Source organism: Crinia signifera, chromosome 6, assembly GCF_055691185.1.
Source record: "Crinia signifera chromosome 6, ASM5569118v1, whole genome shotgun sequence".
NCBI classification, from domain to species: Eukaryota; Metazoa; Chordata; class Amphibia; order Anura; family Myobatrachidae; genus Crinia; species Crinia signifera.
This window is the reverse complement of record NC_139222.1, coordinates 12,131,411-12,236,419: the sequence shown is the minus strand read 5'-3', so window position 1 is coordinate 12,236,419 and position 105,009 is coordinate 12,131,411. Positions and strand designations below refer to the sequence as shown.

The following is a 105,009-nucleotide window of genomic DNA, read 5'->3' as shown; positions in this document are numbered from 1 at the left end:
CTCTACACTCTAGATCAGGCATGTTCGACCTGCGGCCCTCCAGCTGTTGTGAAACTACACATCCCAGCATTAATTTTAGCATTCCTTAATAGCACAACTGTGGCAAGGCATGATGGGACGTGTAGTTTCACAGCAGCACGTGGGCTGCAGGTTGAACATCCCTGCCCTAGATAGTGAAGTGCATATTGCATGAACTACACACAAATATATTAAAGCAATAAATCAAATAAAGGTCAGATCTTCCATTCACCCAAAAGTACCACCATCGGAGTTCTCCCATGTGCAATGTATACCATCCAAGTGCCATCATGCCACTTTGTATACCATTTGAGTGCCCCCATGAGGAATGTATACCATCAGAGTTCCATAATGCTCCTTTGTATACCATCGCAGTGCCCCCATGAGAAATGTATACCATCAGAGTGCCATCATGCCCCTTGGTTTTTCTATTGCAGTGCCCCCATGTGGAATGTATACCATCAGAGAGCGTGCCATAATGCCACTTTGTTTTCCATCGCAGTGCCCCCATGAGAAATGTATACCATTTGAGTGCCCCCATGAGGAATGTATACCATCAGAGTTCCATAATGCTTCTTTGTATACCATCGCAGTGCCCCCATGAGAAATGTATACCATCAGAGTGCCATCATGCCCCTTGGTTTTTCTATCGCAGTGCCCCCATGTGGAATGTATACCATCAGAGAGCGTGCCATAATGCCACTTTGTTTTCCATCGCAGTGCCCCCATGAGAAATGTATACCATCAGAGTGCCATCATGCCCCTTGGTTTTTCTATCGCAGTGCCCCCATGTGGGATGTATACCATCAGAGAGTGTGCCATAATGCCACTTTGTTTTCCATCGCAGTGCCCCCATGAGAAATGTATACCGTCAGAGTGCCATCATGCCCCTTGGTTTTCCATTGCAGTGCCCCCATGTGGAATGTATACCATCAGAGTGCCATCATGCCACTATGTATACCATCGCAGTGCCCCCATGTGGAATGGGGATGCAGTGTAAATCCCGGCGGTCGGGATCTCGTCGTTCAAAATCCCATCGCCGAAATCCCGACACTTTCTCCCTCCGGGGGTGTCCTCGACACCCCCGGAGGGAGAATAAATAAGCGAGCGTAGCGAGGCACCGGGCCCGCTGCGTGGCGAGCGCCGCGAGCCCGCAGGGGAGGGGGGGGGGGCGTCCACGTCCCCCCTTGTCGGGATTTCGGCGTCGGGATTTTGAACGCCGGGATTTAATACTGAATCCGTGGAATGTATACCATCAGTGTTCCATAATGCCCCTTTGTATACCATCGCAGTGCCTCCATGTGGAATGTATACCATCAGATGTGCCATTATGAGCAATGTTATCCTTGTTTTGCTGAATAATAATTAATGTCCTATACTGATATAAGTTTGACATAAAAATGAATAAATATTTTAATAAAAAAGATAGTTGAAGAATCCTTTCCTCGTCCGATATACACTTGACCACGTCCGGTGATGTGCGCCTGTGCAGTGGATATGTTGCGGGCAATAAGGAGCTGGAGATATTTTTCCCAAACCTACAGAGTTTACGTCCCTTCGGCCGCTGATATTAGGGGGCCACACAAAGCCTGCAGAGGCCCCTCCTATCTTAGTAAGCCCTTGCTGTGCGGCAGGGATCTGGAACCTTCGGCCCTCCAGCTGTTGTTGAACTTTACAACAGTTTTAGCATGGCCAAATAGCAAAACTGTTGCAGGGATGCTGGGATGTGTAGTTCAACAACAGCTGGAGGGCCGAAGGTTCCTCATCCCTGGATATCTATCAGATAGAATCAATACCAGTACTTTTACCACTGACAGTCATCACTAGTGACACACAAGTTTATTTACCAAGGTTATATTGAAGATAGGATGTTGCCCAGAGCAACCAATCGGAATCTACTTATTTATTTAGCAACACTAGAAGATCATAGATAAAATCCTATTGGTTGCCCATAGCAACATCCCTTCCATGTTCGTTAATGAACCCCACAGAATATTCCACACACCTGCCCCTGATTAATCCCATGCTCTTTAGTGGGGTGACGGACATGTATCAGATAAGTAGGCCGCACCCAGTGCTGTGATTGGCTGCTTCCCTCTCACACCCCTTCTGGATGATCAGGAGAACTTGCTGTAAAGCACAGAATCACCAGCACTGGGCAGCTGGAGGAACCAAATCTTTCATTGGCCAGGCCCGGTGTAACGGAATCAAACTGTGGCCCTCCAGCTGTTGTGAAACTACACATCCCAACATGCCTTGCCATAGTTTTAGCATTCCCTAATAGCAAAATGGTGGCAAGGCATGATGGGACTTGTAGTTTCACAACAGCTGGAGGGCCATAGTTTACCTTTCTGGTATCTTTCCGGCAAGTTCTCTATCATCCAGGAGGTCTGAGTGCCATGGGGTATAGATGAAGGGCATGTTCGGAGTTTGCTGTAATGCTGAACACGTTGCTGGGCGGCAGGTGGCACTAGATAATCCCCATCTCCAGAGAAAAGCACACGACCTTTGCGGAACTGCGCAGGTACGTATACTATTGTGAATTTACACTGAACATACATGATCTGTTCCTCCTACATAGAAAATGGATACGGTAAATGCTTGGAAGATACAGTAGAGCCTGTTACCAGGGCCGGTGCCACCACTAGGCAGCTTTAGGCATTTGCCTAGGGCGCCAGCCAATGGAGGGCGGCAGTTCGGAGCAGCCCCCCCCCCCCGGATGGAGGTAAGCGGAAAAGGTGAACTCCCCCCCCCCCCCCCCCCCCCCGGGCTATATGCTGCAGGGGGGTCAGTGCGGTCTGAGGGGTCCCTGTGGCGCTATCCGGCGGGGGGGACTATATGCAGCAGGGGGGTCCGCGCGGTCTGAGGGGTACCTGCGGCACCCCCATCACCCACAGCAACTTACAGAGCCCCGTTTGGTGCTGCCGCCCACTGTTCCGCCCAGCCAGAGTGAAGTGCTGCCGCCCATCATCATCTGCTGCGCGGGAACCGCTTCTGGGTTTGAAAACACTGGCCGCACGCTGATTGGCTGAGATTCAGCCAATCAGCGTGCGGCCAGTGTTTTCAAAATCAGAAGCACTTCCCGCAGAGTGGATGATGATGGGCGGCAGCACTTCACTCTGGCGGCACCCGGACGGAGGCATGTGACGGGGCTCTGTAAGTTGCTGTGGGCGGTGGGGGCGCCGCAGGTACCCCTCAGACCGCGCGGACCCTCCTGCTGCATATAGCCCCCCCCGCCGAGCAGCTGAATCGCAACCCCCTTGCACCGGCCCTGCCTGTTACTACATTCATGATCAACTTGACAATACAGGTGAGTATCTTAGTCACGTGGCGCAAATAAAGAAGCAGCCGAGTGGTAATAGTTTCTATGGGTCTCCTCAAAAAACCCTTCACCTTCACCACAACACCAAAAAATCAAAACAAAACCTCTCAGGCGCTCCTGTTCTGGGATATCACAGGATTCTCTCCCAAGTAATATGGAGATAATATGGAAAGAAGAAAAAAAAAAAAGTGCAATATTGAAGCACGTTTATGAACCTTCCTTTCCCCTTTAATACACAATTAAATGCATGATACACTGATAAAACATTACATCAACAATATCACAATAAAAACACAAATAAAGTGCTATGTGCAGTCACGGTGTAGTTCAGGGCAGGGCACGTGCCAATAATTACCAGATGAGTTGGGAACTGGTGATCAAACAGTTCCTAATCGCGCATGCAACACTGTTATATAGTGGTGTTGACACTAAATCCCATCTGGCATCCAGTCCCGGGTCCTCCGTGCTCCGTCTGTCACAAGCTTACAGCAGTTATGCCACACTCTCACCAACGCGTTTCGTCCTTTCCATAGGACTTTTTCAAGGTGTGTTACCTGTAGGCAATATTCCTGCTTTTATACCCTGCTCCCGTGTGCCGGCTGGATCCTAATCAATGAAATACTACAAGTTCCATGATCCTTTGCCGGCACACAGGACTTCCGGCTTGCACGTCAATGCAAACTGGGTTACCTAGGAGGAATTGGTGTCCTGACGCAGCAGGACGTCAAACTCCATTACCTCACTTCCGGTATTTGTCCCACCGAGTCCGGATTCTTTGGATTACAGCTGGTGGCGTTCCGGTTTCCATAGCAACCGTAACTTCGCTTTGTACAGCTTACAATCCCCGGCGCTTGGCGTCTATCTGTAACCAAGGTGATACCGGGTTTGTTCTGTGTTTTCCATGTTTTTAGCAAAGTGTTGCTTGTATGTGCCGCAGGAAAAAGTAAAACATAAAACATAAAAATACATATTAGTAAAGCAATTAGGGGATACAGTCTCTATATATCCACATATAATACAGTATTAAAATACATAAAAGGATTTATAAAAAGATTGGCTATAAGCATTAAAGTGCATACATGATGCTCAGTGCCAGTGATACACCAAATAAGAGTTTCTAGAGCACTGTGTACTTTGTAGGGATGGCCATCAACCATCGATGATTCACCGATGTTGAATACTTTTTCTATTGATGGGATAACCAGGTGGTTTCCATCCATTGATGGCACAGCAGAACCAATTTTTTTCTTCCAAGGTGCAAGGGCACTGAGCATAACTCCACCCCCCCCCCCAACAACCCTGAAGCCCCACCCCATGTTCTGATTGGCCCACAGGCCAGTCAGTCAAAGAAAATGGCTGACCATGGATAGCTTAAAATATCGACGGTCAACCATCACATAGTTTATTACTATTGATGGCTGATTGCAACATCGCTATCAATGACAACCATCGATGGTGACTGCACCGATGGCCATCTCTAGTTTGGGAGTTGTGGTCCAGCAAGTGGACCCCCATTTAGTGTACTGTGTCCTCTCACAAGTCGATGCCGTATATATATGGTGTTGGTGTTTTGACCATCGACTTACACATGGTCCGTCAGCCATCCAGATACCGTGTGCGATGGGGGGTTGAAGAGGACTGTTGAGCTGGCTCCCAGAAGTCTTGCCTATATAGTATGTAATGCATATATAAATATGTAGTGCCATAAAGCTCCACCGGGAACTGGTGTTTTGCGGTTACCATTCAATGAAGCTGCCAGTTGACAAACTGTGAGGCCTCTATTTCTTAAACTAGAGACTCTAATGTACTTGTCTTCTTGCTCAGTTGTGCACCAGGGCCTCTCACTTCTCTTTCTACTCTGGTTAGAGCCTGTTTGTGCTGTTCTCTGAAGGGAGTAGTACACATCATTCAGTTTCTTGGTAATTTCTCTCCAGCGCGTTTCCCCAGCGTGTGACGTGATGGCGTCACACGCATAACGGAGAAGCTGAAGCAGGAGGAAGAGAGACCAGCAGACACTGCTGCTTCCCTTGGCTCCGACGCATCCCAGGCCACCCTAGCACACCCATCTGCCCGCCCATCCTGTACACAGTAGCCAATAGCCGGCTCTGTGTACAGTCAATTGAATCAGTTAGGTGGATTTGTCGTCTCTGCCATGGCCACAGCCGCGCTGTGACTGACTAGCCTCTGGTGCTCAACCAGTGGGCAGCGGCAGGCAGTAGCATGTCAGTGAGTCAAGCGGGTGCAGGCACCCACACAGTCCCCACTGCTGCTTGCTCCCCCAAGCGGCAGCTGGGGCTGCCTTACAGTAGTTATGCCACTGGCTCCAGATACTCCACTAGCTCAAAGGAAGGTCAGTTTTATAGCTTCTCTAATGAGACACCAAGGCCTGATATTTGGAGGCACGGAGGAGCTGACGTCCTATGACATTAGCTGTCCGACCTGGCCGGCATTGGCCCACCTGCATTCACAGGGGAACACCCATCGATTTCCTGGGGATGCCCCTGCTATGGCCAGATGTCCGCTCCCCCTGGAGTGGAGCAAACGGCTCGGCATGTGTATCGTACTGTATGTGGTCCAGCCTTCCAAGAGCTGCCGGGTGATTGGCTGGAGATCGCATTGGTAATGCTATTCAGTGTAGATACTGAGCGATATCTTGTACTATATCGCCTAGTGTGTATGGGGTTTTAGGACCCAGGCAACGGTCTAACAACCTTCAGCTGTGTTGGTGAGAATGTGACCATTGTAGACCAAATGTTCTTAGCTAACAGGTGTGGAATTTAACGTGACCTTCTGGTGCCCTCGCCCACCCACTTCTGGGGACAGCATACTGCTACTGTAATGTGTTCTCTGTACTAACCAATCATCTCTGTCCTCTCTCATTAACAAGACGTTTCTCTCCACAGAACCGCTGCTCAATGGACGTTTTTGTTTTGTATGCTGCAGAAACTGTTGTGTGTGTATTATTATTATTTTATTTTTTAAGTATTTTTTATAAAAGTTTTATCAAACCTCCCCACCACACCTTTTGAGGAGTAAAAAGATAGTCAATAGCCCAAACCCACATGGTTGGCGCACCAAAAATCAACGTGTTGCAAGGGGAAACGGTGCTTAAGGTGTACTGATTCAAAAGGCAGACCTGGCAATGGTCGACACAGGAATAGTAACTTATGCCTAGTATGTCGGCAGCAGAGCGAGGAACAGCGCTCAAAGCAGGACGCGCCCACAAAAAGCCCATTTCTATTGATTTGCCTCAGATATGGCCTCACATACAAAATGCTCCCACCTGGAAAACAAAAAACCTGTCAACAATTTTTATGTCGATATTTTCTATTATTTACCCCTTCCATGTCGACCTGTACACTAGTTTCGCAGATGTATCTACAGTATGTGCTGGTCAGTTGCTGACACAATGGTATCTAATGGCAAAGATGACCCCCAAAATTCTCAGAGGGCCAGAGCTGGTATAATGGGGGTGGGGGTAATGAATAGAGAAGCCCCCCTCCCCCCTGACACGTCCTGCCAGCTGCCAGGCATCCCCCCTCATCGCTGCTGGATACTACAAGCAACAAGAACACCTGCGGGAGTGCCTGGAGGGAGGTGATGCCATGGCAACCGCAGGTGGAACGCAGAACCCGGAAGTGAGCGTGGGTCGCAGTCTGATGACGTTCTAGTAGGAGGAAGTGGCTTGGATATAACACAGCAACCCGGAAGATAAAATGGTCCCACAGCCTGGGCAATGTTACTGTGCAGTGCGGGGAGGACGCTGCTGTAGGTGCATATATCACTATGTATCCTGTGTGTGCCATGGTATATATATATATCTCCATGTCATTATATAGCGCTGCCCAGTGTTGTACAGCTATATATTATATCTATACAGCTATGTACTGTCCATGCCCTACTGCATATTTCCATATACATCATTATTCCATGTCATATAGGGGTCATCTAATACTGTATATAGTATGTCATTATTCCACTACATACTGTAGCTCCATCTAATATTTTGAAATACCCTATATCTATCTATCTATCTATCTATCTATCAGATACGTATGTACGATATATATTCTAGTGTATCTATCTATAGCAGGGATGGGGAACCTTCGGCCCTCCAGCTGTTGTTGAACTACACATCCCAGCATGCCCTGCAACAGTTTTGCTATTTGGCCATGCTAAAACTGTTGCAAGGCAAGCTGGGATGCGTAGTTCAACAACAGCTGGAGGACCAAAGGTTCCCCATCCCTGATTTAAAGCAAACAATAGTATCTGTACGTCGTATCTGTCTATATCTAGTCTCTCTCTAAAATCTGTCAATAGGTTTATATCTATTGTCTATTGTATCTATCTATAGTATATATTGTATCTGTCTATATCTGAAATATCTATCAATCTGACTATATGTATAGTATCTATGTGTATGCGTGCGTTACTATTCCATGTCACTGTATATTACGCTCTGTATATTTGATCTATTTATTATACATAACGATTGCATGGCCTATTTCTCTCCATATAATATATCTGTTTTGAATGATCTATAATCTGTATATCTATGTAACATTTTATAACCTTAGTTCATGTTTTATACATTGTATATTATATCTCCCATCTATATTATTTATCATTAGTCCATGTTCTATACCTCTCCTCCATATTATATATCATTATGCCATGTTATACATATCTTCTGTATATTATTTATGCATATAACTTATCATATATATATTTCATTATTCCAACTAATATATTTTCTAATGACTAATCTACCATTCTATTATTACTAATCTGACTATGTACAGTACTGTGTAAAATTTGAAGCAGGTGTGGCGGAAAATGCTGCAAAGTAGGATTGCGTTAAAAAATAAAATGTTAATAGCTTATTTTTATCAATTCAAATGCAAAGTGAAGGAAAAGAAGAGAAATCTGTATCAAATCAAGATATGGTGTGACCAGCCTTTGCCTTCAAAATAGCATCAATCCTTCTAGCTACACTCGCTCACAGTCAGGGGTTTTGTTGGATTATAAACAGGTGATAATGATCATCTTTTTAATATGTAGGTTGAAACACAGTCATTAACAGAAACCGCTGCGTAGGAGGCTTAAAACTGGGTCAGGAACAGCCAAACTCTGCTACAACCGTGAGGTTGTGGAAGACCGTTTCATGTCACCGGTCACACACCATGGCAAGACACAGCACAGCAACACAACATAAGGTAGTTATACTGCATCAGCAAGGTCTCTCCAAGGCAAAGATTCAAAGCAGGGTTGCCGACTTTAAGATTCTCCTCTCCGGGAGAAGCCCGGAGAGGAGAGTTTCAGCAGCCGCTCAGGGGGCGGGGCTTAAGAGTGACATCACTAAGCCCCGCCCCCATGTTGGTAAATCAGCTAATTCAGTGATCTCCGTGGAGGGGGCGGGGCTAAATGACGCGATTTTGTCGTTTTAGCTCCGCCCCCTCCTCTGAGATCCGAGGATTGCGGCATTTTAATGCCGCAATCCGGGGGTCAGCGGGGGTCCCCCCTGAATCCGGGAGGGTTGCCCACCCTTCCGGGGGCCGGGAGGGGGTACCCGATTTTCGGGAGACTCCCGGAAATTCCGGGAGGGTCGGCAACCCTGATTCAAAGTCTGCCTAAAACTTTTGCACAGTATTAATTATTATTGTTTATTATGTTTGGGTTTTTCTCCCCCAGGTATATTTTTTCATCAACTAAGTGATTATGGCTGTCAATGGGGGTCATCGTTGTTGGAACCGTGCATTGCAGTAAGGTCAGATTAATAGATGTTTATTTATATATACCTTTGTGAAGTTTCGACAAATAACAACAATCTAATTGTCCATTTGATTGAACTATGTTTTGGTGGTGTGCAGGGTTCTTTTCAAGTTGCCTAGGGCAGTGAGATGTTCTGTTGTGTTATGTGTGAGAAACTAACCTCAGAACATAACCTCTAGCTCTACACAGGCATGTTCAAACTATGGCCCTCCAGCTGTTGTGAAACTACAAGTCCCATCATGCCTTGCCACAGTTTTGCTAGTAGAGAATGCTAAAACTATGGCAAGGCATGCTGGGATGTGTAGTTTCACAACAGATGGAGGGCCATAGTTTAGACATGCCTGGTCTACACTATTATATAGGGTGGTGGTATCATAGAGGGAGCACTGTACATGATTTATTACCGTATATGTAAGCTTGCCATAATATCGCTTATATCCAGAACATCTATGATCTTCACAGGTTCCGTGGTTGGCTAAATTCAAGCATACAGTTCCCCTGGTTTTATTCAGCCACGGAACCTGTGTAAATCATAAGTATCTGGAAATACAGGGATATTATGGCATGCTTAGATATAAGTGAAGCTTCCAACTACCTAGCTAAATAATAAAATATATTATAGTTGATATATGTTTAGAAATGGAAGATGTTGTTTTTGGGATCATACAGTCACTTTATGTTTCCGTGTAGGAAGGAGAGTCCTTGGTACCACACATGACGTGACGATGAAGAATGACCAGACCGTTGGATCAGTGGGTAAGTGTTGTATATAGGAAATATTATCCCCAGGTTGCTTCAAACACCAGGAATCCAATCAGGTTGTGATAAATCCACCTGGTATATACTTCTGTGCCTTTTAAATTAAGTTTGAGCCTTGAATAAGCCGCCCCTGTCTGGTCATGGTTGGGCTTCGCACTGGCCAGCGGCATTGCTGTGAAGATAAACCAGGAAAGCCCAAACTGTGGCCCTCCAGCTGTAGTGAAACTACAAGTCCCATCATGCCTTGCAGTTTTGCTATTAAGGATTGCTAAAACTATGGCAAGGCATGCTGGGATGTGTAGTTTCACAACAGCTGGAGGGCCACAGTTTGGACATGCCTGAAATAGCCATTACCTTACAGAAAAATGTCAATCAGTGGTGCTAAAGTAGGTGTATTTCAGCAGGTACCGAAGAAGGAGATACGCAGAGGATGGGTCTCTATTTGGGGCTCAGAGGGAGTCCATCAGTCTGCCTTGTATATGAGGATTTGTTCTCTAACCCCAGTCACCTTTCCGAAATCGTCACAAAATCTCGACCTATCCTCCGGCTTTGGAACGATTTAAATTAATAATTTAAATTAATTCAACTTAATGAAAGATAGTATTTTTGGGATCTTTTGATACCTTTTTAGTTAAATCTCAGTGTACCCAGAGAATAGATTGTGTCCATAATTAGCATCTGGGTGGCCAAACTGAAGACAGTTGGAGAGATTGTGGCAGATGGTTGCATTGGTGTGTGAGTTGGTAACACAGTCTTTTCTAGCGGTCTGTGATATTTCATGCTAAATCATATCTACTTCTCCTCAACAGATTCCTACGTCTGCAGAAAGAATGCGTCAGCAGAAGGTAATCTCAGAAGACGTGCACCCACGGAACATCCAGAGACTACCGTCGAGGAGGAAACGCTGTCCGGTAACAAGGTGAATCGCCCAGTCAACACATCGGCTGAACACCGGAAGACAAAATCTCGTTCTAGGATTCTCAAGGCGGAATCAAAGTCATATGATGGTGCGATTGTCCCAGACTGCACTTCTACCAAACATACAGAGACACAACACAATTCTACACACGTCAAGGAGGAAACCGGCTTATGCGAAGGAGACATTTCGGACGCGGATTCTGATTGGCCCGCGGATCATGAACTGACACAATATTTATCTATTTGTGTGAAGGAGGAATCCTCATCTTCTGAAGAAGGATACCTCGCAGAGACTAATACAACCACAGATTGGCAGGATGAGGAGTCCGTCTCGTGTGAACAGGAGAACCATGCAGACACTTATACACCTGCTGACCAAACAGAGAGACAATATAGGTCTTTTCATGTTAAGCAGGAATCGGTCTCCGGAGAGGAAGAAAGCTCCACAGACGCAGATCCGCACCAGACAGAATATTTATGTATTAAAATTAAGGAGGAGTCGTGTTCATCTGAGGACCTGACGGACATTGACGCATACAGAAGTAAAAGTCGTACACCAGCTCATAGGATAAAGGAATCCGGCTCATGCGAAACCACCGGCAGTAACTTCGCTTGCTCCCAATGTGGGAAATGGTTTCCCTATAGATCAATGCTTACTGCACACGAGCGAACACACACCGGAGAAAAGCCGTTTCGCTGTTCCGCCTGTGGCAAGTGCTTTACCACTAAGGGCTACCTAATCGTTCACGAGCGGATCCACACCGGGGAGAAACCCTTTTCCTGTCCCGATTGTGGAAAATGTTTTACCGCCAAGTCCAAGCTTGTCCAGCATATCAAAATGCACACGGGTGAGGAGCAGTTCCTCTGCACCGTGTGCGGTAAAAGTTTCCCAGAGAAAACCCGGCTCGCTAAGCACCAAGTCACTCACACGGGGGCCAAACCGTTTCCGTGCTCCGAGTGCAAGAAATGTTTTACGCAGAAGTCCAGCTTGTACGAGCACCAGAAACTACACACCGGGGAAAGACCGTTTTGCTGCACCGAGTGTGGGAAGTGTTTCGTCGGGAAATCAAATCTGGTGGCGCATCAGAAGAGCCACACGGGTGAAAAGCCCTATCCCTGTGACGAATGCGGAAAGTGTTTTATCAGTAAATCGGAGATCCGTAAGCACCAGAGAATTCACACGGGGGAGAAACCATTTTCCTGCCTCGAGTGTGGGAAATGTTTTACCTGTAAGTCGAATCTAATTTTACACCAGAAAATCCACACTGGAGAGAAACCGTTTTCCTGCTCCGAGTGCGGCAAATGCTTTCTCAGTAGGTCAAACTACTCCCGACACGAAAAAAGCCATAAAGGGGAGAAGCCGCACAGCTGCCCGCAGTGCGGGAAATGTTTTACCGACAAGTCCACACTGGTGGCACATCTAAAAAGACACACGGGGGAGAAACCGTACCCATGCCCCCAGTGTGGGAAGTGTTTTGCCGTCAAGACGGGTCTCTTTAATCATCAGAGGATCCACAAGGGAGAGAAGCCGTATAGTTGTTCTGAATGCGGGAAAAGCTTCATCTACCGGTCAAAACTGGTGGTGCACCAGAAAAGACACAGTGGGGAGAAACCACATTCCTGCAACGAGTGCGGAAAGTGCTTTGCGGTGAAATCCGGCCTCGCTAACCACCTGAAGACACACAAAGCCAAAGTGGAGTCTTGAGCATAGGAATAGGACATTAAATGACGTATAACGGACATACAGGTTCGAGAAACCTCTATTCTCTGAATTTGGAAATGTTTTACACAAAGGAATGTATTAGCATGTGCATTACTCAGGACTGTAACGGGGCGTCTCTGGGTCCCATAGAAAAATATGTATAATGGAAATGCTGCTCTTGGCTGGCACCGGAGTGGAGGCTTCTGGGAATATGTGGGTCCAGAGCAGGTTCCTCAGCCTTCACCTTTGAAATTTGAGGCCTCCTTATGGGGGACATCCTGGTTTTGCAGGGTCACTCGCCTCCTGGCCCCGTATCGTCCAGACCTCCACCTTTGGTGGTAGTTCTGCCATTATGCCTATTCAACTTACTGCATAATAGTATATTAATTTCTCTTAACGTTTAATGGAATGTTTTGCACATGTGCTTCCTGTGTACTTTATATCTGTTCCTCCGTTGAATGCTGGTTTGTGTAATTTATGTTCTGAGCATGCTACATGTGTGTGATGGTGTAAACATGTATATATAAGCTGTAATTGACATTACGTGTCTGTCCTGTCAGACCAGACAAGAAGATTATAGATGTCCGACATTGGTTACAGTATAGTGGATCACCGCTGTGTAGATGGACAGACCGCTCTTGGACAACGTGGTCTACTTAGATGCCTAAAGATAAAACCAATCTTTGTGTTCTGTATCTATCCAATTACCCCAATCCTCAGCCATACACCGGTCACTGACCCCTATGTAGACATTTAGTGAGGATGCATTCTCCGCAGTACTCCATTTCCTAAGTCAAAGGTTCCCAAATTCTGCCCTCACGGCACTCTAGCAGTCCAGGTTTTCAGGATAACCCTGCTCGAGCACGGATCACTGAATTAGTACCTCAGATAATTTGATTTAAACCATCTGTGCTCAACCACGGATATCTGTATTTCCTGGCCTGTGTTAGTACAGTGGTTCCTCCAGGCACCCTAATGTGGGGTACACACCAGGACGACCCGCTCACGATGCACATTGTGAGCGGGTCGTCAGTGTTTCTTCAGACCCGCTCACGATGATGCGGGGGGGCACGACCCGCTCACAATGTGCACCGTGAGCGGGTCCGATCCGATGGCGACCCGCACCCGGCTGTATGGTCGTTCTTCAGATCCTACCTGCAGCAGGTAGGATCTGAATAACGACCGACCGACCCGCGGGACCGCGCATCGGATCGGTATCGGTCCACACCAGGACAGAAAAGGGCCCAATCACCACACAATCTACATCCAATTGGTCGGAATTGGATCTAGATTGATGGGATCGGGCCCTAGTCGTCCTGGTGTGTACCCAGCATAAGAATAGAGAGAATATATTAGTGTACATAAGAGTCCTTGCCCGCGTCTAGACGTGTAAGGAAGTAGATGGCTGTTTTGTTACAAAACGAACAGCCAATCAGGTGGTTTCTGTCATTTCTCCATTACAGCTGTTGTCGAACTACACATCCCATCATGCCCTGCTACAGTTTTGCTAGTTGGCCATGCTAAAACTGTTGCAGGGCATGCTGGGATGTGTAGTTCAACAACAGCTGGAGGGACCTGTTTGGTTGCTAGGGGCAACATCACTTTTTTTTTTTTCAGAGGCTTTACTAAATTTACTCCTAAGAAAGAAGCGTTACAATTGGAGCACCTGCCTTTATTGCAAAATGCCAGATTTACTAAACAGATGCCTAGCATTCACTCCGATATAGGAAGCAAACCAATAAATACGGAGTGAGAAGTCATTGTGAGGCTCTCCTGCCGTGGGTAGGACAGGAAACAATGAAAAGTAAAACTTGATCCCCCCCCAATAACACGATGTGCAAACAATATTTTGGTCTTATGCAGGCCTTTCTCCGGTGCTTACAATAAATGTGTGGATGAAACCATCAGGAGCTTCGTCATTGCCACCGCCAGGTGCTCCATCATCGCCACCGCCAGGTGCTCCATCATCGCCACCGCCAGGTGCTCCATCATCGCCACCGCCAGGAGCTCCATCATTGCCACCGCCAGGAGCTCCATCATTGCCACCGCCAGGAGCTCCATCATTGCCACCGCCAGGAGCTCCATCATTGCCACCGCCAGGTGCTCCATCATCGCCACCGCCAGGTGCTCCAACATCACAACCATTAATAGCCCCATCACAACCACCGGTAGCTCCATCATAACTATCAGAAGCTCTATCATCACAACCATCAGTAGCTCCACCGCCTACGATAACCTAGGTGAGTAACACGCGGTACAATGGAGTAGGATCTTCCCGAGCGTGGCACAGGGCCAGAAGCCAACCTTACAGCCCACGATGGAAGAAGTGGTCTGTCTCCTGCTCCCACTGCTAATGCTTCTCCATTACCTGCCTTCGAGAGAAGGCCACATCATCGCGGCATATCCGGTTCATGCTGACATAGTTTGTACTAGCGCAGAAAACAATGTAATACCAATGTGTGCAAGCCAGCATAGGGAGACCAAGACCAAAAATCAGGATAGGATCAAAAAGGTTCCTTGGTTGGTGTGGGGTTTTTTTTTGTAGGGTTATTGACCATTGCCCTTTATTAATTCAGATTATTTTTTAGGTCTTCTCTGTAGAGCATAGATGAGGAACCTTTGGCCAGCTATTGTTGAACTACACATCCCAGCATGCCCTGCTTCAATTTTTGTATTTGCCCATGCTCAAACTGTTGGAGGGCCAAAGGTTACCCATCCCTGCTTTGGGGGAATCTACACCATGCATGTCCAAACTGTGGCCCTCCAGCTGTTGTGAAACTACAAATCCCAGCATCAGCGGCGTAGCTTTGTTTGGGGCGCCCCCCCCCCCCCTCCCCCACCGCCGCATGCTTACCTGTCCACGCGTCCCGGCTCCCCTCCTGGCTTCAATAAATTCTATGCAGACGGACCACGATAAAATGGCCGCCCCCATACCGCAGACAGTTTCAGAGAACAGTCTGCTTTATGGGGCGGCCATTTTATCGTGGTCCGTCTCCATAGCATTGATTGGAGCCAGGACGCGCGGACAGGTAAGCATGGGGGGCAGGGGGATTACTATAGCACCGCAGCCCCCCCGGCGCCCCCATATGCACAGCACATCCCCCCCCCCCCCGCGCGCGACCGCGGTGCTATAGTTACGCCACTGCCCAGCATGCCTTGCCATCGACCTCTACAGGGGATTATGAGGTACTTATTTGGAGCTGGTATAGACTTTGCTTTGATGGTCCACGTTAAGAAGCTCACAAGTCCCGATCATTCTCAGCTGCACTTACTCTCGGTTAGTACCTTATCAGGCTGGTGTGCTATGAGGGGGAGGGGCTTACGTACAGTACAAACAATGATTCTGACATAGGAAATGTTTGGTGGTTAAACGAAAGGAAACGGTTTTAAGGAGGCTAGTCCTCTTTTAAACTATGTGTTCACTTAGGACAGGGCTGGGCAATTGCGGCCTTCCAGATGTTGAGGAACTACACATCCCAGGATGCTTTGCATTAGTTTTGCTATGTGGCCATGATGAAATCCCATCATGCCTTGTCAACGTTTTGCTATTAGGGAAGGCTAAAACTGTGGCAAGCCATGCTGGGATGTGTAGTTTCACAACATCTGGAGGGCGACAGTTTGGACATGCCTGCCTTAGGATGTATTGCCCAGCAATCAGTATGATCCGCAGACAAAACCACCCCCACCCTATTTAATATCTGATGTCCGTAAATCCTGGGGCAGCCTCATTAGACTGAGGAACATTTGTTTTTCCAGTTATCTACCCACCACTGGAACCTCTACAATAAGTGGTACTCTCGAGATGGGAGTCCCCTCTGCATGATGGAATATTTTATTCTGCAGCACGGCAAAGTTAACAATATCTTCTGGTTGACCCTACAGTAGGGCACAGAAGATGCCACCGTGGGAGAGGGCAAATCATCTTCCTGAAACGACAGCATTCCGAGTGTGTATTGACCCTTATACTTGTGACTCACCGGGACAAGGGGGCCGAGTTGCATGCAGTCGAAGTCTTTCTTCATAGAGAAGAGAAGAACATGAGCAGAACATCTATTTGCATCGGTCAAGTCTGGTTCTGATTGGGTAGCTAAGTAGTTTCAATACCAGGACTGCTATTGGCTGTAGATAAGCAGCACAGATGACAAGAGTGCCCCACAAAAAGAGTTCACTTTCCCCTCTCCTCTACATTGCATTTACATATTGGACTCAGGGGAGCACCACCAACATACTAAGACCCTCTATCCCGTAAGGGATACTACGTCTTTAAAGTTGGTCACAGGCAACCCAGGCCAAACCCCACCGGAGTGGTGAAAGGGGTCCTCTTTGACCCAATTCACACTTGGCGGGAAGAACCTAGTGCGGCTCTCAAACCCCTTCTCTCTGATCTGTGTGTGTATGACAGATACAAAACCCCTATGTATTAGATTGAAGAGCTTCCACCCTTACCTGCCCCACCTGTTTGGTGTCGGACCCAGTGCGCCAAGCAAACAGCCCTGTCTCAAAAGTAAGATTCAGTAGGAACCAGCCTCAGTAACTACAGAAGGGGTTCGGCAACATCCAATAGCGAGGGTCCCAGATCCCGGTGCACGAGGCGGGTGGTTGCAGCGACTAGTGTCCAATAGCTGGTCCTCAGTTGACAATTATAGAAAACTAGTCAAAATGGCGGCTTATGCAATGTAATTTCACTTTGAGCTGTGACAGTTTTTTAGCTCACAAACTGTCCACTCCACCCCAGTCCCTACCTGCTCCTACCTGCAATCTCTGTCTTCACAGCACCCTATCTCCATATCCAGCAAGTACGAAACGGATCAGTGTCCCTGCAAAAATTGCTTTCACCTTCTGTTATGACTTTAAGCACACAAAGAAGTCATTTAGGCCCTTATTCAGTTCGGATCACATAACAAATTTGTTCTCAAAATGGGCAAAACCATGTGCACTGCAGGTGGGGCAGATGTAACATGTGCAGAGAGAGTTAGATTTGGGGGAGTTATTTTGTTTCTGTGCAGGGTAAATACTGGCTGCTTTATTTTTACACTGCAATTTATTAAGTATAGTTTAATTTACATTTTCAGTTTCAACACACCCCACCCAAATCTAACTCTCTCTCTGCACGTGTTACATCTGCCCCACCTGCAGTGCACATGTTTTTTTCCTATTTTGAGAACAAATTTGTATGTTTGTAAATTAAGCCCATCCTTCCTCCATCTTGCATCCTTCCCAGCCAACCCTCCAATGTTCCCCTTAGTGCAGAGGTTCCCAAACGCGGTCCTCAAGGCACCCCAACAGTTCAGGTTTCAAAAATATTCATATCAGCACAAATAGTTACATCGAATTTACTGAGATAGTATACTTAAAACCTGGAGCATTGGGATGCTTTGAGGACCACATTTGGAAAACTCTACCTTAAGGAGCCCATACACGCTCCGTTGTGGTCCGGCTCTGTACTATGCTCCCGCGCATCACATAGTACGGTACAAAAAGTATGTGCTGCACACATCGTATCGGATCGCAGTGCATGCACAAGGCATGTGATCCGATACAATGTGTACTTTAAAAGTACATAACAGAGCTGCAAAACGAAGCGTGTATGGGCTCCTTTAGTCTGTAAGCTCCTACGGGCAGGATCCTCCTCCCTCGTGTTTTATACGGGAAGATGAAAATTCCATCGCATACCGCTACTATCCCTTGTTGTTGTCCTTTAGGTAAGGTTGTATTCTCCAAGTCGGAATAAATATATAACAAAGTAATCTCTTATATATATGGCTACATCTGTCACTCAAAGTGTGTCGGACCCTCTAACGCTGGGTGGAGCCTCTGAATCACATGACAGAGAACCAGCCCAGTGAGCCCACAGTCATAGGAGGGACACATTGCTCTGCTCCTGCACTTTCCTTTTAATATATGATTGCCATCACCTGTGTTGAAGCACCTTTCCTATCAATTAACCTGTTCAACACAGATGGAGGTAATCATACATTAGGAAGAAAGTCCAGCGGCAGAGCATTGTGTCCCTCCTGGCACGGGTCATGTTGGGAGGTATGCACAGTGCCAGACACCATCTGCCTCCCCATGTTACCCAGCAAAGACACAGCTACTCACCAGACACACCAGGTGAGCGCCCCCCGCCGCCCCCCTCCCACGATTTGCGGCAAACCCCCTGGCCCCGCGACCCCCCTCCTGCGATTCGCTGCAACCCCCGCGCCCACCCCTCCCACAATTCGCAGCACCCACCCCCGCGACCCCCCCTGCCCCAATTCATGGCACACCCCCCACCCCCCCCAGCCGCCGCGATTCACAGCAACCCCAGGATCAAATGGCACATGCAAAACACTGACACGGCTATGGTCGACGATGAAAAAGGTTGACATGAGTTTTTGAAGATTTATTTTTCATTTTAAGAATGTTTTCATATTCATTCTCATGTGTCGACATGGTCACCAATGAAGTGCCACACTTATGTCAACATTTAATGTGTTGACCATTCTGTGTTGATTTTTTCTTGTGGCGAATTGCGGCACCCCAGCGACCCCCTCCCGTGGTTCACGGCACCCCTAAGCCCCTCTTTAGTCCCCCGTATACTCACACACCCCTATCACTACCCAGCTTCCTGCTCTCCTGAACCGTAACTTCCATCACTGGGGAGTCGCTGACGCTGTTTTGCCCACATGCCCCTATCATGCCTCATATCCCAGCCTCCTGCTCTCATGTACCCTAACTCCCACCCAGTAGGAGGAGACACTGACTCAGGGCCACCATCCTGTACTGCCACGCTGGACCCTCACCCACTGGCAGAAGCTGCACAGTATCTCCCACCCTCCTCTTTAGTCCCCCTTATGCCCACACACCCCTATCACTACCCAGCCTCCTGTTTTCCTGTGTCGTGACCTCCGCCAGTGGGGAGCCACACCCACAAATGTCACTGTACCATCCACACTATCAATGTACATCTTACTCTGTAACCGCTTTTTAATTAAACAAAACAATACACACCCCCTTCCACATCATATGCTCTCTATGTAACACATTTCACGTATAACTCAAGTTGCAATACAGGCATCTTACATACAATTCTAACCATCTTTCTCATATACAAATGTTCACAAATTAAGAGGGCGCAGCCCCTTACGACGGTGTGAAGAGCGCCCGTAGGGCGCGATGAATCACCTAGTGGTTATATACTTCCTCACTTACCTCATCGACCAGCGACGCTCATCACTCTAACGAGATGTGCAGGATAAACAGTGCTCCAGCCAATCAGCTCCCAACTGTAAATGGCAGTTAGGAGCTGATTGGCTGCAGCACTATTTGGAAAGGAACTGCTCTAAGTGATAGAACAAATTTTATTTCTATAATTCAATACCTATCATTGTGATGGCTGGTAAGTACTAGGATTAGAAATACGCACATGCATGTTTGACACACGTGTTTCTAAATGTATTTATGAATTACCGGAGCATTACACATCGCCAAGTATCTGAAATGTTCCAGAAATAGTTCCATTCTCTTACACGTTCAATAGAAGGAAAAAAAATACAGACACAAGGAACATTGGCAACTTAAAGGCACAACCTAAAATATGTATATAAAAAAAATTGTGTGTAGAAATCCAAATTTAGACTTAAGGCCCCCATAATGTACATTAGGCCCAATTAGACCCAATTCTCCTGCGAGCCGCCCGGCAGCTCCCGGGGAGGCTCACATACAATTTGGCGCTTGATGTGCCATTTTTTTACATGTGATAAATTGCAATGTGTCAAATGACTGTCCGATGGCCGCTGATTGGCTGAGAGTGCTCTATCTCAGCCAATCAGAAGCTGGACAGTTATTTGACACATTGTTTGAAAGTTCTAATAGCCGCCGCTGCACTGATGATCACCGGCACCCCCCGCTGCACCCGCCTGCCACTCATTTGAGAGCCGCTGCTGCCCGTCTGCCACAGGTGGTCAGACGTCATCGTACGTGTTGCACGTCCGACCTCCTGATCCGGTCCGATGCGCACAGGACCGCGCATTGGATCGGATCAAATGTCACACACATGCGATTTTGGGCCGATTTCACACAATTTATAGGCCCAAGTGCCGAAATCACGTGGAATCGGGCCAAAATTGCATAGTGTATTGGGGCCTTTAGTTAACCAGGATATTCCCCATATAAGTGTCCCCTTTGCATAATCATGCTTGTGGCTAATTTATATAGCTGCCATTTTATCTTAGTGGTCACATGACTGCGGAAGGAACAAGTTGAATGGGAATTTGTGCCATAAACCCGTCAGTTCTTCTCAAATTCACACTCACATTTTCCCGACAGGTCATGTTTTCATATATAAACGTTCATATTTATTACAAAACTCCATAGAATACATTATTGGGGCATTCTTCCAGTTTCTAGTTTACATTTTATATATATATTATATATATATATATATATATATATATATATATATATATATATATATATATATATATATATATTCAGGACACCACTATAGCTTCTATCTTGTTGTGAACTTTCTGATGAAGAATGAGTCCCGATTTGACAGCAAAACGTTTCCCGCAGACGAAACACTCGTAGGGCTTCTCTCCTGTGTGCCGGTGCTGGTGTATCGCCAGGTCGGACTTATGGAGGAAGCACTTCCCGCAGACGCCGCAACAGTGAGATTTCTCCCCGTTGTGAGTCTTCTGGTGGTTGTACAGATACGCTTTCCTGGTAAAACATTTCCCACACTCTGAGCAAGAAAACGGTTTCTCCCCTCTGTGGGTCTTCATGTGTTCCCCTACGTAGGACTTGCTGGCGTAGCACTTCCCACATTGGGGGCACGAGTACGGCTTCTCGTTCGAGTGGCACTTTTGATGTATGGTTACGTCAGACTTGTTCATAAAACATTTCCCACACTCGGGGCAGGGGAAGGGTCTGATCCCTGTGTGCTTTTTTTGATGGTGGGCGAGGCCCGACCTGCCGAAGAAACTTTTGCCGCACTCGTCGCAGCAGAATGGCTTCTCCCCCGTGTGTATCCGCTGGTGGTCGGCCAGGATGGTTTTCCGGGAGAAGCCTTTCCCGCACTTGGTGCACAGGTACGGTTTCTCGCCCGTGTGGGTCTGCTTGTGCCGGTCCAGCGTCACTTTCAGCGTATAACATTTCCCGCAGTCCCCGCAGCAGTACGGCTTCTCACCCGTGTGAATCCGCTGGTGCTTGATCAGATTGGCCATGGAGGCGAAAAAGTTCCCGCATTCGGCGCAGAAAAACGGTTTCTCCCCCGTGTGCGTGTTTAAATGCCTGCCGAACTCCGCTTTGACAGCAAAACCCTTCCCGCATTCCGGGCAGGTGAACGGTTTGTCTCCGGTGTGTTTCATCCGGTGCACGTTCAAGTTGGACCGGCAGGAGAAGCGCTCGGCGCACTCTGAGCAGGCGAAAGGCTTCTCGCCGGTGTGGATCCGCTGATGAGCGGCCAGGATGGGCTTGCTGCTGAAACACTGTCCGCACTCGGAGCACGGGAACGGCTTTTCTACCGTGTGACTTTTCTGGTGGGAAACAAGTCTGGACTCCAGAGAGAAATGTTTTCCGCACTCGTTACAGGTGAACGGCTTCCCTGTGCTTTGGCATAACGCGGGCCCCTCGGTGATGCGGGCAGAAGAATGCAGAGTTTGTGTGTCATCGGCCGAGGCAGAACCGTCACCGTCTGCGAGGTCATCATCTACACTGGAGACCGATTCCTCCTTAATATGAATAGATGTGAACGGATCCGAGGAGTCTCCTCCCTCTGCGTAAGTATCTTTGTGTTCTGTTGGTGCACAAACGTCCGGGTCTACGAAACTGTCTTCTTCCGGTAATACCGATTCCCCCTTTATATTAATGAGAATAGTCGAATAATGTTCATCTTCTGTGGCGGTGTAAGTATCCGTGTCTGTGAGGTCTCCGTCACTCGAGGCCAATTCGCCCTTAATCGGAGAAGATGGGTATGCGGCGTCATCTGTGCGCGTATCAACGTCCGTTTCTGTGAGGTCTCCGTCCATACTAGAGACCGATTCCTCCTTAATGTGAAATAGAGAGTAATCGACGTACGTTTCGCTGTCCGTGACGTTCTCTGCTGATTCTTCCTTAATCTCGGCGGGTGGATCCGGAATGAGTTCCCGCGTCGGGTTTTCATCACAAACGTTACGGTATATGTCACACCCGGTTGAGAATTTTTCTTCCGGTTTATCCCCAGTGAAGCTGTGGTCTTCCATTCCTCCAGGGGATCAATCTGTAGATAGAAAATATATCATGATTGCAAACGTCCAATGTGGTGTACCTTTGTGGACGTCTCTGTTGTGTGTCTGGGCCAGTAACCAGGAAAATTTATGTGACTACTAAACAGGATGGATAGATGTTTGAGCATTAGAAAAAGCCTGTTTAGGGTCCCTGGGGCTATGGATGGAAAGAGACGGCAGGCCCCATTCATTAGGCCCATTTCGCTTCTTCAGCAATCAGGCTGAGTGAGGGTGTGTTTTTTTTCCTCGCTGCTATGTTTGGAGGTGCCCATTTTCCCCAGGAGAAGACCTTGATCTTCTCACAGTACAGTACATATACAAATATATATATATATATATATATAAATGGGAGAGGGTCGCGGCACTCGGGACTGACGAAGAAACGGACGACTGGAGCCAAAAAATGGTTGACGTTTCAGCCTTTTAATTCAAGGCTTTTTTCAAAACAGCTTACGAATTAAAAGGCTGAAACGTCAACCATTTTTTGGCTCCAGTCGTCCGTTTCTTCGTCAGTCCCGAGTGCCGCGACCCTCTCCCATTTATATCCCGGGTCCCATTGCGGTAGGTCCCCTCTGAGGGCACCGGGCAGATTAACATCACAGGAATCGAGTGCCAGCACCCCTCCAGCATATATATATATATATATATATATATATATATATATATATATAACAGCTTCATTGGTGGCTGCATTCTATAAATAAAGAAGAAAAGAAGAGAGTGGATATGTGTGGACTGCACAGTGGGGATGGGATGAGATAGGAACGGTGTATGAAGGATAAGTGGCTGGTACTGGGATACTGAAATCCCGAAGAGCTGATAAGTTGTCCAAGAAAAGGAGGATTAATGGGCCCTACACACAGGGTGACATTTAGGCATTTTCTGTGCAATTTTAGCAAATCACAAAAAAATGCCCCCGCTGTTCTAAACCTGCCCACGATTCAGAACGACCCCTTCGGATAATGTCACGCAGTCGCTCAGAAGGTCCTGCATATCTCCAGCATGTGTGGTGCGGGCACACGAGCAGGGTGTTACTGTATAATGCCCCATTCCCAGCAGTCACCTCTCCGGTCACATCCCCGGTGTTACTGTATAACATCCCATTCCCAGCAGTCACCTCTCCTGTCACATCCCCCGGTGTTACTGTATAACGTCCCATTCCCAGCAGTCACCTCTCCGGTCACATCCCCCGGTGTTACTGTATAACGTCCCATTCCCAGCAGTCACCTCTCCGGTCACATCCCCCGGTGTTACTGTATAATGCCCCATTCCCAGCGGTCACCTCTCCGGTCACATCCCCCGGTGTTACTGTATAACGTCCCATTCCCAGCAGTCACCTCTCCGGTCACATCCCCCGGTGTTACTGTATAATGTCCCATTCCCAGCAGTCACCTCTCCGGTCACATCCCCCGGTGTTACTGTATAACGTCCCATTCCCAGCAGTCACCTCTCCGGTCACATTCCCCGGTGTTACTGTACATTGTCCCATTCCCAGCAGTCACCTCTCCGGTCACATCCCCCGGTGTTACTGTATAATGCCCCATTCCCAGCGGTCACCTCTCCGGTCACATCCCCCGATGTTACTGTATAATGCCCCATTCCCAGCAGTCACCTCTCCGGTCACATCCCCGGTGTTACTGTATAACATCCCATTCCCAGCAGTCACCTCTCCTGTCACATCCCCCGGTGTTACTGTATAACGTCCCATTCCCAGCAGTCACCTCTCCGGTCACATCCCCCGGTGTTACTGTATAACGTCCCATTCCCAGCAGTCACCTCTCCGGTCACATCCCCCGGTGTTACTGTATAACATCCCATTCCCAGCAGTCACCTCTCCGGTCACATCCCCCGGTGTTACTGTATAATGCCCCATTCCCAGCGGTCACCTCTCCGGTCACATCCCCCGATGTTACTGTATAACGCCCCATTCCCAGCAGTCACCTCTCCGGTCACATCCCCCGGTGTTACTGTATAACGTCCCATTCCCAGCAGTCACCTCTCCGGTCACATCCCCCGGTGTTACTGTATAACGTCCCATTCCCAGCAGTCACCTCTCCTGTCACATCCCCCGGTGTTACTGTATAACGTCCCATTCCCAGCAGTCACCTCTCCGGTCACATCCCAGGTGTTACTGTATAATGTCCCATTCCCAGCAGTCACCTCTCCGGTCACATCCCCGGTGTTACTGTATAATGCCCCATTCCCAGCAGTCACCTCTTCGGTCACATCCCCTGGTGTTACTGTATAATGCCCCATTCCCAGCAGTCACCACTCCGGTCACATCCCCCGGTGTTACTGTATAATGCCCCATTCCCAGCAGTCACCTCTCCGGTCACATCCCCCGGTGTTACTGTATAATGTCCCATTCCCAGCAGTCACCTCTCCGGTCACATCCCCCGGTGTTACTGTATAACTTCCATTCCCAGCAGTCACCTCTCCGGTCACATCCCCCGGTGTTAATGTATAACGTCCCATTCCCAGCAGTCACCTCTCCGGTCACATCCCCCGGTGTTACTGTATAACGTCCCATTCCCAGCAGTCACCTCTCCGGTCACATCCCCCGGTGTTAATGTATAACGTCCCATTCCCAGCAGTCACCTCTCCGGTCACATCCCCCGGTGTTACTGTATAACGTCCCATTCCCAGCAGTCACCTCTCCTGTCACATCCCCCGGTGTTACTGTATAACGTCCCATTCCCAGCAGTCACCTCTCCTGTCACATTCCCCGGTGTTACTGTATAACGTCCCATTCCCAGCAGTCACCTCTCCGGTCACATCTTCCGGTGTTACTGTATAACGTCCCATTCCCAGCAGTCACCTCTCCGGTCACATCCCCCGGTATTACTGTATAACGTCCCATTCCCAGCAGTCACCTCTCCTGTCACATCCCCCGGTATTACTGTATAATGCCCCATTCCCAGCAGTCACCTCTCCTGTCACATCCCCCGGTGTTACTGTATAATGCCCCATTCCCAGCAGTCACCTCTCCGGTCACATCCCCGGTGTTACTGTATAACGTCCCATTCCCAGCAGTCACCTCTCCGGTCACATCCCCGGTGTTACTGTATAACGTCCCATTCCCAGCAGTCACCTCTCCTGTCACATCCCCCGGTGTTACTGTATAACGTTCCATTCCCAGCAGTCACCTCTCCGGTCACATCTCCGGTGTTACTGTATAACGTCCCATTCCCAGCAGTCACCTCTCTGGACATATCCCCCGGTGTTACTGTATAACGTCCCATTCCCAGCAGTCACCTCTCCGGTCACATCCCCCGGTATTACTGTATAACGTCCCATTCCCAGCAGTCACCTCTCCTGTCACATCCCCCGGTATTACTGTATAATGCCCCATTCCCAGCAGTCACCTCTCCTGTCACATCCCCCGGTGTTACTGTATAATGCCCCATTCCCAGCAGTCACCTCTCCGGTCACATCCCCGGTGTTACTGTATAACGTCCCATTCCCAGCAGTCACCTCTCCGGTCACATCCCCGGTGTTACTGTATAACGTCCCATTCCCAGCAGTCACCTCTCCTGTCACATCCCCCGGTGTTACTGTATAACGTTCCATTCCCAGCAGTCACCTCTCCGGTCACATCTCCGGTGTTACTGTATAACGTCCCATTCCCAGCAGTCACCTCTCTGGACATATCCCCCGGTGTTACTGTATAACGTCCCATTCCCAGCAGTCACCTCTCCGGTCACATTCCCCGGTGTTACTGTATAATGTCCCATTACCAGCAGTCACCTCTCTGGTCACATCCCCGGTGTTACTGTATAATGTCCCATTCCCAGCAGTCAGCTCTCCAGTCACATCCCCCGGTGTTACTGTATAATGCCCCATTCCCAGCAGTCACCTCTCCGGTCACATCCCCGGTGTTACTGTATAATGCCCCATTCCCAGCAGTCACCTCTCCGGTCACATTCCCTGGTGTTACTGTATAACGTCCCATTCCCAGCAGTCACCTCTACGGTCACATCCCCCGGCGTTACTGTATAACGTCCCATTCCCAGCAGTCACCTCTCCGGTCACATCCCCCGATGTTACTGTATAACGTCCCATTCCCAGCAGTCACCTCTCAGGTCACATCCCCCGGTGTTACTGTATAACGTCCCATTCCCAGCAGTCACCTCTCAGGTCACATCCCCCGATGTTACTGTATAACGTCCCATTCCCAGCAGTCACCTCTCCGGTCACATCCCCCGATGTTACTGTATAACGTCCCATTCCCAGCAGTCACCTCTCCGGTCACATCCCCGGTGTTACTGTATAATGTCCCATTCCCAGCAGTCACCTCTCCGGTCACATTCCCCGGTGTTACGGTATAATGTCCCATTACCAGCAGTCACCTCTCTGGTCACATCCCCGGTGTTACTGTATAATGTCCCATTCCCAGCAGTCACCTCTCAGGTCACATCCCCCGATGTTACTGTATAACGTCCCATTCCCAGCAGTCACCTCTCAGGTCACATCCCCCGATGTTACTGTATAACGTCCCATTCCCAGCAGTCACCTCTCCGGTCACATCCCCCGATGTTACTGTATAACGTCCCATTCCCAGCAGTCACCTCTCCGGTCACATCCCCGGTGTTACTGTATAATGTCCCATTCCCAGCAGTCACCTCTCCGGTCACATTCCCCGGTGTTACGGTATAATGTCCCATTACCAGCAGTCACCTCTCTGGTCACATCCCCGGTGTTACTGTATAATGTCCCATTCCTAGCAGTCACCTCTCCAGTCACATCCCCCGGTGTTACTGTATAATGCCCCATTCCCAGCAGTCACCTCTCCGGTCACATCCCCGGTGTTACTGTATAATGCCCCATTCCCAGCAGTCACCTCTCTGGTCACATCCCCCGGTGTCACTGTATAATGTCCCATTCCCAGCAGTCACCTCTCCGTCACATCCCCCGGTATTACTGTATAATGTCCCATTCCCAGCAGTCACCTCTCCTGTCACATCCCCCATTGTAACTGTATAATGTCCCATTCCCAGCAGTCACCTCTCCGGTCACCTCTCTGGTCACATCCCCCGGTGTTACTGGGGGAACGTCCCATTCCCAGCAGTCACCTCTCCAGTCACATCCCCCGGTGATACTGTATAACGTCCGACTCCGAGCAGTCACCTCTCCCATCACATCCCACAGTGTTACTGTATAACGTCCCATTCCCAGCAGTCACCTCTCCGGTCAAATCCCCGGTGTTACTGTGTAACGTCCCATTCCCAGCAGTCACCTCTCCGGTCACATTTCCTGGTGTTACTGTATAACGTCCCATTCCCAGCAGTCACATCCCCTGGCGTTACTGTATAACGTCCCATTCCCAGCAGTCACCTCTCCGGTCACATCCCCGGTGTTACTGTATAACGTCCCATTCCCAGCAGTCACCTCTCCGGTCACATCCCCCGGTGTTACTGTATAATGTCCCATTCCCAGCAGTCACCTCTCCGGTCACACCCCCGGTGTTACTGTAAAACATCCCATTCCCAGCAGTCACCTCTCCGGTCAGCAGCTGAATGATCTTGTTGGTGAGTTCCAGGATCTTCTGGTCATTGTGCCTCTTATGTATCAGTGTGAGTGAGGTGGAGGCACTGGGATGGGGCACTGGGTCCTGCCCAATCCTACCAACACTCTGCCCAGATTGCTTCACAACAATATAATAAACCTAAATAATGAGAATCTAATCAGTATCAAGGAAGAGAAAGAGAGTGAGACCTATTATACAAACGGTCTCTTACAATTTGAAACAGAATTTGAGAGCAGATAAGTGCCACTTGGCCCATCTAGTCTTGTCCTTCATACATGCATTGGTCTTATCTCAAAAATGTTTTGCATTTCTTCTCTGACTGGGGTGTTGCTTTCTACTTTGTTGGTTCTAGCACAGTGTGGTCTGTATTTCAGCATTGATATACAGACCAGACTGTGCTAGAAGCAAACAAACCACAGAGTGACACCCCGGACAGGGAAGAGAAACTGCACACATTTTGAAAGTTGTTGGGTGCTAGAATGAACACTAAAGGGTGTGTATGGGGGTGAATGAATGGAGCATTATTACCTGCTGGGCATGCACTGTGTATGGGGGTGAATGAATGGGGTGTTATCACCTCCTGGACATGCAATATGTATGGGGGGAATGAATGAGGCATGGGCATGCAATGTGTAAGGGGGTAAATTAATGTGGTAGAATCATCTACTAGGAATGTAATATGTATAGTGGGTGAATGAATGGGATATAATCACCTGCTGTGCATGCACTGTGTAAGGATGTGAATGAATGGGGTATAATTACCTGCTGGGCATGCAATAAGTAAGGGGGTGAATGAATGGGGTATAATTACCTGCTGGGCATGCAATGTGTTAGGGGGTGAATGAATGGGGTATAATTACCTGATGGGCATGCAATGTGTAAGGGGGTGAATGAACGTGGTAGAATTACCTGATGGGCATGCAATGTGTAAGGGGGTGAATGAACGTGGTAGAATCATCTACTAGGAATGTAATATGTATAGTGGTTGAATGAATGGGGTATAATCACCTGCTGCGCATGGACTGTGTAAGGATGTGAATGAATGGGGTATAATCACCTGCTGGGCATGCAATGTGTTAGGGGTGAATGAATGGGGTATAATCACCTGATGGGCATGCAATGTGTAAGGGGGTGAATGAATGTGGTATAATCACCTGCTGGGCATGCAATGTGTAAGGGGGTGAATGAATGGGGTATAATCACCTGCTGGGCATGCAATGTGTAAGGGGGTGAATGAATGGGGTATAACTACCTGATGGGCATGCAATGTGTAAGGGGGTGAATGAATGGGGTATAATTACCTGATGGGCATGCAAAGTGTAAGGGGGTGAATGAATGGGGTATAATAACCTGCTGGGCATGCACTGTGTAAGGGGGTGAATGAATGGGGTATAATTACCTGCTGGGCATGCAATGCGTAAGGGGGTGATGAATGGGGTATAATTACCTGCTGGGCATGCATTGTGTAAGGGGGTGATGAATGGGGTATAATCACCTGCTGGGCATGCAATGTGTATGGGGGTGAATTAATGTGGTATAATCACCTGCTGGGCATGCACTATGTAAGGGGGTGAATGAATGGGGTATAATCACCTGCTGGGCATGAAATATGTAAGGGGGTGATGAATGGGGTATAATCACCTGCTGGGCATGCACTGTGTAAGGGGGTGAATGAATGGGGTATAATCACCTGCTGGAAATGCAATGTGTTAGGGGTGAATGAATGGGGTATAATTACCTGCTGGGCATGCAATGTGTTAGGGGTGAATGAATGGGGTATAATTACCTGATGGGCATGCAATGTGTAAGGGGGTGAATGAATGGGTTATAATTATCTGATGGGCATGCAATGTGTAAGGGGGTGAATGAATGGGGTATAATCACCTGCTGGGCATGCAATGTGTTAGGGGTGAATGAATGGGGTATAATTACCTGATGGGCATGCAATGTGTAAGAGGGTGAATGAACGTGGTAGAATTACCTGATAGGCATGCAATGTGTAAGGGGGTGAATGAACGTGGTAGAATCATCTACTAGGAATGTAATACGTATAGTGGGTGAATGAATGGGGTATAATCACCTGCTGTGCATGCACTGTGTAAGGGTGTGAATGAATGGGGTATAATTACCTGCTGGGCATGCAATGTTTAAGGGGGTGAATGAATGGGGTATAATCACCTGCTGGGCATGCAATGTGTAAGGGGGTGAATGAATGGGGTATAATCACCTGATGGGCATGCAATGTGTAAGGGGGTGAATGAATGGGGTATAATCACCTGCTGGGCATGCAATGTGTAAGGGGATGAATGAATGGGGTATACCTGATGGGCATGCAATGTGTAAGGGGGTGAATGAATGGGGTATAATTACCTGATGGGCATGCAATGTGTAAGGGGGTGAATGAATGGGGTATAATTACCTGATGGGCATGCAATGTGTAAGGGGGTGAATGAATGAGGTATAATTACCTGCTGGGCATGCACTGTATAAGGGGGTGAATGAATGGGGTATAATCACCTGCTGGGCATGTGTGACAGTGCCCCTGTTCGGTGTGGTGCAAGATGGCGTACCTTAATCTGGAGCTGGTGACGGCGGCGGCTTCTGGATTCTTTGCGGCTTCTGCTGGAGAACCTGTGGCAGGGAACGGCACAACCCAAGGGACCCACAAAAGACAACGTTACTTCGGTTAGCAGCGACAAATATTTATTAAAGGAAAACAACTGCACTAGTCGCTGTGATATACTCCTACACATATGCAAACATCAATAAGAAAGATAAAAAAACACAAAGACAATGACATCAAAGAGAGCAATATTAAAGACAATAATATGACATCACTAGAATACTATACTGCACATATAACACAATACTGCACATATAACACTATACTGCACATACAACACTATACTGAACTATAGTCCCTGGTGCGAGGAAAACAGTCAATGAAGAAACGGTCCCACGAAGGAAGATCCTCACAAGTACAAGGGTAGGCCCTACCTTAGTGTGCACACTACTATATAAAGGCCAGAAAATATTAATGGTCCCCTATAACGGGGTACAGGCGAGTCCCCGTTACCTAGGGCAACTCCCTGCTAGACATACAACACAGGCTGTAGATATAGGCTTGGCAGTGGTGGCAAATCTGGCATGCAGCCAGAGGGGCGTTGCAGGTGTCTCTGGGCTGGTAATGTCGCAGGGTGATCAGCACCCCAATAACAGTTGTCCCCTATGCAGTGGAGAGCCACTTCAATAGCTGGGTAAAGTGGGCCAATTTGGGGTGCAGGCCAGCCTGGGGGTAGGGGAGCTCCTGTACCTTAACTCTCAGCTGCAGATGCCAGCTCCTGCTGGTCATGACTCTTCAGGGTCTCTCACTCCTCTCTGGGTCTCTCACTCCTCTCTGGGTCTCACTCTGCCTGGCACCTATCAGCAGCACCTGATCTCCTCTTCAGTGCAGGACAGGGGAACAGCTTCTCCATTCACTGCACACACGCTGCTGGGCTTTCTCCTCTCTCTGCCTGACTCTCACCATGCTCCCAGCACGTCTTCTCACTCTCTTCTCACTCTCTGGGATCACCTCTGACCTCTCAGCTTCCTGTCACAAGTGCAGGGGAGCTGGGACACTAGCTGTCTGTTAACCCCTCACAGCCCTGCTGTTTCTATAAAAATGCAGTTCTTTCTCTGAGCAGCATTAGCTGCAATTGACCTTCTTTGAGGGCACAGGGACACCTCTGGAGTGGACTGCCACACATGCACTGTGTAAGGGGGTGAATGAATGGGGTATAATTACCTGCTGGGCATGCAATGCGTAAGGGGGTGATGAATGGGGTATAATTACCTGCTGGGCATGCATTGTGTAAGGGGGTGATGAATGGGGTATAATTACCTGCTGGGCATGCAATGTGTATGGGGGTGAATTAATGTGGTATAATCACCTGCTGGGCATGCACTATGTAAGGGGGTGAATGAATGGGGTATAATCACCTGCTGGGCATGAAATATGTAAGGGGGTGATGAATGGGGTATAATCACCTGCTGGGCATGCACTGTGTAAGGGGGTGAATGAATGGGGTATAATCACCTGCTGGAAATGCAATGTGTTAGGGGTGAATGAATGGGGTATAATTACCTGCTGGGCATGCAATGTGTTAGGGGTGAATGAATGGGGTATAATTACCTGATGGGCATGCAATGTGTAAGGGGGTGAATGAATGGGTTATAATTATCTGATGGGCATGCAATGTGTAAGGGGGTGAATGAATGGGGTATAATCACCTGCTGGGCATGCAATGTGTTAGGGGTGAATGAATGGGGTATAATTACCTGATGGGCATGCAATGTGTAAGAGGGTGAATGAACGTGGTAGAATTACCTGATAGGCATGCAATGTGTAAGGGGGTGAATGAACGTGGTAGAATCATCTACTAGGAATGTAATACGTATAGTGGGTGAATGAATGGGGTATAATCACCTGCTGTGCATGCACTATGTAAGGGGGTGAATGAATGGGGTATAATCACCTGCTGGGCATGCAATGTGTAAGGGGGTGAATGAATGGGGTATAATCACCTGATGGGCATGCAATGTGTAAGGGGGTGAATGAATGGGGTATAATCACCTGCTGGGCATGCAATGTGTAAGGGGATGAATGAATGGGGTATACCTGATGGGCATGCAATGTGTAAGGGGGTGAATGAATGGGGTATAATTACCTGATGGGCATGCAATGTGTAAGGGGGTGAATGAATGAGGTATAATTACCTGCTGGGCATGCACTGTATAAGGGGGTGAATGAATGGGGTATAATCACCTGCTGGACATGCAATGTGTAAGGGGGTGATGAATGGGGTATAATTACCTGCTGGGCATGCAATGTGTAAGGGGGTGATGAATGGGGTATAATTACCTGATGGGCATGCAATGTGTAAGGGGGTGAATGAATGGGGTATAATTACCTGATGGGCATGCAATGTGTAAGGGGATGAATGAATGGGGTATAATCACCTGATGGGCATGCAATGTGTAAGGGGGTGATGAATGGGGTATAATCACCTGCTGGGCATGCACTGTGTAAGGGGGTGAATGAATTGGGTATAATCACCTGCTGGAAATGCAATGTGTTAGGGGTGAATGAATGGGGTATAATTACCTGCTGGGCATGCACTATGTAAGGGGGTGAATGAATGGGGTATAATCACCTGCTGGACATGCAATGTGTAAGGGGGTGATGAATGGGGTATAATCACCTGCTGGGCATGCACTGTGTAAGGGGGTGAATGAATTGGGTATAATCACCTGCTGGAAATGCAATGTGTTAGGGGTGAATGAATGGGTTATAATTACCTGCTGGGCATGCACTGTGTAAGGGGGTGAATGAATGGGGTATAATCACCTGCTGGGCATGCAATGTGTTAAGGGGTGAATGAATGGGGTATAATTACCTGATGGGCATGCAATGTGTAAGGGGGTGAATGAACGTGGTATAATTACCTGATAGGCATGCAATGTGGTGAATGAATGGGGTATAATCACCTACAGGGCATGCAATGTGTAAGGGGGTGAATGAATGGGGTATCATCACCTGCTCGGCATGGGCTGTTAAGGGGGTGGGTGAATGAATAGAGTATAATCATCATCTCCTGGGCATGCAATGTGTAAGGGGGTGAATGAATGGGGTATAATCACCTGCTGGGCATGGGCTGTTTATGGGGGTGAATGAATAGAGTATAATCATCTCCTGGGCATGAAATGTGTGTGGAGGTGAATGATTAAGGTACAGACACATCCTTAGCATCCTCTCTGTATAATATAAATAAATAAAATCCCGAACACCAACCGGTATCGGCGCCTCTTCGTCCCTCACATAACAAATCACGATTCATGTTTTATTCCGGGTTGCCGGTGACATATAACTTCCGCATCCAGATGCCAGACATCCGGGCTCTGCGTTCCACCCGTTTACCGGAGTCTGTGTTTCATAGGACTTCCTGGTTTTGCGTTCCAATTGACTGATGGGGGGGGTATGCGTTTCAGCAGGCTTCCGGGTTTTTGCGTGCCATCTGACTTCCTGCTTATGCGTTCCACAGAACTTTCGGGTTCTACGGGTTCTACGGACGCAGCCTCAGTGGCTGCTGCTGGTCTATGGAAACATGGCTGCCGCCACACAGACAGGGCTGGAGTCTCCAAAGCAGACGTTCTTCCTCTTGTGACTAGACACAACTTAATGTCATCTGCAATTGGCTAGTTTCCGTCACGTGATATTGTGACAGGGTACGTTGTAGGAGAGGCTGCTGAAAGTAAATGACTGCAACACCCAGAATCCTCTGCTTCCCACAGCGATCACTTCCGGTGTGGGCTGCTAGATGGGGGTGTAATAAGGAAGTTTACATTATTCTTTATTATATAGAGTTATCTGGCCAGTGGTGTCTGCAGGAAGGTAGTATGTTTAATATATATATTATATAAGTGTATAGATCACTGTGCTATCATCATACAGCTCTGACACCTGTCATACACCACTATGGAATTACTCTGTGCCAACATGTATACTGTACCTCTGTCACTGTAAATATATATATATATCTCAGTATTCTGTCACAGTTCCTATATATCCACATTATATAGCTATATTATATGTGCAGTCACTGTTATTATGCAGCATTGCTTTTAAATACCCCTCCCCTCCCCTTGCACCCTGTTACCATAGTAGAAAAGTCACAGATAGTATCTGCATTTGTTCCTTTGGAGATACTTTTCTGTGACCTCTGATGGCAACTTATACTCCTATCTTCAAGAAGGTCTGAAGGTGCGTACACATGGATAGATTTAGCTAAAGATCTGGGCGTTCCCGACCGATTGAAACAAGCAATCGCTCAAATCGTTCCGTGTGTATGAACGATATATCGGACGATACGGGTACCCGACGGTCATTGGTGGAGGTTGCTGAAATTTCCTGAATGCAGAAAGATCAGCGACCAATCGTTTTATGTGTAATGAACGATTTGGTAAAGCTAATTGACTCCAACTCCCCTACACCATCGTTAACGATCAATCGTTCATGTGTAATAATTTGCTCAATCGTTCATAATTTGACACCAAATCGTTTGTGCAGGAGTTCAGAGGAAATATTTAAAGACATTGAATCATTTGCCAAATCTATCCGTGGAGAAGTTTTAACCATTAAAGATCTATATCCTACCTCCCAACATTCCAGGAGCTACAATATGCTCTGTTCCTGGGCTTACCTCTTATGTATGATTACCATCACCTGTGCTTATACACCTTTCTTATCAGTTACCTAGTTTAACACAGGTGTTGGCAGTGACAAAGCAACACAGATGTCCAGGAACAGAGCATTGTGTCCCTCCTGGAATGGGTCATGTTGGGAGGTGTGTCTATATTACAACTTAAATATATTGCAATATATATTAAACATGTATAATAATTGATCTGCATTTATATGATATGTTTCTAATTTGAGTTATTTACTTTTGTATTCCCGAAAATAGATTCAGTATAACAAGTAAGATTTTACATGGACTAAGAATGAGCAAGTACGGGAACAGGATGACCGAGAGTATTATAAACCTTACTCTGGAGATCATCTACCTGCTGACTGGGGAGGTGAGGTCACAGTGACATCACTCTTATCTCTATTACTGACACCGGGACCTGACCGGGGAGGTGAGGGGGTCTGGGAGCGTCACAGTGACATCACTCGTATCTCAATTACGAACACCGGGACCTGACTGGGGAGGTGAGGGGGTCTGGGAGCGTCACAGTGACATCACTCTTATCTCTATTACTGACACAGGGACCTGACTGGGGAGGTGAGGGGGTCTGGGAGCGTCACAGTGACATCACTCTTATCTCTATCACTGACACAGGGACCTGATTGGTGAGGTGAGGGGGTCTGGGAGCGTCACAGTGACATCACTCTTATCTCTATTACTGACACAGTGACCTGACTGGGGAGGTGAGGGGGTCTGGGAGCGTCACAGTGACATCACTCTATACTAAGTGACCTTAGTGACCATCATCCTTCTTTTTTTTTTTTTTTTAGTTAATCTACTTTTATTCAAGCAAAGTGTTTTAATTTTGTAGGATTATATTGTTGTGAAGAAGACATCTGATGCCTGTGTAACTTCTAGGAGCCATCCTTATGTGTCAGTAGGACTGAGCAGGACCCAGAACCCCATCGAGGAGCCTCCGCCTCTTTCACTGATACATAAGAGCCTCAATGACCGGAAGATCCTGGGACTCGCCAACAAGATCATCCAGCTGCTGACAGGAGAGGTGACTGCTGGGAATGGGACGTTATACAGTAACACCGGGGGATGGGACCGGAGAGGTGACTGCTGGGAATGGGACGTTATACAGTAACACCGGGGGCATGTGACCAGAGAGGTGACTGCTGGGAATGGGACATTATACAGTAACACCGGGGGATGTGACTGGGTGATGACTGCTGGGAATGGGACGTTATACAGTAACACCGGGGGCATGTGACCAGAGAGGTGACTGCTGGGAATGGGACGTTATAGAGTAACACCAGGGGATGTGACCGGAGAGGTGACTGCTGGGAATGGGACGCTATACAGTAACATCGGGGGATGTGACTGGAGAGGTGACTGCTGGGAATGGGACGTTATACAGTAACACCGGGGGATGTGATTGGGTGATGACTGCTGGGAATGGGACGTTATACAGTAACACCGGGGATGTGACCGGAGAGGTGACTGCTGGGAATGGGACGTTATAGAGTAACACTGGTGGATGTGACTGCTGGGAATGGGGCATTATACAGTAACACAGGGAGATGTGACTGCTGGGAATGGGACATTATACAGTAACACCGGGGATGTGACTGGAGAGGTGACTGCTGAGAATGGGACGGTATACAGTAACACCGGGGGATGTGACCGGAGAGGTGACTGCTGGGAATGGGACATTATACAGTAACACTGGGGGATGTGACTGGAGAGGTGACTGCTGGGAATGGGACATTATACAGTAACACCGGGGATGTGACCGGAGAGGTGACTGCTGGGAATGAGACGTTATACAGTAACACCGGGGGATGTGACTGGAGAGGTGACTGCTGGGAATGGCGCATTATACAGTAACACCGGGAATGTGACAGGAGAGGTGACTGCTGGGAATGGGACGTTATACAGTAACACCGGGGGATGTGACTGGATAGGTGACTGCTGGAAATGGGATGTTATACAGTAACCCCAGGGGATTTGATCGGAGAGGTGACTGCTGGGAATGGGGCGTTATACAGTAACACCGGGGGATGTGACCGGAGAGGTGACTGCTGGGAATGGGATGTTATACAGTAACACCGGAGGATGTGACCGGAGAGGTGACTGCTGGGAATGGGACGTTATACAGTAACACCGGGGGATGTGACCGGAGAGGTGACTGCTGGGAATGGGGCGTTATACAGTAACACCGGGGGATGTGACCGGAGAGGTGACTGCTGGGAATGGGACATTATACAGTAACACTCGGGGATGTGACCGGAGAGGTGACTTCTGGGAATGGGATGGTATACAGTAACACCGGGGGATGTGACCGGAGAGGTGACTGCTGGGAATGGGACATTATACAGTAACACTCGGGATGTGACCGGAGAGGTGACTTCTGGGAATGGGACGTTATACAGTAACACCGGGGGATGTGTCTGGGTGATGACTGTATCATTGTGTGTGTCAGGTTCCTATAAGGTGTGAGGATGTCACTGTCTATTTCTCCATGGAGGAGTGGGAGTATATGGAGGGACACAAGGATCTGTACAAGGACACCATAATGGAGAATCACCGTAGTCTCCACACCATTGGTAAGGAGAGTCGCTCTTGTTGTCATCCTAACCTGCCGTAAGATATTCTGTATGTATAGTTGCGGTAAGAGGTTCATGGAAAATCAAGACTTGAGCGTTTAATTGGCTTGTGGTCTAGTAGGCCATAGAGCATCTGGTTATTGGGTTGCCTCCAGCCAAGCCTTGACAAAACGTGTGGTCATTTGTGATAAATAAAAGATGCTTCATCAACAGTTCTGGTCCTCATAAGTTTCAAGTAACATAAAAAAAATATAAATATAATAATGATTTGGATCTTTTGTTAAATATGTTTCTTATCCAGGACAGCCTTCAGTATATCAAGGCTCTTACTAAAAGTGTATATACTGTCTTATTTCTTTTCTTCAGATGGATCTGTGGCGGATGAAACGTTACTTGGAGACTTTCTCTCCCAATTTACTAAATGCAATTCTGTAAATGATGACGAAAATAATATTAAAACTCCTCATCAAGCAAAATGCTTGACAATCAAGGAAGAAAATGAGATGAAGAGGACATCTGAGAAGGATGTGACCAAAACGATAAAGCAACCCATATCAATGGAAGATGGAAATGTCTTGGATACAGGCCATATTAATGAGGAACCGGCCTCATGTGATGGAGAAGACCTCACAGACTCTGACATATACACACCCACAGGTCAAACACGGTATACATCTACTCATATTAAGGAGGAACCGGTCTCATGTGATGGAGGAGACCATACAGATGCTGACATGTATACATCCACAGGTCATACACAGTATACACCTACTTATACTAAGGAGGAACCGGTCTCATGTGGTGGAGAAGACCTCACAGACTCTGACATATATACATCCACAGGTCATACACAGTATACATCTACTCATATTAAGGAGGAACCGGTCTCATGTGATGGAGACCATACAGACGCTGACATGTATACACCCACAGGTCATACACAGTATACACCTACTTATACTAAGGAGGAACCGGTCTCATGTGGTGGAGGAGACCTCACAGACACTGAGATGTATACACGCAAAGATCATACACAACGCACATCTCCTATGAAGATGGAATCCAACTTCTGTAAAGAAGGAACTCTCACGGAAACCGATATTTATGTACCCACAGGTGTTTGTGAAGAAAGTGGTCTGAATATACTTGCTCCAATGGACCAACTACGTAGAGATATTGACATCCTAGACTTTAGGGAACTCTGCTCAGAAATAACACATGACCCATCTTTGGTAAACTACCCAAAACGCAGGGAGATGTTCACCAACAAATCAACCCTTCCACTGAATCCGAGGACTTGCCTAGGAGATAAAGCGACTCCCTGTCCTGACTGGTGGAGAACGTTTGGCAGCAACTCAAATCCGGCGGTGCACCCAATTCCGAAATCGCATCATTTTTACGACCGCGACAAAAGGTTCCCCAAACCGCCTGACTTTTACCGGCATCCGAGACCTCATACCAAAGAGAGAGAGTTCTTCTGCTATGTATGTGGGAAATATTTTTCCAGTAACCCTGATCTTATCCGACACCAGAGGATTCACACGGGAGAGAAGCCTTTCCTTTGTACCGAATGCGGGAAGAGTTTCAACCAGAAGTCGATCCTGGTTACGCACCAGCGGACGCACACCGGGGAGAAACCCTTCGTGTGTTCATTCTGCGGGAAATCCTTTATCAAGAGCTCCAACCTAGTCACCCATCAGAGAGTCCACGGCGGGGAGAAGCCGTTTTATTGTCCCGAATGCGGAAAGTCCTTCATGAAAAGTTCCAGCCTTATGGCACATCAAAGGACTCACCGGAGCAGGAAGCAATTTACCTTTCTCTGATACGGCGCGACCGTCCTAAATTCCAATAGACTTATAACTGAATAACAATTATTTAACAAATATAAGTATATCATATGAATAATACAATTGTGAAAGGCCCTTGTCCAATAAAGCAAGGTTGTCTCTTCATTTGAAATTTTTATTTTTCATCTGTTGTGTTCCGTAAATTACGTTGGTGTCTTTTTAAGATTTATTTTCCGTTTAATGGGATTTGTACATTATGGGGGTCATTCAGGCCTGCGAGTGTGGTGCGCTTACACAGCTGCCATATTTTCTGTGTATAGCATGCGGGTAGCGTATATATTATCTTGTGACACCACTAAATAGGCAAATAAGCACAGTGGATTGTACCAGTATGTTGATGCCGCGAGGAAGGGACCAGGATTTTCCTGAAACGCGTCGGAGGCGTCGTGTTCATGCTGAGACTTCCCGGTGGAATCTACTTCCCCATCTGAATCACCAGGAAGACACACATCAGGGTTTTTCCCGGACATAGGGCCTAATTCGTTAAGAGTTTTGGTTTCGGGATTACTTGAAAATCTTCAACCCCCAGCGGCAGCAAGGCTGCCCCACAGGCCCGGTCCCGCCCATGATACAATTGAAAAACTTTTCAATTGCATCGCTACTATGTAAGATGTACAAATGTTTTCATTGCTGCCCGTACGCAAGTTGATTGACAGGAAGTTGGTGTTTGTGGGTGGTAACCAGGCGTCTTCATTGGAGAAGTCAGCTCCAGGCCCGCTCCGACTGTTTCTAATGCAGCCGCTGAGTAAGTCCTGGGCTATGCACAGACTTCACACATTCGGATATCATTCCGAGGTGAGGGGCTTTTGTATAGATTTGCTGCTAATCACAGCCTTGCACATTGATTGGCAGGCTTACACAGGGCGGGATTTAACTATGACTGGGCGGTGATTATCTGATCCCAGGGCTATGCAATTTAGCAGACCAACGATCAGGTCTGAATTAGGCCCTATGTTACTCCAGCTAGCATTACTCACTCTCCTAGATCCACAACTTAGCATTACAAATGCACCAGATACCGGCAAAAATGTTCTTGAACCTCCAAGTTACACTGGAGGAAATCAGGCTCTCCTGCAGACATCTTTCCACCTAACACGCTCATCTTAGTGTTGTCCTTTGAAACTCCAAAGACTTATTTGAAAATGCTTATCACCTCTCAGTCCTCAAACTGCCATTGCCACCTCTTCGTTCCATGCCATTGACTTTGCCACCTACTTCATATCCAAAATTAAGTCTATCAGTTACAACGTAACCTCACACCAGCCTCCTCAACTTCCCCATCAATCCTGTCAACTCTCACTTCCTTCTCAATTTTTAGGAAATCGTGAATCTAATGTCGTTCTCTCTCCCATCCATCCGCCTCTCCCCTCATCTCCTCCGCTTTCTCTTTTCCACTGCTTACCGTCTTGCCCTTCAACTTTTTTCTCTCAGCAGGTACTTAAAAACATGCCCGTGTTCTTACCATCCTTAACTCTATTGCCTTAATTTCTACCCCTTCTCTCTCATCCATTTTGCCTACAAGCTTCTTAAGAAGACCTTACCACCATTCTTTCCTCTTACTCCATTCAAGGAGCACTTCAGTCTGTGAAGGTTCCAACCTCATCTTCTCAAGGACTTATTCATAACCACCTACCAGAAGATCTTCGATCTGGCTTCAGACCTTCTGTACCAAGGATCTCATACTGTGGGTGGGGAAATATGTTGTCCAGTTGCATACTCTATCTTCAGAGTTCAGGAAAAATAATGAGGGGCTTGTTGCAACCTTCCATCAAGGCCTTTCTGATCAAGTATAACACCAACAGGCTTCACAAGTGTTTCCTACCAGCCTTGACAATTTAATTACCCCATTGAGTGGCCTCCATTGCTGTGACCACTCTGGAGAGAGAGGTAGAAGCATCTATATATCACCCAGGTCTTCATTTCTGACCAAAAGTCGAAAAGTACTGAGGAACGTATACTTCCTAAAGAATGTCAGAGGCAACTTTGTGAGAATCTCCCTATATTGTGCCAGGCCCGGTCACATGCTTGGTTCGAAGCAGTCGGGACATACCAGCTAATAATGAATGACTAAGAGGTCAGCTTAAGGTTACCTACAGAATCTTGTTCCAAGCATGACTATCTTATATATAACTTTGGAACATGTTAATGGGTCAAGGTATCTTACAGTCCTGTTTGATTCTGCCAGAACTTCCTGACAGCAGCCTTGGCTGAAGAACTTTCCCCTCCTCGGATTACCACTCCTATGCCAGTGTATCTCACAGTCATGGATGGGAGTTGTATTCCCGTTGGTACCATTACTCAACAAATACCAACATTAAGACTCACAGGGCGGAATTCAATTGTTTTTCACCAGCATTTCAGTTTGCTATCCCCGGGGGTGGTGAGCTGAAATGTGCAAATGCGCGGCTAAACCTAACCATAATGAGCGCGATAGGCGTAAAAAATAAAATAAAAATAGATAAATTGAATATTGCCAAATCTAGAAGGGAAATTGGGCGCAATATAACAATTGAATACCACTCATAGTGTGAGTTTTACTTTCCAAAGCTGTTCTTGCTAGTCATACCTAAGGCTTTCACTTCTCTTGCTCTGGTTTCCTCTGGCTCCAGCAACACAACCTGCACATCGATTGATCCAAACCCCAAATATTGGCATCCGGATCAGCATCCGCCTAGAAATGACTTTTTCTAAGTTCTACCACATCAGACCATCATTTCAAGGGATCTTGTAACTATTCTCTATGGCATGGCGGCTCCAGGGGATCGGCTGGCCATACACTGCTGCGAGAAGCCGCAGTGGTGTATGGCCACCTTTAGAGACCATCCCCCAGGTTCAGTCTGTCCATGCACCTGTTCCATTTTCCGTCTCCCGCTGAGCGTCTCATCTCTGCATTTCTTCCAGTTTTATTCATTTAGTAGCAGATCTGCACGAGGAGAGTTCTAAAACCACCCAACCCCATTTCAAGGGTCAATACAGAGAACTATCAGGTGATCTTTTTTAGCAGGTGCCCAGGACACTTGGACACCTGAGGTTAGGAGGACAAGAAGTTCCATCCCTGGCGAACGAGGATTCTTTACAAGTAAGTTATAGAATACTCTGCCGGAAAAGGTTGTAATGACAGACTCAATAGTAATATTGAAGAAAGGGTTATGCTGTGTACACATGGTGCAATATGATTGCTAGCGATATATTGCTAGCAATATATTGCCAGCAATCATATTGCTCAGTGTCTCCTTTTCATCAGCGATGAAAAGGAGACACTGCTACTGTCAGGGGGCGGGGGGGGGGGGGGGGCAGCAGCGTCTGCTTGCTGCTAGCACGCAGTGGGGGGGAAGACCCGAACGGAGGAGGGAGGGAGCAGCGGCGAGAGAGACCCGAACGGAGGAGGGAGCGAGGGAGCAGCAGCAGCAGACGCTGCTGCTATCACTTTGTGGGGGCGAGAGAGACCCGAACGGAGGAGGGAGCAGCAGCAGAAGGGAATCCTTCTGCCGCTGATCTCCGCTGACCTCCTGCTCAGCGCCGGGGGAAGTCGCTGGTCGCAGGATCATGCTCCTGCGACCAGCGACCATCAGGGGCTGCACACGGGAGCGCGCACCCGGCGATTCATCGCCGACAGCACACACAAATCACTGGCAATATGGTCGCTCAGCGACCATATTCCCAGCGATATGTGCTGAAATTGCACCCGTGTGTACGCACCCTTAGACAGATTTTTGCAACCAAAAAATATCCAGGGATATAACTATTTAGGTTGAACTTGATGGATTAAAGTCTTTGTTCAACCTCATCAACTATGTTACCAGCCGGACCCTCTTCCCTCAGGTGCTTTTTAGTTCCCTCACTTATACCATCATTTCCTCCTCATTGCCAACCACTGAACCAAGCCTTGAGGTCCATTGATGTTGCTTCTATTGGTATTGAGCTTTCCCAGAGCTTGGACTCTGTGCCCTACTCTCAGTTTGAGCTGTGACAGTTTTTAGCCAACATGCTCTCCCCCACCCCAACCCCAGTCCCTATCTGCTCCTACCTCCAATCTCTGTCTTCACAGGTCCCACTCTACACACCCAGGAAGATTGAAACAGATCAGTGTCCCTGCAAAAAATTTCTTTCGCCTTCTATTAAAGGCATCTTAGCACACAAAGGGGTAATTTGTTCTGTGGAGTGGTCACTGGCGGTACTTCACCTCATAGAGGTGAGGGGAGCAGTTAGAATTTTATATATATAGATTGTCAGTTATTTTTTATGTCATTTTGCATTTTAGAACTTACGTTTTGACTGCTTCTTTATATGCTTATGTGTTGTTTTGTTGTAGTTCTGATTGGTTGTACTCGGGTTTGTCTCAATTGTTATTTTAGATCAGGCATGTCCAAACTGTGGCCCTCCAGCTGTTGTGAAACCACACGTCCCAGCATGCCTTGCCATAGTTTTAGCATTCCCTAATAGCAAAACTGTGGCAAGGCATGATGGGACTTGTAGTTCCACAACAGCTGGGGGGGCCATAATTTGGACATGCCTGTTTTAGATAAAAATAAAAAAGTTGACTTGATTTTATTGATTTTTAATATTCAGGATAATATTTGAGCGGCAGCTGGGGCTCCCGTTATTCAACAACAAATTGTGTTACGTGTGAATGAATTTTCAAATGTGCGTTCAGATTACTCTTGTGCCCAAAACATTTCCCGCACTTAGCGCATGGGTAGGGCTTCTCCCCTGTATGGACGTTCTGATGTGTCACCAGATTTGAACCCCTGGCAAAGCATTTGCCACAATCGGAGCAGCAGAAGGGCTTCTCCCCCGTGTGTACTCTCCGATGTTTAATCAGGCAGTTCTTCTGGGCAAAACATTTCCCACATTCAAAGCAAGAGTACAGTTTCTCCCCGGTGTGAATCTTCTGATGCTTGACCAGATCTGACCGGCCGCCGAAACATTTCCCACAGGAGGAACAAGAATACGGTTTCTCTCCCGTGTGAATTCTCTGATGCGTAATAAGGTTTGTGCTGCTGGTAAAACATTTCCCACACTCGGAGCAGCAATATAGCTTCTCCCCGGTGTGAATTCTCCGGTGCTTGACCAGCGACGAACTGCAGGTAAACCGTTTCCCACATTCGAAGCAAGAAAATATTCTCTCCCCGGTGTGAATTCTCTGATGGATACCGAGGCTTGACCCAGTGGCAACACGTTTATCGCAGAAGGAACAGGCAAATGGCTTCTCCCCTGTGTGAGTTCTCTGGTGTTTCACAAGATCGGAGCTCCCTGTAAAACATTTCCCGCATTCCGAGCAAGAATATGTTTTTTTCTCCAGTGTGAGTCCTTTGATGCGTCGTTAGATTTGTGCTACTCGAGAAGCTTTTCCCACAGGCAAAACATAGATAGTGTCTCTCCCCTGTGTGTATTCTCTGGTGTCTTGTAAGCTTTGAGGAAGATGGAAAACATTTCCCACACTGAGGACAGGCGATCAAAGACAGGCCTAGGCGTATATGCTGGTGATTGGGTTGTGATGTATTTGTGTTGGGAAACCTCAGGTTTATGTTATAGGCTGAGTCATTAGGAACCCGTTCAGTGTAGTTATACATAGTGTCTGTACATTGTGCTATGTGGTGGGATTTTGGAACTGCAGTATTATCACTATTGTATGAAATTCTTATGGCGTTATCCTCCACAATACATCTTGTCTCTGTATAATCTGTGGGTGTATACTTCTCCGTGTCTGTGAGGTTTCCCTCATCCTCGGAGACCGGTTCCTCCTTAATTAGAGAAGTTGTATATTGTGTAGGTACAGATAGTGGTAGATGCTCAATTAGTTCAGTAATATTACCCAGGTGCATGAGGGAGGGGTTAAATACTGAGTAAGTAAACAAGACATTGGTTCCCCCAGCACACTGAGTAGTATTAGTAACCAATCTAGAACACTACATGATAATAGAATTCAGAGATATTGGTTACATATACCTTTTTACTTCAAAGTGAGATCTATATTGCAGTGTAAAAATAAAGCAGTCAGTATTTACCATGCACAGAAACAAAATAACTCAACCAAATCTAACTCTCTCTGCACAGATTACATCTGCCCCACCTGCAGTGCACATGGTTTTGTCCATCTAAAGGCCCCCATACACTAGGGCGACTTGTCCTTAGGACAAGTCGCCCCCGACTTCCCCCTGAGCTTCCCCGGCTGCCTCCCGGGGGAGCTTGATTAGATTGGCACTTGTTGTGCCATTTTTTACATGTGATAAATCGTCTCGATTTATCACATGTAAAAAACCCGGGGAGCAGGGGGGGGGGGGGGGCTGCTGGTGGGAGCAGGGGGGCTGGGGACGCTGCGGGGGACACAGACGCTGCGGGGGACACAGGCGGCATAGAGCCGGGCAGAGGGAGCCGGGAGCTGTCAGTGCTAGAAAAAAAAGCCTACTGTATACAATGAATGGGCAGCCTGTGATTGGCTGAGCGCTCTCTCAGCCAATTGCTGACTGGCTGAGAGAGCGCTCAGCCAATCACAGGCCGCCTATTCATTGTATGGGCTTTTTTTTTTTATTCAGTGCTGACAGCTCCCGGCTCCCCCCGCCCGGCTCTATGCCGCCTGTGTCCCCCGCAGCATCCCCAGCCCCCCTGCTCCCTCCACCGCCGCACCGCCCCACTAGGTCCCAAGTCGGGTGGTCGGACGTGCAGCAGGTCCGACCACCCGACGCAGATCCGATGCGCACGGGACCGCGCATCGGATCTGAGGGGACATCAAAACTAGCCGATTTTGGTCCGATTTAGGCCAGATCCGACTGATCTGGCCTAAATCTGACCAAAATCGGCTAGTGTATGGGGGCCTTAAGAAGGAATTTGTCAGAAAGAGTGAACTAGAATAAGGCCCTATGTTAGTGATAGATCCAAAGTTGGAAAACCGAATAATCGTGCATCCAAGGTTACACAGACCTTTTTCAGTAATTAAGATGAGATGCTTTATCGGAAATGATTACCAGACATCCTGGGTAGATGGAGGACAAGACCCTCAGAAGTCTCAGAGTTGTAAGAAGCCGGCCGGCAATTCCTTTTAAAAGTGGATAACAAGTGTTTTTTTTTTTCATTTTGGACAATTTTTATTGGAATCGTTTTTTGTAAATATGAGGTCATTTTAAATTATATATGTATATTCCTTCAATTGTATTTATATTTTCCATCCACGTTTGGTATCGGCCGGTACCTGCTATAACATTTTGATGCTGTGTGTTATTGTTTGTACTTTAAAAGTTCAAAACGCATGCAATAATTGCAGCGTGTATGGGCACCTTAGCCAGATATTGACTCCTAGTATAAGGAATGAGGGTGATCTTTATTGACCCGGTTATGTTCCAGCAGTCAATGATATGTTGAATCGTGGTATTTCTGACATTTAGAACATAAGGTGCTCACATTTATCTCATAAAACAGTAACGTTCGCCAATGAGTTATGTTCTAGAAATAAGTAACGTCTAGACGCCCAGTGTTCTTTATATGGAGTGACTTGGGTGCTTAAATGGCTACGATTGCTGTATCCTATACTGTATGTGACTGGTGCCCAGCCCTACGGTGTCTCAGTGTAACCAATTTTATATACACACTGGCTATGAAAAGCTCCTAATCACATTGGTAATTCAGTGGTTAACAGCACGTGGTGCCGTGGCAATAAGGGCGTATCAGAGGTGCATTATTACCCTTGCTCTTAATATATATAATTAGTTCTGTAAGCGGTTTATGCTGTTTCTGTATCAGACCCAGCTAATGGATCGCACAAGATCTGGGTCCTCCTAGCGTTACAGCGGCTTTCCATTGCATGTGGCTTTAGGATTTAAAAGACCATTTACACTTAGCGTAAAGGGCTTTCATTTCCTTAATGGGTATTGGGGATGTTAATAAATAAGAATGACAAAACAGAGATCTCCTTGTACCTGGCATTTTGGTAAGCTGGTGATTCTCCACCATCAGGTCCTTGTGTCGTAGATACTTCCACCCCTAATTTGAGGAACATACTGTACCGTGACAAATTATAGGAACTTGATACAAACTCTCTCTATACCTGTTACATCTGCCCCAGCTGCATTGCACATGGTTTTGTCCATTTGAGAAGGAATTTGCCTTTGCGAGTCAACCAGAATAAGGGCCATTGATCCTACAATCACACGAGATCTGCACCCTCATATCCTAAGATACTCTGTGCTGCTGTGGACATTCCATTAAAAGTCTTTGATGGCCCCAGGGTCGACATGGGTCAAGGCCGACATGACTTAAGGTCGACATGTGCCAAGTTCGACATGGGTTTAGGTCGACAGTCATTAGGTCGACATTAGTTTTCACAGTTTTTTTTACCCGAATGTCGACACAGTCGACATGGACACAGTTGGAGTTGAACCGCAGCCGCTCGCTATGCTTTGGTCACGGTGCCTCGCTGCGCTCGGCACACTATTTTATTCTCCCACCATACCCTAGTGGATGGTAGGGCATGAAATACTCATGTCGACCTAAACCCATGTCGACCTTTAACCTGTCGACCTTGGGGCCAGTCGACCTAAGTTTTGTCTGATGACCGTTTCCCTTGCAGAGGCGCCAGGTACAGTTATAAGTTATGAAGCAGAGGGTCCAAGTAAGGAGGCTGGGGGCAGAGGGGTAAGGGTATGAGGGGCCTAATACATGCAGCCATTCTGAGCATTGTCACTGAGTGGCCCATAAGCAGGAGTCATGGGTAAGATACACAGTGCTGTGCCTGGCATGGGGCTACACTGGCACTGCCCTGCACAGCAATGGCCTCCAGGGTGTAACGCTGCTGGGCACTGGCTGTGACCCCCAGCAGCAGTTCCACCCCCTATATAAGGCAGAGATCGGGGCCGTCTCACCTGGGGGATCACCCAGCAGCTGGCCCTCACCTAGGAACAGACAACAGGCAGAAGATCTTCACACTTCCGGGATGTGCGTTCCAAGCCTCGTCCTCAGATTGCAGACTGTCAGCGCTGTGTGACTGGGGAGTAGATGCTGTAGTGGTGGGGGCAGACAGGAGGTGTGCGGTGCACTGCATTGTGAGAGTATGGGGGCCGCGGGGTATGAATGATGCGCAAGGGTGCACTAAGCTAAGGGTGACTGATAGGATTCACAGGGGAGGGTGAATGATGGGATGCACAGGGGAGGGTGACTGATAGGATTCACAGGGGAAGTGATGGGATGCACAGGGGAAGCAATGGGATGCAGGATGCACAGGGGAGGGTGAGTGATGGGATGCAGGACGCACAGGGTGAGTGATGGGATGCACAGGGGAGGGTGACTGATGGGATGCACGGGGGAGGGTGAGTGATGGGATGCACAGGGGAAGTGATGGGATGCAGGATGCACAGGGGAGGGTGAGTGATGGGATGCAGGACGCACAGGGCAGGGTGAGTGATGGGATGCATGCACAGGGCAGGGTGAGTGATGGGATGCATGCACAGGGGAGGGTGAGTGATGGGATTCACAGGGCAGGGTGAGTGATGGGATTCACAGGGCAGGGTGAGTGATGGGATGCACAGGGGAGGATGAGTGATGGCATGAAGAATGCACAGGGGAGGCTGAGTGATGGGATGCACAGGGGAAGCGATGGGATGCAGGATGCGCAGGGGAGGGTGAGTAATGGGATTCACAAGGGAAGGGAAGTTATGAGATGCAGGATGCACAGGGGAGGGTGAGTGATGGGATGCACAGGGGAGGGAGAGTGATGGGATGCGGGATGCACAGGGGAGGGTGGGTGATGGGAGGTGGGATGCACAGGGGTGAGTGATGGGATGTACAGGGGAGGGTGGGTGATGGGATGCAGGATACACAGGGGAGGCTGAGTGATGGGATGTGGGATGCACACGGGAGGGTGAGTGGTGGGATCCACAGGGGAAGCGATGGGATGCAGGATGCACAGGGGAGGGTGAGTGATGGGATGCACAGGGGAAGCGATGGGATGCAGGATGCACAGGGGAGGGTGAGTGATGGGATGCAGAATGCATAGGGGAGGGTGAGTGGTGGGATCCACAGGGGAGGGCGAGTGGTGGGATCCACAGGGGAGGGCGAGGGATGGGATGTGGGGTGCATTTATGGAGAGCAGATACATAATGTAGGGTACACACCAGAACGATTTGGCCTCAAAACACACAATTTAGATACTATCTTGACCGATTGTATGTAAATTGGGCATATTTTGGGCCATTTCAGATCCAATTCCAATCCGATCCATGTCCCCGCGGGTCGTTTGGTCTTTCACAGATCCTACCTGCAGCCGGTAGTATCTGGAAACGACATTCAAGCTGGGTACAGGTCGAGATTGGATTCAGATCGTGAGCAGGCCGTGTACTCCAACAGATCATTAGCCGATCGTACCATTGTCTTATGATCTGCATCGTTCTGGTGTGTACCCACATTACCCTCACCCAGGACTGTGCTCTCATCAGGTGTATATAGTTCCGTGATCATATGCAACATTCAGATGAAATCCATTGCCCCTGCAGAACATTTGCCTGGCTTACAGCCACTGTAATTTAGTCCCAATTATATGAGTCACATCTCGTACTGTTGCTCCCGGTGACGTCTTGTCATGTGACGGACTAATTTTTTTGGACAATACACTGAAAACATAGACCAGAATAAGATTACATTAGTATTACATAGTGCCTACCAGATTGGGAATGTTTTCCTTCACTGATAGCTAACAATAAATACCAGCAGTGACACTTTATTTTGGTGACTTCACAAATTTTTATGACATCTGGTCTGTATCTCAGCACTGGGATACAGATCAGGCCTTCCTAGAAGCACTAGAGCAGCTAAAAACACAGGCAGGAGACAGGAACTGAATGGGTTCTTGAAGGCGTAGGGTGCTAGAATGACCTCTAGGCGGTGTTTGCGATGAGTGGCGACCAATCATTCGACATGTTTCACACAGCGAGCTCATTCATTCGGAAGGTGGGATTTCACCATAGTGGAGCAGCGTCTACCTAATTTGCTCAGCAGCAAACCGGTTTGAATCGGGCCCACTGTCCGCTGCGAGTTGCCCCAAAGTGTATCACTTAATAAACTCCTTAATGTTTCGCTGAAGTTTGTGTACAATACTTGGAGCACTGTGGTATAATCATCCATCGTCATCCCCGCCCCCCTCTGGCTACCGGTGCAGCAGTGAAAAGAGTGGGCGTGCCAAGTCCACCTCACCGGCATTCGGTGGGAGGTCAGGAAACGGGTATTTCCTGCATAGAGGTTTGTGAGTGCGATGACTGTACGGACAATAGACAAAAGTGGGTTATGTGTAATTGTACATGAGACGTGTGTACAGCCCTGTTGCCTTACAAGGCTTAGGTCAATAGGTTGACTTGACTAAGGTTGACGCAAGCATTAAGTCGACATTGGAAGAGTTTTCACAGTTTTCTCCCCTGAATATCGACATGGGGCACCATCTAAGTCAGGCATATCCAAACTGTGGCCCTCCAGCTGTTGTGAAACTACACATCCCAGCATGCCTTGCAATAGTTTAACATTCCCTAATAGCAAAACTGTGGCAAGGCATGGTGGGACTTGTAGTTTCACACCAGCTGGAGGGCCATAGTTTGGACATGTCTGATCTAAGTGTACCGCATCCCCCCGCATGGCTCGCCATGTTGCGCTCGGCACACTGTTATATTCTCCCACCATGCCGTAGAGGATGGTAGGGTATCAAAAGCCGCCTGTCGGCACAAAAAGAAAGAAAAAACTTATGTTGACCTTTTGACCTTCCCGTTGTTGACCTAATGCTTGAGTCGACCTTTCGACCTTAGCATTGTCAATCTATCTCAGACCTTCATAGGGTGGACCTAGTGACCATATCCCTTAGGAATAACGACGGACTATGGACCTTATTCAGGTCAATTCGCAACGGCCGTTCCCAAGGGGACCGATGTTTTGTTACTGCGCATTTCTGCACCTGTGCATACGTAGGGTGCGTGCACCCACCGCGAGTAGTCGGATCACTGGGTGCTCACAACCAGGACAACGGGCGAGGGGCGGCCCCATGTGTGAACGCCCAGCGTTTCCTGGCTCTGGCGGCCCCAGCGTGCACGCATATGTAAGAGGGGCCTCAGAGCATCCTTACATATGCGTGCACATTCCACATCATTCGATGGCCGGAGACCATCGAATGATGGGGGTGTTCCACCGCAGGCTGCAAATGGATGTTTATGTAAAACACCCATTCGCAGCCATTGCGAAGGAACGCGCCTTGCGAATGGTGTGCCGGCGTACCACCATTTCCGAGGTCGGGATCTGGTTCACTCGCAAGGATGCGAATTCCCATCCGAGCGAATCAACCAGAATGACCCCCTATTTTCCTTAGAACGTGGGTTACATTTCAAGGTTCTATTAGTCATAAGACATAAAAGGTGATGACCAAGGGCACAAACGAAGATCTAGAAGGAATTCAGATAAAAAATGCCAAGTATATTTTTATTTCATTTTTTATATATAAAAGGTACATGAAAATTCATTAGAGTTTTTGTTTTTTAAATATGTCCACATTTTGCAAAACCCCTACTGGTGGCGTAAGAGATCTGAACTGGACAAGTTGAGGTGATTTTGCTTTTAGACGGTCGGACAGTGGTGAAGCTTCTGTAGTGGTGTGGCCCCATAGCTGCCATGGGCTCTACCACAGCGGTACTCCAACCGTGGTCTACGTTGGTGGTTCTTCCACCACTTCCTGTAATCTTTTATAAACCGATCTACCGTATTGTCGGGTATCTCTTCCAAACTCAGCGGCCAGATTTGGCCTGGCGGCTCCTGGCTTCCTTGCAAAGTGGTCAGCAATGACCTTCTCCTGTTTCCAGATGCTTCATCAGGTGGCTCCTACGGCGAAAACATTGGGTGCATTCGGAGCGCCGATGCGGCTTCTCTCCCGAGTGGACTTTCCGGTGGACGATGTAATTGGCATAACTGGCAAAGAATTTTCCGCAGTGGGTACACGAGAACGGTTTCTGGCCCGCACCAGTTCTCAGGTTGTTATTCAGAGCGCTCTTTTCCCCAGGACCTTTCCCAGGTTCCGAACAAGAGTTGGAGCCAGGCCTACCCTGGATTCCCAGGTGCATACTGAGACCCGCGCTCGTGTTAAAATGTTTCCCGCACTTCGGACAGCAAAATGGCGGCTCTCCAGAGTGGAACGTCAGGTGCCTGTTTAGCCCCGAGCTCCTTGAAAAACATTTCCCGCAGTCCAGACAGATGTTTTTACCGGTGTGGCTCTTCTGGTGTACCAGGAGCTTTGTGCTAGCATCAAAGCTTTTCCCACAATCGGGACACACGAAGGGGCTCTCCTTGGTGTGGAGTTTCACATGTCGTACAAGGTTTGACGCTCTAGAAAAACTTCTCATACAATACAAACAAACAAACTCTTTGTCTTCTGACTGGTATATGTCCTCCTGGGCATGAGCGGATGTATGATCTGTGGGAGAATCCGGGTCAGTGTCTGAGAGTTCTCCTTCATCACTTGAGACTGGTTCCTCATTACTATGAGTAGATGTGGGCTGTGTACTATCTGAAAGATGGGACTGAGGGACGGGAGGATAGATGTTGACAGACACAAGATGGATGTTGACAGACACAGGGCAGTGAGTCTGAGGAACATCTGGAGAAGGTGAGGCAGGGACAGAGGAGGGGTTTATGGTGACAGACCCAGGGTTTGAGGCAATGTCTGGGAGGTCTCCTCCGTCACTTGAGGCCAGCTCCTCCTTAACATAAGTAGATGTATCGTGTGTATGATCTGAGGGAATGTAAGTGTCAGCGAGGCCTCCTTCATCGTGCGAGACCAGTTCCTCCTTGATATGAGTAGATGTATTCTCTGTATGACCTGTGGGTGTATACAGTGTATGGTCTGTGAGGTCTTCTCCATCACAAGAGGTTGGTTCCTCCTTAATATGAGTAGATGTATACTGTGTATGACCTGTGAGGTCTTCTTCATCACATGAGGCCGGTTCCTCCTTAACAGAAGTAGCTGTATACGTTGTATGAGCTGTAGGACTATAATCATTATTGTGCATGAGGTCTCCTCCATCACACGAGTCTGGTTCCTCCTTAATTTTAATACATGTATATTCTAGTTGTGTATGATCTGTTAAAGAACAGATATCCTGTACTCCACCCGGGCTGGATTCCTCCCTAATATGAGGAGCTATATTTTGTGTATCATCTGTGTCCATATCGTTATCTCCGTGACCTCCCATTTCATGAATAGTTGAGCTCTCATCTGTATGGTTAGTATTTGGTCTCTGGGGACATCTGACATCTCTTATATCTTCTGCTGCTGAAATAGTGTCCCGGTCTATGGTTTCTGATGTATCTGAAGGAAATAAAAATATTATATAAACGGTTACCAGGATATAAGAAGAAGCCACTGCAAACCTATTCACATGTCCTTGTAGGAGAGATATCCATCTCACATTGGGCTTAAAGTGGTCATGCAGAGGTGGGGGAACTCATTTCACTTTGCCACCTAATTACCCCCTCCCCCCATTAGGCATAGACAGGGCCAGTGGTAGGGTTTTTGGCATCCCCCTACAAACTACAATGCTTTTCTGTGAGAATTACTGTGCAGGGCCAATGTGGAGGTTAAAATGTTCCACCTCACCAGTAGAGGTGGTGGAACTCAGTTCCACCCTGTTTCCCCTCACTTTAACCCCCTCACACTATAGTCCGAAATACACAGGTACAGTAAGTCGGGCCAGATTTCCCTTCAACCTCCCTGGTAAGGTTGCATAAGATTTGGCATTGATGACGGCTGCAGTGGCGGGGGCAGGAGATTTCAAAACTCCTATTCAAATAAAAGGGCGGCCACTGACTGGCTGAGAGAGCTCTCTCAGCCAATCAGCATCCACCAGTTTATTTGAAAAGGAGTCTTGAAATCTTCTGCCCCCCTGCAGCTTCTGAATCAGATGTAAACAGGCCAAATCCTGTACGGGCACCTTAACACTAACGAGGCAAAGTAGTCTGTGCACATAATGACGTCTTGTTTAGTCAAGGCCTTGGCACAATTTTCTTGCATATAGCAGCAGTTGGGTCTGCTAGTCGGGGGACCGGGACTAGTGCTCAGAGAGCTATTCGGAACCTGACTTGAGTTGGTCATTTTGGCTGTCTGTTAACGAGAGGGGGGTGGGAATTTATCAAATTGTGGAGAGAGGTAAAGTACACAGTTGATTAACTAAAGCTTTGAAAACAGACAAGTGGAGGTGTTCTCCATAACAACCAACCTGATTCTGTCTTTCTTTAGAATGCAGTAGAGAAATGAAAGACAGAATCTGATTGGCTGTTATGGGCTACATCAATACTGTCTGTTTTTGAAACTTTAATAAATCGACTACTAAGAACTTGGTTAAGGACAAAGATTAAACCTCATCTTACCCATAAGTGTTAGAAATTCAGGATTCTCCACCACAATGTACTTGTACAAAGCCTTGTGTCCTAAATACTTCCACATCTAAATGGAGAGATAGACAGTGAAATCCTGGAATGTTATAGGAACCTGACACACACAATAGTCATCACCCAGACACATCCCCCGGTGTTACTGTATAACGCCCCATTCCCAGCAGTCACCTCTCCGGTCACATCCCCTGGTGTTAATGTATAATATCCAATTCCCAGCAGTCACATCTCCTGTCACATCCCCCGGTGTTACTGTATAATGTCCCATTCCGAGCAGTCACCTCTCCGGTCACATTCCCCGGTGTTACTGTATAACGTCCCATTCCGAGCAGTCACCTCTCCGGTCACATCCCCCGGTGTTACTGTATAACGTCCCATTCCCAACAGTCACCTCTCCGGTCACATTCCCCGGTGTTACTGTATAATGCCCCATTCCCAGCAGTCACCTCTCCGGTCACATCCCCCGGTGTTACTGTATAACGCCCCATTCCCAGCAGTCACCTCTCCGGTCACATCCCCCGGTATTACTGTATAACGTCCCATTCCCAGCAGTCACCTCTCCGGTCACATCCCCCGGTGTTACTGTATAATGTCCCATTCCCAGCAGTCACCTCGCCGGTCAAATCCCCGGTGTTACTGTATAACGTCCCATTCCCAGCAGTCACCTCCCCGGTGTTACTGTATAACGCCCCATTCCCAGCAGTCACCTCTCCGGTCACATCCCCCGTTGTTACTGTATAACGTCCCATTCCCAGCAGTCACCTCTCCGGTCACATCCCCCGGTGTTACTGTATAACGTCCCATTCCCAGCAGTCACCTCTCCGGTCACATCCCCCGGTGTTACTGTATAACGTCCCATTCCCGGCAGTCACCTCCCCTGTCACATCCCCCGGTGTTACTGTATAATGTCCCATTCCCAGCAGTCACCTCTCCGGTCACATCCCCCCGGTGTTACTGTATAACGTCCCATTCCCAGCAGTCGCCTCTCCGGTCACATCCCCCCGGTGTTACTGTATAACATCCCATTCCCAGCAGCCACCTTTCAGGTCACATCCCCCGGCGTTACTGTATAACGTCCCATTCCCAGCAGCCACCTTTCCTGTCACATCCCCCAGTGTTACTGTATAACGCCACATTCCCAGCAGTCACCTCTCCAGTCACATCCCCCGGTGTTACTGTATAACATCCCATTCCCAGCAGTCACCTCTCCGGTCACATCCCCCGGTGTTACTGTATAACGTCCCATTCCCAGCACTCACCTCTCCGGTCACATCCCCCGGTGTTACTGTAAAACGTCCCATTCCCAGCAGTCACCTCTCCGGTCACATCCCCTGGTGTTACTGTATGATGCCCCATTCCCAGCAGTCACATCTCCTGTCACATCCCCCGGTGTTACTGTATAATGCCCCATTCCCAGCAGTCACCTCTCCTGTCACATCCCCCGGTGTTACTGTATAACGCCACATTCCCAGCAGTCACCTCTCCGGTCACATCCCCCGGTGTTACTGTATAACGTCCCATTCCCAGCAGTCACATCCCCCGGTGTTACTGTATAAAGTCCCATTCCCAGCAGTCACCTCTCCGGTCACATCCCCTGGTGTTACTGTATGATGCCCCATTCCCAGCAGTCACATCTCCTGTCACATCCCCCGGTGTTACTGTATAATGCCCCATTCCCAGCAGTCACCTCTCCTGTCACATCCCCCGGTGTTACTGTATAACGCCACATTCCCAGCAGTCACCTCCCCGGTCACATCCCCCGGTGTTACTGTATAACGTCCCATTCCCAGCAGTCACTTCCCCGGTCACATCCCCCGGTGTTACTGTATAACGTCCCATTCCCAGCAGTCACCTCTCCGGTCACATCCCCCGGTGTTACTGTATAAAGTCCCATTCCCAGCGGTCACCTCTCCGGTCACATCCCCGGTGTTACTGTATAACGCCCCATTCCCAGCAGTCACCTCTCCGGTCACATCCCCCGGTGTTACTGTATAACGCCCCATTCCCAGCAGTCACCTCTCCGGTCACATCCCCCGGTGTTACTGTATAACCTCCCATTCCCAGCAGTCACCTCTCCGGTCACATCCCCCGGTGTTACTGTATAACGTCCCATTCCCAGAAGTCACCTCTCCGGTCACATCCCCCGGTGTTACTGTATAACGTCCCATTCCCAGCAGTCACATCCCCCGGTGTTACTGTATAGAGTCCCATTCCCAGCAGTCACCTCTCCGGTCACATTCCCCGATGTTACTGTATAACGTCCCATTCCCAGCAGTCACCTCTCCTGTCACATCCCCCGGTGTTACTGTATAATGCCCCATTCCCAGCAGTCACCTCCCCGGTCACATCCCCCGGTGTTACTGTATAACGTCCCATTCCCAGCAGTCACCTCCCCGGTCACATCCCCCGGTGTTACTGTATAATGTCCCATTCCCAGCAGTCACCTCTCCGGTCACATCCCCCGGTGTTACTGTATAAAGTCCCATTGCCAGCGGTCACCTCTCCGGTCACATCCCGGTGTTACTGTATAACGCCCCTTTCCCAGCAGTCACCTCTCCGGTCACATCCCCCGGTGTTACTGTATAACGCCCCATTCCCAGCAGTCACCTCTCCGGTCACATCCCCCGGTGTTACTGTATAACGCCCCATTCCCAGCGGTCACCTCTCCGGTCACATCCCCGGTGTTACTGTATAACGCCCCTTTCCCAGCAGTCACCTCTCCGGTCACATCCCCCGGTGTTACTGTATAACGTCCCATTCCCAGCAGTCACCTCTCCGGTCACATCCCCGGGTGTAACTGTATAACCTCCCATACCCAGCAGTCACCTCTCCGGTCACATCCCCCGGTGTTACTGTATAACGCCCCATTCCCAGCAGTCACCTCTCCGGTCACATCCCCCGGTGTTACTGTATAACCTCCCATTCCCAGCAGTCACCTCTCCGGTCACATCCCCCGGTGTTACTGTATAACGTCCCATTCCCAGAAGTCACCTCTCCGGTCACATCCCCCGGTGTTACTGTATAACGTCCCATTCCCAGCAGTCACATCCCCCGGTGTTACTGTATAGAGTCCCATTCCCAGCAGTCACCTCTCCGGTCACATTCCCCGATGTTACTGTATAACGTCCCATTCCCAGCAGTCACCTCTCCTGTCACATCCCCCGGTGTTACTGTATAATGCCCCATTCCCAGCAGTCACCTCCCCGGTCACATCCCCCGGTGTTACTGTATAACGTCCCATTCCCAGCAGTCACCTCTCCGGTCACATCCCCCGGTGTTACTGTATAAAGTCCCATTGCCAGCGGTCACCTCTCCGGTCACATCCCGGTGTTACTGTATAACGCCCCTTTCCCAGCAGTCACCTCTCCGGTCACATCCCCTGTGTTACTGTATAACGCCCCATTCCCAGCAGTCACCTCTCCGGTCACATCCCCCGGTGTTACTGTATAACGCCCCATTCCCAGCGGTCACCTCTCCGGTCACATCCCCGGTGTTACTGTATAACGTCCCATTCCCAGCAGTCACCTCTCCGGTCACATCCCCTGGTGTTACTGTATAACGCCCCTTTCCCAGCAGTCACCTCTCCGGTCACATCCCCCGGTGTTACTGTATAACGTCCCATTCCCAGCAGTCACCTCTCCGGTCACATCCCCGGGTGTAACTGTATAACCTCCCATTCCCAGCAGTCACCTCTCCGGTCACATCCCCCGGTGTTACTGTATAAAGTCCCATTCCCGGCAGTCACCTCTCCGGTCACATCCCCCGGTGTTACTGTATAACGTCCCATTCCCAGCAGTCACCTCCCCTGTCACATCCCCCGGTGTTACTGTATAACGTCCCATTCCCAGCAGTCACCTCCCCTGTCACATCCCCCGGTGTTACTGTATAACGTCCCATTCCCAGCAGTCACCTCTCCGGTCACATCCCCGGTGTTACTGTATAACGCCCCATTCCCAGCAGTCACCTCTCCTGTCAGCAGCTGAATGATCTTGTCGGTGAGTTCCAGGATCTTCTGGTCATTTTCCTTCTCATGTATCAGTGAGTGAGGTGGAGGCACCGTGTTGGGGATCTGGGTCCTGCTCTGTCCTCCTGACTCAAACTGGTGGCTGTTTGATGTCACAGACTCAGAAGAGTTCTTTGTAACTAGATAATGCTATGTTATAAAGAAAATAAGACACATTTAGTATAAGGATATACAGACCTAGACCAAATAATCGCTCCATGAACTAGGATATACAAATTTCTGTGGATATAAAAGCATTTCCCGTATTAGTGGATGTTACAGTTACACCGGGACCTATGACCTATTACTGTCCAATTCTCCTCTCAAAAATACTTTGGTGAAAATCAACAGCCATTGTCCTCCTACCTCACTGCCCTCTGCTCTACCCGCCAGCCAGCAGTTCCCTCTCAGCTGTGAAATTCCTAGTTCTTACCTACAACATTTACCTTAACCCTTTGTGGTCACATTTCTTTTGGAACAAGAAGCACACAGAAGTCATCGCAGCGTCAACCTCAGCTCGATGTTGGACTGATAATAGCGCCAGGACTGCAGAGTCTGACTAGAAGTTGAAGAACACTTGATCTTTGATAAAGCCGCCAACAGATGCAGGTGGGGAAACGCGTCAGTTCTACACCTGCTACATCCATCTAGTGCCGGCCGGCACGCGGGAGCCTGAACTGCGAACCATGACCGGAGGCTACTAATGCGAAGGTACTCCGGTGAATATCAGCTGTTCACAGCCACCACTTCAGTATTACTCCCCCATTGGATTTACTGGCTTACCATGTATTAAGTGACTGAACCTCAGTGGACTGCTAATTGGTTCCTTAACTAGGGAAGATAAAAAATACCATCACGAGCTCCACACTTTTTAGAAAAAACTGTTTTTTTTTATATTTCTATACTTTTTCAATTCTTTCTTTATTGTATCGGCCGGTACATTTTTGTCTATAGCATTAAATATGTGATGTTCTATTTTTTTATGCATTAATCATGTATTTTTAAATTAACATAAATGTATATTATTTACAACTCTTTTGACTGGCTTATATTATTAATTTGACTGCATTGATAATATTATTAAGGTACTTGTTTCCTAGCACGGCGCCCCCGATTTTCAGTCGTATGGCATCTTGTGCATTGTATCACATCACATGCCTTATAGCTGCATGCGATGCGATTTAAGCACCCTATACGATTTTAAATTGTATAAGCACCCTAATGGGTGCTTACAATGTTAAATGCACCCCCACGCCACCCCCACGATCAGCGCCAACCCGAAGCGTGGACGGAGGTACGCGTCCTCCGACCTTTTCATAGTGTGGCGAGCGCAGCGAGCCACCGAGCCTGAATGCGATGGTATACGATTTGAAATTGTATAACATCGGCTGCCATCGCGTAGCATCGCATCCCATTGTATGGCCTATGGTATACGATGAGATGGGCGTCGTGCTAGGAAACAAGTACCATTATTATTTATTAATTTGGAATTAATTTACTTTAGCTGCACATATCGGTTCCCAGCGCTACTGTTAGTCGTCCTTTTTTTCTAACTAGAAGTTGGACCGCAAAGGGTTAAGTATTGTTCTATGGTTCACAGAACGGAGGATTGCTAGATTTTCCTTACATGCAGACATGGATCTGGCAGGTATATAACTATAGTACACAGTATATTATGGTTGATCATAGCAAAGAAGTAGTTAGAATCTCAGTAGACCTACATCATAGTAACATCTAGATATCCTTAGTGTGTGAGCTAGAGTAATGTATCAGGACTTTCATCTCTATTAAAGACACAAGTACTGGACTGGAGAGGTTCTCGGATAAGTGATGTCACTGACGCTCCCAGACCCCCTCACCTCCCCAGTCAGGTCCCTGTGTCAGTAATAGAGATAAGAGTGATGTCACTGTGACGCTCCCAGACCCCCTCACCTCCCCAGTCAGGTCCCTGTGTCAGTAATAGAGATAAGAGTGATGTCACTGTGACGCTCCCAGACCCCCTCACCTCCCCAGTCAGGTCCCTGTGTCAGTAATAGAGATAAGAGTGATGTCACTGTGACGCTCCCAGACCCCCTCACCTCCCCAGTCAGGTGCCTGTGTCAGTAATAGAGATAAGAGTGATGTCACTGTGACGCTCCCAGACCCCCTCACCTCCCCGGTCAGGTCCCTGTGTCAGTAATAGAGATAAGAGTGATGTCATGGTGACGCTCCCAGACCCCCTCACCTCCCCGGTCAGGTCCCTGTGTCAGTAATAGAGATAAGAGTGATGTCATGGTGACGCTCCCAGACCCCCTCACCTCCCCAGTCAGGTCCCATTGTTAGTACTAGAGATAAGAGTTATGTCACTGTGACCTCACCTCCCCAGTCAGGTCCCTGTGTTAGTACTAGAGATAAGAGTGATGTCACTGTGACCTCACCTCCCCAGTCAGGTCCCTGTGTCAGTAATAGAGATAAGAGTGATGTCATGGTGACGCTCCCAGACCCCCTCACCTCCCCAGTCAGGTCCCTGTGTCAGTAATAGAGATAAGAGTGATGTCATGGTGACGCTCCCAGACCCCCTCACCTCCCCAGTCAGGTCCCTGTGTTAGTACTAGAGATAAGAGTTATGTCACTGTCATACCTCCCAACTTCTGGCCGGAGGAAATAGGGACACTCGCGCGGCAAAGCCGCGCGAGCGCCAGAAAAGGGGGCGGGGCGTATGCAAATGAGGGTGCGGCTTATGCTAATTAGCCGCGACCTCATTTTCATACGAGAATAGACGCTGTGCGCATGCGCACAGCGTCTATTCTACTAGATTGGGGGGTCTCCCAACTGCCACCCCCCGCAGCGGGACAATGCCTGCCGCGGGTGGGACGTCGGGACAGGACCCGAAAATCGGGACTGTCCCGACGGAATCGTGACAGTTGGGAGGTATGCACTGTGACCTCACCTCCCCAGTCAGGTCCCTGTGTTAGTACTAGAGATAAGAGTGATGTCACTGTGACCTCACCTCCCCAGTCAGCAGGCAGATGATCTCCAAGGTGATATTCAGTAGCTTATCAGCGATTTGAGTCTTCTCCTCCATTCCGTTCTCCATTCTCAGTAAATCAGGTAGTCTAGATGGAAGTCTTCTCCTTTGTGTAAGTATTGCAGTTATGCGGCTTCTGGTTAGGAAACGATTCTAGCAGGTACAGTTGTCATCTATGAATGAAACGATGACACTAATAGTGGTTAATGACTTAGTGCAGAGCTCACCCTGTGATTCCGGCCATCAGATTAGTCCATGTGACACACACAGAACATCAGAGTCTACCATGGAATCTCAAATGACCCCTATTCCCCAATTTGTACAGGGATAGAGACTGCGGCTGCGGCTGGATATGGACTCTCTTAATATGATTGGTATGAGTGTAACCCGGGACAGAGTGCGGAACCTGGGTATCAACATCAACCTTATAACCCGGGTTGACCAACCTGGCAATTTGACCCGGTTATTAGAAGGGTTGCTACGCCCGATGGGGGTTATTCAGGTCTGATTGCTCTGGTCCGATTTATCAGCGCCTTGTGATCATACTGCTATTAATTAGATAGCCGCCTTTGTGCCAGAGTGTAATCCCACCCCGTGCCAGCCTGGGAATGGTTTGCGAATAGGGACGCCAATCGCCGGCCTTTTTTTTTTAATCCCAAGATTCGGGAATGAAAAATGCTCCATCCCGGGATTCATGGGTTTGGCTTACTTAATATAACGGGCAGTGCAGCTATGAGCCGGTGATACAGCCGGGAGCGAGGTGGGCGGTGCAGAATGACCTCTGACTACGTCACGCTGCACAGAGCCGCACAGCCGGGGTTGGGAGAAGCCGGGCAGCGTTTGAGCGGGTGCGCAGTCTACTCCCGAGCTCCCGGGATTGGTCACTCTACCTGCGAATAGCTAAATCCACCTGCAACTCACCACTGAATTATTTTCCCATTTATTGTGTGCAATCTGTGCCCGGACTCTGAATTTGCAGTCTTGCAACCAGGCGTGAATTACCCCCTACGTCGCTGGCTATACACACTCCCAAATATAGTCAGCACCATCCTCTGCCCGCCGTGCTTGGGGACATCGTTAGTAAGATCAATGCTGCGGAATGCAGAGAGGAGGAGATGTGACCAGTAATGCCAAAGAGAAGTTGGCCTCAGCCACCAATGAGCTGCACATTGTCACATTATGGGCAGTGCTAGGTAAATGTGACGTCCCATGCACACGTCACCATGTATATATCGCTCTCAGGGGCCTGCGTACATTCAATATAGTTATCGACCGTCCCCGTCGGCTGAACATGCAGGAAGATTTTGGCTACATAACCAATAACCTGCACGATCAGCGAGTCCTGGTGAGGTTGTAGTAAAAGGAACATGGACGCACACTCATCCCTTCCTGATACAGGCCGAGGGGTAGGAGCCTCTAAAAGAGCTACAGTTACTCATTTATCAACGAGCTTTAGCACTCCCTGATAAACTAGGACCATTGCATGCTAAAGGTGTCCATACACATACAGATTTATCTGCAGATCTGTCTGGTAGGAACAAAAACATGGTTATCTATGAGAGCAAATGACAATTGACCATTTGCTTGGAAATGCTGGAAAACTGCCAAACTGTCACTCATCCATAACCATGTTTTTGTTCCAACCAGCCAGATCTGAAGATAAATCTTACTAGTGTATGGGCACCTTTATATTAACACCTTCCATTCCACTCAAGTTTAAGTCCCGCTGTAGTGACCCTCCTACACGTATACCAATGTAATAATAGGTAAGGGATCCCCACCTTCATTACTGCGGATAAGATACCACAAACCAGAATGATCCAAGGATTGGGAGAAACCAAGATCAAACCACATTGGGTCAAATGTAGGTGGGTAAATTCAGAGAATTCGATTGGCCCGTCTCAAATGCCAAATTCATCCCAACCGAGTGTAATTGTGTGTGAGCATTTATATATATATATATATATATATATATATATATATATATATATATATATATAGATATACATATATATAATACTTGAACTTTTCAAAGATGTCTAATAAAACAACCTGCAGTATTTGCACTGAATTTTTGCATGCATGAATGCTTTGCAATATAGACACACTGTACAATGTACACAGCAGTATACAGGCTGATGCACACCCTATATTGGCTGTATACAAAGATAGGACCAGCCCCCACACTGCAGTGACAGTATAATGCACAAATAAGATTATAAAGTACAGACAAGGAATGAACCACTCACCGCAATCTTCCTTCTTCCGCCAGGAACTGGTTCCTAATCTAATATGGCTTCACTTCCGGGTTTTGCGGTCCAACCCAGCGACTTCCGGGTCGGGTGTTCCAATATGCGGCTCGTTGATGCAAGTTGTTTCCGGGTTCTGCGTTCCATGTACCGGAAGTTTTTATTTCGTCAGCCTGATCATAGCAAAGGCTTGTGTGTTGTGTGCCCATCTTTCTGAGCTCACCCTGTATACTTCCTGGAGATGCCCATGCCATGCATGGAGACCACCAGCAGTGCAGTCACTTGTCCTGGAAGACACGATGTTGCTGTCCCTTTGGACGGTGTTCCCAATGCAATGTACACACCTCCATTCTGAGGCACGAGGCTCTGCTTCTGCAAGACCTCTTCAAACTTTACTAACCAGTCATGTTGAATATTAATTGCTAGAGGCTGATTCAATGAGTGATACAACTCGTTGAATAGGATAAATAGAGCTCCAGCCAATCAGCTCACAACTGCCATTTTTCAAATACATGACAGTTAGGAACTGAAGTGACCCCTTATTGTTCTGGGTGACATTCTATGTTCTCTTAATGCATGGATAGGGGGAACCTTTGTTCCTCCAGCTGTTGTGGAACTACATATCCCAGAATGCGTTGCTACAGTTTTAGCATGGCCAAATAGCAAAACTGTAGCAGTGCATGCTGGGATGTGTAGTTCAGCTGGAGGGCCAAAGGTTCCCCATCCCTGTCTTAATGTTTGTATCAGGGCTCTCCAGGTGTATATGATTGGGGGGCTGGAGGTTGTTCATTTACATTTTCCCAGTAGATGCTAATGTCTGCAACCGCCGAGTGTGGGAGGGGTCAGGGAAGCTGGGGGGCCCGGGAGGTCCCTTCTAGAGCAGCGAGTTATTTTGTTTCTGTGCAGGGTAAATATTGGCTGCTTTATTCCTCAGGGCCCACATCCATTGGTGCGATTTGGGCTCTTATCATCCGATCTCCAGGCATCAGGCTTGGACGTGTTTGCAATATGGACGTGCTCTACAGGGATTAAATATTGTCCTTACGCTACACTGACCTAATCCCAATCAGCATAGAGTAACCAACACTGGGGCACACATCTCAACCAGCGAGGGTGGTATTGCCCCTAGCAACCAATACGTTTCTGCTATTGCTCCTGTGCAGTTTAAAACAAACATTTGATTGGTTGCAACTGTAATTTGCTAGGTATTATTTCCATAAATGCCTACCATGGTGTAGTCCACATTGTTATGGCCTTTAATGGTATATTTTGCAGTAATCATGACCAAAATCAAGAACAAATCTCACTCCATCAAGTTTCCTAATGATAATTACTGGTTGGCCGATAGCTGCAGGCACTGTATACAAACATAATCATAAGGACAAGGTTGGGGGCAAACTTAGGACAAAGGTCCAACCATCGATCAATAAAGTTTATGCAGAAAGCATACACAGGCGTATCAATCGTTCATCCCAATAGGCCTGGCCTGCAGAGCTTATTTGAATATACCCGCCCACTTGTGATGTCATGCTCAAAGGATTGGCACAGTGTTTGAGGACACACCTGTAGGCTACTTAACGACTTACACCCCAGCGTTTTCGAAGTTCGTCTACGGCACATCTGTCACTTCAATGTGTAACCAGTTTGTATGAAGAGTATAATCCGTGGTAGTTCCAGAGGAGAGGCTGCAGCACAGTTCAAAATTCAAATAAGGGAGCCACGCCCACTGCCACCATCAGTCCAAACTGACTCACTGGCAGTTGGTGTTGCTCCCCGATTTGAATTTTGAATTGTGCTGTAGCCCCTTCCCTGGATCGGCCACTGGGTATAATACATTCTGTGGCTCGTCACCAAAAAGGGTTCTACCTGTGGGTGTGTAAGTGTCTATACAAGGTGCTCTTCTGCCTAAAACATCTGCCGCATGCAGTGCAGGTAAACGGTTTCTCTCCAGTGTGAATTCTCTGGTGCTGGGCCAGGGTGGTTTTGATAGTAAAAGTTTTGTCACACTCCGAGCAGGAAAACTGTTTCTTCCCCGTATGGCCCATCAGATGCCTGGCCAGGCCCGAGTTATTGGTGAAGCACTTTCGGCATTTGGTGCCTAACCAGGTCTGAGTTGGTGGTGAAACATTTCTCACACTCGCTGCAGGTATACGGCCTCGTCCTGCTGTGGAATTTCTGGTGTCTGAAAAGCCGCGACTTCAGGAACAAAGATTTGCCACACTCGTGATAATGGAACGGCTTGTCTTCTGCATGATACCGGAGGTGGGTGTTGAGATTTGGCAGACTGGAGAAATGTTTTCCGCTGCCGGTGCACACATGCAGCTTCTCTCCTGCGTGCTTCCTCTGATGTCTCTCAAGCTTGGACTTCACCACAAAACGGTTTCCGCATTCATCGCAGCTGAATGGCTGGTGTGGTATTTTTTGTGAGCAGTAAGATTTGATTTACAAGTGAAACTCCGGCCACATTTGTGGCAAGCGAACGGCTTCTCACCAGTGTGGATCCTTCCATGTGTAACTAGGTTGACTAGAACTTTTCACACTCACTGCAAGGATAACGTCCGCCTCCTTCATGACTTTTTCTATGGTCACAAGATTGGACTTGAAAGGATCCCCCGTACTGGATGAGTAATTTGCATGGGAAAGATCGGGGAGCATACAAAGGTCAGTATCTGAGGGACTTCCTTCTCCACATGAGTTAGATTCATCCTTAATTTTAACATGAATACCGTCTAACGGTATAGAGTCTGTGGGTGTACAGCTGTCAATGTCTGTGAGATCATCTTCAGATGGTTCCTCCTTAATATGAGTAGATGTATACTGTGTATGACCTGTGGGTGTATACATGTCAGTGTCTGTGAGGTCTCCTCCATCACATGAGGCTGGTTCCTCCTTAATATGAGATGTATACTGTGTATGACCTGTGGGTGTATACATGTCAGTGTCTGTGAGGTCTCCTCCATCACATGAGGCCGGTTCCTCCTTAGCATGAGTAGATGTATACTGTGTATGACCTGTGGGTGTATACATGTCAGTGTCTGTGCGGTCTCCTCCATCACATGAGGCCGATTCCTCCTTAATATGAGTAGCCGTATACTGTGTATGACCTGTGGATGTATATATGTCAGTGTCTGTGAGGTCTCCTCCATCACATGAGACTGGTTCCTCCTTAATATGAGTAGATGTATCCTGTGTATGACCTGTGGGTGTATACATGTCAGTGTCGGTGAGGTCTCCTTCATCACATGAGGCCGGTTCCTCCTTAGCATGAGTAGATGTATACTGTGTATGACCTGTGGGTGTATACATGTCAGTGTCTGTGAGGTCTTGTCCATCACATGAGGCCGGTTCCTCCTTAGCATAAGTAGATGTATACTGTGTATGACCTGTGGGTGTATACATGTCAGTGTCTGTGAGGTCTTCTCCATCACATGAGGCCGGTTCCTCCTTAGCATGAGTAGATGTATACTGTGTATGACCTGTGGGTGTAGACATGTCAGTGTCTGTGAGGTCTTCAAACCTTTGTAAAGATGGCTAAATGAGATTGCGGTTGCAGTGGACCCTATAAGGGAAAACATAGGTTTGTATTACCCTCTCTCTTTTAGGTGTCCTATACTCCTTCAAAGGCATCAGGGTGGTGCCCGATGGAGCTTCTCAATAAGCTATGAAGGTTGACTATCATTAGCTTTGCTAAGAGAGCGCACCACTTGACCAGAACACCTCTATATATTGAGTTATCTGGGTATTAAGGATGTGTTGACAACTCATGTTCGAGTAAAAGAATTGTTGCTGAATAGATAAAAAATTGGAGGTCACAATTTGAGGAGGAACCTTTACTTTCTCTTCAGAAGGCCTCATAACAGTGAAGAGGAGCTCTGTGCTGACCACTTAACGTGCCATCTTTGGTCCTATAGTAACTTGGGTCTTTGACCAAATAGATTACAAGAATGAGATGCCTCCATCAATAGGTGAGGCCATAGCGAATATTGAAGGTGGTGTTTTAAATTTTGGAGATGGTCGACCGGTGGTCATTGTGGTGCCAACCTGGTAAAGTCCAAGGGTGTAGCTGCAGTATGAAAGGGTAAGTCCCAGGTCTGACCATTATTGGAACCGTGTTCCAAATCTGGTGGCAGACTTGGTGTTGGTGCAAAGGGTTATCCGTTTGCATTACAGTTTTGTGACGCTGAAAGCGGAGTAGGATTCCAACCATTAGGAACCGGTTGACCTCTGCCAGAGAAAATGGACCTTACTCTGGTCTGTTTGCGCGCATGCAGATTCGCATGTGAGCACGATATTTTTGCAATGCGTATTGGCATTTCTGCGGGTTGTAGGCTGCGAATGGATGTTTATCTAAAACATCCATTCGCAGCCGGTTCATGCGAACATGCGCAGTGAATGGGTGCTGGCCATTCCACCATTCGCAAGGCAGGGTTGACCCAAGTCAGATTTACACAGCTTGTGGTAAAGATAAACATCCTAGCTGCACCAGCGCACATTTGAATTTTTGAAGCTGAATGATCTTGTTGGTGAGGTCAAGGATCTTCTGGTCATCGTGTCTCTCGTTTATTTGGGTCCTGCCCAGTCTTCAGTTTTCACCATTGCATCATCCTAAATCACAGATAAACTAATCAAAACATGACTCAAAAACCAACAGAAAAAAACAACATTAGGTCAAACAAATAAAAAATTACTAATATTTATTTATTTATAGGTTTTTATATAGCACAGCAGATTCCGTTACAGCGTCTTATATAGCGCAGCAGATTCCGTTACAGCGTCTTATATAGCGCAGCAGATTCCGTTACAGCGTCTTATATAGGGCAGCAGATTCCTCTACAGCGTCTTATATAGCGCAGCAGATTCCGTTACAGCATCTTATATAGCGCAGGAGATTCCGCTACAGCGTCTTATATAGCGCAGCAGATTCCGTTACACCGTCTTATATAGTGCAGCAGATTCCGTTACAGTGTCTTATGTAGTGCAGCAGATTCCATTACAGTGTCTTATATAGCGCAGCAGATTCCGTTACAGCGTCTTATATAGCGCAGCAGATTCCGTTACAGTGTCTTATATAGCGCAGCAGATTCCGTTACAGCATCTTATATAGCGCAGGAGATTCCGCTACAGCGTCTTATATAGCGCAGCAGATTCTGTTACAGCGTCTTATATAGTGCAGCAGATTCCGTTACAGTGTATTATATAGTGCGGCAGATTCCGTTACAGTGTCTTATATAGCGCAGCAGATTCTGTTACAGTGTCTTATATAGCACAGCAGATTCCCTTACAGCGTCTTATATAGAGCAGCAGATTCCGTTACAGTGTCTTATATAATGCAGCAGATTCCGTTACAGCGTCTTATGTAGCGCAGCAGATTCTGTTACAGCGTCTTCTATAGTGCAGCAGATTCCCTTACAGCGTCTTATATAGAGCAGCAGATTCCGTTACAGTGTCTTATATAGCGCAGCAGATTCCATTACAGTGTCTTATATAGCGCAGCAGATTCCGTTACAGCGTCTTATATAGCGCGGCAGATTTCGTTACAGCGTCTTATATAGAGCGGCAGATTCCGTTACAGTGTCTTATATAGCGCGGCAGATTCTGTTACAGTCTTATATAGCGCAGCAGATTCCGTTACAGTTTCTTATATAGCGCAGCATATTCTGTTACAGCGTCTTATATAGCGCAGCAGATTCCGTTACAGCGTCTTATATAGCGCGGCAGATTCCGTTACAGCGTCTTATACAGCGCGGCAGATTCCGTTACAGCGTCTTATACAGCGCGGCAGATTTCGTTACAGCGTCTTATACAGCGCGGCAGATTCCGTTACAGCGTCTTATACAGCGCGGCAGATTCCGATACAGCGTCTTATATAGCGCGTCTTATATAGCGCAGCAGATTCCGTTACAGCGTCTTATACAGCGCGGCAGATTCCGTTACAGCGTCTTATACAGCGCGGCAGATTCCGTTACAGCGTCTTATACAGCGCGGCAGATTCCGTTACAGCGTCTTATACAGCGCGGCAGATTCCGTTACAGCGTCTTATACAGCGCGGCAGATTCCGTTACAGCGTCTTATATAGCGCGGCAGATTCCGTTACAGCGTCTTATATAGCGCGGCAGATTCCGTTACAGCGTCTTATATAGCGCGGCAGATTCCGTTACAGCGTCTTATATAGCGCGGCAGATTCCGTTACAGCGTCTTATATAGCGCGGCAGATTCCGTTACAGCGTCTTATATAGCGCAGCAGATTCCGTTACAGCGTCTTATATAGCGCAGCAGATTCCGTTACAGCGTCTTATATAGCGCAGCAGATTCCGTTACAGCGTCTTATATAGCGCAGCAGATTCCGTTACAGCGTCTTATATAGCGCAGCAGATTCCGTTACAGCGTCTTATATAGCGCAGCAGATTCCGTTACAGCGTCTTATATAGCGCAGCAGATTCCGTTACAGCGTCTTATATAGCGCAGCAGATTCCGTTACAGCGTCTTATATAGCGCAGCAGATTCCGTTACAGCGTCTTATATAGCGCAGCAGATTCCGTTACAGCGTCTTATATAGCGCAGCAGATTCCGTTACAGCGTCTTATATAGCGCAGCAGATTCCGTTACAGCGTCTTATATAGCGCAGCAGATTCCGTTACAGCGTCTTATATAGCGCAGCAGATTCCGTTACAGCGTCTTATATAGCGCAGCAGATTCCGTTACAGCGTCTTATATAACGCAGCAGATTCCGTTACAGCGTCTTATATAGAGCAGCAGATTCCGTTACAGCGTCTTATATAGCGCAGCAGATTCCGTTACAGCGTCTTATATAGCGCAGCAGATTCCGTTACAGCGTCTTATATAGCGCAGCAGATTCCGTTACAGCGTCTTATATAGCGCAGCAGATTCCGTTACAGCGTCTTATATAGCGCAGCAGATTCCGTTACAGCGTCTTATATAGCGCAGCAGATTCCGTTACAGCGTCTTATATAGCGCAGCAGATTCCGTTACAGCGTCTTATATAGCGCAGCAGATTCCGTTACAGCGTCTTATATAGCGCAGCAGATTCCGTTACAGCGTCTTATATAGCGCAGCAGATTCCGTTACAGCGTCTTATATAGCGCAGCAGATTCCGTTACAGCGTCTTATATAGCGCAGCAGATTCCGTTACAGCGTCTTATATAGCGCAGCAGATTCCGTTACAGCGTCTTATATAGCGCAGCAGATTCCGTTACAGCGTCTTATATAGCGCAGCAGATTCCGTTACAGCGTCTTATATAGCGCAGCAGATTCCGTTACAGCGTCTTATATAACGCAGCAGATTCCGTTACAGCGTCTTATATAGAGCAGCAGATTCCGTTACAGCGTCTTATATAGCGCAGCAGATTCCGTTACAGCGTCTTATATAGCGCAGCAGATTCCGTTACAGCGTCTTATATAGCGCAGCAGATTCCGTTACAGCGTCTTATATAGCGCAGCAGATTCCGTTACAGCGTCTTATATAGCGCAGCAGATTCCGTTACAGCGTCTTATATAGCGCAGCAGATTCCGTTACAGCGTCTTATATAGCGCAGCAGATTCCGTTACAGCGTCTTATATAGCGCAGCAGATTCCGTTACAGCGTCTTATATAGCGCAGCAGATTCCGTTACAGCGTCTTATATAGCGCAGCAGATTCCGTTACAGCGTCTTATATAGCGCAGCAGATTCCGTTACAGCGTCTTATATAGCGCAGCAGATTCCGTCACAGCGTCTTATATAGCGCAGCAGATTCCGTCACAGCGTCTTATATAGCGCAGCAGATTCCGTTACAGTGTCTTATATAGCGCAGCAGATTCCGTTACAGTGTCTTATATAGCGCAGCAGATTCCGTTACAACGTCTTATATAGCGCAGCAGATTCCGTTACAGTGTCTTATATAGCGCAGCAGATTCCGTTACAGTGTCTTATATAGCGCAGCAGATTCCGTTACAGTGTCTTATATAGCGCAGCAGATTCTGTAACAGCGTCTTATATAGCGCAGCAGATTCCGTTACAGCGTCTTATATAGCGCAGCAGATTCCGTTACAGTGTCTTATATAGCGCAGCAGATCCCGTTACAGTGTCTTATATAGCGCAGCAGATTCCGTTACAACGTCTTATATAGCGCAGCAGATTCCGTTACAGTGTCTTATATAGCGCAGCAGATTCCGTTACAGTGTCTTATATAGCTCAGCAGATTCCGTTACAGTGTCTTATATAGCTCAGCAGATTCCGTTGCGCAGTACAATTGCAGACAGAGATAAAACAAACTGGGTAACGACAGGTGGACTTGGAGGTAGGAGGGCCGTGCTGCGAGCTTACAACCTATAGGGACAATATAACAAATATAACAAGGATGGCGGATGAGCCAGTAGCACATTTTCAAAAGTCCGCTACGAACGAAAACGTATGTAACTGCGCACGCCTCTGAGTCAGGCCCAACATGTGACCAGCATGCCAGCCTTAGCTGCTTCTCCAAATGCTGTCCCCCATCTCTACACCAGAGTGATGGGACCCAACCTCTCTACTTTACCTCTCACACTCAGCAGACACAAACTCATAGGTGTGGTGAAGCCTGAGATACCCCAGAGGGTGCACAGGGTATAATAAGGGGCAGCAATCAAATGGTCACTGTCTCTACTCCCTTATTCACTGCAGTGCTGCTGTCTGTGACCCCGCCCCTCGCCCCACCCAGCGCCTGATGTCAAAGATCTTAGTAAACCATTACTGGCTCTGACACCAAACTACAACTCCCGGCAGCGACTGCAGCCTCTGTGAAACGCAAAACCCGGAAACGCCGTGGACCGCAAAACCCGGAAGTGGATGGGCCGCAGCAGCAGCAGCAGCTGCTTATTTAATTTTCCGGCTCCTGAATGTTGTGCAGGCAGCAGCTCCAGGTGAGTGGCGGCGGCGGCTTCTTCTACCCCAGCGGCAGCTTAGCGTCACATGACCAGCAGGCAGAGTCACATGACCCTGTGTGGGGAGCTGTATATGTGTATACCCTGACTCCCCTTATTATATGTGCCCCAGTGTGGGGAGCTATGTACCTGTGCACACTGACTCCCCTTAATATGTGGGGGTCTAATCAGGGATTGGGAACATACGATTTATAATATCTTTCCAAAAAAAGTATATCCAGGTCACATACCTCCCAACATGACCCTCTCCAGGAGGGACACAATGCTCTGCTCCTGGACTTTCCTCATAATGTATGATTGCCATCACCTGTGTTGAACAGGTAAATTGATAAGAAAGGTGTTATAGCACAGGTGATGGCAATCATACGTTACCAGGGAAGTGCAGGAGCAGAGCATTGTGTCCCTCCTGGAGAGGGTCATGGTGGGAGGTCTGAGGTCACTTACACATTACTCATTATTCACTGTCATATGCTGTCATATTAAAGGATGATCTTTATGCAACTCTCCTTTATTTCCAGGGGGCCGAGGAAGGAAGTCTACTAGAGGTTGTGTGACAACAAGATACACTAAGATGGACGTTTGGACTATGACACAGAGAATGGACAAGGAAAGAAGACATGTGACAGAGAGGATATTAAATATCACCCTAGAGATCATCTGCCTGCTGACCGGGGAGGTGAGGTCACAGTGACATCACTCTTATCTCTATTACTGACACAGGGACCTGACTGGGGAGGTGAGGGGGTCTGGGAGCGTCACAGTGACATCACTCTTATCTCTATTACTGACACATGGACCTGACTGGGGAGGTGAGGGGGTCTGGGAGCGTCACAGTGACATCACTCTTATCTCTATTACTGACACAGGGACCTGACCGGGGAGGTGAGGGGGTCTGGGAGCGTCACAGTGACATCACTCTTATCTCTATTACTGACACAGGGACCTGACTGGGGAGGTGAGGGGGTCTAGGAGCGTCACAGTGACATCACTCTTATCTCTATTACTGACACAGGGACCTGACCGGGGAGGTGAGAGGGTCTGGGAGCATCACGGTGACATCACTCTTATCTCTATCACTGACACAGGGACCTGACCGGGGAGGTGAGGGGGTCTGGGAGCGTCACGGTGACATCACTCTTATCTCTATTACTGACACAGGGACCTGACCGGGGAGGTGAGGGGGTCTGGGAACATCACAGTGACATCACTCTTATCTCTATTACTGACACAGGGACCTGACTGGGGAGGTGAGGGGGTCTGGGAGCGTCACAGTGACATCACTCTTATCTCTATTACTGACACAGGGACCTGACTGGGGAGGTGAGGGGGTCTGGGAGCGTCACAGTGACATCACTCTTATCTGTATTACTGACACAGGGACCTGACCGGGAAGGTGAGGGGATCTGGGAGCATCACTGTGACATCACACTTATCTCTATTACTGACACAGGGACCTGACTGGGGAGGTGAGGGGGTCTGGGAGCGTCACAGTGACATCACTCTTATCTGTATTACTGACACAGGGACCTGACCGGGAAGGTGAGGGGATCTGGGAGCATCACTGTGACATCACTCTTATCTCTATTACTGACACAGGGACCTGACTGGGGAGGTGAGGGGGTCTGGGAGCGTCACAGTGACATCACTCTTATCTCTATTACTGACACAGGGACCGGACCGGGGAGGTGAGGGGGTCTGGGAGCGTCACAGTGACATCACTCTTATCTCTATTACTGACACAGGGACCTGACTGGGGAGGTGAGGGGGTCTGGGAGCGTCACAGTGACATCACTCTTATCTGTATTACTGACACAGGGACCTGACCGGGAAGGTGAGGGGATCTGGGAGCATCACTGTGACATCACACTTATCTCTATTACTGACACAGGGACCTGACTGGGGAGGTGAGGGGGTCTGGGAGCGTCACAGTGACATCACTCTTATCTGTATTACTGACACAGGGACCTGACCGGGAAGGTGAGGGGATCTGGGAGCATCACTGTGACATCACTCTTATCTCTATTACTGACACAGGGACCTGACTGGGGAGGTGAGGGGGTCTGGGAGCGTCACAGTGACATCACTCTTATCTCTATTACTGACACAGGGACCGGACCGGGGAGGTGAGGGGGTCTGGGAGCGTCACAGTGACATCACTCTTATCTCTATTACTGACACAGGGACCTGACTGGGGAGGTGAGGGGGTCTGGGAGCATCACAGTGACATCACTCTTATCTCTATTACTGACACAGGGACCTGACTGGGGAGGTGAGGGAGTCTGGGAGCGTCACAGTGACATCACTCTTATCTCTATTACTGACACAGGGACCTGACTTACTCACTCTGAGCATAATGGACGTAGTGTTTGCCTACTATTCAAGTTCTACAGATCAAAAGTTTTAATTATCCTGAAGTTATTAGATATAAATGGCAAACAAATGCATGCGTTTATGTCATACGTCAGGGCCCAGACATACAAATGATTGGGCAAGCATTAGTATATGGCTTAGCACAACCTACATTTACTTATTCCTTTTTTGCTTTGTGTCTCTAAGGATGTAACACAGTAGAGGCTTTGTAGTGATAAGTTAACCAATCATAGTTGTTTTTTTACAGGTCCGTTGCATCTAAAAAAAAATTTTTTTATAATAATAGGTTCAAAGTCAAAAATACTATACAAGAAAATAAGGGAATATCCTCTATAAGTCTAACAAGCAGACTTCTATCATAACCCCATTATGTCTCCGTGAATAAGCCAAGGCATTGGGAATATATTTGTAGCTTGTGTTCAGGGGGAACAGGTTAGAGAGTACGGTTTCAGGAGTGCAATGGAGAATTATGTGAAGACAATAATACACAAACTACAACATATAATAATGGAGTACATATTTAATGTACTTAGCTGCAGACGTTGAATCGCTGTAGTTTAGACCAAGTTCAGCAATTCTTCGTCTTGCTCCGGCAGTCACCGAATCTTCGGCGAGAAAACTTAGCTACAAAGCTCAAAAGTTAATAAAAACTGACAAAGACTCCAGCTCCCTGGGCAACGCCCTGCTCTTGTATGTACACCCTAGCTGCTGTAGGCAAAGTATAGGACCTTTATTCTAATGTGTACTGCTTCTATATATTATCATTGCCTGGGAAGGCTTACTGTTTATCTTGTTCAGTAGCGATGTTTACTAAAATACCTGCCTTTACATAGGACTGCATAGTGGTGAAGAAGGAGTCTGGTGAGAACGTCACAGTCAACAGCAGGACCCAGAGCCCCATCACGGTGACTCCACCTCACTCGCTGATACATGAGAGAGAAGATGACCAGAAGATCCTGGAACTCACCAACAAGATCATCCAGCTGCTGACGGGAGAGGTGACTGCTGGGAATGGGACGTTATACAGTAACACCGGAGGATGTGACTGGAGAGGTGCCTGCTGGGAATGGGACGTTATACAGTAACACCAGGGGATGTGACCGGAGAGGTGACTGCTGGGAATGGGACGTTATACAGTAACACCGGGGGATGTGTACGGAGAGGTGACTTCCGGGAATGGGACGTTATACAGTAACACCGGGGGTTGTGACTGGAGAGGTGACTGCTGGGAATGGGACATTATACAGGAACACCGGGGGATGTGACCGGAGAGGTGACTGCTGGGAATGGGACGTTATACAGTAACACTGGGGGATGTGGCCGGAGAGGTGACTGCTGGGAATGGGACGTTATACAGTAACGCCAGGGGATGTGACCTGAGAGGTGACTGCTGGGAATGGGACGTTATACAGTAACATGGGGGGGGATGTGACCGGAGAGGTGACTGCTGGGAATGGGACGTTATACAGAAACACCGGGGGATGTGACCGGAGAGGTGACTGCTGGGAATGGGACTTTATACAGTAACACCGGGGGATGTGACCGGAAAGGTGATTGCTGGGAATGGGACTTTATACAGTAACACCGGGGGATGTGACCGGAGAGGTGACTGCTGGGAATGGGACGTTATACAGTAACACCGGGGGATGTGACCGGAGAGGTGACTGCTGGGAATGGGACGTTATACAGTAACACCGGGGGGATGTGACCGGAGAGGTGACTGCTGGGAATGGGACGTTATACAGTGACACCGGGAGATGTGACAGGAGAGGTGACTGCTAGGAATGGGACGTTATACCGTGACACCGGGAGATGTGACAGGAGAGGTGACTGCTAGGACGTTATACAGTGACACCGGGGGATGTGACCGGAGAGGTGACTGCTAGGAATGGGACGTTATACAGTGACACCGGGGGATGTGACCGGAGAGGTGACTGCTGGGAATGGGACGTTATACAGTAACACCGGGGGATGTGACCGGAGAGGTGACTGCTGGGAATGGGACGTTATACAGTAACACCGGGGGATGTGACAGGAGAGGTGACTGCTGGGAATGGGGCGTTATACAGTAACACCAGGGGATGTGACCGGAGAGGTGACTACTGGGAATACGACATTATACAGTAACACCGGGGGATGTGACCAGAAGAGAGGTGACTGCTGGGAATGGGACGTTATACAGTAACACCGGGGGATGTGACAGGAGAGGTGACTGCTGGGAATAGGACATTATACAGTAACACCGGGGGATGTGACCAGAAGAGAGGTGACTGCTGGGAATGGAACGTTATACAGTAACACCGGGGGATGTGACCGGAGAGGTGACTGCTGGGAATGGGACATTATACAGTAACACCGGAGAGGTGACTGCTGGGAAGGAGACGTTATGCAGTCTGTGTGATTGTGTGTGTGTGGCAGATTCCTCAAAATCTTTTAATTTTTTTTTTTTAAATTCATAGACATCTTTAGAAGGAATGCAGGATCTGTACACAAATGCTGTTGAGAGTCCCCAACCCCAGAGGCCTCTTGGTAAGATCCCATATAGTTATGTCATGCATTATATCAAGGTGGTTATTACCAGTTTCTTATACAGCGCACACATCTTCCTCAGCGCTGTACAGAGAATATTTGTCCCCTCACATCAGTCCCTGCCCCAGTGGAGCTGACAATCTCTGTTCCCTACCACATGTATTCTCATAAATATTCACGTGAGGGTTTATTTTTTCTGTATGTACCAATTAACCTACCAGTATATTTTTGGGTTGTGGGAGTGCCAAAAACGCCTCATCCCACACTGCCGTAGCCTAACTTGTTTAGAATGTGGGCATTTGACTTGGGAACGCTGGTTATTCCCTTGGGAACGCAGGCGGGTTGATGTCACATGATGTCAGCCGCCACTTTCCGGCAATCTGCGGCAGAGATAAAAGTCAGTTTAGCGAACAGCGCTGAGTGAGGCCTTTAGTGCAGAATTGCTGTTTAGTTTGTGAGCGATCATGGACTTATCCTGTAATTTAGTTTATGGGTGACCTGTCACTAGATTTTACTAATGAAGTCTAATTATTATGTCTTTATTTCCGACAGATTTACCCAAGGCCAGAAGCCCACAAGGGAAAACCCAGGCCTCTACTATTTCCTGCGGTTACCTCACAGAAGAGACCGGTGCGCTCAGAAACAAGAGGTCCAAGCTTCCCGCGGAGTGTGAGGAAGACATGACCATTTCTGTGAGAGTTGTCACAGAGGACGGAGGCCTGGCGCACAGCGGTGCGGAATGCACACCGTTTACCTCAGCTCACGGGAAAGAGGAATCCCGGTTGCGGCAAGACGGAAACTTCACAGACACCAAACCCCGTACAGATGCACAAACTACGTCTGATCCGCTTACGGAGGAATTGGTCTCTCTCAGTGAGACGCAGATTACGCCTGTTCCCGATATCGGAGAATCGGACTCGGGTGAAGAAGAAAACGTCGGCGACACTGACGCTTATGTGGCGACAGATCTTGGTGCTATTTACGTTAAGCAGGAACCAGTGTCCTATGAAGGGAGCCTCACACACTGCGCTAATTATGCGAGGTCACCGGGAGAATTTTTAGGCGCCTCACCGACCGGCGCGAGGGCGGAGCTGATCTTCAGCTGCACCGAGTGCGAGGAAAGCTTCAACAACAACATCGATCTGCTCAAGCACCAGAAGACGCACAAAGGGAAGATCTTGATTTGCTCCGAGTGCGGGAAATGTTTTCCCTACAAATCTCAGCTAATTTTCCACAAGCGAACCCACACCGGGGAGAAACCTTTCACCTGTTCCATCTGCGGCAAGAGCTTCACCACCAGCTCCGTCTTAATACGGCATCAGATCACTCACACGGGGGAGAAGCTCTTTTCCTGCCCCGAGTGCGAGAAATGTTTCGGGAGCAAGTCGGACCTGGCCATACACCGGCGGATACACACGGGGCTGAAGCCGTATTCCTGTTACTTCTGCGGGGCATGCTTCAACACGGGCTCCAGCCTGGCGAGGCACCGGCGGATCCACACCGGCGAGAAGCCATTTCCTTGCTCGCAGTGTGAGAAAAGTTTCGTCAGCAGCTCGGACCTCGTTAAGCACATGCGAGTGCACACGGGAGAGAGGCCGTTTCCCTGCTCGGAGTGTGGGAAGTGCTTCGCCTGTAAGTCAGGATTGGCCAAGCATCAGAGAACACACACCAGGCAAAAGCCGTACGTCTCCGCGGATGACGGGGTGACATTAAATGTTATGTCCGAACTAACAGAACATCGAAACACTCTTGAGAGTGAGGACTGAGGTCCTTGGTCAAATTATTATTTATTTATTTTTTAACCACAATTAACGTCCAAGAAATTTCAGAAAGGAGTGACTAGGTCTAAGGATTGGCTGCACATTAAGTGTCACGATTCAGAGGTGGACCCAGGCCGCATCTGGCTATTATAAACTCTGTTTTCTCTTCCAAACGGTCACAGCCGGCCAATCAGGGCTGCAGTTACATTGCAAGATTTGGGCACTGCCATTCCCTTACTCTTCTCTGTCCAAAAAGCATCATTCACTAATGATTGAATTGGGAACAGTGTCTTTGATTGGCTACCATCGGGATGCGAGACTTGAGGGTGTGCAAAAATTGAAAACATGCGCTGGTCGCTTGCATTCAACGCCACTGCGTCCACCACCAGAATCAGGCACGAAGTCCAATGTCGTGCTACACTCTCAGAGATCTCCGTGATTTCGCCAGACTTTTCTGTGATGAGCAATCGAACCAGCAACCAATGTAGCCAAGCCAGCCGGTCGTATTGCGGAGGTCCGCTCGGCTGATCTGGGGTGACCGGCCTATGTAGCATGCCACGATGGTGGGTCTTCCAGATAAAGGTGGTCTATAAAGCATGGGGAGGAGCAATACTCATGGTTATTTATGGCGTTCGAATGCACGTACCGATTGGATAAATTGGGCACCTACTGACACGCCCCTTTGTCACCATGCAATGACATCCTTCCAATCTGATTGGCAGTTTTTATCAATGAAGTCGCTGCTTTTATGATGATCTAATATTAAGGTGCTTGATTGGGTTTTTATTGGTGGGGAAGTTTTTGAACTTTGACTCTTTCATGACATTGGGTTCAGAGCCGTACAATAGGCAAAAGTCCTACTTGTATAATACAGGAGCCACTCCCCATTCACAGTTCTATATATATGTCCCTGAGTACAGATACTCACCATGGAAATATCGCACAACAGGTCACTGGAAAGTAGCAGATACTTATTTATACTACGTGTTACTGGGGCTCCCCATATGAGGAACGCATGCTCGGGGCCCGGTAAACTTTTATTCCTATTTATTTATTTTTTGTACTATACTGTAGGTTGATAGAAACTGGAACTTCCCCACATTATGAGTCTCTGAGGCTTGATGCCTTTCCCCTCAAGACTTCCAGAAAAGAATCCCGCTGGATCGTTGCACGCCATGCGTTAGCCATCTGTCTGCTCTGACTGTCTCGTCAGTGATTGGTTGAACGTTAGAATGTTTAGGAAGAAAGCTTCTATGGGCAATATCATGGTGGAGCTGACTTATTGCTGTGTGCTGGGTGTTGTGAGAAATCCAGCATCGCGCAGAACGCTCAGCATATCTCCCCGTGTGTAGGACCCTTTACATAAATATGGCTGTATTATATCTTTTATATACAGTGTTATGCAATTTTTTTGTTATACTTTTTTCTTGTGGAAGAATGTTTACATATTATAAAAAAAAAGTATTACACTACAACAAGAATGGCTTTGTCTGCTCATAACCGACCAAAAAAATCTCTGTGAGGGCTTATAGACGGCATTCTTTATCACTATGAGGATCTTAAGGTGAGGACGAGTTGGACAACACTAGGAGACCGGAAAAAATATTATTATGTACAATAGTTTCTATGATCTGCACAGCTCGTCCAGCGTATATTGTTGTAGATGCAGAAAGTAGACCCTCCACACAGTGCATGTAATGATACACCTGTGCACCTGCCAGGTGACCTGGGAAATGTGTCAGTGAGTAATGAGTACACCTGTGCACCTGCTGGGTGACCTGGGAAATGTGTCAGTGCGTAATGAGTACACCTGTGCACCTGCCGGGTGACCTGGGAAACGTGTCAGTGAGTAATGAGTGCATCTGCCGGGTGACCTGGGAAATGTGTCAGTGAGTAATGAGTACACCTGTGCTCCTGCCGGGTGACCTGGGATGTGTCAGTGAGTAATGAGTGCATCTGCCGGGTGACCTGGGAAATGTGTCAGTGAGTAATGAGTACACACATGTATATGCCGGGTGACCTGGGAAATGTGTCAGTGAGTAATGAGTACACCTGTGCACCTACTGGGTGACCTGGGGAATGTGTCAGTGAGTAATGAGTACACCTGTGCACCTGCTGGGTGACCTGGGATGTGTCAGTGAGTAATGAGTGCATCTGCCGGGTGACCTGGGAAATGTGTCAGTGAGTAATGAGTACACCTGTGCACCTGCTGGGTGACCTGGGAAATGTGTCAGTGCGTAATGAGTACACCTGTGCACCTGCCGGGTGACCTGGGAAACGTGTCAGTGAGTAATGAGTGCATCTGCCGGGTGACCTGGGAAATGTGTCAGTGAGTAATGAGTACACACATGCATATGCCGGGTGACCTGGGAAATGTGTCAGTGAGTAATGAGTACACCTGTGCTCCTGCCGGGTGACCTGGGATGTGTCAGTGAGTAATGAGTGCATCTGCCGGGTGACCTGGGAAATGTGTCAGTGAGTAATGAGTACACACATGCATCTGCCGTGTGACCTGGGAAATGTGTCAGTGAGTAATGAGTACACCTGTGCACCTACTGGGTGACCTGGGGAATGTGTCAGTGAGTAATGAGTACACACATGCACCTGCTGGGTGACCTGGGATGTGTCAGTGAGTAATGAGTGCACCTGCCAGGTGACCTGGGAAATGTGTCAGTGAGTAATGAGTACACCTGTGCACCTGCTGGGTGACCTGGGAAATGTGTCAGTGCGTAATGAGTACACCTGTGCACCTGCCGGGTGACCTGGGAAACGTGTCAGTGAGTAATGAGTGCATCTGCCGGGTGACCTGGGGAATGTGTCAGTGAGTAATGAGTACACACATGCATATGCCGGGTGACCTGGGAAATGTGTCAGTGAGTAATGAGTACACCTGTGCTCCTGCCGGGTGACCTGGGATGTGTCAGTGAGTAATGAGTGCATCTGCCGGGTGACCTGGGAAATGTGTCAGTGAGTAATGAGTACACACATGCATCTGCCGGGTGACCTGGGAAATGTGTCAGTGAGTAATGAGTACACCTGTGCACCTACTGGGTGACCTGGGGAATGTGTCATTGAGTAATGAGTACACACATGCACCTGCTGGGTGACCTGGGATGTGTCAGTGAGTAATGAGTGCATCTGCCGGGTGACCTGGGAAATGTGTCAGTGAGTAATGACTGCACCTGTGTACCTGACGGGTGACCTGGGAAATGTGTCAGTGAGTAATGAGTACACCTGTGCACCTACTGGGTGACCTGGGGAATGTGTCAGTGAGTAATGAGTACACCTGTGCACCTGCGGGTGACCTGGGACATGTGTCAGTGAGTAATGAGTACACCTGTACACCTGCTGGGTGACCTGGGATGTGTCAGTGAGTAATGAGTGTACCTGTGCCCCTGCTGGGTGACCTGGGATGTGTCAGTGAGTAATGAGTACACATGTGCAGCTGCCGGGTGACCTGGGAAATGTGTCAGTGAGTAATGAGTGCACCTGTGCTCCTGCTGGGTGACCTGGGAAATGTGTCAGTGAGTAATGAGTGCACCTGCCGGGTGACCTGGGAAATGTGTTAGTGAGTAATGAGTACACCTGTGCACCTGCTGGGTGACCTGGGAAATGTGTCAGTGAGTAATGAGTGTACCTGTGCTCCTGCTGGGTGACCTGGGAAATGTGTCAGTGAGTAATGACTGCACCTGTGCACCTCCAGGGTGACCTGGGATGTGTCAGTGAGTAATGAGTACACCTGTGCACCTGCTGGGTGACCTGGGAAATGTGTCAGTGAGTAATGAGTACACCTGTGCACCTGCTGGGTGACCTGGGAAATGTGTCAGTGAGTAATGAGTACACCTGTGCACCTGCCGGGTGACCTGGGAAATGTGTCAGTGAGTAATGAGTACACCTGTGCACCTGCTGTGTGACCTGGGAAATGTCAGTGAGTAATGAGTACACCTGTGCACCTGCTGTGTGACCTGTTAAATGTGTCAGTGAGTAATGAGTACACCTGTGCACCTGCCGGGTTACCTTGGAAATGTGTCAGTTAGTAATGAGTACACCTGTGCACCTACTGGGTGACCTGGTAAATGTGTCAGTGAGTGCACCTGTGCACCTGCTGTGTGACCTGGGAAATGTCAGTGAGTAATGAGTACACCTGTGCACCTGCTGTGTGACCTGGTAAATGTGTCAGTGAGTAATGAGTGCACCTGTGCTCCTGCTGGGTGACCTGGGAAATGTGTCAGTGCGTAATGAGTACACCTGTGCACCTCCAGGGTGACCTGGGATGTGTCAGTGAGTAATGAGTGCACCTGTGCTCCTGCTGGGTGACCTGGGAAATGTGTCAGTGAGTAATGAGTACACCTGTGCACCTGCCGGGTGACCTGGGAAATGTGTCAGTGAGTAATGAGTACACCTTTGCACCTCCAGGGTGACCTGGGAAATGTGTCAGTGAGTAATGAGTACACATGTTCAGCTGCCAGGTGACCTGGGAAATGTGTCAGTGAGTAATGAGTACACATGTGCAGCTGCCAGGTGACCTGGGGAATGTGTCAGTGAGTAATGAGTACACCTGTACACCTGCGGGTGACCTGGGACATGTGTCAGTGAGTAATGAGTACACCTGTGCACCTTCTGGGTGACCTGGGAAATGTGTCAGTGAGTAATGAGTACACCTGTGCACCTGCTGGGTGACCTGGGAAATGTGTCAGTGAGTAATGAGTACACCTGTACAACTGCGGGTGACCTGGGACATGTGTCAGTGAGTAATGAGTACACCTGTGCATCTGCTGGGTGACCTGGGAAATGTGTCAGTGAGTAATGAGTACACCTGTACAACTGCGGGTGACCTGGGACATGTGTCAGTGAGTAATGAGTACACCTGTGCATCTGCTGGACAATGTGAACTGTTGGGGGACTTTGAGGATCTATGGTGCAATTTTGTGCAAATCTCGGCCTCTGAAAAGTGACACCTGCGAGTACATCGCACAGAAAAAAAGTGACCCCTAAATAGGATTGACACCTATATATATTAACCCCTGACTGTATATGCAGAGGCAGCAATTTTGTTAGGCGTACCAGGATAAGAATTGGGATGAAATCTGGTGGGAAGTGGCCAAATCGCATGGGCTCACTGGGCAGCTGCCCAGGGGCCCTTTATTCTAGGGCCCTTTATTCTAGGGCCCTTTATTCTAGGGCCCTTTATTCTAGGGCCCTTTATTCTAGGGCCCTTTGAGCAGAGGAATTCTTATTGCCATCTTTCAAATTCACCTCTCCGGGAGAAGCCCAGAGAGGCAACACGTCAGGGGGCGGGAGCAAGGCTGACATTACTTGGCCCTGCCCCCCATGCAGGAAAACACCATGATTCACGGAGCCGCGGAGAGGGTGTGTGGCTTAAATGCTGCGTTCGTATCATTTTCCCCCGTGATTCCCGGTAATGAAACCAGCAGGCATGGGGGGAGCGGGGGCTATTATTACCACAAAGCGGGAGACTTGCCCACCTTCCCGGGGCCCGGGAGGTGGACCCAATTTCCGGGAGGCTTCCGGCCATTCCGAGAGGGTAGGCAAGACACTGAGGTAGAGGTTATTGTCCAACTGCTCTGATTAGGAATGACACTGATTGGCCAGGCAGCATTGTCTACCTGCCTCCCAGTCTGCAACTAATCAATGAATCCTGACTGGTGGAGGGCTGGCGTTCTCCTCCAATCAGTCAGTGTGATTAGGGCCGCCTACTGTCTGGGTGCATGCGGGAGATGTATGGGTGCATGCGGGGGGGGGGTATGGATTTCAGCATAGTTCCAGAAGAGCAGCTGGAAATGGGAAGGTGACTACTAGTAATAAAGTATTGCTGACATAAGCATCACTCCGGCTGGCACCCCACTAATTGCACACCCTCCCGCACTTCCCGGCCTCTGTACATAGCTGTGAACGCAGTACTCAGCAGTCGTAATGGTTAAGGTCGATAGTGTCAGAAGAGCGACACATTAGGTCGACAGTCAAAAGGTCAAAGTGAGTTTTTCACTTTTTTTGTTGAGCCAGCCTGTGCCGACATACGGTAATTCATACCCTACTATCCATTAGGGCGTGAAATCTAATAGTGCCCAAAGCTTGGCAAGCTCTGCAGTACACCGATACGGTGGCCATGTCTACAAAGACACAATAAAGCCTCAGAAAAACTCATGTCAACCTTTTCCCGTGTCGACCTTATCAGCTTCTACCTAGAGTATGTCCACCATTTTCAGGTGTCGACCTGATAACTGTCAACCTAGACATTGTCTATCATTTATCCCAGAACTCTCCCAGCACAGCACATAGTAACTCCTCTATCTATTATATGTCAGTGACAGGGCTAAAGGCAGCTCTGCTGTAGACCACGGCAATATGGCCGCCGCCCTGCATCAGTCAGTATGAAGGTAAGCACAAGAGCCACTATTGTTACCCTGTCACTGACCTGCATTGGCGTTGCCCGCATACAGCTCGGGAAAGTTTAGTTACATGTATGTCCCTACGTCGGATGCTGGTGACCACGAGAAAATGGCCACCGCTGCGCCCGGGAGACCGCCCTCTGCAGCACGTCTCCAGAACTGCGCCTGCGCGACTCTACATCCGGGACACTTGGTGGATTAAAGAGAGGAGAAGCTGCTGGTCAGTATGTGTTATGTCCTGTGTATGTGTGCGGGGCTCTGGCCCACCATATTGTGCGGTGCCACTGTATGCGGAGGTGGGAGGGTGGGGATGGTATGTGTGGGGTGACGGCCTGGGGTGCTGACAGGCCTGTGTGTGCGGCCTGGGTTCCATCACACCAGCCCTGTACCTGCCCCTGTCCTGCATTACACCAGCCCTGTACCTGCCCCTGTCCTGCATTACACCAGCACTATACCTGCCCCTGTCCTGCATTACACCAGCACTGCACCTGCCCCTGTCCTGCATTACACCAGCACTGCACCTGCCCCTGTCCTGCATTACACCAGCACTGCACCTGCCCCTGTCCTGCATTACACCAGCAATGCACCTGCCCCTGTCCTGCATTACACCAGCACTGCACCTGCCCTTGTCCTGCATTACACCAGCACTGCACCTGCCCTTGTCCTGCATTACACCAGCACTGCACCTGCCCTTGTCCAGCATTACACCAGCACTGCACCTGCCCTTGTCCTGCATTACACCAGCACTGTACCTGCCCCTGTCCTGCGATACACCAGCACTGCACCTGCCCCTGTCCTGCATTACACCAGCCCTGTACCTGCCCCTGTCCTGCATTACACCAGCCCTGTACCTGCCCCTGTCCTGCATTACACCAGCACTGTACCTGCCCCTGTCAATCTGCATTATACCTGCCCCAGTCCTGAATTACACCAGAACTGTACCTGCCTCTGTCCTGCATTACACCAGCACTGCACCTGCCCCTGTCATTCTGCATTACACCAGCACTGTACCTGCCTCTGTCCTGCATTACACCAGAACTGTACCTGCCCCTGTCATTCTGCATTACACCAGCACTGTACCTGCCCCTGTCCTGCATTACACCAGCACTGTACCTGCCCCTGTCATTCTGCAGTACACCAGCCCTGTACCTGCCCCTGTCATTCTGCATTACACCAGCCCATGCATTAATACACATAAGACTCTTTATAAAAGGAAGATTAAAAGAGAAATACTAGCCGTGTTCTAAGATTGACATATCAAAAGCATAAATCTCTGGGGTTATATCTTTGTAAGCGTTCACACAGGAAGTGCGGGATATCAGCCACAGTGATAGTGTTATCCGTTGTCTTCGGTGGTCAGCCCACACCGTTTACACTGCTAGTGACGTCCCTGACTCAACAATTTATTGGCTAATATTTGCCAAAAGCCTTCATTTTTATTACCGCATGATATAATTAATATCGGTTTAAACCTGATTCAGTATAATTGTATTAACATACGTGTGGATTTGTTCATGAGACGATATTGAACCATTGTAAAATGGCTGCTTACTTATCTTACTCATTTAAAATAAAATAAAAGTGAACAATTTTCATGATTTTTGTTTTACTCCCAGGAAAAAATCAATCCTAACAAGCTGTGGTGCTTCTTGCACAGTGTGGTCTGTATTTCAGCACTGATATGCAGACCAGACATGTGCTTCAAGCACCACAGCAGACAGCGACACCACAGGTGGGTAAGAGGAACTGCACAGGTTTTGAAAGATGCAGGTTGCTAGACTGAACACTCTGAGGTACATTTACTAAGATTGGAGTTCTTTATATGGGAGTCATCTTATTATATTAATAATCGGTAGTATGTAGTGTTGTCATTCACTTGTTTGAGTCACTTTGATGCTCTTTGTATTGCGTTTTGGCCACTGAACGCTGTGTGTATTATTTGGCAGTCACTGAGAAGCTCTCTGTACTGTATGTTCGGCACTGGGATGCTCTCTATTGTAGGGTGGTCACTGAGATGTCCTATTATACAGCAAGTATTATATACAGATGAATCCTTTCTTACTGTTGCTCTAAGTAGCCCCTGTTGACATGCCAGGTCTCGTGCGTTGCCCAAAATATGCATCTTATTTGCATAAATAAAACACCTGGAAGCTAACGAGCTTCAGTGCTATTTATACTGAACAATTTAATATGCAAAATGTATGTGTGTGTGTGTGTGTAGGACTGAGTCTACATTTGTGTAAAAAGGGCTCTGATGCAAGAGGACATATCTGTAGCATCACTGGTATGCTCTCTGTATTGTGTGGCTCTTGCTGGGATGTTCTTTGTACTAGGGGGCAGTACCTGGGATGCTCTCTTCATTGTATGGAAGTAATTTTGATGGTCTGTACTGTATGGTGGTTGTTGGTGTTAGCCTCAGGCAGTGGCAGCTCTCTCTGGGCAGGCTAACCGGGTGCTTTTGAGCTCCTGTCAGCCTGCATCGCGTCTCTGATGCTGGTTGCTCGGCAACCAGAGACGCTGTAGCAGCTTCCTGCTCAGGCAGGGGTCACATCCCTGGTACCGGTCGCTCGGCAACCAGGGACGCGGAGGCACTTCCGCCCGGCGGCACCCGGACGGGTGACTGCTTCCGCTGGGTAGTTGTCTAGGCTGCGGGAGACACTAAATATCCTGCTGTTTCTGGTTGTCGGGCCATTCCTTCTGGGGACTCCTGCGGTCCACCTTTGTCCGGTTCGGGTTCCGTAAGTGCTCCTTCTTGGGGCCCAGGTATCATCTTTTGCTCTCGTCATTTCATGCTTTCTGGGCAGTGCTTTTCTTACACTGGCCATGGTTGCATAACCCTGGGCCTGGGATTCCCGGTGCATGCTGCAGGGTTCCATTTACCCCACCGGGGTTCTTTCTTGTAGTTTGTCTTTGTCATGTCTTAGTTTGGTTTGCAGTGCTTTGTGTGGTGTTTCTATTTGTTTCCTTGCTCCCTTATATTTGCGACACGGTCGCATGTGGCTTCAATGTGGTCGCCAACTTACTGTTATTCCCCCTGGTTTTGGCTCAGGAGCCGTTAGCTTGTGCCATCTGCTGTCTTCTCTGAGAAATCGCCAGTACCTTGTCCACCATAAGACCTGGTTGCACCGGAGTTGGGGCGACTTAATTTGCCCCTCCATACGTGACTATAGGTGAAGTCTTATTATCGACAGGTACTGGTCATAGTTCAGGGCAGACCAATAGAGTTAGCGTAGCACTCGCCGTGGCCATCCTAAACAGCGGTCAGGGCTGTTGGGTTCACACCCGAAACCTTAACAGTTGGAGTCCTCCCTCTACTGTATGGCAGTCATTTAGTAGATTTTTGTATTGTGATTACTGGGATGCTCTCTGTATTGTACACATTTTTCTAAACTGTTTTATTGGCTTCAATCGTTTTTGCCTTTTTTTTTTTATTTTAAATTAAGTTGTATTCACCAGTTTTCAATATGTATTCATTTTTCTCAGTATGTTCTTTTATCTTTAGAATATTTTTCATCTTCTTTACATTAATGTTACTGCATCACGGGGTTTACGCTGCTGACATCTCCTCTTAATCGGTCTCCTGAAAATCCACTTACCTGAGAATGGAGAAAAATAGAAATATGATGAATGAGAGGATTTTAAATATCACCCTGGAGATCATCTACCTGCTGACGGGGGAGGTGAGGTCACAGTGACATCACTCTTATCTCTATTACTAACACGGGGACCTGACTGGGGAGGTGAGGGGGTCTGGGAGCGTCACAGTGACATCACTCTTATCTCTATTACTAACACGGGGACCTGACTGGGGAGGTGAGGGGGTCTGGGAGCGTCACAGTGACATCACTCTTATCTCTATTACTGACACAGGGAGCTGACTGGGGAGGTGAGGGGGTCTGGGAGCGTCACAGTGACATCACTCTTATCTCTATTACTGACACAGGGACCTGACTGGGGAGGTGAGGGGGTCTGGGGGCGTCAGTGACGTCACTCTTATCTCTATCACTGACACACGGACCTGACGGGGGAGGTGAGGTCACAGTGACATCACTCTTATCTCTATTACTAACACGGGGACCTGACTGGGGAGGTGAGGGGGTCTGGGAGCGTCACAGTGACATCACTCTTATCTCTATTACTGACACAGGGAGCTGACTGGGGAGGTGAGGGGGTCTGGGAGCGTCACAGTGACATCACTCTTATCTCTATTACTGACACAGGGACCTGACTGGGGGGGGCGGTGAGGGGGTCTGGGAGCATCACCGTGACGTTGTTCTTATCTATATTAGTTAAGCAGGCATTTAGCTTGGTGAGGAAATCTTGGTATGTATTTAGTGATATTTATTTGTCTCTCTCAATACACAGGATTACACGGTAGTAAAGAACACGACCGGTAAGACTGAAACATCCAGCAGCAATCAATGTGTGCCAGGAATTTTGACCAGGACCCAGACCTCCATCATTGTGCCTCCACCTCTCTCATTGATCCATGAGAAAAACAATGACCAGAAGATCCTGCATCTCACACACAAGATCATTCAGTTGCTGACTGAAGAGGTGAGTGCTGGGAATGGAACGTTATACAGTAACACCGGGGGATGTGACCGGAGAGGTTACTGCTGGGAATGGGACGTTATACAGTAACACCGGGGATGTGACCAGAGAGGTGACTGCTGGGAATGGGACGTTATACAGTAACACCGGGGATGTGACCAGAGAGGTGACTGCTGGGAATGGGACGTTATACAGTAACACCGGGGATGTGACCAGAGAGGTGACTGCTGGTAATGGGACGTTATACGGTAACACCGGGGAATGTGACCGGAGAGGTGACTGCTGGTAATGGGACGTTATACGGTAACACCGGGGAATGTGACCGGAGAGGTGACTGCTGGGAATGGGACGTTATACGGTAACACCGGGGAATGTGACCGGAGAGGTGACTGCTGGGAATGGGACGTTATACGGTAACACCGGGGGATGTGACAGGAGAGGTGACTGCTGGGAATGGGACGTTATACAGTAGCACCGGGGATGTGACCGGAGAGGTGACTGCTGGGAATGGGACGTTATACAGTAACACCGGGGATGTGACCAGAGAGGTGACTGCTGGGAATGGGACGTTATACAGTAACACTGGGGATGTGACCGGAGAGGTGACTGCTGGGAATGGGACGTTATACAGTAACACTGGGGATGTGACCGGAGAGGTGACTGCTGGGAATGGGACGTTATACAGTAACATCGGTGGGATGTGACAGGAGAGGTGACTGCTGGGAATGGGACGTTATACAGTAGCACCGGGGATGTGACCGGAGAGGTGACTGCTGGGAATGGGACATTATACAGTAACACCGGGGGATGTGACCGGAGAGGTGACTGCTGGGAATGGGATGTTATACAGTAACACCGGGGGATGTGACAGGAGAGGTGACTGCTGGGAATGGGACGTTATACAGTAACACCGGGGGATGTGACCGGAGAGGTGACTGCTGGGAATGGGACGTTATACAGTAACACCGGGGGATGTGACAGGAGAGGTGACTGCTGGGAATGGGACGTTATACAGTAACACCGGGGGATGTGACCGGAGAGGTGACTGCTGGGAATGGGACGTTATACAGTTACACAGGGGGATGTGACAGGAGAGGTGACTGCTGGGAATGGGACGTTATACAGTAACACCGGGGATGTGACTGGAGAGGTGACTACTAGGAATGGGACGTTATACAGTAACACCGGGGGATGTGACCGGAGAGGTGACTGCTGGGAATGGGACGTTATACAGTAACACCGGGGGATGTGACCGGAGAGGTGACTGCTGGGAATGGGATGTTATACAGTAACACCGGGGGATGTGACCGGGGAGGTGACTGCTGGGAATGGGACGTTATACAGTAACACCGGTGGATGTGACCGGAGAGGTGACTGCTAGGAATGGGGCATTATACAGTGACAGGAGAGGTGACTGCTGGGAATGGGACGTTATACAGTAACACCGGGGGATGTGACCGGAGAGGTGACTGCTGGGAATGGGACGTTATACAGTAACACCGGGGGATGTGACCAGAGAGGTGGCTGCTGGGAATGGGACATTATACAGTAATACCGGGGGATGTGACCAGAGAGGTGACTGCTGGGAATGGGACGTTATACAGTAACACCGGGAGATGTGACCGGAGAGGTGACTGCTGGGAATGGGGCGTTATACATTAACACCGGGGGATGTGACCAGAGAGGTGACTATACAGTATATACAGTAACATCAGAGGAGGTTGCTTTCATTGTGTGTGTCTGGTTGCTTTATGATGTCAGGGTTTCAATATCTATGTCTACATGTAGGAGAGCCAGCTGGGAGAACAGGTAGAAGAACCCAAGGATCTATACGTGCAGCACCGACCAATCACATCACTAGGTGAGATGAGACTTTAATTGATTGTAACTCTCTCATGCCATTGGGTGGCCCTAGATTGGGATGTTTTTCTGTTCAGTACTAAGAGGCCGAGCAACATAAAGAATGTAAACTCGACTCCTTCCCTTCCCGCTGATGCACTAAGATGTATGTGTTTGTTCTCTCTTCGGAGTAGTCCATAGACCACTGTGCTGCTTCTACCATGGCAGGACCAGGAATGGTGCATACACACAGTTGAAGGGGGGCTTAATTCAAAACTGCAAGCCCTCCTGACTCTCCCACCCACACAAAGCCTTCACCTTTGGCTATTGTTTTTCATATGACTGCATAGAATCTCAAGCATTTCTGTTTCTGTGTGCTTACGAAATGCAAATCTTCAGTGGTCCTGAAACTGTGGTGGTCCATGTCCAGGAGGTCCAGCTGAGATTGACTCACTTGAATGGACTTAAATCATACGCTAGACAAAGCTTTGAAGCCATGGTCCGTCGGTGTGACTACTCAGTAATGTTTCCTTATAGTTGTATCTCTACACTCAGGTCTGTATTTATGGTCCTTGAGTAAGTTAAGGGAGCAAGAAGGTTCGTCTCTGTTGTACTAGAACAGTGATTTTTTTAACTTGCGGCAAACCAAACACGATGGCACACCATCAGACTCCTCCACAGGGAAAAAAAAACTCATTGGCACCCACAGGGAAAAAAACAAGCCTATTAGTCAGCATATGAAAAAAAAAACAATTACACTGATCCCCACAGGTAACAAAAATAAAATACATGGCATTATTTTAAATAACATCTTTAAAGTTATGTATTAAATCTCACGTTTATTCCCAGCAGAGAGACTGAAGAATAGGAAAGCTCCGGAACAGCGTCCTCTTTTAGCCGCCGATCATAAAATGGAAGATGACCATCATAAAATGGAAGATGACCATTATAAAATGGAAGATGACCCCCAAGAAGAGGATTTTGATGAGTCCGATATCTATCCAGTGGTTCTTGGCGACGACATCCCATCGGACAACTCGTCCAGCCACGAGGGATTTTCCGCAGATCTAGCAGAGAGCGTGACACAGATTACGGATTCGTCAGGTCGTAAAATGTTTGCGTGTCCCGAATGTGGGAAATGTTGCAGCGGGAAAGTGCAACTCGCTACACACCGGCGATTTCACACCGGCGAGAAGCCGTTTTCCTGTACCGAGTGTGGGAAATGTTTTACCCTTAGGTCGCACCTGGTTAGACACCAGAGGACTCACACAGAAGGTGTGAAGCTGCACATATGCTCCGACTGCGGGAAGAGTTATAAGTACAACGTGTATCTCGTTAGACACCAGAGGATCCACACGGGCGAGAAGCCGTACCGATGTAACAAGTGCGGCAGGAGCTTCAGACTGAAAATAAGGCTCTCTGCTCATCAGAGGATTCACACCGGCGAGAAACCCTTCCTGTGCTCCGAGTGCGGGAAATGTTTTACTCATAAATCCAATCTGGCTGAGCACCTGCGAACGCACTCGGGTGAGAAGCCGTTTTCATGCCCCGACTGCGGAAAGTGCTTCACCCGTAAAGCAAAGCTTTCCGAGCACCGGATCACTCACACGGGGGATAAGCCGTTCTGTTGTTCCGAATGCGGGATATGTTTTACACGGAAAGAGAGATTGGTGGAACACCAGAGAATTCACACCGGCGAGCAGCCGTTCTCATGCTCGGCGTGTGGGAAATGCTTTAGGTCTAAAGGGACTCTTGTAGCCCACCAGAGAACTCACACTCCTAAGCAGTCCTTGTAGTGTCCTGCAAGTTTTGTAAAACATCTCGCTTGGATCACACAGGGGACAAGCTGAATGGAGCTTGTTATATCTGGGGGGAAATCCCAAAACTGATCTATGTTATTATGAAATTCTACCCTTATATAAACAAATCATCATGTGACGACAACATCATGGCTAAGGAACATGTACATCACACCTAAAATGCTTGCCTCACACCCTCTGCACATGCCATGCACATTAGGGGGCATATCCAGTTACCTGCAAAATTTGAGCAAAAAAAAATAGCTGCGGCTACTGTGACCATTTTTCAATTTACGCGATTATGTGCTCACCCGCAATATTGGTAGCAGTCATTTTTCATGCAAAAATCTGTGAAAAATAGAAAAAAAAATTGTGCCAATCAGTCTGTACCGCCCCCAAAACCAAATATTACATATAAGTATAGATGTTAAGAACTACCCCAAAGAAAATGTTTTGTAGGTACTTGTTTCCTAGCAGGGCGCCCAGATTTATTACGTACGCAAACGTAGTGAAATCGCATCGCATCACGTATAGTAGTAGCATGCGCTGCGATGCGATTTTCCCGTTCCCGCTCCTATTTAAGTAAATTAGTTAGTATTTAACACATGTCGTCATTACTGTGTCAGGTGTGAATGTGTTCCTAAAACACCACCACTATCCACGCCTCCCCGAAGCGTAGCGAGCGCAGCGGAACGTGTTCTCCGACATTTTCATACCCCCACTATCCACGTCGGCGTGGAGTTGATCTTATATAGTGTGGCGAGCCCGAAGCGTGGTGAGCGGACGCGGATTACTTTACATGTATTCCGCATCCCGCTTTGAGGGGGGGGGGAGTTGATACTGGGGTTGATGCTAAACAATGGCATAGGTGCAGGTGCTTACAAATGTAAGCACCCATCACATGTCATTGTAAGCACACATCACATATGGTGGCATGGGTGCTTGTACAATGAAATATTGCATTGCATCGCATTTGGTGCACAGAGATGGTATGCGATATTTCATTGTATAAGCACTCCTGTGCACTTTATATGGACATCACATCCGTACTGTGCGCCCTGCTAGGAAACAAGTACCGTTTTGTACTTTAACCCTTTCAAGTCCAATTATTAGTCAGACTCAACAGCCCTAGCGCTAGTAGAAGATCCAATGGCGAGCCACTTTAAAATAAGAACAGTAACATCCTTCAACATTCAATGTGGACCATTTTTGAATAATAATAAAAAAAAGTTTACAATTTATGTAAACATTTAAACGAGACTGTTTGAATTGCAAAAAAAAACAAAACAATTTGGACTGCAAAAGGTTAACGACTTGCCTGGCATGGTTGCATCGTTTGTCAGGTTGTACGTTATGTGATCTGGTTAATGCGACCAATCAGCTACAGATCGTGGACACCTTCTCGCAGCTTCTGCTGTTAGAGGTGCCTCTCCCGGGGGAGCTAATTAAAAACTTCCTTTGCCTAATTTGTAATCTGACATGTATACCTTAATTACTGTTTCCGGTTGATCTACAGCAGGGGTGGCCAGACTTGTCCTCAACATCTACCAACAGTTCATGTATTTCAGGCAACCTGTGGATCTATAGTAGGAATGGATGCAGCAGGTTTGAAAATGTGACAGTTAGTAATGACTGCAGCTGTGCACCAGATGGGTGATCTGGGGAATGTGACAGTTAGTAATGACTACAGCTGTGCACCAGATGGGTGATCTGGGGAATGTGACAGTTAGTAATGACTGCAGCTGTGCACCAGATGGGTGATCTGGGGAATGTGGACCTTCGGTAGATTTTGAGGACTAGTTTAACCACCCCTGGTCTACAGTGTCTAGATAAACAGTCAATAGGTCTACCCCAAAAAGGTTGACATGCAGTAGGTTGACAGGGTCAAAATGTTGACATGACACCCAAATAATGTGAAAAAACTCCTGTCGAGCTTTTCCTCTTTGACCCTGTCGACCTATTGACTCTCTATCTAATAGTTCACACCCCTTAATGACCTATTTTCCCAGACTTTGCACATGCTCCTGACATGCCAGGAAAATGCATTTAATTGACCAATCAAAATCAATCCAAAACAAAAACCGCTGACATTTTTGAAACCGTGGGAAAAAAAAAAAGTCTAATACTTGCAACTGAATATGCCCCTAGGTGTAATGTGCACCGCAGTGATGGGAGTGGCTAGGAACAGGGGGCGGGGAGGTGTAAGGATGGGAGGGACCGGTAGTGAGTGGGGTGGAGATTTGGCGGGAACAAGCGGAGCTGCTGAGGTGATCCAGGTGCATGCTGGGTCCATCATTTCACTACTTATTATAAGTAAAAGTGTTTGTCCACCCCGGACGCGAATTGTACATCTCATTACTGATGGCATTTCACCGTGTCCTATTGTGCTTCTTGTTGTGTTAGTTTGTGTGGTTTCCCACATTATAACGTTTTTTCCCGCTCAATGTCTTTCTGTGACACGTTTGTTAAATCACTGAAGATGTGAGTGTACATGGCTTTAGTAATGTGCTTGTTTCTATGTAATGCGTACACCTCTGAATTACTATATAGATTTTATATTTTGTCTTTTTCTATTAACTTTATCACTGGGCATTTGGGCCAAATTGTTTTTTGTTTTTTTATCTACCACTTTATCCCAGAGGGAAATTGTTGCTAAGCGACACTCTGTCTCTGATGGGGAGTGGTCCTATATACTGGGAGGGATGAGGTCTGCCATGTCGGTTCCCAGCAAATTCACCTGTATATTGTGCCTAGCGTGTTCTAGCCTTAGAGATCCTGTTCAGTATGGGTGCCCAGGACTACTGCCTGTTACCTTTGGCAACCACTATGTACTAATGCACTGTAGGGTATTCAGGAGACATTGCCCCCTTTGACTTATTATTTTTCTGTGTCTTTCCCTTCCCCCTTCATCCTCTTCTCTACCCCCCCCCCCCCTTCCCCCATTTATCCCCCTCCTCTCAACCCTTCTCCTCGCTCTCCCCCCTCTCTTCTCTCCCATCTCCTCCCTCTCATCCTCCACCTCCTCTTTCCCTCTTCTCTTCTCCTCCTTTCACTCTTTCTCTCCCCATTCTCCTCTTCTTTCTCCTCTCCTCCTTGTATTCCCCCCCCTCTCCGCATCCTCCTCATTTTTTCCCTCTCCTCCTCCTCTTCCTTTCTCCCCTCTCCTCCTCTTGTTGCCCTCTTCTCCTCTGCTCTCTCCTGTTCCCATCTTCCTCTTACCCTCCTTTCTTCCTCCCTTACACTATATCCCCTTTCGATCTTTCTACTTCATATACTTTGTACCGATATGTATTTAATCTGACAGCACTGGCTAAGGTAGTTATTGAATTGGAAGGGATAAGGGGGTGAGGGGTCCCAGGCCTTCTTGTGCATGATGGTTTTATATATATATATATATATATATATATCATTCGGCAAATTTTGACCAAAAAGTATACAGGGAAAATAGCATGAAAAAGTGGGGAGACCTTTCAATACCCTAAAAAAGTGACAACATTTTTAGTAGAATCATATAGAAGACTGGCAGCTTTTTCAAGAAATAGGCTTACAAATTTTGTTCAGTCACAAAGAAATTTAATAAAAAATGCAAATAGAAATAAAATTCAAAACGGTGATTTGGGGGTAATTTGAGGCCACTTAAGTTTTTTTTTTTTTAATTATAAGAAGCAATAAGTTTTGATTGACGTAAATAGGTCAATAGATTAACTGGCTCAAATTGTTGACATGCATAAGTCAACATAATTGTGATCGACACAAGTTTTTGGAATTTTTTTGGGCATATTTTTTTTTCCTTCAACTTTTTTATAATTTACCATCCACGTGGACTATAACTGTGCCTGCGAGTGGAGCGGGGTATATTAAAATAAATTAAAATAGTAGATTTTTTCGGGAACTTTAAGGCCATTTTTTTTATCGCCTCAAAAATGGCATGTAATTATAGTCCCAATTAAGCTAATTGAAAACTTACAAATGCCTAATTAGATATTTTGGTGGGTGTGAAAGGGGTTCAGAAGCAAATCCGAACATTGTGCCTGATGCAGATCCAGTCGCTGTTGTCCGCAAACGCCTATACTGCGATCGCCTGGCGAATTTGAATTGCGAGTGTAATTTGCAATGCAAATCTGCTTAATGTGACCAGACTGGAACCGATGATGTCACCAGGGCTTCCAGGTCTGACGCACTGAATCAGCAGGCCCATTGCAATTACTAAGCAGTGACTTTGTTGCCGTTGGATACTTCTATACGAGAGCCAATCAAGGTAATTCTTATTACATGAGTAAATATCTTCATAACTTATCTGTATTATTGGGGAGACCTGTAACGGATGCATTTTTATGGGGATTTCTTCCCAACTTTCTCAGCTAATTGTATATAGAATATGCCTTTTTTATCTTAGTACATACAGTGATATACATACTGTATATTTTATTTTCTGTTTTGATGTTTGTGTCGAACCCTAATAAAATAGATCTGTAAATATCCAGGTCCCAGTGATTCATTTTTTTCCGGAACATAAGTCAAACACGAGAGTTTCTGTGCTGGGTAAATACTGGCAGTTTTGGCATGTAGCCCACAATTTAGATTTCAGTATGAACACGCCCACCCAAATCTAACTCTCTACACCTGTTACATCTGCCCTACCTGCAATGCAGCATGGTTTTGCGCATTTGGGTGTATTGTTGTTTTTTTTTTTCTAAGAAAGCAGAATTGGGCCCATGGTTCCAGAATGTACAAAGGATGCTCTGCCCTGGTCCCAGGCTCACTGGTGCGCAAACACAGCATATAGATGGATTAACAAATCAAAGTGCATACCTCCCAACATGACCCATTCCAGGAGAGACGAGATGCTCCGTTCCTGGACTTCCATACCATTGGCAGCTGCAGGGCTGCAGCAGAGTTCAAAATTCAGATAGGGGAGCCCCACCAACTGCCACAACAAACACCAAGTGCCTGAATTTTGGACAGTGGTGCAGTCCCACCTCTCATTGACAAGGAAGTCTAGGAACAGAACATTTTGGCCATATCTAGCAAGTTTAAAACAGATCATTTTGCTTTCACTTTCTGTTGAGGAGTAATTTTAGTTGAGCGGCATCTAGTGGTCACTGGTGGTACTTCACCTCTAAAAGGGTGAGGATTCAGCCTTTAGTCCTGACTGCAGGGGAGGGGACAGGGGGAGTATAAGTAAACTTACCCCAGGATGCCGATGTCGGCATTCTGACTGCGTCGTCCCTGTGTATCCAACACCCAGTACAATAGGACATTCTCTCATAGATATGAGACCCACACTAGGGCTATTTTTGGTCAGGATCCAAGTAACCAACCAGTATATTTTTGGGGATTGTGGGAGGAAATCCACACAAGCACCGGGAGAATATACACACGCCACACATTTAAGACAACACAAGACACTGCGCAATCCCAAGCAGGTAGCTGGCGCCTCCTCCCATCAGTTCCTTCTGCAACAGGTTTTTCCCATTGATTTGGCATTGTGAGCAGAGAACACACGTCGATTAGTGTGCACCCAGCTTAATAAAGGTGTAACTCCCAACATTAATGCAAAAGAAATTGGGATGAAACAACCCCGCTCCGATCTATTCCAACCCCACCCACTCGAGGATGATACTTTAACACTTTAGCAGCGACAGACTGGCACCGCTCTGCCACATCACAACGGGTTGGGAGGAAAGCGGATTAATACGCCGTTGCTGTCTGCTGGAAGCCCGATGTGTGGATGCAAATTTCCAAACTCGTCCCTCTGAAGGTGCCCATACACTAGTGGGATTTGGCCTATTTATATATATATATAAGGCATTCCCAACCGTCGGTCCTCAAGGCACACTAAAGCCCCGTACACACAGGGCGATTGTAGCCTATAGCTCCAGGGAAGTGGTTGCTGAGCAACCATACCCGTTTGATCGGGTCGCTGGGAGCACGCTCCCATGGCCAGTCCTAGGGTGGTTGCTGGTCAGAGGAGCATGCTCCTGCCGGAGAGCTGCGTCATCTTCATCCACCGCCTGTTCGGTCATCTGCTCCCGCCACCTATGTGGATCCCCGGGCTGACCGCCTGCACTGTGGACCGGCAACCCAGGTTAGTACCCCTTTCACACCGGCCAGGACCGTGGGCTGAACCCGGGAACAATCCTGCTAGCTAGTAGGGTTGAAATCCCAGCAAAATTTCTGGGGATTTTTTAACACCAGCGCTAGTCGTGGGTTGTTCCAAGGTCCAACCCAGGAATTTAGGCTGGTGTGAAAGCCAGCACGTAGCGGTATCTTACTTCCTCCTGATGTTTCCCAGGATAATCTGCTGGCATACTTTATCAGCAGTATGATCTTTTCTATACAAGGAGATGACGTGTCAGTAAAACTTATAACAATTTGTAATAAAGTGACTGATGTGAAATTTTAAACTTAGGGGCGTGGCTTGACCTACTAGCTGAGTGGACGTGTGTGCTCCGGGCTCCGCATCTATCCTGCCTAAATATCCTTCCCCGGGGGTCGCGGACATTCTACCCCTTGTCGCTTACCTTCCAGAGCCTTCTCTGCTTCCCCTTGGACGTTTGTGGTGCTCCTGGTTGGTGCGTGCAGGGTGAGGCGGCTGCTTGGGCCTGCAGCGTACCTCGCTGCGGGCGCCATCTTGGAGCCTTCTGCCTCGGCGGTTCTTCCTGCGGCCCTATCTGCCAGTCGTGGCGGCGAGATCGGGGCTGGGCGCGCTGCTGCTGGTACCCTTTCTCCGGTCTGCTTCCTGCGGTGAGCTGCGGAGACTCGGCAACGCTAAGGTTCTATCCTGCTGCTGGGGTGGATGGCGGGATCGCGGCCGGCCGCCATCTTGGCCTTCCGAGACGGGGGACCGGGGTCTTTGGCCTGTCGTGCGGCTTCTGAGCGGAGGAACGGAATATACTGCTGTTGCCACCCGCCGCTGACATCCTGCCCAGCCGCGTTCACTGTTCCTGACATTTGATACATATCCTGGACCCTGTTATCTGTGTACATCTCCCCTGCTGCAGACGGCTAGTGGTGTCTGGCTCACTGGTGCTTCTGTTTCTACACCATTGGAAAGGGCTTCAACAGTTAAATTGGATTTTATTGTGGGCCAACTGCTGTACTGGATGCTTTCTACTTGATTCTACCAGAGGCACTATCCTATCTACCTGGTGGTGTGCTAGCCGCCACCGTCTCGTCACTGTAGTTGTGTGGGGCAACTTGAAACACACGATTTCCGTAACTTTGCAGCACATAATCGAGGCCATTAATGCCTCCACTCAGCGGCTTCTGCATGCATTTGTTCAGATGGAGACTCCTCCTGTATATCCTACAACCTTGATCTGCACTACTTCCACGCCTTCACAGCCTCTGGGATTATCCCATCAAACAGAGCAATCCTGTATCACCCCCGGTACTCCTGACTCTTCGGACAAGGGTGTTGTTTATCCAGCTGCAACAGTAAATATGCATTTCCAGATCTATGCACCTGACTCTATATCCTGCGTATATGCCACTCCAGGACTTGGAATCTTAGGCTTCTTGCCTTGGCAGCTACAGACTCATTATGGGGATATTCGGATTCCCGTGGTCACTGTGGGGGAAATTTACTAAAGGAAATTTGTAAAAAAATAGGTGTATTTGTACTTAGAAATACACTTATTTTTGACATTTACTATCCCGAAAATACGGCAATTCGTATTTGTATTGATAGCACATCAATACGAATACGAATTGCTGTATTTTCGGGATAGTAAATGACAAAAATAAGTGTATTTCTAAATACAAATACACCTATTTTTTTCAACTTTCCTTTAGTAAATTTCCCCCTATATGTCCTGTATGTTTTCTACTATATGAGAAGGGGCCATACTATTGCTATGCTTCTACATCTGATAAGCTATGATACTTGGCCAGATTAAAGATAATGCTCTTTAATATTTCTATTATTGGACTGACTTCCCGGCTTCTGATGTTCATATGTCATTTCGGAGACGGAGGGCCCGGCCTGAGCAACATTTTGTGCAGACCAGTTTCTATATTTCTATTCCTCCTGTCTACTTGTATTATCCTGTAGGGGGGGGGGGGGGGGGGGTTGTTTATGTAATTGTTCTACTGCTCCAGTTTGATACGGTGGATATTATTCTTAAATAATGTGTCCAAAACGCTTTGATACCATTTGTCCGCTTCCCCAGATAGTCCATCCTATTGCTATCCTTTTGTGGGGTGGGTGGGAGGTAGGGGTAAATTCGTTTTTTTTTAGGCATAGGTTAGCTGATAGCTAACAGCCGCTAATTTATTCCCTATTATATAACTATGGGTGGGTGGGGGGATATAGATAGTTAGTTCACTAGAAGGGGGGTAGTAGTGTTTAAGGGATCCAAGTATACCTGGGTTGGGGTTAGGTCATACAGGGTGGGGGGTTATTGGGAGGTTTGCTTTTGGAAGGGGTTTATTTTTATTTTAGTGTTTGGTTGACACATCAGTATCAACATAATATTCTGATTACAGCCTGAATGGATGAATGGATATCCTGTTTATAATATGTACTAGGTGGGGTAGTACATTTCACTTATTGTAAGATTCATACTCCTTTATATCAAACACATACCCGAATGGCGCCTTCGGGTATTTCTACTGGTAAAACCTATACAGGAATTGCTATCTATATCTTACAATGGCTACTCGTTTTTATTTTTGTATATGTCTGCACTGTACTACGCTTGTAATTGGACGCGTACCACCTGTATACTGATGTGTCTTTTTTGTGTGTTGTCATGTTTAATTTCTGTATGCAAAATCAATAAAAATTATTGAATTAAAAAAAAGAAATTTTAAACTTAAAGAAAGTGTAGATTGTAAGCTTGCAGCAGGTCCCAGGGTCCGGTCCGGTGGCTTTGTTCCGGGGCGGGTCCGGGGCTCCTGCCCCGCAGGCTGGGACTTGTGGTTCTCCAAGTCCCAGCTTGCGGGGGGGGGGGGGGCTTGCTTAGACTCATAGTTCCACAGGAAAAAACAATAGGTTTTTCATCTATTTTTTTTACACAATGATCAGCCCGGTGGCCACCGCACAGGGCCACCGGGGACAGCACCAGGCTTCAGCCTGGTCAGGTAAGTCCTGGAGGGGGGGGACCCCTTTATTGGGGGGGTCCCCACTTCCCCAGGGCCCCTGGCCAGGCTGACTGGTCGGTAGGGATGAATGCTTTGGCCGGGGGGACATGTATAAAAAGTCTCCCCCCGGCTGTGGCATTACCCTGCTGGCTGGTTGTGCCTGGGGCTGGTTCCTAAAATACGGGGGACCCCTACTAATTTTGTCCCCCCGTATTTTTGGAACCTGGGGCTGGTTGTTAAAAATCGGGGAACCCCTATTTGTCGGGTTCCCTGATTTTTAATTACCGGCCCCGGCTCTTTCAGCCTGGTGCTGGTTACAGCTGTGGGGGGGACCCCACGCTGGTTTATTTTTTTAATCCCCCCCCCCCCCCCTCATATTTTTTATGGGTTAAATGGGTTTTTAAACGACAGTGTGAATGTGCCAAAAACGGCTTTTAAATGGTAATTTACCATTTAAAAGCTGCAGTGGGAAAGGGCCTTTATGGCTCTTGCCGTTTAAAAACCTGTTTAAAAAAAACGGGGAATGACCCGTTTCAGCAGTGGGAAAGCAGCATAAATAAATAAAAAAGTGCGGTACTTATGTAATATCTAGGCTCCCGTTTTTCTTATGAGACCGCGTGCGCTCGCCACGCTTCGGGCACGGTGGCTCGCTGCGCTTGTCACACTATATAAAATCAACTCCATGCGTAGTTGGATAGTAGGAGTATGAAAAAATGGGGTGCATTTAACATGGGAGCCCAGATAATACATAAGTACCAAGTGCTTGTTTTTTGTAGCTACATATAAATAAAGCTCTGCTGCCATCTTGTGGCTATAAAGCAATATGCATCCGGTTATGCTGGGTGAAGAAAAACGATGTTATCAACCAGTGTTCTTGTGATTATTCAAACAATGTAACTCACTTTTTGAAGTTCCCCAGTTATGGGGACTCCTCAAGAAATCCTGAAAGGAACCTTAAAAAACAAAAAAGCTTCCAGCTTACACAATATATTCAGACCCCGTGTACCTGTCATAGATGGATCCAGTAGCAGAAATACGCCAGAGAGAGGTCTCCATCCCTGTTATGCACTGGACTGTAAACATGAGAATCACATGAGGATTAGGTAGATGGGATTTTGAGTCTAACCAAA

At 48.0% G+C, this 105,009-nt stretch overlaps 4 protein-coding genes across 14 annotated transcripts; 2 read left to right on the top strand and 2 right to left on the bottom strand.

Moving 5' to 3' along the window:
* The first annotated feature begins 6,974 nt into the window (after positions 1-6,974).
* LOC146009925 (uncharacterized) lies at positions 6,975-12,950 on the top strand. Of its 6 annotated transcripts, none has more exons than XM_083150563.1 (5): positions 6,975-7,112; positions 8,402-8,556; positions 9,032-9,102; positions 9,803-9,868; positions 10,681-12,950. In XM_083150563.1, the coding sequence occupies exons 3-5, from the start codon at positions 9,069-9,071 to the stop codon at positions 12,492-12,494; spliced, it is 1,914 nt and encodes a 637-aa protein (XP_083006689.1). In that variant the 5' UTR covers positions 6,975-7,112; positions 8,402-8,556; positions 9,032-9,068; the 3' UTR covers positions 12,495-12,950. The 6 variants fall into 6 exon arrangements, with proteins under 6 accessions (XP_083006689.1, XP_083006688.1, XP_083006687.1 ...); XM_083150562.1 differs by having other exon boundaries at positions 7,034-7,108; XM_083150561.1 differs by having other exon boundaries at positions 7,040-7,147.
* A 6,106-nt stretch (positions 12,951-19,056) lies between these two features.
* Positions 19,057-34,253, bottom strand: LOC146009938 (uncharacterized). Of its 4 annotated transcripts, XM_083150605.1 has the most exons (4): positions 34,099-34,244; positions 30,836-30,896; positions 28,236-28,403; positions 19,057-22,731 (listed from the first exon to the last, which is right to left on the bottom strand). In XM_083150605.1, exon 4 carries the CDS (start codon positions 22,712-22,714, stop codon positions 20,963-20,965), a length of 1,752 nt encoding a protein of 583 aa, XP_083006731.1. In that variant the 5' UTR covers positions 22,715-22,731; positions 28,236-28,403; positions 30,836-30,896; positions 34,099-34,244; the 3' UTR covers positions 19,057-20,962. The 4 variants fall into 4 exon arrangements, with proteins under 4 accessions (XP_083006731.1, XP_083006730.1, XP_083006732.1 ...); XM_083150604.1 differs by lacking the exon at positions 30,836-30,896 and having other exon boundaries at positions 34,099-34,253; XM_083150606.1 differs by lacking the exon at positions 28,236-28,403.
* Positions 34,254-35,545: 1,292 nt separating this feature from the next.
* On the top strand, positions 35,546-99,271 carry LOC146009513 (uncharacterized). Its single transcript, XM_083149956.1, has 13 exons — positions 35,546-35,650; positions 35,771-35,885; positions 36,366-36,557; positions 37,983-38,106; positions 38,473-39,922; positions 73,374-73,510; positions 74,050-74,207; positions 76,735-76,899; positions 78,361-78,430; positions 78,983-80,062; positions 80,767-80,772; positions 94,149-94,311; positions 94,396-99,271. The coding sequence occupies exons 1-13, from the start codon at positions 35,634-35,636 to the stop codon at positions 94,787-94,789; spliced, it is 4,071 nt and encodes a 1,356-aa protein (XP_083006082.1). The 5' UTR covers positions 35,546-35,633; the 3' UTR covers positions 94,790-99,271.
* LOC146009928 (uncharacterized) lies at positions 52,441-64,765 on the bottom strand. 3 transcript variants are annotated; one of them, XM_083150569.1, is made up of 5 exons: positions 64,615-64,765; positions 62,348-62,538; positions 59,320-59,508; positions 55,332-55,407; positions 52,441-54,273 (listed from the first exon to the last, which is right to left on the bottom strand). In XM_083150569.1, the coding sequence occupies exons 2-5, from the start codon at positions 62,432-62,434 to the stop codon at positions 52,745-52,747; spliced, it is 1,881 nt and encodes a 626-aa protein (XP_083006695.1). In that variant the 5' UTR covers positions 62,435-62,538; positions 64,615-64,765; the 3' UTR covers positions 52,441-52,744. The 3 variants fall into 3 exon arrangements, with proteins under 3 accessions (XP_083006695.1, XP_083006696.1, XP_083006698.1); XM_083150570.1 differs by lacking the exon at positions 64,615-64,765 and adding an exon at positions 64,512-64,587; XM_083150572.1 differs by lacking the exon at positions 64,615-64,765 and adding an exon at positions 64,147-64,168.
* Positions 99,272-105,009: the final 5,738 nt, after the last annotated feature.

Bases quoted from the DNA above. Each gene is read 5' to 3' on its own strand.
- LOC146009938 (XM_083150604.1), bottom strand. From the start codon at position 22,714: ATGGAAGACCACAGCTTCACTGGGGATAAACCGGAAGAAAAATTCTCA.
- LOC146009513 (XM_083149956.1), top strand. The intron at 38,107-38,472 runs GTAAGGAGAGTC...TCTTTTCTTCAG, and splicing joins CCGTAGTCTCCACACCATTG to ATGGATCTGTGGCGGATGAA. The intron at 74,208-76,734 runs GTGAGGTCACAG...GCCTTTACATAG, and splicing joins TCTGCCTGCTGACCGGGGAG to GACTGCATAGTGGTGAAGAA.
- LOC146009925 (XM_083150563.1), top strand. From the start codon at position 9,069: ATGGGGGTCATCGTTGTTGGAACCGTGCATTGCA. The intron at 9,103-9,802 runs GTAAGGTCAGAT...GTTTCCGTGTAG, and splicing joins TGTTGGAACCGTGCATTGCA to GAAGGAGAGTCCTTGGTACC. The intron at 9,869-10,680 runs GTAAGTGTTGTA...TCTCCTCAACAG, and splicing joins CCAGACCGTTGGATCAGTGG to ATTCCTACGTCTGCAGAAAG.
- LOC146009928 (XM_083150569.1), bottom strand. From the start codon at position 62,434: ATGGAGAACGGAATGGAGGAGAAGACTCAAATCGCTGATAAGCTACTG. The intron at 59,509-62,347 runs GTGAGGTCACAG...TTTATAACATAG, and splicing joins TCTGCCTGCTGACTGGGGAG to CATTATCTAGTTACAAAGAA. The intron at 55,408-59,319 runs GTGACTGCTGGG...CTCTCCATTTAG, and splicing joins TTCAGCTGCTGACAGGAGAG to ATGTGGAAGTATTTAGGACA.